The sequence below is a fragment of the Nothobranchius furzeri genome, chromosome 18 (assembly GCF_043380555.1).
Source record: "Nothobranchius furzeri strain GRZ-AD chromosome 18, NfurGRZ-RIMD1, whole genome shotgun sequence".
In the NCBI taxonomy this organism is placed as follows: Eukaryota; Metazoa; Chordata; class Actinopteri; order Cyprinodontiformes; family Nothobranchiidae; genus Nothobranchius; species Nothobranchius furzeri.
The window spans coordinates 10949670-11075000 of NC_091758.1; the positions used below are offsets into that span (position 1 = coordinate 10949670).

The following is a 125331-nucleotide window of genomic DNA, read 5'->3' on the forward strand; positions in this document are numbered from 1 at the left end:
GCATTATAAGGGTTGAGGGGATCTCTAATCTGATTTAGCTTCTGTGTGAATGTCAGAAGGCTCTACTTTCTGGTGGCACTGCATGACCTGTAAAACCTGCGATTAGAAGAAAGTCTGAGAATAAAAAAACAATGAACTGAAAGCAGCACGGTCCCCTTTAGAAAAACCAGCACCACCTGACTGGGGATCTGAAACTAGATCATCTGTGATTGGAGAGCTGCAGAAACCAAAAAAAATAAAGGTTATGATGATGATGATGATGTATTATTAATATGTTATTGCTTTACAATGCTATCTATTTAAGCATTTATTTTTAGGATTTTGCTGCCTTGCTACCAAAATGACGGAAAACTGCAGGAGTTTTATTGCTGTTTTTTTCTAGCGTGGACATTAAAGGGTCTCTTCATCGTGTGCAGTTTTATCATGTTCTCTCTCACAGCATGGTCACACAAACACAATGAAGAGTCAAAAAGCAGGACTTTCATTTTAGAGAGAGAGAGCTTTGTGTAATGTGAGCCTTTTCCCCGTCGGTCGGCTGAGGTAACACTGACATGTTGCCACATGTTGGGGGAAAATGTGGGGGTAGAAAGAGCTGCAGTGCAAGACTACTTAAACCAAAAGTGAAACTTCAACCAAATGTCAAATAGAAATCACATAAACACCAGGCTCCTGAGTTAGAATGGTTCACTGTAAAGTGAGGGGATCACCAAAGTTAACAAGCCAGCATGAAAGTTTGTACAAAATTTCATAATAATCTTTGAAAGTGTCGTAGTTCAGTTCCCCTTCCAAGATTGCCTAAGAGTGTGTGTGTGTGTGTGTGTGTGTGTGTGTGCGTGCGTGCGTGCGTGTGTGTGTGTGTGTGTGTGTGTGTGAGCATTTGGGTTTTCCACTCCCTATCGTTTTAAAAGTAGGAGGAGCGTTTCAGTTTTTAAAGAGACCCACCAGCAGCGTTAGTCAGAGCAGAGGCTGTGGCTCAGGGTGAGTAACAGCATTTGTTCTGATTCTTCTGTTAACTTGCTACTTGAAATCGTGAACGCTGGTTTGCTTTTTTAACCAATAAAAATGTAGTAAATTTGACGTTTACTGAGAACATGAAAACAACATCTTTTTGTTTACAAGCTGATCAATACTTTGTTGTTTCTTTAATGTTTAGATTGGTCAGCCTGCTAAAGGAGAAGGACCCAGTCCGATTCAGAAATGCGGGTTTGCCAAAACTCAGACAGCCTCAAGCTGAACAGCTTTCTGACCCCAAAGGGCAGATCTCCAGGTGAATGGATTAGGGGCACTTTTCAGAGATTTAGGGGAAGTTCCCCACATTCTGGAGACAGCAGCCCCTCTTCAACCTATGGACAGGACTCGCCTGTTGAAGAAGAGACTACAGAAGGTGAGTGATGCGTTAATGTCCCCCAAGTCTGTAGCGTTGTATTTTAAAAACCTGTCTTTAATTCTACATGGCAGACTGCGGATGTGGCGAGCTTTTCTAATTCACGAGAGATAAAAATGTTACAGCTGCAGTCTGTTTACAAAAAGAAAAGGGTAATGAAAACATGACACTGTGGTGTGTGGGATAAAGTCCTCCTGACCAGTGATTATTCTGATCCGTCTCTGCTTACACCACATGAACGTACCCCAACCCTTCAGTGCATGCTGTTTCCAGTTATTTACGCAGCTTGGATTTAAAACTGAGCTAATTCCGACCAAGAGTGTGTTTAAACAGTTAGTGCCAGGGTAGTGGTGAGGTTTGCTGATGCAGATATTAGCTACTAAAATCTATACTAGATGGTTACTCTCCACGTGTTTGCTGTCTTGTGCACCTGACATGAGAGTCGGTGGTTTTCATGACATCGTAGGAAAATGACAGAACTGCCTGAAGATTGTGAAGGCTTTGACTTTTCACTGATTGATGCTGATGCTTAAATCGTGTTTTTCGTCCTCAGTCATCCCCACATTTGATGAGCTTCTTGAAGCAGGACGTTTAAGTGAAGCCTCTCAGCAGCTGATTGACAGGGAGAACGATCTGTTTCAGGAGGTGACAGAAGAAGGGTCACTTCAGCAGCCTTCAGTAGATCGGTTAGCTGAGGACCGCAGAGCCCTGGAAAAGCATTTAACCGAGACTCTTCAGCAAAGTCTATCTCTAAGCCTTGAAGACATTCACAACGAGGCAGCAGTGCATGCTCTGACAACAGCCTTAACATCTGCTGTGAAGGCTGTCCACCAGGAGGAGGAACAGACCCTGCTGAGGGAACAAAGGGGATGCAAAGCACTCAGCTGCTGGAAGAAGCTCCACGACTCAAGTCTACTCAGTTTAGTGGAGAGACGAATGGAAAACCCACTGGAGAGTCCTGTCAGCCAAGCAGAGCAGTCATCAATCCAGACAGACATCTATAGCATGGGAAGGCAGCTGAAACAAGACCTCCTGTTTGTGGTGATTGTGGTGAAGAGCTGCTACCCCCCACAATCAAACATCTGTCAGTTCTATGCCTCCCTGTACCACCAAACCTTCAGCGCCAGGCTCAGGAAGATCGCAGACTTCGGTCTGGAGGACAAGGACGCTACTTTCCTACTGCGCTGGGTGAACGAGTATTATCCAGGGTGAGTAAATAGTCTGTATTTGAAATAGCTGCTTCCGGGGTTCTTCAACCCCCCAACACATTCTGCAACACAACCAGTCACTCACACACTGATCAGTGTAGCCACTGCTGCCCTGGGGCACACTGATGAAGCTGCAATGTACAGGCCACACCGTCCGGCCCCTCTGACCACCACTAGCAGGCAATGCAGATTTAGTGTCTTGCCCAATGACGCAACGACTGTGGCAGATGGGCTTGAACCTGCAACCCACTGGTTATGGGGCAGGCACTTTAAAAAAACACGCCCTTATGCCTGAGAATGTATGACCACAGACCGATGCTCCATGTTGGAAACCATGGAAAGATCAGATGGAGACAATGAGGCAACAGAAAACAAGTAGAAAACAATAAAGTCAGATTGGTTCTCGTGTTAATTCCCTACACACAGTCGTCACCAACAAACCGCTGCATGTTACCATCTTTTAGCAGCTTTTAATTTGACTTTGAAGTCTGATTTATGGTTTCATTAAATACAAATACAAGCCGGCCACTGAGCTGGTTCTCCTCAGTCGAGTGACGTCTCGACTTGCTTTGGAAGACTGAAAAGAACGTCAATAAGCTCAGGTTGTGATTTCTCTAAATGAGTGCCTTTTTTATTTGCTGGTGATTGTTGCAGGATCTTCCAGAAACCAGAACTTTCCAGTGAAATTGATTCTGCAGCTTTGGGGAAACTGCTACCCAAAGAGCTGCTGGAGCCGCTGGAGGAGCAGTACCTGAGCAAGCAGAAGGTAACACCTGATGATAGCTTCTGATCCCGCTAATGCATCTTTCTTATCAGAACCTCCTCTGCTCCTCCATCACACACACGTTGCCAGGGTAACCAGACTGAATGACCGTTCAGAAGAGGCTCCACACTCAGACAACATTTCCTAGTAAATACAAAACTGCATAGAGAACAACTCCTTAAATGTAAATGGCAACCCGTTACTCTGCGATTGATCAAATTCAGTTTTTATTTATTCATGACGGGAACCTCTCCTCTGTCCCCTCTGCGTTTAGAACCTCCGCAACTTGGTTGGTTGTTTGGCACTTTGACAGCCAGTGTCTCGATGTCGCTGTCAGAAAAGTTTTAGATTTTTTGGGGGGGAATTCCCTCATGAGCTGAGGATGTGGAGTGACCAAATATGGTTAAAGAGATTTTCCACCCAAAAATGAAATTTTGTCTGTGTAGCGTTGTGGTTTTATGCTCTTTTATGATATGATATGATGAGTCCAACACCACCTTTGTGACCGAAAACCCATATTTCCTCACGTTACATCTGTTAACATATTTCCCAGAGTTAGATAAGTGGGAAAAGACGTTTTAACCAGCCCAGTCATTGTCCTGACCCGGCTATACTCCTTTCAATCAATCGATCAATCGATCAATCAATCAATCAACCAATCAATCAGATTATTTTATGAAGCGCTTTTCAAGCAAAGTGCTTTACAGAATTAAAATGACCCTAAATTCCCATAATAGTTTGAAAACATTAACAGACAAATGCCGCATCAATTCTGGCAGGAAGTCAAACCAAAACAGAAGAAGCAGGCTGGTAAATTTAACAAAATAAAGACATTTTTCAAAATAAAACACAGCAACTGATAAATGTGATCATTTTTGTGTAGCTACACAGACAAGAGAGATGAGAATGAACACACACACACACACACACACACACACACACACACACACACACACACACACACACACAATCACATCAGTAAAAATTTATATTCGGCTGAGTCCAGATGAACCAAGTAAGGTAAGGCGAGGAAACGCCATCAGAGGAGCCGTCTGCCCCGGCAGCATCGGGTCTTCCACAGCAACTAAGTCAGGGCGCTCAGAGGAGGGGGAGCGTAGGCCCCCACCTCCACTCAAACACTACCTGTAGAGCACCCAGGAAGCAACAGTCGACCACCGTCACTGGGGCAGAGGGCCCCCACAGAGAAAACACTGGATTAAAATGAGTAAAAATATGAAAATAAAAGAGCTAATATAAATGACAAAAGTAAGAAAATAAGTAATAAATAAAATCATATAGACAGTAAAATAATATTATTAAATACTGAAACTATGCTAAAATATAATCATATTAAAACTTATGCATATGCATATAAAAATGCAAAGCAAGCAATAAAATGTAATAATGTAAAACGAGAAATAAAACTATAGTAAATAATTAGATAAAAGCCAACCTAAATAGGTGGGTCTTGAGCCTGGACTTAAAAACATGAATGTTCTCTGTGGCCCCGAGGTCCTCCGGCAGTTCGTTCCAGAGGCAAGGGCCGTAAAACTGGAAGGACGCCCCACCGTGAGTGTGTGTCCTGACTTTAGGGATGACCAGGATGCCTTTAGCTTTAGCTTAGCATTAAACACAGCAAATGAATGGATCCAACTAGCATTGTGCGTAAAAAAGTCAAATTTTCAATGTTGGTTGGAATATGCCTTTAATTGAGGGTACTTCTGTATGTAAATGACTGAGAACGGACACGAGCACCTGAGCACACACAGGTGGGATTTATCATCAGACGAGAGGCCACCGCATGTTTCATAAATCAGAATTCTGACTTTCCGTACAAACATTCTAAAATTTGTTCATAGGAAGGAATGTGATGTTCACTTATTTACTTTCTTAAACAGAGAATGTGCCACTACTAGTTCACCTGTGTGTGTGTGTGTGTGTGTGTGTGTGTGTGTGTGTGTGTGTGTGTGTGTGTGTGTGTGTGTGTGTGTGTGTGTGTGTGTGTGTGTGTGTGTGTGTGTGTGTGTGTGTGTGTGTGTGTGTGTGTGTGTGTGTGTGTGTGTGTGTGTGTGTGTGTGTGTGTGTGTGTGTGTGTGCTCTGTCTTCTCGATCCCCAGTGAGTCGTGGAGGATGGCTGCTTATACTGAGCCAGGATCCTCTGGAGGTTTCTTCCTGTTAAAAGGGAGTTTTCCTCTCCACTGTCGCTGCATGCTTGCTTAGTATGAGGATTGCTGTAAAGACTCTGACACTAGTCAGTGACTCGATGCAACCTGCTGGGTTCCTTATATAGGAAACATTTTACTGATTTCAACAATGGACTAAACTCAGTGTACTGATAAGTAGGTTCAAGTGGAATGTTGACTTTGTCTTGAGATGACTCCTGTTGTGAATTGGTGGTTTATAAATGAACTGACATGAATTGAAGCTGTTTTTGAAGTTTTTATTGTAAAAGAGAACATGTTGTGTGTCTAGACTGACCTGTCAGACTACATGAACCAAGTCCTGCAGTTGGAAGACAGGAAATGGGCCAGTGGAGAGGAGGCAAAGAGGGAGGACGGCTGCTACACCAGTCCTCTGGCCTATGACATCATTCAGGTGCAAAACTCACCTTAAATCAGCTATAATAGCTTGTTGTGCTATAAATATGTCAGTTGTGTAAAGTAGCTGTGGCAGAAACTCGTATTCTCCTTGATTATTTTGATTCTATTCTCATCCTGTGAACTATTCACAGATCAAAGAGCAACTTGTTTTGAAAAAATGGATTTATTATTATCTAGCAGTTTTCCAGCTCATTGCTCACCAGCTTGTTTCTCATTAACTGAAGTTAAACTGTGGAAGAGACAAAGCGATGAGCTCTTGAGAAACACGATAAATCAGGGGTGTCCAAAGTGAGCTCGTGCCATTTGTGGTTCTTGGAAACATTTAGAAAGTGGTAGAATTTCATCTTATCAGCTTACATTAATGTAGATGAAACTAAATCAATTAAAGTATACAACACAAGAAAGCACAACACAAAATAGTTGTCTTTACACTGACCGTGTTTTATTTGATATCCATGAATATATTAGCCATCAACCTTTCACTCATAACATTTTTTGTGGTCCTTTGAGACTTGTATATGAGTGCCCCTGCTTTAGAGTGTGCATCTGCGAGAGGTCCTCTCCCTCTCTGCCTCTTCCCTGGGGGTGCCACAAGGCTTGATTCTGGGTCCTTTAATATTCTTACTCTATATTCCCCACCTGAGCAACATTTGCCAAATTTCACACCAACTACCACGTCTATGCTGACGACTGCCAAATCTATCTGGCTCTAAACCCTCTCAGCTCATTTCAGTCATTCCTGAATTGTCTTTTAGAGGCCTAGAAGTTGTTTTCCTTCAACTTCCGCCATTTAAACGGTAAAACCGACACAGTCCCCCCCCCCCCCCCCAAGAACCAGTACGCCACATCCATCGTTCTCACGTCCTTCCCTCTGAATCAAATTGGACTTGGAAGTTAACTGTGACTCCGCAGATAAATGACACAGTTAAGTCCTGTTTATTTCAACTCCACCGGCTAACTTGTCTGAAACCTATTCTGAAAAGGTCATTCATGCATTCATAACCTCCGGACTGGACTATGCAAACTCAACCCTAATAGGAGTCAGAAAATCATCCATGAATGGCCTCCTAAAGGTTCAGAATGCTGTGGCTTGGTCTCTGACGAATACAGACAGATGCAGTCACATCACTCTTGTACTGGAAATTTTGCATTGGCTCCTCCATTTCAAATTCAAGGTCCTTGTCTTTGTTTATAAAATTCTTCCTGTTCATGCCCATCTCCATAGGTCCGACATCATCAATCCGTATGTGTCATTGCGATCACTGAGGTCAGCCGATCACCTATTAAGTGATTATAATTCTGTGGGTAACAAGCATTTTCTTACACCGCCACGAAACTCTGGAATTAACTTTTCCTTTGCACGTGAGGCAGGCCCCATGGTTAGCTCATTTTAGGTCCACTCTTAAGGCCCGTTATGTTTATCTTGCATTTGAATGCTGACTTTATCATTGTTGTATCTTATAATCTTTATTCAGCCCTTTGCTCGGCTGTCATGCTGTCAAAAGCTACAAAAATAAACTTGGAATGCTAAATCGGTCTTTGAGAAATTACAATTAAAACTTCCAAACACAACAAATATGAGAATATGACAGAAAAACCACACGAGTGCACGCTAAACATCAGCTCTCATGGGTTTAGTCAATTTTAATCTGCAGATCCAGTATCAGATGCTAACAAACATCACTGTGTGTCCTTGTCTCTTTAGGGTATCAATGGGATGGTGAAAGCAGCAGAAAAAGTCACAGGAAATCGTCAGAAAGCCCAGACAATAACACACCAACTCCCTGGTTTTATGACAAAGTAACTAAACCATCCGTCTTTTCTCAAAACATCAGTTTAAAGCAGCTTTCTTTGATCCGTTCAATGAAAACCGTTTTAATCTTTCTCAAACTCCTGCAGGTACAAGCATTTACAATCAGTCCTCCAGGTGAACAACCAGATCAGCCACATCAAAGCAAGCCTCTGCTGTGTGGAGCAGTTCAGGTGGGTTTCTGACCCAACATCAGACTTCCAGAAGCATGAGCAGAAGCATTTGGCTTGAAGCGTCTTTTGTTGTTTTGCCTGCAGGGATGTACTTCTTGGGGAAAACCACTTGTTCCCACACGAGGTGAAGGAGGAGTGTTTAGGTCTTCTGATGGACATCGAACAATCTGCTCACTCTTGTTTATTAATCCCCATTCACAAGATTCTCAAGGTGGGTGTAATTAAAATAATCTAAAAACTTGTTCTCACATAAAATCTAAATTTATTTCAATCCCGGCTATCTATCAACCCCCACTCGCCCCAAAATAATTCTACTGAAAACACTTGTTTAGTGCTATTTAAAAGTGTTTTTTTAGTGTTTGCTGATGATGTTCGACTGTAAATGTTTTAAATGATCTCTTAACAGCCGCAGTACAAGAAGCTGGGAACCACTGACTGGCTGAGAAAGAATGGATTTGAGAAACTCTGGAGGAGCTTGGAGGTAGAGCTGCTGAAATTTCAGGATGTGCCTCATCTTGGTCGCCAGGTAAACACCACCAACCATACTTCAACACTGGACGTTTCATTTCAGTGTCTTCTCGTGGCTCACTATTAAATGTTTCTCAGGAGCTGATTGGTAGACTCCACCAGGAGGTGACGGAGGAGTACGTCAGGAGGCTCCTGAGAAGAGACGTCAAACTGAAGGACCGGGAGCAGCAGCAGAGGGCTTACACCATCGTCACACAAAACGCAGAAAGTTTAAACACACTGTTCAGCAGAATGGTGAGACTCAATCATCAGTGCACACTTTGGCCCAGCTCAAGTAGGAAATGTCACACTAACCACTGGGTTTCAGTAAAACTCACGTGTGATATAAGCTGATTGCAAATTAATGGAAGCTATCAGAATGGGTGCCTGGAGATAATGGTCAGCATGGAAACCAGCTCCATTTGCATGAACATAAAGTCCAAATAACTGTTAAAGACCAAGTTTACTGAGAAACAGCTTTTACTTCTTTTTTCCCCACATTCAGGCTGTGATTGGCCCACCATTGTGGACCAATCACAGCGCTCTGTCAGTTTGAAAACCCTCTAGAGAGCTGTGATTGGCCAGCCAGAATGCTGCCAGGGGCTGCGGAGGTTCCAAATGAGCATCCTAGACCAAACAGTAAAGCAGGAGTTTGGTCTCGTTCACTAGGTTAGTGGTCCCTAAAGCCGTTTTTACAAGACACACCGCACACACACGCCGGCAAATTGGCGTAATGTTACCACTACGGTATGTCTCATAAATGCGCCATGCTGGCATAGCGTTGCTCCAATTTTGCTTGGTAGTAATTTTGCGGTAATGTTTGGTCTCATAAACAGCTATGGTGCAACAGAGGGAGGTGTCAGGGTAACGTGGGTAGTTAATGCGGAGCTCCAGCCAGCAAATATATTGATAATGGAAATAAACACGGGCGATACGTGTTTTTTTTCTTTTTGAACAAAATCAGCTGAGACGTAAACTGAGCACCTCTCTGTTAGAGCTGATGCTCGGATCATCAGAGGCTGCACAGGGACTGATGGGGACGGACATCCTCAGAGCAGCTTGTAAAAACACCTTAACGATTGCGGCTTCAACTGTTATGAATAACAAGTTATGTCCGCCGAGACCACCCCCATACCCTGTACATGCCGCCATCACCTAACCTTTTGTAAAGAGGACACATTTGCGCCACATTTGCGCCACATTACTGCCACGCTCTGACCACTTTCACGTTCACCCTGCCTGTTAAATTCAGAGTTACCGATCCCGTTTTAAAAACAAGTAAAAACCGTTTCTATGTAAACCATCCATCCATTTTCATCCGCTTATCCGGAGTCGGGTTGCGGGGGCAGTAGCCCCTCTCCCCAGCCACTTGGGCCAGCTCCTTCGGGGAAATCCCAAGGCGTTCCCTGGTCAGGTGAGAGACATAGTCCCTCCACCGTGTCCTGGGTCTACCTTTAGGTCTCCTCCCGGTTGGATGTGCCTGGAAAACCTCACCAGGGAGGCGTCCAGGAGGCATCCTGACCAGATGCCCAGGCCACCTCAACTGGCTCTTCTTGATGGGGAGGAGCAGCGGGTCTACTCTGAGCCCCTCCCGGATGACCGAGCTTCTCAACCTATCTCTAAGGGAGAGCCCAGCCACTCTTCGGAGAAAACTCATTTTGGTCGCTTGTATCCGCGTTCTTGTTCCTTCGGTCACTACCCAAAGCTCGTGACCATAGCTGAGGGTAGGAACTATGTTTCTATGTAAACTTGCTCTTTAAATGCCTACACCACCTATGTGTTGAAGAAATAATGGAGGAAAAGTCATTTTGGTCAAAACTTTAAAACAATCTCATGCTCTTCCTCACCTGGAACTGCAGTATGTGCTTGATTTTAGCTCTGAGTTTGTCAGCTACCACAGCGCCATGTTTAGGTAAATATCTATATATTCGACTGCCTTATTGACTCCAGCTTGTAGTCAGTAGCAGATCCCACTCTGATCTTTAAAGAGTGTTATTAAAATCTGTCCAGAGGCTGGTGAGGTATATAACAGACACACACAGTCATATGAAAAGAATGTAACCCTCATGACCTTCCATAGAAACCGTATCTGAGGTTAACATGTTCTGTTTTCACAGGGATCCAAACAGGACTGGTTAAAGGAAATCCTGATCAAGATAGCAGAAGTCTTGAGGCTCCAAGATGTTCCTGCTCTACAGATGCACATCGCTTCACTGGGATCTGCCCATCCCGACATCAGGTAACAGTGTCAAGAGTCTAAAAGTTAAAGCATTCTTTGTGTGGTCCGCTGAGAAACCAGATGACCACGGCCTTTCGGATAAACTCCGACTGAGGAAATAACAAATCATTTATCAGAGAGAGGAAAAGGAAGTGAGCTGTTCCAGACATATGCAATCTGTTCAGATGTTTCCAGAGAACAAGATCAACTTCATGATGGGGCCACATTTTGTTCCAAGTTTAGAAAATGTTTTGGATAAAATAAACGTCTGTCGTCTCATGAGGAATGAATAAAGTAAATAACTCTGCTTTCTCTGGAAGTAATCAAGAGGGACGGGTTAGCTTTAAAGCTAAGGTCCCGTTAGTCATCACACACACACCGGTGAAATTACATCTACACATCCGACCCATCCCCATGGGGAGCGGCGAGCTGCAGCTGTGGTCACGATCATCCGGTCAGTCACTAAAAGGGGCGTTTTTGTTTGTAAACGGGAACGCCCCCTCCACAACAGGAACGCCCCCTTCTTCTTATTCGCTCCTGAAATGTTTCTTCACCTCCGATGTTTCAAAATAAAATATTTTCTCCGCTCATCTATCTGTTCTCCGTCTTTTTTATACAGTTATTGATCATCTGTGCTCACCCTGCCCTTTCATTCTGTGTTGCTGGATCCACGTGAGCGTGCTCCACGCTCTCCGAACCCGAACCTGCGTTTAGTCCCGCCCCCTGCTTTATCCACAGTTATTAAACTCGAAACAGGAGACTGTCAGTTAGGCGGGACACAAACTTTTCTCCTCTACTTCGGACTGTCTCTCATGAGAAGCTCACCCGAAACACTGCAGCTAGACAGGAAGAAGCCAGTGGCTTTTCAAAATAAAATTTAAACGTTTTATGATCTTTAAATGAATTTCAAACTACAATTATGGTTAGTATGAGTGCTCAAATGTAAGCTATATATTTCACGCTTGACATTGTTTTACAATAGTGTTAACAGTTTACAATTTGTTATGGTTGAAATTTTATGTTGAAGGGGGTGTTCTTGGACGGTTGTGTGGCGAGTTCTGGTTCGGTTGTTTAGAAAGATTAAATGAACGTTGTTTCTCCTGGAGTTAAGGCGTTGGCTACGGCCAACAGTAACGCGGAACAAAGATCCGAGACAGAACAAGTTGGAGTCATTACATCCATCCATTCATTGTCTGAACCCGCTTTGTCCACGTAGGGTCGCGGGGGTGTGGGGTGGGGGTGGGGGGTGTGTGGTGCCTATCTCCAGAGGTCAATGTACCATCAGGCAGGGTGCACCCTGGACAGAGAGCTAGTCCATCGCAGGGCAACACAGAGACACACAGGACAAACAATCACACACACACACACACACACACACACACACACACACACACACACACACACCTAAGGACAATTTAGACAGACCAATTAACCTAACAGTCATGTTTTTGGACTGTGGGAGGAAGCCGGAGTACCCAGGTCGGGTAGCGAACCCAGGACCTTCTTGCTGCAAGGCAACAGCTCTAACCACTGTGCCACTGCGCAGCCGGAGTCATTACAATATCTTTTTTTAAAAATCAACAAAAATGTATTCTGTAGGTGTGGCGGCTTTTATTTTGCCAATCAATTAGTGTAAACTTTTATTTTGACAAACGTAGTTGGGAAAATCACGTATTTTGATGCCCATTCTGATTGGTTAATGAAAATCTCAGAAATAAACATTTTACATTTTCATCTTGTGTCTATATTCTTGTTCAAAGAAGCTTTTGGCAGTGAATAATTAAAATGAATGAGATCTTTGAATAAAGTGCTGATGTCTGTTCCTCTATTGTTTCCTTTGCAGTGAAAAGCATGTTGTCGCTTTGCTGAAACTCAAGACTAACATCTCCAAAATGGACAGGAAAAAGATCATAACTACTCTCTCAGACACGTTGAAAGAAACCCGCGCTGGTGGTGACGCTCGGCTGTTTTTCTCTAAAGTTGAGATTCGATGAGAATCATTGGTCCCAAACCAGTTGTTTATATGGTTGTTCAGTGTTTTTGTGTTCTCTGGGTTATTTGTTCAAACATTTACAGAAAATAAGATTATGGAAGGAACAAACCTTCATATGTTCTGCTGCTCGATGAGATGTCCTTGTGTAATCTGAGTGTTGAGACATCGTTTTTATTTACTGCGTGAATTCACAACTGTTATTTCCCTTTTAAAGAAGGTCTGGTTCGTGTTTTCTTTTTTTTTAAACACGTAAAATCACATCCCAACAATCACAAAGAAAAGGGAAAAAATCAATAATTCATTGCAACCAATAGTTTCTGATGAATGTTCCTGCTTCAGAGTACTTAAAGACTGTTTTGATTGCTTGTACATATTATTAATGAGAACTGTCCTTTGTATTTATTTCTAACAGTTTCATCTTGTTTGTTTTTATCTTCTGTTTTTCTTTTGTCCAACCCTAACCCTTTTCCTTTACCAAGATAACCCATCCCACCTCACAGGTGTGGCATATCAAGGGGCTGATTAGACAGCATGAATAATGAACAGGTATGTCTTAGACTGCCCACAATAAAAGGACACCCTGACATGTGCACAGTTTAGCTTTGTGGGGTCGGTGTGCTCTATTTTTTTCATGGACCGCATCAATTCTGGCAGGAAGTCAAACCAAAACAGAAGAAGCAGGCTGGTGAATTCAACAAAATAAAGACATTTTTCTAAATAAAACACAGCAACTGATAAATGTGATCATTCTTGTGTAGCTACACAGACAAGAGAAATGAGAATGAACACACACACACACACACACACCTGCAGTTTTTATAGCAAAAGATGGATTTAGTAAATGTGAATGCAAACAAATAAGGTTTCTTTTGAAGGTAAATATACAAAAGCATTGTACGCTACCACAAACACTAGGTTGTACGCAACTGGTCTACAACAGCAGCAGGATTGGCGCAGTTTCCGATATCAACAAGCAAGGCAAACTGGTTACGCACACACCCACACACACCCTCCCACGCACACACACACACACACACACACACACACACACACACACACACACACACACACACACACACACACACCCACACACACACACACCCACGGACACACACACACAAGAAAACATAAACAACACACACACACACACACACACACACACACACACACACACGGACACACACACACAAGAAAACATAAACAACACACACACACACACACACACACACACGGACACACACACACAAGAAAACATAAACAACACACACACACACAGAAACACACACACACACACGAGCACACAAAAACATGGGGGGGGGGGGGATCTGTCCCACCCCGATTCAGATCGACCACGATCCGTCCCCCACACCAGGCACGTTGCAAGCTTTTCAAAAGTGTGGGGGATGTTGTCTGTGCCTAAAATAATTTCATGTTATTCATCTTGTTAGTTTAATTTCCATAATAGCGGAGCAGGTGCGAATTTTAGACGCGTCACACATGTCTCCGTTTTAAACATGTTTAAACTGTTCAGAATACAAATCCAGGCTCTGTCTCGTTAGATTGGTGTAACTAAAGTTTGTACTGAATGAAACTTTACATTAAACCATGTTGAAGAGAAAAGGATCCGATTAAATTGTTTCCCCCTCATTTACATTCAGTACAGCGCGGTGCGCATGGCTCTGGGGTTAATCAGGTTTAATTGTTTCTCTTTGCAACAATCTTCACAAGAAGGCAAAACAGTTAAATGGCAGGTTACAGATATTTACATTTGACTTTTATTTTGATGGATAAACTCAAGGATGTTGGTTGTTTTGAAAGAATTACCCCGACGCACACTGATGCACACACAGATGAGCTGACATTTTAATCGTTACGCACATCGCGGAGGTAACTAAATCCAGAAATGATTCCCATCAGAACATCAGAACTTTATACTGGACACTGTGCTCAGCACGGCTCGGAGCGCACACGGTGGACAGTGAGCTGAAGATCTGAGGGGTTCGCAGCGCAGCGCAGAACCACGGCGATGCGATAAGATTTCCTCCCACTGAAACAGTCTGGAAACCCGGTCTCTCTGAGGGATGTGTCACCTGGAAAAATGTTCTTTTTATGAAATTATGAAACTTTGGCTGAACAGTGCTTGTTCTAGTCTCTAATATGGAGACGCATGACGCATCCAGTCTGAGGCAGAATAGCTCTTCAGCTCAGAAAGCACCTGTAGAGACATTTGATCACGCACAAAGTTCATGTGGAGCAGAAGCGGTCGGGCCACGGCAGGTGAAACGTTCCTAGCCCACATGAAGTGTAACTGTTTAATTGTAACATGAATGTGTTACTGGACACGCTGGTCTGGTTGGTTAGACCAGTGTTTGATGTGGAACACACACACACACACACACACACACACACACACACACACACACACACACATGCACACACACACACACACACACACACACATATGCACATACACAAACTATTGCAAGAGCCTTAACTAGAGCTCAGTGAGTTTGAGTAACGTCATCCAATGGTTTACGTAAAAACTAACACTTTTATTTACGGGTTTGAAGCCATTATGCAACGGAACGCTGGCAACAAAGCTCTACCCGAGCAACGCTATTCAATTCTGTCATTTGTTATTCTCCCAATCAGTTACTAACCAAAACCTCATGCTTTATGCAAAACATGTTTGATTTAAACATGAACTGATTTTCAGCATAACAATCTTTACAGAAAACATGAAAGCCCTTAAAAATTGCACATAAAAATATAATTAAAAAATGATATTCACTTATCACTTAGAGCAGTGGCTCCCAGACTTTTCTGCCTCCGACCAACAGATGTTCCTTCTTATTTTTACGTTATTTAGAAATTGTCATTATATTTGGAAAGTTTGAATTTATATATTAATATATAAAGCTTTTTAAATTTCATATTTTACTTTAATTTTTATGATTATGTGGCACACTTTGACTTCTATCTGTAATGCATCTGCCCTTTTTTACATTTTACCTTGGCCCCCAAAATGCCTTGAAACGGCCCTGGCTGTGTGACTGAGCTTTGAAGGTGATCTGAATTGTATCAGATGTATAAATATTACATGTGTATAACTTATTGCTTTATACAGGTTAAAACGTGTAGTGGAGATAAATCTACCTACATTTGACTTTTCAACACTTTGTTTTGTTTTCTTGTTTTTATTTAACTATTTCCTGTCCTGTATGTCTCATCTTCCTGCATCTCCTCTAAACTCTCCAGAAAAACTGCTGCCTGGATTCTTACTTTTTCACCTCATCAGTAACTTCTGAGCAGATCAAAGGGATCTCCTGACCACAAAGCGGCGAGCGCGTTTCGATGCTGCGTCAGTGAGGTGACATCACTGCAGCACACGATGAGCGGAGCGCGTCAGGAACGATTAAAAGACAGAATACCAGAGGATTTAAACAGATATGAACGATCATGTGTTAATAATAATAGTTTTGTTCCGCCACCATGAGAATGTATCGTGCTCCGGATGCAGCGGGTGCACCAACGATCAGCGCTCTGCGTCTTCTCCGCTCAACAGCATCCCGCTACACTGAGAGTCCATAAATATTGTAACATAGGCAGAAACTGGATCTTTCCCTGAAACATATCTAGCCCCATAACTCGATCCCTGCTCCTGGATGAAAAACCGGACATTTTGATAAAATCCATCTTCCAGTAAAAGCAAAGCATCCAGCCCACCTCTCCAAATGCATAAAATGTGCATCACAGCCGCTTGGCGCGCCACGTGCACCATCAGCTACGTCAGCCCAGACAAGAGCAGAGCAAATAGAATAGAGGATAATTCTGTCCGGGTGTGGATGAAGATTACATTTTACAGCAGCCTGATCATCATTTAAATACGTAAACCATCACCTGTCTTCTAGTCCATGCTATCAGCATTATTTTAATTGGTGTGTGTGTGCGTGTGCGTGTGTGTGCGTGTGCGTGTGCGTGTGTGTGTGTGTGTGTGTGTGTGTGTGTGTGTGTGTGTGTGTGTGTGTGTGTGTGTGTGTGATTGGGGGAAGGTACATTGGAACTTTGTCCTCCCTGTTTGAAAATCCTATCTGCGCCCTTGCCATACACCATTCATCCCCTCTGTAGTTAGAGTGGATAACTCAGTTTAACGTATCCTGGTAGGCAATAACATCAATAAAATATTCAATGTGTTTTCAACACTTGTGTGATACCAGATGTGTCCTTTATGCTGCATAGTTCTAGAAGTTTTCTTTTTATTTGTTGATTTTAGTGATTGATGGCTACAATAATAGCTTATTGCCTTTCTGTGTTTACCTGCAATCTTATTTTTCTTCTCTGTTTGTTCCAAATGTATGTGCTGCTGTAGCAAGTGAAGTTCCCCACTGTGGTATAAAGAAAGTCTTCTCTTCTCTTCTCTTCTCTTCTCTTCTCTTCTCTTCTCTTCTCTTCTCTTCTCTTCTCTTCTCGAATCGAATCGAATCGAAACACTTGCTCCAATATTTTTCAAACATTGCTGCCTTGAGAGAGTGGGGAATTAGCGCCCTCCGCTGGCAAATAAATAGAACAACACTCTTGCAGTTACAGAAGAGATGATGGGGAGTTGCTGCCCTCCAGTGTCTGAAAGCACGTACTACACTTTCGGTCTTTTTTAGGAGCTACTACATATTTAGCCTGGGTCCAGCTGCAGCTTGTTGATTAAACTCTTGTTGAACACAGGCAATAAAACAGATTTGTTGAGTTTTAATAGTCAACAACTTTTTAAAGTGAAGACATTCTGGCGTTCCCATCTAAATAGACTTTTACAAACCTTACTTAGAACACTTGCTCTAAATCTTTTTTCAAACCCTTAGGTGTTCCTGCCGTGAAAGAATGGGGCGTTTGCTCCCTCCGCTTGCAAGAACTAGAACAACTCTGGTTTTGGGGCAGATCTCTGGGTGCTCAGCACCCCCAAACCTCTGATGCTAGAATCGCCCCTGGCTCTATAATAACCATTCTGTCCTGTTTTGCAAAAAAAAAAAAAAAAAAAAAAATCCCTTTTTCTTTTATTTAAAAATACCCGAAAAACATAAAATTTGAACTCATAATAAATCTTGTTGCATGTATCACACTGTTAGACTTATTTTATATAAACTGGCTCTCACGCATTCAGATGATCTTATCAAAGCAGATATATACATAGGATAAATGCATGTGCCTTACCTGGGTATAAAATATAATAAAAACTGCCCTATTTTTCCCAGCTGTGTGCTGCAGGTCTGTTATTCTTTTAGAAGAATGAGAACTGGTGAAAATGGGTCTATATCATGATGAGTTTTGAATTACATTTTAATTAAATGATACACATTTAACAGATGATGAGAAATGTGTCCTAACTTGCTAACAGCCTAAAGTCAGTCTAACAATGTGATAAATGCAATAATATTTATTACAAGTACACATTCGACATTTTTCAGGTTCTTGTAAGAAATAAACTGAAACTGGTTTGTTGCAAAACAGGACAGAATGGTTATTATAAGAATGAGTTCACATTTTCTTCTTAAAACTCCTCAAGATCTGGCTGCAGACATAAAAACCCTGTCCTAGGAGGGACAACAGTTTGTTGTTACATGAAGAAGCTAGTCATAGGAGAGTATTTCCAGCCAATCAGAGGCAAGAAAGGTGGGACATTTCTTTGACATCCTTTAAAATGACACCCACACGGCACGTCATTTCTCTATGACTGGTGCTGCCTTAGTGGCAGATGGTCTCCATTCACCCCCATTCTACTAAGGAAGGTGCGTACCCAACTAAAAACACATTTTATTATGCCTTTTCACAAAGCCAGACATACAGTATTTATTTAACAGGGACAGTCAAATTACACAGGCTGGGGTCTCCATACCCCAGGCAGATTTTGCCAATGGGGGTGCCTACAGGGGCAAGTGGGGGAGCTGGCTCCCTGGAGGGTCTTTGTCAGCAGCACTCAATAAGTGGCCGGCCACAAAGGCCTCCGAACCGCCAGTGAAGCTGATTGCTTCACAACTGGACAGGACATGGTAAAAAAAAAAAAAAAAAAGAATAAAAAACAGAACAGGGACAGCACGTGTTAATGGACATTTCTGTAAAAGTGTCAGTGTTGGCTACAGAGCTAATTTTCAACTGCTGTCCCCGAGCAAGATGTATTTTGCCAAACACATAAAAAAAATCATAAAACAACTAAGCATGAAAGTTAAAGCCACATACACACATAATCAAAGATTAAAATTTCTCACTGTTAAAGATTAGACTGTAGAAGAAGAGAAAGAAAAGAAAAAGGAGCGGAAAGGTGTATGTATGATAATTAAAATCTAAATACAGACAAAATAAATAAAAATGAATTTAAATACAAATATCAAATCCTATCAGGTAGGCTAGAAAAGTCACTAGTAATCCCACGTGATCTGTTTTCAATCGTACGCCAGTTTTTGTAACCGTAGGCTACACAAAAACGTGCATTAGTTGCTCTGTCAGCATTAACTTTGGAGAGTTGGAAGTGAAGTTGGGGAAGAAAGAGGTGAAGGCTATGGTGTGGGATAGGGTAATGGGTGAGTGGCAGAGGAGGTGGAGAGACGAAAAGAGAGGGAGGTTTCTTTATGGGGTGGTGGACGATGTTCGTAACAGTCGTTTCTGTGTGGGGAAGTGTAGGAAAGTTTGCAAAGCAAGAATTTGGTCTAGTTCACTAGGCTAGTAGGAAAGTGCAATCTGTGTTGAATCAGGTTCTTTTGGGGCACACTTATTTGAATAGCATGCTTAGGTTGATGGGGAGGCACTCTACGGGTTTATGTGAGCATTGTCTGGTGGAGGAGGATGTTAATAACGTTATTTTTAATTGTCCTTTGTATGGGGACCAAAGGTTGTGGGTGATGGAGAGGTTGGGTAGGGAAGGCGGAGCACTGAATTTGAGGACTTTGTTCATTAACATAGGCTTTCTTTGGGGATTCCTTAAAGATTCAGGTCTGAAAGATAGACTGTAAACTCTGATCCACACTCCGGAACAGTAGGGGCGGTGATACACCTTTCAGTTGGTTGCCGGTGTTGTGCCATAAATCGACTCGCTGCCAAAAAATGATTAGCCACCGCGGGATCGCGCACGGTTAGGGCAATTGCATTTCTAGACGAAATTCCCCAGGATTTCGCCCTAAAACTCAGCATATCTAGCAATATGGACATTCAGAAAGCAGAGGTAACCTCTTCCGGTACTTAAACAGATGTTTATCGCGGATATTAGTTTTTCCAGTTCGGAAGTTGTTTTAAGTGTTGCTATTTGTCTTAAACGTTCACAATGAGGATATATTAATCCTTTTTGCAATATTTGCGATTGAAAGACGGATTGTGGTAAGAACTGGCTATCTTTATGCTACAGCCTTGATACAAAAAATAAATAAACAATGTAAAATGGCCGCCCTGTATTGAATGTAAACGTTGTATAAATGGAAATAAACAATTCTCCAGCGATTTGATTTATCCCCCCTTTCTTTCTTTAGTCCACTTGACATGGAGCCACAGTTAGTTTGGGACACATTTTTACTTGAAAAATAGTATTTAAACTGATCAAGCTTTGGCTTTAATGACACTGTGTAGGTTGCTATACATTACGTTGCTCTATTTAAAAGTAACAAGATAAAAGCACATCAGCACATAAAATTAAGATTGTCACTTGCCAAATAGACTACACCCTCCTGTTTACCTATAAGAAACGCCTCAAAATATCTTTAAATTCTTTATTGATGATTTAATTGTAGACAACTAAAATGGCGTTTTACTTGCCAAAAAGTGATTGAATCGCTCAGATTTTCATGGAGGCTAAAATTGACCAAATAAGGGTTTTATGTATTATCTGTTGATGTTACTGTACTCATACTGTCTACTGTATCATCATAAACACCTCAAAAATGGCAACAAAAAAAAAGATAATTTCCCTTGCCAAAAATTGATCACAGAGTCCTGGTCACCTGCAAAGGGTTAAATTTACCTAATATTACTTTCTGTATTTTCTCTTGATGTTATTAGTGCCATCACAGGATGCTGGGTCTCTTACACATTCATAAACACCCCAAAAATGGCAACAAATGATCATCTCCCTTGCCAAAAATTGATCACAGAGTCCTGGTCACCTGTAAAGGGTTAAATTTACCTAAATATTACCTTATTTATTATCTCTTGATGTTATTAGTGCTATCACAGGATGCTGGGTCTCTTACACATTCATAAACACCTCAAAAATGGCAACAAATGATCAACTCCCTTGCCAAAAATTGATCACAGAGTCCTGGTCACCTGTAAAGGGTTAAATTTACCTAAATATTACTTTATTTATTATCTCTTGATGTTATTAGTGCCATCACAGGATGCTGGGTCTCTTACACATTCATAAACACCCCAAAAATGGCAACAAATGATCATCTCCCTTGCCAAAAATTGATCACAGAGTCCTGGTCACCTGTAAAGGGTTAAATTTACCTAAATATTACCTTATTTATTATCTCTTGATGATATTAGTGCCATCACAGGATGCTGGGTCTCTTACACATTCATAAACACCCCAAAAATGGCAACAAATGATCATTTCCCTTGCCAAAAATTGATCACAGAGTCCTGGTCACCTGTAAAGGGTTAAATTTACCTAAATATTACCTTATTTATTATCTCTTGATGTTATTAGTGCCATCACAGGATGCTGGGTCTCTTACACATTCATAAACACCCCAAAAATGGCAACAAATGATCATTTCCCTTGCCAAAAATTGATCACAGAGTCCTGGTCACCTGTAAAGGGTTAAATTTACCTAAATATTACCTTATTTATTATCTCTTGATGTTATTAGTGCCATCACAGGATGCTGGGTCTCTTACACATTCATAAACACCCCAAAAATGGCAACAAATGATCATTTCCCTTGCCAAAAATTGATCACAGAGTCCTGGTCACCTGTAAAGGGTTAAATTTACCTAAATATTACCTTATTTATTATCTATTGATGTTATTAGTGCCATCACAGGATGTTGGGTGTTTTTCACATTCATAAACACCCCAAAAATGGCAACAAATGATCATTTCCCTTGCCAAAAATTGATCACAGAGTCCTGGTCACCTGTAAAGGGTTAAATTTACCTAAATATTACCTTATTTATTATCTCTTGATGTTATTAGTGCCATCACAGGATGCTGGGTCTCTTACACATTCATAAACACCCCAAAAATGGCAACAAATGATCATCTCCCTTGCCAAAAATTGATCACAGTGTCCTGGTCACCTGTAAAGGGTTAAATTTACCTAATATTACTTTCTGTATTTTCTCTTGATGATATTAGTCCCATCATAGGATGCTGGGTGTTTTTCACATTCATAAACACCCTAAAAATGGCAACAAATGATCATCTCCCTTGCCAAAAATTGATCACAGAGTCCTGGTCACCTGTAAAGGGTTAAATTTACCTAAATATTACTTTATTTATTATCTCTTGATGATATTAGTCCCATCATAGGATGCTGGGTGTTTTTCACATTCATAAACACCCTAAAAATGGCAACAAATGATCATCTCCCTTGCCAAAAATTGATCACAGTGTCCTGGTCACGTGTAAAGGGTTAAATTTACCTAATATTACTTTCTGTATTTTCTCTTGATGATATTAGTGCCATCACAGGATGTTGGGTGTTTTTCACATTCATAAACACCCCAAAAATGGCAACAAATGATCATCTCCCTTGCCAAAAATTGATCAGAGTCCTGGTCACCTGTAAAGGGTTAAATTTACCTAAATATTACCTTATTTATTATCTCTTGATGATAATAGTCCCATCACAGGATGCTGGGTCTCTTACACATTCATAAACACCTCAAAAATGGCAACAAATGATCATCTCCCTTGCCAAAAATTGATCACAGTGTCCTGGTCACCTGTAAAGGATTAAATTTACCTAATATTACTTTCTGTATTTTCTCTTGATGATATTAGTCCCATCATAGGATGCTGGGTGTTTTTCACATTCATAAACACCCTAAAAATGGCAACAAATGATCATCTCCCTTGCCAAAAATTGATCACAGAGTCCTGGTCACCTGTAAAGGAATAAATTTACCTAATATTACTTTCTGTATTTTCTCTTGATGATATTAGTCCCATCATAGGATGCTGGGTGTTTTTCACATTCATAAACACCCCAAAAATGGCAACAAATGATCATCTCCCTTGCCAAAAATTGATCACAGTGTCCTGGTCACCTGTAAAGGATTAAATTTACCTAATATTACTTTCTGTATTTTCTCTTGATGATATTAGTCCCATCATAGGATGCTGGGTGTTTTTCACATTCATAAACACCCCAAAAATGGCAACAAATGATCATCTCCCTTGCCAAAAATTGATCACAGTGTCCTGGTCACGTGTAAAGGGTTAAATTTACCTAAATATTACTTTCTGTATTTTCTCTTGATGTTATTAGTGCCATCACAGGATGCTGGGTCTCTTACACATTCATAAACACCTCAAAAATGGCAACAAATGATCATCTCCCTTGCCAAAAATTGATCACAGAGTCCTGGTCACCTGTAAAGGGTTAAATTTACCTAAATATTACCTTATTTATTATCTCTTGATGTTATTAGTGCCATCACAGGATGCTGGGTCTCTTACACATTCATAAACACCTCAAAAATGGCAACAAATGATCATCTCCCTTGCCAAAAATTGATCACAGTGTCCTGGTCACGTGTAAAGGGTTAAATTTACCTAAATATTACTTTATTTATTATCTCTTGATGTTATTAGTCCCATCACAGGATGCTGGGTCTCTTACACATTCATAAACACCCCAAAAATGGCAACAAATGATCATCTCCCTTGCCAAAAATTGATCACAGTGTCCTGGTCACGTGTAAAGGGTTAAATTTACATAATATTACTTTCTGTATTTTCTCTTGATGATATTAGTGCCATCACAGGATGTTGGGTGTTTTTCACATTCATAAACACCCCAAAAATGGCAACAAATGATCATTTCCCTTGCCAAAAATTGATCACAGTGTCTTGGTCACCTGTAAAGGGTTAAATTTACCTAAATATTACCTTATTTATTATCTCTTGATGTTATTAGTGCCATCACAGGATGCTGGGTCTCTTACACATTCATAAACACCCCAAAAATGGCAACAAATGATCATCTCCCTTGCCAAAAATTGATCACAGTGTCCTGGTCACCTGTAAAGGGTTAAATTTACCTAAATATTACTTTCTGTATTTTCTCTTGATGATATTAGTGCCATCACAGGGTGCTGGGTCTCTTACACATTCATAAACACCTCAAAAATGGCAACAAATGATCATCTCCCTTGCCAAAAATTGATCACAGTGTCTTGGTCACCTGTAAAGGGTTAAATTTACCTAATATTACTTTCTGTATTTTCTCTTGATGATATTAGTCCCATCATAGGATGCTGGGTGTTTTTCACATTCATAAACACCCTAAAAATGGCAACAAATGATCATCTCCCTTGCCAAAAATTGATCACAGAGTCCTGGTCACGTGTAAAGGGTTAAATTTACCTAAATATTACTTTATTTATTATCTCTTGATGATATTAGTGCCATCACAGGATGCTGGGTCTCTTCCACATTCATAAACACCTCAAAAATGGCAACAAATGATCATCTCCCTTGCCAAAAATTGATCACAGAGTCCTGGTCACGTGTAAAGGGTTAAATTTACCTAAATATTACCTTATTTATTATCTCTTGATGATAATAGTCCCATCATAGGATGCTGGGTGTCTTTCACATTCATAAACACCTCAAAAATGGCAACAAATGATCATCTCCCTTGCCAAAAATTGATCACAGTGTCCTGGTCACCTGTAAAGGGTTAAATTTACCTAAATATTACCTTATTTATTATCTCTTGATGATAATAGTCCCATCATAGGATGCTGGGTGTCTTTCACATTCATAAACACCTCAAAAATGGCAAAAACTAACTAACTAAATAAATAAATAAAAATGACAGTTTCACTTTTTTATATTACTTTCTTTTGTTTTTGTTTAAAGATTTGTTATTATGTTAGGCAGAAATTTTTCAAGGCAACAAACTTTGCTCACAGCTCATTGGCCAATAGCGTTAATTAGTAGGCAAGTTGGTTAATTAAATCAAATGGCGCCACATTTCGCAGTGCAAGATGGATGCAACCTTGTATTTTCAAATTTTGGCTTTCAAAAATGAAGGAATATATCCCCCTGGTCTTTCTCTTTTACAGAAGTCCAACTTTCGTCGAAAAGCCAAGAGTTTTGAGGTCAAATGTATATGTTTATTGGTTTCATAACCAGTTTTTCAGCTCATTACACAACCGCAAAGTCTGCTATGTTTTAATTATTATTTTTTGACCAGGTTGTAGAATGTATAAGTTGGCTTTAAGTATACTTAACAGGTTATCTTTATGATCGGGGCACGGCAGAGCCTCCCTAGTCCGACCAAAGTGCTCGACTCGGGTCATACTCGGACCCATGACCCAGCACGAGAAATAAGGTAATATTTAGGTAAATTTAACCCTTTACACGTGTCCAGGACACTGTGATCAATTTTTGGCAAGGGAAATGATCATTTGTTGCCATTTTTGGGGTGTTTATGAATGTGAAAAACACCCAGCATCCTGTGATGGGACTAATAACATCAAGAGATAATAAATAAAGTAATATTTAGGTAAATTTAAACCCTTTGCAGGTGACCAGGACACTGTGATCAATTTTTGGCAAGGGAAATTATCTTTTTTTTTGTTGCCATTTTTGAGGTGTTTATGATGATACAGTAGACAGTATGAGTTCAGTAACATCAACAGATAATACATAAAACCCTTATTTGGTCAATTTTAACCTCCATGAAAATCTGAGCGATTCAATCACTTTTTAGCAATTAAATAATCAATAAAGAATTTAAAGATATTTTTAGGCGTTTCTTATAGGTAAACGGGAGGGTGTAGTCTATTTGGCAAGTGACAATCTTAATTGTATGTGCTGAAGTGCTTTTGTTACTTTTAAATAGAGCAACGTAATGTATAGATAATAACCTACACAGTGTCAATAAAGCCAAAGCTTGATCAGTTTAAATACTATTTTTCAAGTAAAAATGTGTCCCAAACTAGTTAACTGTGGCTCCATGTCAAGTGGACTAAAGAAAGAAAGGGGGGATAAATCAAATCGCTGGAGAAATGTTTATTTCCATTTATACAACGTTTACATTCAATACAGGGCGCCATTTTACATTGTTTATTCATTTTTTGTATCAAGGCTGTAGCATAAAGATAACCAGTTCTTACCACAATCCGTCTTTCAATCGCAAATATTGCAAAAAGGATTAATATATCCTCACTGTGAACGTTTAAGACAAATAGCAACACTTAAAACAACTTCCGAACTGGAAAAACTAATATCCGCGATAAACATCTGTTTAAGTACCGGAAGAGGTTACCTCTGCTTTCTGAATGTCCATATTGCTAGATATGCTGAGTTTTAGGGCGAAATCCTGGGGAATTTCGTCTAGAAATGCAATTGCCCTAACCGTGCGCGATCCCGCGGTGGCTAATCAGTTTTTGGCAGCGAGTCGATTTATGGCACAACACCTGCCGCCGTAAAACTCTAAGATGAAGAAGAAGAACTTTGGAGAGTGAGGAGACCCATCCAATATGGCGGCTTAGCTGTTACGTCCTCCAGAGTCTACGTATTCATGTCTATGGTTGACACTGCTTCCTTTTTCGTACGTGACGTTACTTCCTCCTCAAAGGCTGAAATGGAGGAAGGTGAGATTTTCATGGAGCTAAGGTTAATTTATTGTTCAGAAGATGGTTTAGAGGATGAAATGTTATGAAATGTTGTAGTTGATATACTAGTGAGACGTTTTTCCGGTTATTGCATTAGTTTTATGTAGAATGGGATAGTTTCTCGAGTGTTTTTCCATGTGTTTTGTGTGTGTGTAAACTGGCTGTGTCCGACTCCAGGGGCAGGAGGATGATTGTGAGTACGGTCGGTCGGTCGGTGGAAAGGAGGCTACGTCTTCGTCGGTTTAGCTAGGTCGGGTCCTTGCTCGGCCGCTAAGACCGGAAGTCAGCGGCTACGAATCCGGACGGTTTAACCATCGCTCCTACGGCAGCCTGTAGGTCCTTGGCAGTGGAACTTTTAGCAACCGTGACGTGATCTACCGGGCAAAGGAAAAGAGCGAAAGTTAGAGAAATTTGAGCAGGGATGTCATTTTAGCCTTTCTACAGCTGCTTCACCTTTGCCCTGGGAGACAACCATTCCAGGTAAAGTCATTTTGTACAAGCTTTCAGCACTTACATGTTCACTTTAGATAGTTTCATGCGTGCAACTGAATTATCTGTGCTTAAATATATACATTACTATAAAGAATCGCCATGTAGATAATTACAAAAAATGAAGTGCATTTTAAATGTTGAATACAGCAGGACATTTCCTAATATTAATTGTATCTTAAAACGTGTTAATGAGCATAAAGTGGGTGTAAAATATAAAAAATGATCTTAAGTTATTAAAAAAGCATTGACATGTTTTCAATGTGCATTTGTTTATTCAACTTAAGGCTAGTAATGCTCAGATCTCTTCTAAAAATGTAAGTCATCTGTAGTTCTTTTCATGATGCCCTGCTTCTCTTTAAACAGAAATGATTTTTGCTGTGTGAGCCACGTTGCTACGGGAAGCCGCAGTTGAAGTAGAAGCGGCACACAAGTCAAATGGATGGATAAAAAGGAACAAGGATGAATGACTCCCTTACAGGGATAGACTTGTGAAGGACTCTGTAGATCTCTACAACCTCAAATGAAACCAACAGCGCTCAGTCATTTCATTGCCGATAATATCACTTGAGTAAGTTAGCCATTCGAAAAGATAACTTTACCAACCCAGGTGCTACGCCAGGTTTTCAGTTTTGGGTGGGCTCTGATAATAACTTGTTTAAATAAGCCATAAAATTGCTTAAACAAGTTATTTTCGACATAAGTTCTAAGCAGGTACAGAAACATTACCTACATTCAGAGGTGGCACTATAGACGTTTTTGTTTGAATTTTGACCGACAGAGTAAAACAAAAATGGTCATGATCGTTTCCTCTCGTCATTTTTACTTCTGAAGTAATAATAAATAAAAATAAATCCCATTTCATTACTATTTAGTCTAAACAAGCTAACCAGCATTTCCAGCAACATATTAATGTTACAGTAAACAATTTAAAGTAGGAACGTTTGCCCTGCTGCGTTCTGGTTCTGCTGATGGGCCGTGACCCACAGATGCGTTCCCAGCTGCTCTCCACAGCTCCTCAGCGTGCTGATGGCGAGCTGCTGATCATGATGTCCAAGACTGAGATCATGCTCAGATGTTCTGATGGGAATCTTTTCTTGATTGTCTTTGTTACCTTCGTGATGACCTGTGTGTAATGCCTGCTCACCTGAATGAGTCGGGTGGTAAAATGACAGCCTGGAGATTTTTCCGTTAAAAATAAACAGTCCAAAAATATCCAGTTAACGCAACCCCTGCCTGCATTTAACTTTTTAACCTTCTTGTGAAGATCGCATGGCAGCCCTTCACACAATAGGAGTGTACCATTTTCTGCAGGTTTATAAGCTCATAGCAACACAAAGCAACCAATGTTTCCTTTTTTTATTCACCTAGCTAACCCATCATGTGACGCGCTACAGCACCTGATACCACTTCTGACAAAGACCTATTACAGGTCAACATGCACTATTCTGCTCATCTACCTCAGTGCTGGTGACACTGTGGCCCTGCAGGATGATCCTGAGGAAGATGTTGCTGATGATGAGAGAGGCTGGTATGGAGGCAGTGAGCGGTGCGCTCTCCTGGAGGAGGTGCCACCAGACCATGACTACTGTTAACAGGCAAGTTATTTATGCAGGAACCTTTATTAAAACAAAACTGTGTTTTAATTTGCTGAAGAGTCACAATTGTTATACTAGTGAAGTGAACCGTCTCCTCATTGCATTTTTCTGAAAATGTCCTAGTGATGTGACAGCCGTCGACTGAGCCAGCCCAGTGGTCCCTGTAGATGGACAATGGAGTGGACAGTGAGAGGCAGCATCCCAAAGCTCTGTCTGCAGAGCGTCTTGTACAATGTTCCACCATCTGACCAGAAACATCCAGCCATGGGTCTGTTCCAGCCCTCCATCCTTGTCTGGGATCCTTCTGCAGCAGATCCAGCTACAGCCAAAAACTTCCTGCTCTCTCAGTTTAAGTAAATGATCCAGGAAAGAATCACTCAGGTTAATCGATGTACATAACTGTTCCATATTTGTTTAGCTCTTTAATTAATTTTACTATAATTGTATTATAAATAGTCTTGTCTCCTTACCATATTTTCATTTTCTTTTCATTGAATATTTTCAGAAATGCCTGTAAATAATAAAAGTGGCAATTAAATAAATGATCAAATCAGTTATTAATTAGTATTTGATTTAATAAACATTCAAACACCAAAAAACTAGATAAACACATCAACATGGCTATGATGGTGGAAGGCCTCTTTCCCAGGAGGTAAAGCCGGACGGACATTGTGACTTTTTGCAACCTGACTGCTCACACACCAGTAGCAACACTTTGGGCCTAAAAATACAATTTTTTACATAACATGCTGAATTTTTTAAAGTTATTGATGTATGTTCATCAGGAGTGCTGTAGGAGGACACAGGGATTTATGGCGGTTGGAAGTGGAAGATGAAAGCAAAAGTAAATCAGTGTTTTATCATCGTTTTTTTTTTTTCAATTTGACATTAACGCACTTTCTTGACCATTCTTGTGTGCGAAAAAAATGTGTATGAATAAAACTAACGGTGTGTGTTTATAGGGAAATAGCTGGCGAGCCGTGTTGACACATGTTTGTGCATGCGCCTTGAGCGGTTCTTGAACCTTTTGGGTCGCAGCTGCTCGCAGCGCTGCTTCAACAGTGCGATAAGTAGTCTTTTAATCGTGAACCATTTTTTGAGAATTTTTGTGATTTGCATTATTTTATTAATGCTCACCATCTGTTTGCACTTGTTATAAAACTTTTCATGACATTTAAAGGGACTATAGGGAAGTTTGACAGCCAAAACATGTATAGAAATAATAAATGTCTTCTTCATACATTCTCCTGCAATGCCCTGGTCCTGTAGAATGAGCCCTGGCATTTTTACTGTGATTGCCTGTTTTTCTGTAAAATCACAGAAAAAGAGAGATGCTCGGGTCGAGCAGGCTGCTTCATGCGCGTTCACGCTCAGGCATCGCCCGTAGCATTTGCTATCAGTAGCTTTAGCAGCAGAGAGAGAGGCAGTGCCACTTTGTCGCTGTTCCTAACACCTAGTGACAAAGCTAGCTACATTTCTGAGGACCCTTAGCTACTTTCTGTAGAACTTTCTTCTAGATATTTCCTGCAAATTAGCAACAAAACAGCCATTTTCACTCCGAACCGTTCTTTGGTTTGACGTTTCAACTGTCATCAAGGATATAAATGTTACAGATACGCCAAATGTTACTGGCGCCTTAGCTCACCTAGTAAGATGTCTGACTCGTGCAGAAGACCTGGGTTCGATTCCAGGTATGAACATAGTTTTTTTTTGGAGTTTATTTTTTACATTAATGGGATATTTTTTACAGTAAGATGCCCAAATTTTTATTTGAGACTCGCCAAAAGGCATTGAATTCACAGATAAAAAAGATGTGGGTTCAACTTTCATTTTGGAACAATTTTTCAAGCAAGGGAAGGGAATGATCTGAGCATGCAGGAGGACTGAACCATCTTAAACCTTTGTTGGCTGTGCTGAAGAGAAAGGTACAGAACCAAATTATTTAATTAATTAGCTGCGCGTTCTTCTGTCCTCCGGGCCACACACACACACACACTGCACGTTCGGCTGGCCGACGAGAAAGTGCAGCTGCAGAGACAGAGGAACATTATTTTTATTAATTTCCTGTGTTGTTCTGTCGTCCGGGCCACACACACACACGGGACTGTCTCAGCTGTTATTTTCGTTAAGGAGTGTGATCGTACAGCATGCGTGCCTCGTGCACGAGCCTACTATTGAAGCTGCCGTTACTCTTTTGGCGTGAGGGGTTAATCGCAAGCATAAAAATTCAAAAGTCCGAAAAGTCCCTTTAAAAACTTTAAATTCCACAGTTCCAAATTCTTATCTTACCCCCTCCTTCACATTTTAAACAACACATTTCGGGGTTGTAACAAAAATATCAAACACGCCAGAAGTTACTGCGAGCTTAAAATTGCTGAACGGTAGCTGGTCATGTAGTGTTAATTGCCTCTTTTTAACCCTCTGTATACTACATGACGCTCAGCGCAAAACTTGCCCCGATCTTGTAGATTCTCGCACGAGGGGAAAATCAACTTAAAAAAGTGAAAAAGTCATACAGTGTATGCCCGGCTTAAAGTAGCAGCAGTGAGCCTCGTCTGACCCTGGGCACTTGCAGTCCTAAACAGAAAATAAAATCAGAGATCACAGGTGACAAAAAGGACACAATGACACTACATGAGAAGATAAAAATTATGTTCTTCACGATAGAGCTAGGCGATTCAAAACAAAACATATATCTATCTTTTAGCTGAATTCCTTTATACGATCATATAGTTCATATCTGCATGAAATAAACTTGAACAAGAAAATAGAAAAGGCTTTCATACTGTTAGACAGTTTCTCTCATGTTAACACTACTTAAACTTTTGGACCTTCTACAGTAGCTCTGAATAACTTTAGCTAAAATTATTTTAAATCGTCAACTCCTTTTGAAAATATAGAAGACCCTACACTAAAAAGGCAGGTTTAAGCAGCTTTTGAGATTTCATTGAATATTTACACTGACATTAAAAGTACCAGTAACATTTTAATTCATTTTCCACTAATATCAACATTCCATAGTCTCACTGAACTCCTCCCACACATGGGTATTTGCCATCATCCGGTGCCTCAGAAGGCAAAAGCAGTGTGCTATCAATACTGCTTATAGTGGGGATGGTGTGCTGCTGACCTCAACTTGGGACGTTCTGGATCGGTTGGCAGAGTACTCCGAAGACCTCCTCAATACCACCGGCACCTCTTCCAGAGAAGCAGAGTCCAGGGACTTTTGGTTGGGCTCTCCAATTTCTGGTGCTGAAGTCACTGAGCTGATCAAAAGAACTCCTTAGTGGCATGGCTTCGGGGGTAGATGAGCTCCGCCCAGAGTTCCTTAAGGCTCTGGATGTTGTAGGGTTGTGTTGGCTGACACGGCTCTGCAATATCGCTTGGACATCGGGGGTAGTTCCACTGGATTGGCAGACCGTAGTGATGGTCCCCCTATTTAAAAGGGGGGACCGCAGGATGTGTTGAAAAAGAAGAAGAAGAAAAGATCTTTTCTACAGCGCCTCTCAAGGTAAAAATCATGAGGCGCTTCACAAAAACAAAAAATGTAAAAATATAAAAAACATTTTTAGAAAATGATTAAAAATATATGTAAAATGAGCAAAAAATAGACAATTGTGATTAAAAATGTAAAGAAAGAGAGAGAGAATAGGAAAGAGGGAAATCGGTGGATCCTGAGGAAGGTGGAATAGGTGAGGAGAGCAGAACAAGGAGAGGATGTTGAAGGTCACACAAAAGCCAGCCTGAACAAGTGAGTTTTCAGCTGCTTTTTAAAGGAGACCACTGAGTCCACTGATCTCAGGCTCAGGGTGAGAGAGTTCCAGAGTCTGGGGGCCACAGCACAGGGTGTCCGCGGGGTTTTAAAAAGTATTAAAAAGTGATAAATAAAAATAGTCAAATTTAAGGACATTAAAAGTGTTAAATTTGGTCTCAGAGGTATTATTTTTTCCAAATTAGGTATTATTTTTTCAGACTATCAGATGCCGTATTCTGAACATCGACATAGAAATATATTCCGAATGAAATGTTTTGAACGATTATAAAAATAAAACAAGCCGATTATTTGCTCCTCCCACTTGCGCTGCCCTGAGTTGCACATGAAGCGCTCCTCCACAGTGTTGCCAATCTGGCAACTTTGACGCTATTTCTAACAGCTTCTTAGACCCCCTTCTTGACTTTTTAAATCTTAAAAGTACCTAGCGAACGCCTCAAACATCTCTGGTAACCCTTAGCTACTTTCTGGATAACTGTCGTTGACATTTACTGCAGGTTAGCTAAACACTCCGCCTGCGCTCCGGACCGTTCTTCAGGACATTAGGAAAGGGAATGGTGCAGTGATGTGTCAGTCGCTAAAGAAACGGCTCTCGGAGCCGGCTCCCTGTTGGATTAACCAGAGTGAGTGACACACACCGCACCTGCGGACTCCTGAGCCGATAAAAACAGCTAAATGTGCGCGTGCGGCATGCTAAACACACGTGCAGCGTGCCCCTGATTGCTGTGAGACCGGGTTGGGGGTGGGGGTGCAGCTGTGGTTGGGACAATTATTACATTAACTGATGGACTTGTAAATAAATAGTTTATAAATAAGGTAGAAATAAGTTCCTCACGCTGATAAATAATAACTAATCTCTCTGAGGACATGGTGCTAGTGCACTCTCCTACAGCACCTTGACACGACTCAATAAATGTTATGCAACATTTAGTGAACAGCAATTTGCATGTATTTGTTATAAATGCCACTGTATAATTCTTGCTGTCAGTATTTGCAAGATATTGGTATTTGGGTCTGTACTGGTTAGACTTAAATGAGTTAAACCAAGGTCTATAGCCCTTGGGTCATTTGCTATAAGTATATTGGTCTTTTTATACTGGGAATCAGGAGTTATTTTAGTGATCATCTTGTTTCTTGTTTATTTTTGCCCTGATTGTGCCCTGAGCAGTTTTATGACTGAATAAAAACAACAAAAAATCTACATAAATTGAAAAATCATCTTAAATAATCGAGATCTCAATTTCAGTCACAATAATCGTGATTATTGTTTTCGCCATAATCGAGCAGCCCTACTTTAGCATATCCGGTCACATAATGATGACGTCATATTCAGTGGTCGTTCTGCATCATTTCAGGCCTCGTGGTCAACTGTCTGAACCGCTGAACAGAAGTGCCTGGCTTATTTTCTAAGTAAAATAAATATGTGCAATACATTGTCAGCATCAGTGAGTCTCTAAGTCTATTCTTTTTGTATGTTATATATGTTAAAATATGTGTAAATAGGTCGCTGATTAACCCTTTTTAATTTAGTGTTGTAATGGTTTTAAAAAAATTCTGAAGGTAGTAAAAAAAAGTATTAAAAAGTAGTAAATTGTACTTAAGGATTGCTGTATATACCCTGCAGCAGCAAATGATCTGTCACCTTTGGTCTTTAGCCTGGTGCGCTGCACAACCAGTAGGCTTTGATCACTGGACCTCAGGGACTTGCTGGGGGTGTAGGGACTAAGAAGATCACCAATGTAAGATGGTGCTTGTCCATGTAAGGCTCTATAGATCAGAACCAGGATATTGAAATGAACCCTGAAGTTGACTGGCAGCCAGTGAAGCTGGAGGAGAAGCGGGGTGATGTGGGTGTGTTTGGAGGACTTGGTCAGAAGCCGAGCACAGGCATTCTGAACCACCTGTAGACGGTTCAGGGAGGTTCTGCTCAGACACGTGAAAAGAGAGTTACAGTAGTCTAAGCGTGAGGAGATGAAGGGGTGGATAACCATCTCAAGTTCAGAGCGGGACAGAATGGGACTCAGCTTAGCAATGTTCCTGAGATGGAAGAAGGAAGAGCGAACAAGAGAAATGACATAAGAATCCAGGGTGAGAGCTGGGTCAAAGGTCACGCCAAGATTCCTAATGGAAGGTTTGGTGTGAGCAAGCTGACTGAGACTCTCTGACTTTGGGAACCAACTTGTCTGGGGCACAGATGAGGATTTCCGTCTTATCTTTTTCAGCTGAAGAAAGCTCCCAGCCATCAAGGTTTTGATAGAGACTAAGCAGGTGTGTAACAGCTGCAGCTTAGACATCTCATGGGGCTTAAAGGAGATGAACAGTTGGATGCCATCTGGGTAAAGATGGTGAGATTCCTTTGAAGGAGATCAGGATGTGCTGAAGAGGAAGCAGATAAAGGAGGAAGAGCAGAGGCCCCAGCACAGAGCCTTGTGGGACACCATGCGTAAGGGAGGTGGTGGAGGACCTAAACTTGGAGACGGCCACAGAAAAGGAGCGCTCAGAAAGATAAGAGGAGAACCACTCGAGAGCAGTTCCTGATAGGCCTACCCAGTCTCTCAGCCTCTCCAGTAGCAGGTGATGGTCAACAGTGTCAAGGCTGCAGTCAGGTCCAGCAGGACCAGAACAGAACAGTCCCCTGCATCACTGTGGATCAGAAGGTCATTAGAGATCATTAGAAGAGCTGTTTCAGTTGAATGAGAACCTGACTGGAAGCCATCATAGATGTTATGTTCATCAAGAGCAGCTGTGAGTTGTTTAGCCACAACCTTTTCCAAGATCTTGGAGATTAATGGAAGTTTAGAGATGGGTCTGAAGCTGCTATGGAGTGAGGGGTCGAGACTTGGTTTTTTTAAGAAGCAGGTGGATTACAGCGTTCTTAAAGTAAGCAGGGACCTGACCAGAGATCAGAGAAGCATTCATTATAGAGAGCATGCTGGGACTGATGGACTGAAAAGCACTTTTAAACAAAGATGAGGGTAAGATGTGGAGGGGGCATGCAGAGGTCTTCATAGAGTTAACTAGTTTGGTTAACTCAGGCAAAGAAACAGGAGCAAAGCTATCTAGGAGGATGGGCCTGGTTGGAGTCGGGAGAGGCAGCGATAAGGCTGAAGTAGAGATGCTAGATCTAACCTTATTGACTTCGTCCACAAAGAAAGAAAGTTCTCACAGTCTGCAACAGAATGGATGGAGGCTGTAGGAGAGGCAGGAGAGACGATGCTGCAGATGGTGTTAAACAGCACCTTGGGGTTCCCTTTGCTCTGGGACACCAGGTTGGAAAAATAGGAAACCCTAGCGTCTCTGACTGCAGAGTTAAAGGATGTCAGAAGATCCTTTAGGTGCAGCCGATGGACGTGGAGATGGGTTTTCTTCCACATGCGCTCAATTTTTCTGCATTAGCACTTCAGGCTGCGAAGGCTGTCATTAAACCAGGGAGTAGGGTTCACTGCAGGAACTGATCTGGTTCTGACAGGACAGATGTTGTCCAGAATGGAGAGGCAGTGCTCGTTAAACTGAGAAGTTAAGGAATCTGGGTCGTTATCAGAAGAACAGGGGATTAACAGCAGCGAAAAAATTGCTAGCTGTGCTCTCATTAAGAAAATGAGAACGAACCATACAGCAAGCAGGAGGTGGGGACGCAGAAACGGACAAGTTAAAGAAAATGCAATGGTGATCTGAAATATAAACGTCCTCAGGACAAACACTGTCAGCATTTAGACTCAGGGTAAAAACAAGGTCTAGAGTGTGTCCCCTGGTGTGTGTGGGGCCAGAAACATGCAGTGTTCCAACTACAGGGGGATCACACTCCTGGGCCTACCTGGTAAAGTATATCCAGGGGTTCTTGACAGGAGGGTCAGACAGATTGTTGAACCTTGGATTCGGGAGGAGCAATGTGGTTTTTGTCCTGGCCATGGAACACTGGACCAGCTCTTTACCCCTATGGGGTCTTGGAGGGTGCGTGGGAGTTTGCTCAACCAATCTATATGTGTTTTGTGGATTTGGAGAAAATATTTGACTTCGTCCCTGTAGGGTGTACTTCAGGAGTATGGGGTACAAGGCCCTCTGATACGGACTTTTCAGTCCCTATATGACTGGTGTCAGCTTGGTCCGCATTGCCGGCAGTAATTCGGGCTCATTTCAATTTAGGGTTGGACTCCGCCAAGACTGGCCTTTGTCACCAATTCTGTTCATAACTTTCAACTACAGGACTTCTAGGTGCATCCAAGGTGTTAAGGGGATCCATTTTGGTGGCCTAAGTATTGAGTTTCTGCTTTTTGCAGATGATGGGGTCCTGTTTGGTAGCCTGGCCTGCCAGACTCCTCCTCTGTTTAATTCTGCACAGAGAAAGGGTCTGGGAACTCTCCTATTCAAATAACCCCACCACGTCAGAATTCTAACTGAGCCAATCAGCGCTGAGTAGCGTATGTCACACACCATAACGCTGAGTTTGTCATAAACATGGCGACTCGAGCAGAATTCGCTGCGGCTCTTTCCTTTGTTCTAAATTACTTGAATATGTCTTTAAAACCACAGCAAGAGTTTGTCATAAACATGGCGACTGAAGCAGAATTTGCTGCGGCTCCTTCCTTTGTTCCAAATTACTTGAACATGTCTTTAAAACCACAACAAGTAGAAGCGCTAAAAGCCTTCTAAAGAAAGATGTTTGCGCTGTCGCCAGATGCCATTTTTGACTACAGCTAAAAATCTACTGCATCGTGGACGTCATACACAGCGACTCTGTTTCTTATAAACAACGAAGACAATGATGGAGTTTGCTGTGGCTCTTTCCTCTGTTCTAAATGACTTGAATGTCTTTAAAACTTCAACAAGTAGAAGCGCTAAAAGCATTTCTTCTAAAAATAAAAAAAGATGTTTATGCCGTTGCCATATGCCTTTACGCCGTTGCCGTATGCCTTTACTCCGTTGCCATATGCCTTTTTTAACAACAGCTAAAAAAGTACAGTGTCGCGCAGTACAGTCAGCATTTCCGTCTTTTTTCTGATTGGTTAGTTTTGAGCTGCCTAGTCCCACCCCTCAAGTGCCTCTCTGCCTGTGAGTTACCAGACTCTTTTCCTGTGCAGAATTAAACAGAGGACGAGTCTGGCAGGCCAGGCTACCTGTTTGCTTCATCAGAACGTGATCTTCAACTCACTGGAGCAGTTCGCAGTCGAGTGTGAAGCAGTTGATCTACTTTCCAACCCTCACCTATGGTCACAAGCTTTGGGTAGTGACCGAAAGAATGAGATTGCAGATACAATTGGCTGAACTGAGTTTTCTCCGCAGGGTAGCTGGGCTCTTCCTTAACCTTCCCACTGTCCTAATGGGTGTGACCCTGCGAGGAAAGTTGACCATTGAGCAGGGTTTATGGTTTATCCCTTGGGTCCATGTGGCAGGGGTGAGAAGTGAGCACCACCTCACCCCTGCCACGTGGACCTCAAGGAATAAACCATCAATCCTGCTCAATGGTCAACTTTCCTTGCGGGGTCACCCATAAAGACCGTGGGAGGGTTAAAGATAGGGTGAGAAGCTCAGTCATCTGGGAGGGGCTCGTAGTATACACGCTTCTCCTCCAAATCGAGAGGAGCGAGTTGAGGAGGCTCAGGCATCTAATTAGGATTCCTCCTGGATGTCTCTGGTGAGGTTTTCTGGGCACGTCTAACCGGGACAAGGCCTAAAGGAAGACCCAGGACATGCTGGAGAGACCTATGTCTCACCGCTGGCCAGGGAACATCTTAGGATTCCCCTGGAGGAGCTGGCACAAGTGGCTGGGAAAAGGGAAGTCAGGGCCTCTGCTTAGTCTACTGCCCTGCAACCTGACCCTGGATATGCGGACAAAAAGAGATTGATAGATGCTCTGCACTGTTTTAACATATTAAATATATATATATATATTATATATATATATATATATATATATTATATATATATATATATATATATATATATATATATATATATATATATATATATATATATGTATATATGTGTGTGTGTGTGTGTGTAGTTCTTAGCTGGTCTTCAGTCCCTCATTGAATCCATTAACTGGGTTTAAATTTGTATACCATGCGGAAACTTTCTCCAAGATTATATCCATTTAATGTGCTAATACCGGAATGGCAGCTAGAACCCTCAGCTTGTGATTTAACTCGACTAACATCTGAGACTGAGACTTTCCTTGATTTTCTTGACACTCCAGTTGCCCCCGACTTTCCAAATTCCGAAATACCAGAAATCCTCCCACTCTATTGAGGAAAAAATCCAGTGATCATAAATCCAAAAATCAATGTGTCTTCAATGCCCATAACAGACAATTGGAAGAGACATATAATATTCCACTCCTTCCGAGAGGGTGCTCGCTGCAGAACCACAAAGGCGGAGCTGCACCATAAGGTGGAGCTGCACCAGAGTCAGCCCCGCCCATTCACGCAAACTCTGCCTAACCCACTGACTTCCGTTTTTGTTTTCAACTTTATCGCAAACTGACCTGACCCACATGAATTACGGCTGTTACTAGTTTACAGTCGTTAATGCTATGTTCTATGCTCCAATTAAACAAGATAAATATAACTTGCTACATGACAAAGACTGAATATATCTCGAAATGAAAAGGTTTCTTTTAGCGAATATCTGCCTACAGCTGGTCTAACGAAAGTGCTGTACAACAGCACACCATATCATCACGTGGGCTCTGGTAGTCTAGTGGCAAAATCGTCTGAGTTGGTTTTTGCTTTCCCCTCAGCTGATGCTGGTTCGATTCTCGGTGGGGTCGTCAGCAATCCATTTAGCCAGCTGAAACATTTAATTTGTTTATATTTTAGTTGTAATGTTTATTTTCAGCAAAATATTTATGTCTGTAAAAGTTCTTTGAATTTGGTCGTTCCTAAACAGCATTTTAGTTGAAACTCTGCTCACAAATTGACTCACACTGGCTAAATAAACGAATAAATAAAAAAAAAAAACACATTATATGTTAAACGGTATACCAGTAAATTGTTGTAAACATAGTACTGGCAAGTGTAGCTAGAAATGAAGAAAAGAGGTTGTAAACTACCTAAAACTTACACTACTGGGAGGCGAACCGGCGCAAAACTGCATGTCAACCTGACTCCATAACCACTACACCACCACATCCGTTATATATCGTGTGGCGTTACATGTAATTGTGCTGCTCAATGTGTCTCTGAGATGGGAAGAATGGTTTATTGGCGGTGTCTCAGTAGAAGTCAATTCAGAAATAATTTGTCAGAAAATTGACAGAATATCCAGATTTGAGAACCAAGACCAGACCCGCTTCGGGGAGGAGACCAAATTGAAGCTGAGATGGGAGGAAAACGCATGAATGAGGCTAAAAATGGCTTTGGCGTGTTTCTTATGAGGAAATGACAATATAACATGATTAAAATTTCCAAAAGTTAGATTTTTAATTATATGGAACCTTTACAAAAACTGTTCAATTAACTTCTCAACTCCGTCCTCAATCTTGCATTTTTTTGCTACAACACCCTCTTTGGTTCCAGAATGCTATATCAAGTCTGACAACTGGAAGGAATTGGACTGACTGATGGAATGGGCAGGGCTGATTCTGGAATGGGCGGGGCTGACTCTGGTGCATCTCCACCATCTGGTGCAGCTCCGCCTTTGTGGTTCTGCAGCGAGCACCACTTGCTCCTTCCAGGGATCCAAAATATACCTCACAGAGTAAATTCCATCTGGACAAGACTGAGCCCTCCGCTCCGATCTCATTGTTGAAAAAAATCTCGTCAATCCCATTGAATGACCAGCTTACCAAATCAATGATTTAATAGAAATAATTCCAGGACTAACATCCAAACATGAACACACAGAGGACACAACTTAAGTTCAGAGAGTTGAAATGGCCAATCATCTATTAACTTGAGTCCCAGGCTGAGGGCTTTCTCGGACCTAGCTGCTAGTGGTAGCCTTGATGCTGCTTCTACGTGTCAATCAAACCTAATTATTCATAATTTCAAGCATTTAATTACACTTCAACTGTAGCGTTACAAAAAAATTCACCCTCGTCAGAGCTGTCATGAATGTAAACTAGATCTATTAAACCTAAAGTCTATTTATTGAACCAGGCTGTAAACATCTTCATGTCTGCTGAGACGTTGGCATTTTTAACATGGAAGTCAATGAGGATTTGCTCGTTTCTGGTGCAAGCCCCCAGCGGATGAAGGTGGAACTGCAATTTTTGTTACTTCCATTTTGGCTTCACAGATTTAAAAAACAAAAAATCTCCCGATTAGTTTCTACACATATTTTTGTCGTGCGACTGCAGAAAAACGCATTGTGGTCCCAGAGCTGGAGTTCTTATCATTACTTTAAAGGGTCCATATTTGACTCCTTTTACCTAATTGCAGGGGTGGACATTAACTTCAAAACCAACCGGCCAGCCGGGCCGGTAACTCTGATTATTTACCGGCCCTGCCAAGAATCTACCGGCCCCGCTGGTCAGCTGCCAAAATGAGTCAAAATAACAACTGAATCGTTTTAAATGTAATAAACCTTCATTTTGTACACATTCACAAACATAATAACGTATTCAAGTTTGAATTTGTTTGTTCCCTCAACAAAACTCGATTTTGTCGTCACATACTTATGGCATACAACGCAGTACATCACCAACTCCGCTTTGCTGTACTTGAGCCATTGGCTGTGTTCGAGATGAGCCAGTTCTGCGCAGATTAGATCACCGGTGATCGGCGAGCAGTGCATGCCGGTTAGATCTGTGTCCGACTTGACACCGACTTGCTCTGATGTCATGCATACGTAGGCAACGATAACCTCGTGAGATCAAGGCGGCCGCAGATTTTGGAGCAAGGTGCTGCAGTTGCTCTACACCGGCTGCATAACCTAGAGGATGATGGGAAACGCCTGGCTCTCACCTGATCTAAGATCTGATTGGTTCATATTTTGATCCAAACATCCGGTGGTAGAACATGAAATGTTAGTTGGTCACATGTATTCTGTAAATCACATTACGTTGATGATGACAACTATATAGGCCATAAAGAGAAATGTGTTTTGTTTTCTTTTGTCACGTTTCCTATAAACACACTGAAGCTACAGCTGATAACCTTTACTTATTATTACAGTCATGTTTTCATATACAATATATGATATCCACAAGCACGTGAGGATGTGTTTCAGCTGCTAACAGGCACCAGAATTACAACTGAAAATTGAACAAGTGTGAATGCTAACGCGATATCTTCAGCCATCGTCACCCCCGAGCTACACATGTAGGGAAATCCAAGAGATTCAACTGGCAGAAACAACTGGTTCACACCATAGTCTGTCTCTCTCTCTCTCACTCACTCACTCACTCACTCACTCACTCACTCACTCACTCACTCACTCACTCACTCACTCACACACACACACACACACACACACACACACACACACACACACACAGAGGAAAAGAGCTGAGAAAAGGCAGAGGAAATTGAGGAAAAACTACAGCTGAGCCGAGGCGCGCCTCGACTGGGGCGCGTCTGATCTGAACTGAGGAGCGGCGAGCAGCGGCCGAATTTCGTGAGCGATTCGCTTCTCGGCGCTTCCGCGGCCGGTGTGTCCCCGGCGTAAACGCCGGCTTTCAGCCACTCCCCCTGCTGCTTCCGTCTGCTCTCGTCTGTGTTCCAGGCGAGGCGCTGCTCAACTCGAACACGGCCATTCCCTGCGCCTCCCGTCTTCTTTAAACCGCCAAGAATCATTCCACCTACGCACACGCTTCTCTGCTTCATACCGTTTCGAACTGTCTCGCTTCTCCTCACCAGTTTTAAAGCGTTTTGCCGGAGATTTCATCAAGAAATTCCATCCCTGTGGAGGCGCGATCTTCCTGCGTGCTTGTGTGTTTCTAGCGTGGTTCCACTTCGTCTTTAATAGTGAACTTATAGTTCACGTGACTATAACTAGAATTGTGCAGTACGTGCACGAATCGTACAAGTGCAGTACGTGGCTAGAGGCGCGCAGGTTCACGCGCGCGAAACGAAAACAGTGGCTTCCTACAGGGCGGGGCCATGATGCAGGTGAAAGCCGGTGTGTAAATGACAAATAAGGCTTGGGCGCCACCCGGGCGGTAAGTCGTCAAGTATTTACCGCCCGACGAGAAAATTTAGCGCCATTGGCGCTCGGGCGCTTTAACGGTCCACCCCTGTAATTGTGATGAATAGTTTTCAGGTAATAGGAAACAAGTTGGGGTCACTTGGCGTCCAGTTATTAAACTGTTTGAAAGAAGATGGGGCTTTGACAGCATGGTGAAGTATGACGTTATGCTGTGGCCATACGTTTGCCTCAAAATTCCATATTTTTCTTCTGATCTGCACAAGATTTAAGATGAATGGTTTTAACCCAATTACTAACTGATATGTAAGAACACATTGATGGACATTGCCTAATTTTTAAAAGCACTCTCTAATAAAGATAAACCATTTATCCCCTAGCCATTATTTTACTGAGGATTATGAAATTTCATATACCGTAAATCTTCTAATACAGACCCGGGTCTGTATTTGACTCAAGCTCATCAAGCTCCAGGCCTTTATTGGAAGGAGGACCAGAATTAGAGGCAGGCCTCAATTTCTATTTAAGCAAAATGAACTAATGGTTTGCTGGAGTTTTTGACAATTAAAATTGCGCCCACATTTTCAAAGTTAAACACATTTCTTTTAACAACGGTAGTTTCTGCTTCAGCCCCCCCCCCCCCGCGCGCCCAGCGGCCGCAAACTCAATGATGCGCCTGCAGCCTCTCGGAGTTCCTGCTGCTCTATACATTAAAATAATCATTTCATTTTCTGTTCATCACTTCTGATTACCTTCAATGGTGTCTGTTTGTTGCAACCACCAGGTACAAAAAATAACTTGTTTTTATTCGACTATTTTTCTGTCCTGCCTGTTTATTATCTTCCTGCATCTCCTCTCAATCCTAAAGAAAAACTGCTACCTGGCTTCATATATATTCACCTTATGAGTTACCTTTGAACTGCAGTTCTAAAAGATCTACCGACCGCAAAAACAGCAGAGTGAGCGCTGCTCGCCGGCCGTATCAGTGGTGCGTCACCGAGGACAAAACAGGTGATGTGCCCCGATCCACAGCAGCGAAACGCATCAGGCACACATAAAAGAATAAAAGACAGAAAACACAAAAGGAAATGAGCCGACATGAACGATCGCGTGTTAAATTAGTTTTTGAGGTGGAGACACCTGATTTGATAATGTTACTGTGGCGTGCTCAGGACGCAGATGTCTGGAGCGCGTCAACAGTCGGAGCTTTGCATGCGCAAGCTGGTTAAGGTTAGGATGGGGGTGAGAGGAAGGTTAAATTGCAAGAGGGTAAACGTCACAATTTGGTTAAATGTCCGTTTTACAGCGGGTGTCAGTACCGACGCTCTGGCACAGCACGTTGCCTCCCGACGTGCAGGAGCTTGTCACCTGCTGACAGCAGGCTGCTGTCTTTTCCGTGGACTGCATCTTGCCGGTCATTATCACGTGACAGCGACTAGTCGATGACAGGCATAAAAAGTCACTATAGAGCGGTGAAGTCGACTAGTGACTAGTTCATACAACCCCTGCTACTGCTCCCCAGAGTGTTCTGCAGCATAATCAGCACGTTCTCTTTGAACTTGATATCAAATTTTGGCCTCCTCTTCGTCTCCGCACGGTTAAAGTTACCCTCGCGGTCTATCACTGGCAAATCAAAAGTGAGACGGATGACACAACCGCCCCCCGTACTTGCTTGTTACCACATTCCACCCGGCCACAATAAAAAAAACCGGCCATTATTCACCTCCGTCGACTATGACACCGGCCAAAATATGATACCCGGCAGTTAATTAAATACAGACTAATATTAGAGGATTTACGGTGCATAAGTCTTTGGTGCCGTCGGTCCAAACCCATAGGAAGTCGGCCATTTTGGTCAGAGAACACCATTCTCCGTAAGTCTGTTTAAATGGGACAATGAATTTGTGTAAGAGCTTTTGGAAACTCTTGTTAATGTGTTTTCTGCAAGTAAAATGTAATCTGAGGGTTCATTGTTCACCAAAATATATGTATGTGTCCGATGATCAAAATAAAATGTGCTCTTATCGTCACATTAATCAGAAGTTTCTTTTGCCTTTTAGCCTGTCCAGAAGTCCCACAGCATCATGTTTGGGAAGAGGAGGTTCTGACTGACCAGCTCCTCTGTAACCAAGATACAACTTCCAGTTTGGTCTTGGAAGAACCACAACCTCCACCAATGAAAGAGGAACAGCAGGAACTCTGCATCAGTCAGCATGCAGGGCAGTTCATTCTGAAGCAGGAAAATGTTACTGTCATGGTGACTTCTTATGAAAAACCAAACTGTTGTAAACCAGGACCAAACCGGAACACTCACTCGTGTCAGATTTCTCCTGAAACTAAGGATCAAGAACAGATTGTCTGCAGGACTGAAAACTTGGAATCAACCAGCTATAGAGAATTGAAACAAAATGGAAGATGTAAACAAACCCGTGTAGACGGTCCAAAAGCAGAAAGGAACAGAGGTGAAAGGCCATTTTCATGTAAAATATGTAAAAAATCTTTCAGTTACAAGTATGTTTTTACTCATCACATTAGAACTCACACTGGTGAGAGGCCATTTTCATGTAAATCTTGTGGTAAGTCTTTCACTCACACTAATGCGTTGACAAAGCATATGAGAACTCACACAAGTGAGAAGCCATTTTCATGTAAAACATGTGGTAAATGTTTCACTCACACTAATGCTTTGACAAAACATGTGAGAACTCACACAGGTGAGAGGCCATATCTGTGTGAAACCTGTGGTAAATGTTTCTCTCAGGGCAACAACTTGACTTCCCACATGAGAACTCACACAGGGGAGAAGCCCTATGCATGTGAAACTTGTGGAAAGCGTTTCTCTCAGAGCGGTGACTTGACTTGTCACATGAGAACTCACACAGGTGAGAAGCCTTACGCTTGTGAAACTTGTGGTAAATGTTTTGCTCGGCGTAATCAATTGCCTAGTCACATGAGAATTCACACAGGCGAGAGGCCATATTCATGTAGGACTTGTGGTAAATGTTTCACTCACAGCCGTGCTTTGACTAAGCACATGAGAACTCACACCGGTAAGAAGCCATATCCATGTGAAACTTGTGGTAAATGCTTCTCTCAGCGAAGTAACTTGACTTCTCACATGAGAATTCACACAGGTGACAAGCCTTATTCATGTGAAACTTGTGGTAAATGTTTCTCTTGGAATAGTCACTTGACTTATCACATTAGGACTCAACACAGTTGAGAAGCCTTTCCCATGTTTAATCTGTGGAAGGAGAGTCCGCCAGACCTCTTTAACTCTTCATATGAAAATGTATTTTGTAAAATGTATAGGTGAGGTTTTTTCCCCACAAATGCTACTGAGCTCTACAGACAAGAACTTGCTCAATTAAGATGTGAGTTTAACATTCTCTGACGTTAGAGAGAAATAATAATCCCTGTCTAGAAGATTGAGTCTAGTTTTTCAAACAAAAATGAGAGTTTGGCTGCTTCAGAATGCAGACCTATGTCAGATTCATTTGTCCTTTACCTTTTCAAGGTCTGTCCATCTGTTTAAAAGAGGTCACAATTGTTTGGTTGTTTTTCTACATGCTCATCAGAGCAGTCATTAAGTCAAGAACAATTGGGGTGGGACCTTTGCGCCAGTGAGTCTTTACACATAGTTTTCTGTAACATGCATTGTACTAGCATAGAAATCTGGACAAACCGTAGCAGTTCTAAAAGATTTTGCCCTGTAGGTTGGTCTAGTCATGCTACAGTCAGGCTCAGCTAAGCTTAGGCTGGGCCATCACGGAAATCTGGGTTTGTAATGGTAAGGTGTAATTCCTGTTTTCACTGTTGCATTCTGTGTAGCTATTTGGTCTTTCAAACGTCCTTGAATTGATCCGATTTCTCTGTACTGAGGCATATTTGAGTTATTGTAGTCCATAAGCACACTAAGACACACATTGCTGCTGTTTTACCTCACATTTAGGGAAACTTTTTTGCATATTTGTTTTATTCATTGTTAAAAGAGTTTGCTCACCTAGTTATAGTTGCATAGTTATAGTTTATAACCACCTTAAAAAGCAACCTATTTGAACCTGTCTATGGTTGTGCAGTGTGTGTGTGTGTGTACATAATGTTAAAACTGGTTGTGTAATTTAATACTGCTTTTATAATAAAAAGTGCTCTACAAATAAAATTTTATGTGAATTGAGTAGATTCAGTCTCAATTCCACCCTGGCCATTGCACAGGAACAGGCTTGGTCATGGTCACAAGGGTCACAAATTACCTCCTGATGGCAGCAGATACTGGCTCACCATCTCTATTGATCCTACTGGACCTAACAGCAGCTTTTGTTAGTTGACCATAACATTCTCCTTCACTTCTTTCAATATGCCACTGGACTCTCAGAAAATGTCCTTGCCTGGTTTTCGTCATACCTGACTGGCCAGACAGAATATGTCGCCCTGGACCAAGCAAGATCACATAACCATGAAGTTACCTGTGGTGTCCTTCAGGGCTCTGTGCTGGGCCCACTGTTCTCCGTATACTTCCCTTAGGCAACACCATTAGCAGAGATGGCATATCTTTCCACTGTTATGCTGGTGAAACACAGCTCTTCCTCAAGACGATATCTACCTTCTTTGCTACTGTGCTAACATCTACAATAATGACTTATCTGAAAGACAGAGGCATCCTCTCCCTGGGCTGCCATCTAAAGCCTGATTTTCACTTTTTTTCTGAGCTCCACAACGAAGAGATGCACACGTTCAAACTTCTGTTCCCCGCCAGGACAACAGAGGGCATAGCGCTGTTCTGTGGTATCCTATTCCTGCCACCATAACTCATGTATCCGGTCCCTGGTAGTGTATTTACTGATGTGTTTATATATTTCTGAGACTATAACAGACAGATTTTTCCTTGACCTCTTCATGCAGTCGCCACCTCTAAACCCACATTTCACGTTTGCACCGTATTTTGTACTCCTTCACTTACGGGTGAATAAAAAAAACAAATATCTTTGCTTTTTAACAAAGCTACATCGGTGCTGGTGACAAATATACAGGAAGCGGCGTCCTGACCTATCACAAGCTTGCGATCTCCGTCATTTTCGTCAGATGTTTAAAATTTTGGGCATGTCTTCGTCACCCTCTGTGAGCCTGTCGGAGAGCCCTTACGTCAACGCCTAATGGCGTTGTGTGTCTCCACACTGACGCAGAGGGAGAAATTAGGCTTTGGTGGAGGGGTTTGAGTGTCCCATTGATCCTAGGTGTTAAGTTGCCTGAGGCTTTATGTCTCTGGTAGGGTCACCCGTGAATAACAGGTCCTAGGTGAGGGATTATACAAAGTGCAGCCCAGGGCAGCATCATCAGCAGTACATATGGATGGTATGTTTGGAGCCTCACCCCTACTGCACACTGGAAGCATCAGCGGTGTAGAATGTTAGTGGAATCGCACAACTTCAAATAGAATCCATATAGTCTATGGAGTGTTTCAAACCAGCCATGATGTGGCAATTTTCAGATGCGTCATCGAAGCGGCCTCTGAAGATCGAATCGGGTTCTATCTTTTCCGCCAGCTTTTTCTGGGACACGTCATTTTCTGCACATTGGGAGCCTAAGTCACGCCCATCTACTTCTGGATCATGGGTCCCCGGAAAAATGAAAAAAAAAATGTATGCAAGTCAACAGGGCTAAAAACGGTATTTACTAATTCAGCTTGTTTAGTGCCACGGATTTCACATATGATGTCTGTGAATTTTAAAGACACATTTTGATACCAAGAATGTGCTTATTTTCTTTTTTCAAAAAGTATATTTTATTGCATTTTCAGTTTACTGTACACCTTTCACACATTATTATGTTGTATACTGAAAGTACATTCTGTATAAAATCTTAATGGAACAACAGAACAACAGAACATTTTAACAATTTTGGTTGTGCTTCTGGCGATCCTTTCCAACGTTAGTGCATTTATAGTATTGAAGGCAATATTCACATAGACATGTTTAATAAAACTTTGAGTAAGAAGTCCCCGAATTACACCTTACTTTTGCTTCTCCCATTACAATCTAAATGCTGGTCAGAAGACCGATTATTTTCCTACTCTCCCACTTTATAAGTCCTTAGCTTTTTATGTCCATCCTCTTAATATATGTTAGAAAAGGTGTCCATATTTCGTCAAATAAGTGTTGCTTGGCCTTTAAGATATAGGTAATCCGTTCCAGCGGCATCACCTGTAACATCTGTTTCATCCAATCCTTCACAGTGGGTCTATGGAGCGATTTCCATGCCATAGCTATACACTTTTTTGCTACCATTAAACTAAGATCCAAAAAGACACGCTGACACTTGCTATAAGCATACTCATTAGGGCAAAGTCCTATTAGAAACAATTTAGCATCCAATGGTACCTCCTTTTTGATAATTTTTTCAGTAGAAATTCTTACATCCTCCCAGAACTTTTTGATTTCTGTACACTCCCAAACACAATGATACAACGTCCCTTTATGAACAGCACATTTAACACATGTATCTGGTATATTGCTATTGTATTTCTTCAGTCTCTCTGGGGTGACATATGTCCGCATTAAATATTTATGCTGAATTAATCTTAACCTGGCATTAATGAACTTGGTATGAGCTCCTCCACAGGCCTTCTCCCAGTCCTCTTTACTCAGTTCTTGTCTGAGGTCGTCTTGCCATGCTGCTCTTCTATCGTTCGCTCCATCTGAATGATGTTCCACGATTATCCGATAACAGTCCGAGACTATTCCTCTTCGTGTGAAGTCCTTTGTCATCATTTCTTCCAACATGGTGATGGAGGGTTTGGAGTCCCCATTTTTTTGCTTAGACTTTAGAAAACTTCTGAGCTGGAGGTATTTAAAAAAATATTTCCTTTCTATTCCATATTTAGCCCTTAACTGCTCAAAGGACATCAAATGATCAGAATTTTGCAAATATAAGTCCTTAACTGATTTAATTCCCTGTAAATACCAGCTTTTAAACACGGCATCAGCTCTTCCTGGTGTAAATTGCTGGTTACCCCATATGGGACTGAAACAAGACAATTCTTGTTCTTCTGTAAGATGCTTTTTCACTGAGAACCAAACTTTTATCATATTTTTAACTATCGGATTCTTTATAGGTTTTAATAATTTCTTTTGTGAGTCAGAGTACACATACAAGAAGAATGGCAACTTTAGATCTTGTGATTCTAATTCCGCCCAGTGTGTGGGGTTTGTGGCTGAAAAGCAGTATGTAATAGTCCTTAACTGTGCGGCCCAGTAATACCATTTTAAGTTGGGGCACTTCAGCCCCCCTCTCTCATAGGGTAGATACAATAAGGAGAGTCTAAGTCTTGCCCGCTTGTTCTTCCAGATAAATCTAATGAATTCTTTCTCCAGCCTGGGGAATAGTTCCGTGGGGGGTGGCAGGGGGATGTTCTGGAACAGGTAGAGCAGTTTTGGGAGTACATTCATTTTTAAAATATTTATTCTTCCAATCAATGATAGTGGTAGATGGGCCCATCTCTCCATTTGTTCACTAATTTCTTTTAGCACCGGTGCATAGTTTGCTTCTGCTATCCGTTCTAGCCGAGGCATGATTTGTATTCCTAAGTATTCTATTTTGTCAGTTATTTTAAATTGAGTTATTTCTAACAGGGGATTTCTTCTCTCATCATCATTAAGCATCAGGATTGAGGATTTATTTTTATTAATTTTATATCCCGATATGTCACCTATTTTTTTAATTACTTCTAATAATACTGGGATCGATTTTTTAAGATTAGTGAGAAATAGCAGTGTGTCATCTGCATATAGTGCTATTTTGTGTTCACTATTCGCAACTGTAATTCCTTTGATTTGGGGATTTGACCTGATCGCTATGGCCAGAGGCTCAATTGCCATAATAAAAAGCAGCGGCGACAGGGGACAACCCTGTCTACACCCTCTTCCTATTGATATTGGCTTTGAGACATTCCTGTTTGACAAAACCTCAGCCTCCGCATTTTTATATAGTAGTTTGACCCATTTTATGAAATTTTCACCACAACCAAACTTTTCCAAGACTTTGAAAAGAAAAGGCCATTCTACTTGGTCAAATGCCTTTTCTGCATCCAAGGACAATATCGCCGTGTCTGGTTTTTCTGTATTATAATGAATAATATTTAACACCCTCCTTACATTATGTAGCCCTTGTCTTCCTAAAATAAAACCATTTTGGTCCCTATTAATGATATTGGGTAGAATTGTTTGCAGTCGTTTTGCAAGCAGTTTGCACATAATCTTTAGATCTACATTTAATAGGCTTATAGGTCTCATATTACCGCATTCGTCAAACGATTTTCCAGGTTTGGGAAGCAATGTTATTAGAGTTCTATTCATGAGTGGTGGTAAGTTATTTTCCTGAAAGGCCTCTTTAAACATTTCCAGAAGTGGTTTACTTAACTTAGATTTAAATTTTTTATATATCTCAATTGTGATGCCATCGGGTCCCGCTCTTTTCCCAGATTTTATACTATCCATGGCAGATTCTAGTTCCGTAATACTGATCTCCATTTCTAATTCCTCTCTTTCTTCTCTCTGTATTTTTGGTATTTGTAATTTATCTAGAAACTCTGTAATATCCTGCATCTTAACTGTTTTAGGGCTATACAACTTCTCATAATAATCTCTAATTATATTATTTATTTCAGATGGTTCTATTATATTGTTACCTTGCGAACGCAGATTTGTAATTGGTATTTTTGTTTCTAATCTTTTTATTTGCCATGCTAGAAGCTTTCCAGGTTTTTCTCCTTGTTCGTAAAAGCTCTGTCGTAATCTCTGTAGGCTCGCTGCTGCTCTTAATGTTGACAATTTCTCATATTCCGCCTTTAAAATCAGCAATTCTTTTTCGCTTGTTGGATTGTATCTTTCATTTACTTTTTTTTGCAGATTCTTTAGTCTATTTTCCATATTTAATTGTGTCTCCCTCTTTTTCTTTTGGTTCGTGCTAGTATAACTTATAATATGCCCCCTTATATAAGCTTTAAATGCTTCCCATCTAATACCGGCTGATGTTTGTGTTGTGTTAATTTCAAAAAATATATCGATCTGGGTCCCTAAATATTTTATAAAATCCTCCTCTAGTAGCCACTTATTCTGGAAATGCCATCTTGTTGGGTCTTTTGAGAGTCTATCCTCTTTGTATATCATGCAACATGGCGCATGATCTGATATGGCTATTACATCATATTCACAGCTTTGAATCTTGTGTTGCAGGGTAGATGATATTAAAATATAGTCAATTCGGGAGTATGTTTTGAAGACTGAAGAGTAGCAGGAATATGTTTTAGTCTGTGGATTTCTTTCTCTCCATATATCAATTAGATTTAGCTCTTTCATATAATATTGTAAGATACTCCTTGTTTTAATATGAGATTGATCTATTCCCGTGGATCTGTCCTGACTAGGATTTAAAGTGCAGTTAAAATCTCCTGCAATTATGAATTGCCCTGTCAATGTGGAAAGATTCATAAATACTTCCTCGAAAAATTTGGGATCATCTGCATTGGGTCCATATAAGTTTACTAACACCAACTCCTCTTCTAGCAGTCTACCTTGAATAATTAGATACCTTCCCCTTTTATCTCTGATAATCTTTTTAGCCTGAATAGGAATTGCATTATGAATTAGTATCATTACCCCACTGGTCCGAGATGAAATTGAGGCCGACCAAACCATGCCCCGCCACCTCCTTTTGATTTTCAAAATGTCTTCATCTGGAAGATGTGTTTCCTGTAAAAAAACAACTTTTGAGTTTTTATCTTTAATCTTATTCATTACCTGTTTTATCTTTATAGGTTGTTGTAAGCCTCTGCAATTCCAGGACATTATATCTATGTTCATTTTATGTAATATTTGTTTGTTGTTTTGGATTGCCGTTCTTTTGCCTGAAAAGCACAACCAACTGGAACATTTGAACAATCAGAACTTTCATAACACTCTTTTTCTCCCTCGCTCGCTTAGGAGCAACTGTACCCATCTCTGTCTCCCGCTACGCTGGGACCTGTCCTCAGTGAGGAAAAGTCCAACCACTTTCCAAATACAGAACCTAAGTAAAAGGAAACAAAAAAAAAAATCAGCCTCACCACTATCCACCACATTATTAGCGCTCCATTTGATTCTATTATTTAAGCAGGTTTAGTTCACTCTTTATATCCCTCCCAGTCAATTAGCTTCTTCCTCTTTTTTTTTTTTTTTTCCCCTTTTTAACTATCACTTAGCTCTGGGTGATTCCTCCTGGATTATTTTTAGTAGTTGCTTCGCTTCAGCGGGGCTCTTGAAGGCATGGACCTGGCCCTTGTAAGTAACCAACATCTTTGCGGGGTAAACTATTCCATGTCTGACTCCCAGCCTGCGCAGCTCCTGGCGTATTGGGTCGAATTGTTTCCTCTTCTGATGGACTCCTGTCGCCAGATCTTGATAGAACCACACCTGCTGGTTTTTGTACCGGATTTCTTTCTTGTTCCGTGCTGCCGTGATGACTGCCACTTTACTTTTGTAGCTAAGGAACCTCATGATGAGAGTTCTGGGCCGTGTCTCCGCGTCCCCCTTTGGACCGATGCGGTGCGCCCTCTCCAGTGCTACGCTGCAGCTCTGTGTTTCCAAACCCAGCACCTCCGGGATCCACTTTTCCAGGAAAACACAAGGGTCCGGTCCCTCTGCCCCCTCCGGAAGGTTAATCAGTCTGAGATTATTCAGCCTGGTCCTAGTTTCCAGGTCGAGGATTTTATCTTCCAGTGCTGCTTTGTGTTCTTTTAGATCCTTAACGTCGGCCTGCAGGCTTTGCAGCTCGTCCTCTACTCCTGATATACGCTGCTCGGCCCGGGTCACTCGTTCAACACAGTCATTTGTTTCTTTCCGTACCTTTTCAATTGCCTCCATGACATTATCCAGTCTCGCTGAGAATTCAGATTTTAATGAGTTAATCGCTGCTAGAATCTCATTTGCTTTCTCTTCGTTCATTACCACCGTTGCTGCGTCACTCGTAGCCATTTCCTTAACTTTCGGTGTGTCGCTGCTGATCCGGAGGTCCGTCAGTTTAGGCTGTTTGGTTGCTGACTTAACCGCTGGGTCTGTCTTACGTGTTGTTGGCATCATAAAGAACTTCAACCTCTGTTATTCTTGTCTGAGTGGAGCTGTCAGTGCTTTAAAGAAGAATTGGTGGCGGAGCCGTGGTGCGCCCGTCCTCTCACATGGCAGCCATAACCGGAAGTCCAGAATGTGCTTATTTTCTAACGGGGAAACGCAATTTTAGGTTTTGTGTGAAAATAAGTCCAGGACTACATTATGCGCTTCACGAAAGTGACGTCATCGAACCAGACACGGAGAGAACAGAGGGAAAAGGGCTGTAAGTTCAGCAAACTTCCCACGGGAGGAAAGTACCACCATAAATCTGGCCATGTGGTAAGTAGCAGCTACGCTAGGGGGAGGAGATTATGTGTTGACGTCAAATATGCGATGTGCTGATTTCTAGTTAGTAGTCACGCTAATTACAAACTTTAACAAGCTGATAAATCTCACAGTACGTGACTGGCGTAGTCGAAACACCCATCATTAATTTTCATTTAAATTGCAGTACAGTATATGTGTGATCCAGGGCGTAAAGCAAAGCAGATTAGAAAATAGCGTTTTTAGCCCCGTTGACTTGCATTCATTTATTCATTCTTCCGGGGACCCATGAGTCGACCGGAAAGGGAGGAGACTAGGCCGGAAATCACGCACAGTTCCAGTGTCCAATCCCTGGTAATTTTCAAATAAAAGTATTGCAGAGATGCAGTTTCATATAAATGAAGCTAATGACCCATCAACTTATTTACTCTTAGTATAGTTTCTAGAAGTGCAGCGGTGTGATTTTCATGGCTTTAATCCTGGCATTGGAGAGGAACAACAACATAAATGACAGCGATAATGTGATTTTCTTCTTTTTGGTTTGATGGCAGATTGCATAAACAAACTAATCTTTGAAGTATCGAGGGATGTCGTGATCTTGCAAGGAGGTTGGTGAACGTCTCTAGGGATTTTGTAATCTCGCCAGTCGAACGAGGAGCATGGCAGTAACTCTCTTTATGATTCATTATGCTGCCAACTAGGTTTGACTGATTAGTGTTTGTTGTTAGCCTCAAGGGCAACCTTCTGGCTTTATCACTTGTAAGTCACTTTGGAAAAAAGCGTCTGCTAAATACATAAACAAATGCAAAAATAATAGTCCTGCAATAAATATCAAATACTCTAATATCCACTGGTATTCAGACGTGATTCAGCTCTGATTATTTTAGAGGACACAGATTTATTTGTGAAAAAGACACATTACCTCGTCAAAAGTGATTTTTGTAATTTCGTCAAATTATCGGAGGAAAAAAAACACGAGAGAATGAACAGCGTTCAATGATGCAACTATTGGAGTTTGGAACTATTGGAGGATCTTTGTTGACATCTTTTTTCATCTTTGTGCTCATGCGCGAGTGGGTTGCAAAAATATACACTGGCCTGCTATCAATACGCGACGTAAACGTTTAAGAGAGTTTGTGGAAGAAATCCCCGATATATAAACACTTCAAAGTCTAAAGACTGCTGGGTTTAGAGAGAAGCTAAAATCTGCTTTGAAGAGAAAATGAATGCATTTAAAGCCCGTATGAGCTCTGGGATGACGAAAAACGTCAGTCCGATTCAACCTTGTTTTTTTTTCTTTCTTAAATCTGCTTTGGGAGACATTTATTTCTATTCAACAGAAAGCTCTGGGGCCTCATTTATCAACCGCACTTACAAATCTGTGTGTATATTTTGTGTAGGAACTTATGTACACTTATTTTGTGTACGTCGTTTTGTACCTGTGGGTGGAAGTGTTCCTAAATATAAGAAAACCTCAGACCATGCGTAGGAACAGCATCTAGTGGTAGAACGGGGGAACTGCGATGTGAAGTCATCATCTTAAGAAAAACGGAAGGAGAAACTATTTTTGTGATGCTTGTCAGCCACTAGATGGTGCCATCAGATAAGAGAAATACCCCGAAAGAGATTTTTAATTGTGTCAAATGCTTTAAAAAAAATCAATACAGATTCCAACTGCACAAGCTTGTTTGCAGATTTGTTATAACAGCTTTAACAAAACAAGAAATGCTGTGAGACACCGCAGTTAACACAGGAAATGGCACATTCTGGTTCAGGGGTGTGAGTTTGGACCTTGGCTACACCCCCTTTCCCCCTTGATGGGCACTTTGCCAAAGTCTGCATTGATATGAACATCAGCGGAGGGTTCTTCCCACAATACAAAGGGCAATGACTCAATTACCCTTTGTATTTCAAGCATAATGATCAAAATACTGAATCATTTATTATTGTGTACATCTGTGATTACATTTGATTACTATATTATATATATATATATATATATATATATATATATATATATATAAATTGTAAACGAGCTCTAGACTGCTTACACTTTATTGAAGTGTTGAAAGTGAAAAAAAAGAGTGACAAAGTCTGATTAGATCATTTCTTTTAAAAATTAATTTATAAGTGAACAGATAACACGAAGAACAAAAGGTGAACATAGAGCTCCATCAACTTTGCTGTCATAATTTTGTGTGCAGTGTGTAAATCTTTTACAGGTCAGCTGCTTGAAACTTGCTGAGCTAATGAACTTTACCAGTAAGTGATGGTCACACAGTTGGAATCAAAGGTCACCCAATCTTCCCAGTGCCTGTCAGAGACGTTAAAGATGCTGAGAACACAAGTGCTCTTGCTCTTCTGTCTTGCCAGGGCAACAAATGCCATTTACAAACAGTGGATTCCTGACACCAACTATGAAAATAAAACCAACTGGGACAAAGGAGACGTTCCGTGTGGCAACGATAGAGTTCACTTTTCATCCCAGAGCAAAGTGTCTGTGTTTGTGGAGACTATGCATGCTGTGCAGGAGATACTGCTGCCGATCAACGGAGAGTTCATACTGAATCCAGGAGCTGGCTTTTATGTTGTCAGCGGACAAGACCCCAGCTGTGGAGGGGGTGTGACGACCAATTTCAAAGATTCAGACTCTCTTCAGTGGTTTAATCCAGCTCTGTGGCAGACTGCTGCCACTCAGAACGACCTGCACCAGGGAAACTTCCTGTTCTCAGTTCACGAAGAGAGCGTCCCCTGTCAGAATGACGAAGTCATTTTCAAAGCTCTGTCCTCCTTCCGCTCGGACACCAGCTGCAGTCAGTCCACCATTCCTGTCAAATCTGTGTCTGTGTTGGGGAAGACGTTCGATGACAGATCCGAGTTCTCCAGGTACCTCAGCTCACACTCGGGTCAGCTGCAATTTCACGGGTCTTCAGCTGTCACTGTTGGAAACCCAAGCTGTGAGGACTCCACCGGCTGTGTCTGTGAGAACTCTGTACACCATCAGCTCATCTGTAGCACAGTAACTTGTGCCTCTTTGAGCTGTAAAAATCCTCTCCTCCCAGTGGGGCACTGCTGTGAGGTGTGTGGTGCCATCATTACCATTGATTACGCTGAAAATTTCAACCTGCAGCACTACAGGGATCGGATTCGTCACCTTTTTCTTATCCTGCCACAATACAAGTCCATTCAGCTGGGCATGTCTAAGGTCCTAAAGCCACGGCCATTGATGCGTCTGATTCCTTTTGGTACATCACGTGAGATCCAGGTAGTTATTGTGGATGGAGACATGGGGAAACTGTCAAACACTTTGGCCCAGGACATAATCAAAGATGCTAAATCTCATGGTTCTGAACTGGGAATCACAAAAGCGGAAATTCAAGGTTCCACTGAAAGCAATTCAGCAATGGTGGTTGGAGTTGTGTTTGCAGTTTTACTCATGATTGCATTCATTGTTATCTTAGTGGTGCTGAATCGTAAGGGTGTCGTGCAAATGCCAGCCATGCCTTCAATGCCGTCACTGAGCCTTTTCCGCAGAAGCCCAGATGTTGAAGACATTAATGGGGATATTGATTGTGGGTTTGATAATCCAATGTTTGACGGCTGTGACATGCCAAGTGCTCTCCCCGGTCTGTATGATTCAAACGCAATCTCCCTGACCCGCACAGGAGTCCACTTTATAAACCCAGTGTATGATGAGCATGAAACCGATTTTACAGTTTAAGAATGATCTGTCACTGATTAACCGTTCAGAATCCTGATGATTTTACAATTTGTTGATGTCACACTAAGAGATTTGTAACAACTCAACAGTACCAACAAGGTCATGAACTGCTGCCTGGCAATAAAGCATTTGATTACCAAATAAGAGGTGTAACTTATTATTTTTCCTTTCCCTCATTCATATTTTATTTGAAAGCTGAAAGGAAAAACAAAAAGGAGGAACCTTCAGAATTCTCAAATGCATTTTAACATTGATGTTGCACAGCTGCCAGTAGATGGAGGTAAATACAGTCTTTTAAAAAATCTGCAGTTAGTGCTAAATCTTCTTGGTATGTCACCACAATAAGCAGGTTTTTACATTACTATTTTTACAAGCTGACAGTCAAAGCTGCAGGGATTTTGCTAGTAAATGCATCATTTTACATTAACCAAATGAACAAATTTGTCTTTGACAGCCAGACAATCACATTAAGATGTTCTACAAAGTCAGTGGAGTGGGCTGGGTTAGGGTTCGGGTTCAGTGAAAGTCCAGATACAAACAGATCCTGCACGTATCAGTGACTGTCAAAGTTGCTTCTTCATCAGCGTGCCAGGCAGAGAAGACGAGGCATTTTCTTCTGCATTAAGAACAATCATTCCCAGCGATGCAGCTGCTGCTTTGATCTCCTTTACAGTCGATGCTCCTGTAGGTTATCAAATCAGTTCAGTTTTATTTATATAGTACATTTAAAAGCAACTGAACAATAAACCAAGGCTTCTGCAAAGAACACAAAAATAAAAAACGAGTCACCAATAAAAGCCTATGAATAAAAAAACTGATGAAAACATTGTCAATTAACATAAACTAAATGTATCCTGTCAGATGAAATGCAAAAATGTAATTGTTAGGTTACACCAGTGTATGCACGCTCCACACGGAGTTCTGCTTCAGTGCAGTGGCGGCGCCAGGGGGGTGCTAGGGGGCGCTATAGCTACCCCATGGATTAGTCATTGCACCCCCAGCACCCCTAAGTAAATATTAGATTTATTTGTTTACAATTTAATTTTAATTTAACATGTGGATGTGATAATGTTTAACATACAAAACAAAAATAATCAGTAAATTATCAGATAGATAGTAAAAACTTAAACCAAAACAGGAAATTGATGTTACCCCTTGACCTCATTTTCCACCTGCGTACGAGTGAAAGGTAGAGCTAGCGGTAAAATGGATCGGTTTTTGTTGCCCACATTTCCACGGGTTCAGTCAGAAACGAATGAATGTTTGGAAGTGATCTCAGACCCACATAAACCTACGGATCTGGATGAAGAAAGTCAACCCTCAGCCGCCGCAGCAGTCGAGAGTTTGGCTGCTGGAAATGCTAACACTAACCTTAGCTAACCTTGCAACACTATAGATGGTTTTCTGTGTGGCTGTATGTGTTTATGATTTCATGGAAAAGTCAGCGATTGTTCATATGTTTATGATGTGTATTAGTGATTGTTTCAGGTGTTGTTGAGGTTTTGTGCACGCATGTGTATCTGCTAGTGCTGAAGGTGTTTTAGAGAACAATAGGTACGCATGACCACTTCCTTCATAGCACCCTCAATAAAAAACTAGCTCTTTCATAGCACCTGCAGAAAAACATTTCTGGAGCCGCCACTGCTTCAGTGTATTGTCATCCTAAATAAAGTGTGCAAGGCGGTCAGTGTTACTGCTCTGTAACTCAAAGGCAAGATGAGTGGTGTCAGGATCAAAGGCCAAACTTCTTTTGTCCAAAACAGGAAGCACACTTTTAATTAGCTGGCATTAAAGGGTAAAAATCACAATAAATGCAAATAACTTATATTTCAAAAAGTCCTTTTGTGGCGCAAGATCAGGATAGAGGCTGAGATTTAGCATTTCACAGCTATTTTAACAGCAGAAACCATACTGACAGATTTTTATTTTGAATATTATAAAAATAAGTATTTATTTGTTCATTGGTTTTTATACTGTATAGTCTAAAATAAAGTATAAAGTAAAAACTAGCAGGTGTTGAAGAGAGTTCACAGAGGTCAAAGCAATTACAGTAAGACTACAAAAAACATTGTGTTGTGCACTGAGCAGCCAGTTTGCACCAGTGTCTATGGGGCTCAGCAGCACCCCTATCAGTGAGGCAGGGTACTGCCTCCCTAGTGCATTTTTACTGCGTGTTTGTCCGCTCAGAAAGACTAAACTTGTCTAACACAATGATTAAATATATTAAGCAGGCTGTAGAATGTCATCATGTGCAGCACATGTGAAATAAAACATTTATCTTGGCGATATGAAGACAGACATCAGTGAGCTCGTGCCAAATTCCTGTTTCAGTGAGTGTGTGAGCTCTGTGAGAAAGGAGGCAGCTCTCATCTCTGCCTCCAGGGGGCACAGCGCCCCACACACTTGTTACAGAGAGCTGCGCTCTGCCTGAATCAGTTAATGTGTGTGGGGGCTGCTCAGAGCAGTGACAGATTTAGCAATTTGGGGGCCCAAGGCGAACGCGTACATGGGGCCCCCTTACACAAAATTTTCGACAATCTTACCTTTAACTGGATTTGCGAAACTCTCCCCTTCTGACATGAATTATTTTCCCTTTTTATTAGTCCTCCTCTTTTTTCCTGTCTTTCTCTCCCTTTGAGTGCTTTCTTCTTCCTGTCAGTGCTCCTGTGCTTTTGCCTTTCTTTTTTTTTCTTCTATTTTCCATCTTGGTCTATGTTTTCCTCCCTTTAAACATTTTCCATTGTCTTTCCTTTTCTGCTTCCTTTTGATGTTTACATAGAAAAACGACGTCACTTTCAGAAGTGAAGATAAAAGCTTTTTTGAAGCAAGCTGCTTCTTTCTCTTATTGGAGCCACTAGGATAACTCCATTTCATCCTTAATGTTTTGACTACCGCTTCGAGTTTGTTATGAACACTCCCGCCTCTTTTCTTCTGTGTTCTCGTCTTCATCTTATTTGTGGTCTTATGGCACTTGGCAAACAACAATTTGGTGCATTACCACCACCAACTGGATTGGACTGGAATGACTATAAATCACTTCCTGTTTGTGCATCAGCATCTTAATGGAATAGTCCATTGTGGCATTAACAGAGGGGTGCCTGCAGTCAGGGCTAGCCCCCCCCCCCCAACATAAGGGGGCCCCAGGCGACCGCCGACCTATGCCTAATGGTAAAACCGCCAATGGCTCAGAGAGAGCAGAGGCAAGCTCGTCTCTGTCTCCCCTCTCGCTTCTGCACGTAGCTTTGATCGGGAAAAGGGTTAATTCAGCTATTTTGATCAGAAACATGTTGAAATCATACAGAAAACAAATGTATAATCCAGTCATTGGATACACTGACTTTATATTAAATCATTGTCCGTATTTTAATAGTCACAATGACAAGGGAGGCAGTGCCTCCCCTGCCTCCTCTGACGTCACTGCTCCGGTGAAAGGCCTCAGCCTGGGCCAGCCATGTATTTATTTATTCTTTATTTAACCAGGAAGGTCCCACTGAGATTAAAAACCTCATTTCAAGGGAGTCCTGGCCAAGAGAAAGCAACGTTTACAGTTAAAAATGTTTCTGTTACACAGACATGTTATGTACAAAATAATTATTTAGCTAAACAGGACAAACTGGTTATTATAGAGCTAAGTTCACATTTTCTTTATAAAACTCCCTAAAACAGCTGTTCTGTTGGTGGCAGGAGGACAGTCTGCTCTTAGCGAGGTAGGACGGTTTGCTGCTAAATGAAATAGCCAATCATAGTAGAACCCTTCTAGCCAATCAGATGCAAGAAAGGCGCCTCCCTCACAGCCAGCTGCGCTTGCTACCATGACTCACACTTCAATTCAAGTTTATTTATATAGCGCCATATCATGACAAGAGCCGTCTCAAGGAACTTCACATAGTAAACAATCCAATTCCGGTCAGTTCATTAAACCAATCAGTAAAAAAAAGTTCCTATACAAGGAACCCAGCAGGTTGCATCATGTCACTGACTAGTGTCAGTGACTATACAGCAATTCTCATACTAAGCAAGCATGCAGCGACAGTGGAGAGGAAAACTCCCTTTTAACAGGAAGAAACCTCCAGAGGATCCTGGCTCAGTATAAGCAGCCATCCTCACGACTCACTGGGGATGGAGAAGACAGAGCACACACACACACACACACACACACACGCACGCACGCACGCACGCACGCACACACACACACAGTAGTGTTTCTATAGTTACATTGTGATTTCTTAGTAAATATTCTATTTGGTGAGAGATAAATGTTATTGTATTTATCCTAGTGAATCTATAATTAAACGGGTAAACTAGTAGTAGCACATTCAATGTTTGTAAAATGTTATTATCAGGAGAGGGAGAATGTTTAAGTGGTTAGCAGCAGTGTGTTAGCCGATGGCCCCCTCCATGAGGCCACCACAGCTCAGCAGAACATCGTTGTAGCTTCTTCTGGGGAGAAAAACACTTTAGAGAAAAAATAAATAAAGTTAACAGCTGAAATAGCAGGAAATAATACAGTTAAAGAGCAGATTGTAGAAGAAAGTAGTAAAGTGTGGAAAGTGTGTCCTCCAGCAGTCTAAGCTGGGAGGTTCAGAAGTCCCAGTGACAGTTACAGGAATCGTTTGATTGCCTCAAAAGGTCGTAGAACAATATATTAGGTTGGGGTACCATCATTTTTGTCCAGGCCCTTTCCAGGAGTTTGTTTTTTAATAATTCCACTGAAGCACGGTTGAAAAGCAATGCCTTGACTTTCATTGATTGCATTTCATTTCAAATTACTGTGAAAAGTTCTCTTGTCAATAATATTTTGTTTGAGTATTTCCTTCTTGTGGAAACAGGACTCCCTGCTCCTCTTTTAAACCCGCCCCTCCAGTTTTACACCACACCCTCTAATCCCTTCCTCCCCTGCTTCTCTCCAACAACACCCCACATCTGCAGTGTTCACATTAAGCGATTCTTTCTTTCATAGCTGTGAAAAATTCGTTTTGTGTCTTCTTGAATCTGCAACATATAAACCAGGTGAACTAGTAAAGTTATCTGTAAAAAGTAATGTATTAGACAAGCTGTCCAGTTCAGGGTCTGTGTGTTTGAATGGGAGTTCTGGTTATGGAAGTGTAGTTCTGTAGTTTAACCACAAGAGGATGCTAGGCGAGTTATGTCTGAGACTCTACCAGCAGAAACAAGTCTCCATCAAACAGTACTGATTATTAAGTTTCAGAGTCTTCAACCAGTTAGGTTAAATCTCACATTTTTTGGTGGTTTTCATATCTGTTGTAATCACTGCTTTCCAACAATGCAACCAAGATGGGAAGCAATAAAATGAAAGAAAATCTTATCCTTTTGTCTGTTTGCAGGCCTGGACAGTGTTCAGACATAACACACACACACACACACACACACACACACACACACACACACACACACACACACACACACACACACACACACACACACACACACACACACACACACACACACACACACAAGGAGATTTCTGGGACTGTGAATTCTCGCAAATATCAACATTTCCTGACAATTAACAGCTGTTCACAGGGTGTGGTGTTTGTGTTGCTCGTAGACATAATAATCCTGGACATAGCGCCACCAATTTCTCTCTTAAAGTCTACATGAAGCCAAATGAGCGGTTCCCACCACTGCCATCTTGGTTGTATCACATGTCTCGTCACGCCCAGACAATCCAAAAATGGGACAAGAGGTGGAGCTGAGAGTGGGAGCAAATGATTGACACCCAAAAACTCTGTACCAATGTAGCTACGCGCTAACAGTTCAAACTCCCCGAAGCTAACATGGAGCTGATTGTTAACATACAAGCACAACGTCAGACCTCTGTGATTGGAGCCAGGCGCCCAGGCTGCATACGTAAGATCATTCTCAGCTACTCCTTCATGGTTGTAGATTAGCAGGAAATTAGCTACATGCTAACCCAAAGCTAATGAAGGTTTTTGGGTGCTTTTAGCAAGAAAAATGCAATTGAGCAACTCCAAAGTTAATCAGCGTCTAATCAAAGAGCTACAGCGTTTCTGTGGTCTCCCTCAGAGAGCTACACAGGCGACCAGCAAAACTACAGCCTCGCGGCTCGGCTGCCCCATGTTTTTTTTTTTTTTTTTTTTCATTTTTATTCTCTCTTTTCTTAATTTTTCCCAACATCATGTTTTTTAAAATAATTAATTGTTCTGGTGAAGCATGTTGTGATTTTTATCTCGAGCAAGGTAGGGAACACTGGTCCTGAGCCCCTATCCAGCATGTTTTAGAGGTTTCCCTGCTTCAACACAGTTGATTCAGCAGCTCGCTATAGGTTCTGTAGAAGACTGTTAATTACCTGCTGATTAAAAGGTTTGTTGAAGGAGGGAAACATTCTCAGTGGGCTAGTGGTATGTGTGTCCACCGTGGGACTGGGAGATCAGGGTCAAACTCCGGTCAAGTCATACCAAAGACTTTTAAAATGGGACCTAAGGGCTCCTTGCTTGACACTCGGCTTTAAGGGTTTGGATTGGGGGGTTACCTAATAGTTCCCGAGTGCAACCACAACTGCAGCTCACAGCTCCCCACTCCCCACAGGGATGGGTCAAATGCAGAGAAGGATTTCACCAGTGTGTGAAGACTTTACCTTTAAAATGTACTGGATAGCAGCTCTCCGGGACCAGGGTTTCCTACAGGGAAAAGTTCAAAAGTTAGCAGCCCTGGTTCTCTGCCCCTGATCCAGAGTGGCTATATAAAAATACTTTGCTCCCTTTCTCCTTCCTGGTTGGGGTGGAGGTGTTTGAGTGTCGATTGAGCCATTGGGAGAAGCCTTTTAACAGAGAAAAGTTCAAACAGAAAGTTTGGCTGCTTGTAGAATGGTTACAGATGAACAAGGAAGAAAACAACAGAACTGGCATTAATCTATAGTCTGGATTTTACCAGTATATCCTGGAACCTGAGTGGTGAGTGCTTGTTTTTCTCTCTTTCAACCAGGCTGTTGCTAGCAGCAGAGGCAAACAGCTCAGGCTGGTGTTAACCAAGCCCCCATAATTCGGGTCTGGAAATGAAACCAACAAAGAAGTGACAAAAATTGAAGTTCCACCCTCATCCACTAGGGGCTGGTGTCAGAAGCGAGCAAATCCTCATTGACTCCCATGTTAAAAATACCAATCCAATCCAATCCAATTTTATTTATAAAGTGCATTCAACAAGGCATTACAACCAAACAGGGCGCTGTACACTAAAAATGTTAGTTAATTAAACAGGCGTTATACAATCATGTCGAACACAGATAAAAGATAAAAAGGAAATTCAACAAAATTCCCAAAACTAACAGCTAAAAATCAATAAAACACAGGGAGAATAAAAAATTAGAAAAACATTTTAAAAAAGAACCTCAATAATACAGAAGTCGATAATTGTGGAGTCAGTTTATAAACAGTGCAGATGTCAGTGAGGTTCATAATTATGTGGTATAAGCTAGGTTGAAGTAGTGAGTTTTCAGGCGTGATTTAAAAATGCTAGCTGTTGGTGCTTGCCTCACTAGCAGTGGTAATGCGTTCCACAGCTTCGGTGCACAGACAGAGAAATCCCTTTCTCCACGGCTTTTTAAACGTGCATTCAGAACAGCTAGGAGGAGCTTATCTTCGGACCTGAGAGCACGCAGCGGGTTGTAGAAATGGACAAGTTCACACAGATATGGAGGAGCTTGATGGTTCAAGGATTTGTAAGTCAGAAGCATAATTTTGAAGTTTATCCTGAACTGCACGGGCAACCAGTGGAGAGATTTCAGAATTGGTGAAATGTGTTGTCTTCTGTCAGCTCCAGTCAGGAACCTAGCTGCTGAATTCTGGACCAGCTGAAGTCTAGAAAGAGCTGCTTTACTGATGCCGTATAAGCAGGAGTTAGAGTAATCCAGCCTTGAAGTGATGAAAGTGCGGACCACAGATTTCAGAAGACGGACACTCAGGATGTGCTTTAGTTTCGAGATGCGTCTTAGTTGGTAAAAACATGATTTAACTGTGTTATAGAGCTCCGGGAGTTGACGTCACTTCTCCCGGCATGCAACAGTTCAAATCGAAACGGCGCCATATTGGCATGCAGAAGCCCGCAGCTGGACTATTTACTATTGTCAGAAAACTCAATCAAACGGGAAATATGGTAGATTCCTGTTGTGCCCCAGGATGCAGAACAGATGCGGACGACATAAGGAATGAGCCATCTACAGGATTCCCCAAGATCCGGAGCGCCGCAAACGTTGGATCATTGTAATAAAACACGCTAGTGACCGGGCTGAAATGAAGCTGTGGGATCCCGAGAGAAGGTTTTCGCTTATGCAGCGACCGCTTCATATCAGGTACTTAAACCAACGTTTCCTCAACTGTGTATGGTGTTTATTTTAAATGCTTTTATTAGGATTCTTAGTGGGCTTCCTAAACTTATTTTGGCGTGGCTTTTTCTGTCTTATTACTCATAGCAGCAAGTAAACATCACGTAAAACGTTGCCTCGTGAGTTCTGCATGCTGCCGTTTACGTGTTTTATGATCACAGCAATTAACCGGCTAAGCCGTATTTAATTTTTAAGCAATGGTTGATCAGATCACACATAAAAAGCACTTTGGATTGCTATTATCTGTGTCACCGAGACTACTTACATGTAAATCTGTTATTTGTCCGTCCATCCATCCATTTTCATCCGCGTATCCGGAGTCGGGTTGCTGGGGCAGTAGCGTGACTTCTCTCTCCCCAGCCGCCGGAGCCAGCTCCTCCGGGTAAATCCCAAGGGGTTCCCCGGTCAGGTCCGGTGCTGTGCCGGTCCGCTCCGACAGCTTCTGGCGTCGGAGCGGGCAGTAGAGTCGAGAGTCCCAGAACTTCTCCCCAGCTCCTCCGGCCGGGGGAATCCCAAGGGGTTTCCCCAGCCAGGTCCGGTGTTGTGCCGGTAAGAAGTCCGCTACGACTTCTGGCGTTTTTAAAAAGTATCCCAGGGGCACGGTAAGGGTCGGAGATGTTTAGTCTATTTAATTTCTGACTATATAAAACGATTTCTTCTGTTTTAAAGTGTGAAATAAACTCCGACGAAGTAAAATCCAAGCGGATCCCGTTCATGTTCATGGTTACATCCGTGTTTGTTTACCTTTTTTGCATGCCAAAATGGCGTCCACTAACTGAGAGTCACGTGGGGTCCGGAGCTCTATTGACCTGGGCATCCATCTTCAGAGCCTGGTCCATTTTTTATCCAAGGTTGGAAATTACAGAGGATACATTAGGTGAGAGATAGTTGAGGTCAGGTTGATGAGTAGCCGTGGCACTGTAAGGACTGAAAACGATTAAGTCAGTTTTGGAGTCATTAAGATGGAGGAAGTTATCAGCTAGCCATTGTTGGACCTCAAGGTCTGTACCAATTTTACAGCAGAAATTAACATGTTTACAGCCTGGTACCAAAACATGTTTTTGGTTTAAATTATCTAGTTTACACTCATAACAACTCTGAGGGGGGTGAATTTTTTTCTCACTCTTCTGTTTAAGTGTATTAAAAGCCTAAAATTCTGTATAATTAATGAGCATCCGACACACGTGACCACAAAGCTAGCTCCGGGGAAAGGCCTCAGCCTGAGCCTCGGCCTCGCCTGAAAACTGTTCTGCCATTTTCAGTCTCTTAACTTAGACCATTAGTTGTAGCGTTTGTGCGTTCGTTTGGGATATTATTTGTGCAATTGTTGGACAAAATGACTTGCTGTGGTATTAATTGCACTAATGGAGCATCCAATAAGTCTCCACTTCATTATTTTCGGTAAGTAAAATTATATTTATGTATTTTAGGTCACTGCTGCTCTTGCACGAGCTGAGCTTAGATTTTAACATGTACTGTTTAACCATGAAATTTAAATGTAATAGGGTAAAACCCAGTGCATTTAACATAACGCTGCATTTTAGAAAATGGGCCGAAATATAACATGTTGGTGGAGCTGGGTTCCGACTATCAGTACGGCCCCCTCCCCTCTGCGGCAGCTCGGCGGATCTCTGATCGCAGAGGCACCTGTCTGCTGCGCGGGCTGCTGGTTTGTGGAGCTCTCGGGAGACCTCTGTGTTCCACCTGGTTTAACCCAGCAGTCAGCCCGGCGCATCTCTGACTCAGAGTCTTCGGTGTTATGCACAATTAACTCCAGTTGTAGCTAGGTAGGCACCTCAGTTAGCTTATAGCTACATCGCTTCAGTTCGACGGGTGTCATCATTTGATCCCAGCCTTACAGCCCCACCCTCAGCTCTACCTCTTTTCCCTTTTTTGGAATTGTCTAGGTTTGATGGAACCTATGACACGGTCAAATTGGCGGTGGTGGCCACCTCCCATTTTTGCACAAAAACTTGTATTTTGAGCCTATGGAAACGAATTGTCCAGTATGTATGTCGATGGTGTTAACAGAAGTTTGGCTTATCATGTCTCTGTAGCAGTGTTGCTGCAACCAGTGTTTAAATATTACTGACCCTAAAGTGGGTTGGATCATATAGATTAAAGCAGGAGTGGCTACCTTGTGACGTAATATCACAGCCAGATTTTTTTCGCCTTTTCCCAGAAGCCTTGTTTCGGCCGGCGCCGTTTACGTTTTCTTGTCTTTACTTCTCCTTCTTGTGTTTGCACCCTCAGGGCTGAAACAAGCTGATTTGCAGGACTTGGCTCCTTCAGCACTGCTAGGCCCACCTTGAAGCTCCCAACTGAAGGAGATGACATTTAACCACTGATAGAGGACTTGCAGCAAAAAAGCCTCCTGGCTCACATCTTCATGGAGCAAAAGGCTGGAGATGTGGTCTCCTCAGCATGCTTTTGTTTTACTCTCTTTTAGCCAATTTGTGTCTTTTGTGTGCAGGGGTTCCCCTGATTTGAACATCTATTGTCTATTGTCTATTTGACATCTATTGGCAGCCCAAATTTAATTAAACACTCAGTAATCTCTTACCTGTTAGAAAGTGATTGCTGTAAACTCCAGCATTGTTCCTTTCATATCTTGTTTTAAGTCGTAGATTACTGATCCACTTCTGCCGTCTTCTTTCAGTACGTTTTCTAAATTTGATTCAGTCTTTTGTGGCGCACTACATTCGGGACTTGCAAAAAACGTTTGTCTTTGTCCCGATTAGAGTGATTGTAATATCCATAGACCGCATAGAATATCTGCATTTTAACGCCCAGTCACCAAAGTAGAGTGTTCTGTGCAGCACCGGCTACTTCTGGACCCCATCTGCTTTTGGTGATGTAGATGCAACGTCATGTAAAACCCAGCAATTGATGATCCAGCCCTGAGGGAGCTAAGATTCTTACTAGGGCTATTGTAGATGTTAAAGATCCATAACTTTCAGCCTAACAATTGAATGAGACTGTTATTCTTTGGAGTGAGCTTTTCCACATATTTCGTGGTGAACCCGGTGCGACACATCTTCAGTTGTTTGCCCCGATCTCATTGGGTGTTTCGGCAACTTATCACAAGACAGCTCTGCTGAGGTTGGCCCGCCCCTGGTGTATCAGACCTGGGTGTGTGTCATGCAGAAGCACCATGTCATCATTTGGCAGCCCAAATTGCATCCCTGCATTTCAGCTACAACCAGTGAATACTCTGTTCAGCTGCAGTGGCAAGTTCTTTGATCGCCCTCCATTGGTCCTGGCCTCTGATCCCTACTTCCTTCAAAAGCCTTATTGCGGAACTGGCTACAAAACCTCTACATCCCATCTCCACTGGCCACACCTTCACATTCCACCCCCGCCCCTCTGCTTCAGCTGTTAGGCTTGCATGCCGTAGCCTCTTCCATTCGAATGCCTCCTTGACGGCATCCTCCCATAGGACTTTCATCTCAACTATGAAGATACGCCGGCAGAAGAAGAAGAAAAGATCTTTTCTATACACCGGCAGGACCTGGACCAAAGGACGAGGTCCGGGTGCAGGTTGGTTGCTGCAATTTTGTGTGGGAAAGTGAGCCTCTGGTTGAGGTCTACACGCAAATGTTATGATTCGCCCCTTTTTGTGTTTGTGTTTAACTTTTTCTCTGTTGTTTTTGTTCAGGTCAGCTGCAGCTCCTCTCAGGAATCCTCCCCTTCCCTGTGAACCTCCTGGAGTGCTGCAGCTGAACCACATCATCTTGATTGCCCTCACCCTATTTCAGGCCACTGCTGTCAGTCATCAGTGTGGAGTTGTCTTTGCTGAGTTGTACTTGTATGGATTGAGTTTGGTTTTGGTTTTTGGTTCCCACAGTCAGTGGAGGAAGTTTTGTTTATTAAATATTTTTTTGAACTCTGGATAAAGGATCTTTATTCCTGCAAATGGGTTACTGCAGAGGCAAACCGTGACATTACAACTCCACCAAGATGTCTGACCCAGCAGGAAGAACCCAGAGACAAGACCCTTCCTTACCTGCCTCTGGTGAGGGTGCTGCAGGAGAAGCCAGCCTTCCTGTTCTGACCCAGGAGCTCCGCAGCTGCATGTCAGGGTTGCAGCAGTTGCATGGACGTGTAGCCAGACTGGAGCAAGCGCCTGCTCCCCCTCGACAGGTTCGTTTGGGTCGTCCTGAAACTTTTTCTGGTACCGCAGAGGATTGTCGACCATTCCTCACCTCCTGCCGGCTCCATTTTGACTTTAATCCAAGCGAATTCCCCTCGGAGCAGAGCAAGGTGGCTTTTGCCTTGAGTTTCCTGACGGGCAGAGCCAAGAGGTGGGGGCTGGCTGAGTGGGATCGTGGAGCGGAGGTGGTTCGTTCCTTCCGGGCCTTTTCCACTCAACTCCTCGTGGTGTTTGATCCCTTAACACCGCACCGCGCGGCTGCTTCTGAGCTGCTCCGGCTCAAACAAGGAGATGACAGCGTGGCGTCCTATGCAGTACAGTTCCGGACGCTGGCGGCAAGCTCCCGCTGGCCTGATGATGCACTGGTCGACGTCTTCCTTCAGGGGCTCTCCAGCGAGCTCAAGGACGAGCTAGCCGCGAGGGAGGTTCCTGAGGAGCTGGAGGATCTTATCGATCTGGCTGTACGCATCGATCGGCGGAGGATGGAGCGCCTTCATGATGAGCTCCGCCCACTGACTTCTTCACCTCGTCCTCACCCGATTTCTGTGAGTGTTTCTCACCTGGGCAGTGACGCCCCGCCCTCGGAGCCCATGCAGCTAGCGGGTCGGGTGTCATCCTTTTCTCCGCCCTCACGACCGCCCACCAGTGTGCGGTTGACATATGGGACAAAACACAGTGAATATGACACCCTTATTGACTCCGGCTCTGATGGGGATCTGATGTCCCAGGCAGTGGTAAGCGAACTTTTGATTCCAGTCGAGGAGGTGTTTCCTGCATTGTCCATCCATGCTGTAAATGGTTCCCTTATCCACAAGGTGACTGCACGCACTGTTCCTGTCACTGTGACGGTCTCTGGGAACCACACAGAGCGGATGTGTTTTTTTGTGGTTGACTCTTTAGTGCCTCCTGTGATCCTGGGTTACCCCTGGCTAAGCAAACACTGTCCCCATATTGACTGGGTTTCTGGCCGCGTGTTGACGTGGAGTCCTTTTTGTTTATTGAACTGTTTGTCTGCTGCTCCTGTTCGCCCTGTTTCTAGCCAGCCTCCCTTGGAACCACCTGACATCAGTAATGTTCCCCCCGAATATACAGACTTGGCTGCGGTGTTCAGTAAGGTTCGTGCTAAGAACCTGCCCCCTCACTGTCCTTACGACTGTGCTGTGGACCTCCTTCCTGGTGCTCAACCTCCTAAAGGCCGTCTCTATCCTCTGTCCATCCCTGAGACAACAGCCATGGAGGAATACATTCAGGAGGGCTTACAGGCAGGCATTATTCGGCCATCCTCATCACCTGCGGGGGCAGGGTTTTTCTTTGTGGGCAAGAAGGATGGGGGTTTACGGCCGTGTATTGACTACAGGGGTCTGAATAGCGTCACGGTTCGTAACACTTACCCCCTGCCTCTCTTGCAGTCTGCCTTTGACCAGATTAGAGGGGCTCGGGTGTTCACTAAGCTGGATCTACGGAACGCTTATCATCTGGTGCGCATACGGGAGGGGGATGAGTGGAAAACTGCCTTCAACACCCCGTGCGGCCATTTTGAATACCTGGTGATGCCTTTTGGACTGACAAACGCACCAGCTGTGTTTCAGTGTTTTATTAATGATGTGTTGAAGGACATGATTAACAGATTTGTGTACGTCTATCTGGATGACATTTTAATTTTCTCCCCAGACCGTAAAACACATGTGCAGCACGTCAGGGCCGTTCTGCAGCACCTACTTGAGAACCAGCTCTTCTGTAAGGCTGAAAAGTGTGAGTTTCACACCACCAAGACTAAGTTCTTGGGGCATGTAATCACGCCTGGAGAGGTACAGATGGACTGTGACAAGGTCAAAGCGGTTCTCGAGTGGCCTACACCTACTGGTCGGAAGCAGCTTCAACGCTTCCTGGGGTTCGCCAACTTCTACAGGCGCTTCATCAGAGGTTTCAGTGGCGTGGCTGCACCCCTCCACAGACTCACCTCGGCTAAGGTACGTTTTGTCTGGGACACTGCTGCCGACATGGCCTTTGCCGAGCTCAAAAGACGGTTCTCTGCGGCCCTTATCCTGACCCAGCCTGACACCTCCAAGCAATTCATTGTGGAGGTTGATGCGTCTGAGTCAGGGGTGGGTGCTGTGCTGTCACAGAGAGCGTCTGATAATAAAGTACATCCCTGTGCGTATTTCTCCTGCAAGCTCACTCCTGCAGAGAGAAATTACGACATAGGGAACAGAGAGTTGCTAGCTGTTAAGCTAGCACTCGAAGAATGGCGCCACTGGTTGGAGGGTGCTGAGCAGCCGTTTTTGGTGTGGACCGACCATAAGAACTTGGAGTATGTACAGACTGCCAAGCGCCTTAACCCCTGCCAAGCACGGTGGGCTCTGTTTTTTGACAGGTTTAACTTCAACCTCTCCTTCCGTCCGGGCAGTAAGAACATTAAACCTGATGCCCTGTCCCGCCAGTACCAGCAGGAGGGTGAGGCTTTGGAGTCAGAGTCCACGTTCATCGTGCCGCCCAACTTGGTCCTTGGGGTCTCTCGTTGGTCCTTGGAGCGCAGGATCAATGCTGCAGTCCGAGACCCCACTACCATTCCGTCTGGATGCCCCCCGCACTGTTTGTTTGTTCCCCCAGGTTTTCGCCCGGCGGTGTTGAAATGGGGGCATTCATCACGCCTGGCCTGCCATCCTGGGGTAACCAGGACTGCCTTCCTGGTAGCGCAGCGGTTCTGGTGGTCTACGGTGTCATCTGACGTTCGAGCTTTTGTCTCCTCTTGCCCAGTGTGTGCCAGCGTCAAGTCACCCAGAACTCCTCCGGCTGGACTCCTGCAACCTCTACCTGTTCCCTCCAGACCTTGGTCCCACATTGCAATGGACTTCATCACTGGACTACCCAACTCTAAGGGTAAGACTGTGATCCTGACTGTAGTGGACAGGTTCTCAAAGATGGTGCATGCTATACCCCTGCAGAGATTGCCATCGGCTCAGCAACTGGCGGAGGTGGTGGTGCGGCATGTTTTTCGGCTGCACGGACTTCCGGAGAACATCACCTCGGATCGAGGACCCCAGTTAGTTGCAGCTTTTTGGAAGGAGTTCTGCAGACTCCTTGGAATAACGGTCAGTCTGAGCTCTGGTTTCCACCCTCAGACAAATGGTCAAGTAGAGCGCTTTAACCAGGATCTGGAGACCACCCTGCGTGCTATGTGCCTGAGGAACCCCCAGACTTGGTCCTCTCAACTCCCCTGGGCTGAGTATTCGCACAACACCCTGGTTAATTCTACTGGCTTCTCCCCCTTCCAGGCTGCCTACGGGTACCAACCGCCTCTCTTCCCCCATCAGGAGAGGTCGGCTTCCACCTCCGGTCCTGCAGCATTCGTGAGGCGCTGCCGTCGTACATGGACTGAGTACCGTTCCCGACTGGTTCGGAACCAGGAACGGTTCACCTCCGTGGCTAACCGCCGGAGGTCTGCTGCTCCGGAGTACAAGGTGGGTGACAGGGTTTGGCTCTCTTCGGCTGATCTGCCACTGAAGGGGGGTGCCAGGAAGATGCGGCCCCGATTCATCGGACCCTTCCCCATCACCAAGGTCATCAACCCAGTAGCCGTCAGGTTGGAGCTCCCTCGGGCACTGAGAGTCCACCCTGTGTTCCATGTGAGCAAGCTGAAGGCTGAGAAACTCTGTCCCCTGCAGAAGCCACCTGCGGTCCCTCCAGCTCCCCGCATTGTGGATGGCGGTCCTGTCTACAGCGTGAATAAGCTCTTGGCCTCGAGGAGAGTGGGCAGGGGCGTCCAATACCTCGTGGACTGGGTGGGTTACGGCCCGGCGGACAGGCAATGGGTCCCAGAACGCCACATCCTCAGCCGTGATCTGATCGATCAGTTTCACCGGGAACACCCCACCCAGCCGAGACGTCCGTCTGGGAGCCGGACTTTGTGAGGGGGGTTATGTTATGATTCGCCCCTTTTTGTGTTTGTGTTTAACTTTTTCTCTGTTGTTTTTGTTCAGGTCAGCTGCAGCTCCTCTCAGGAATCCTCCCCTTCCCTGTGAACCTCCTGGAGTGCTGCAGCTGAACCACATCATCTTGATTGCCCTCACCCTATTTCAGGCCACTGCTGTCAGTCATCAATGTGGAGTTGTCTTTGCTGAGTTGTACTTGTATGGATTTAGTTTGCTTTTGGTTTTTGGTTCCCACAGTCAGTGGAGGAAGTTTTGTTTATTAAATATTTTTTTGAACTCTGGATAAAGGATCTTTATTCCTGCAAATGGGTTACTGCAGAGGCAAACCGTGACAGGAAATCACGGTCCAGGGCTGCATCCAATGGACCAGAGACTGTGATTGATGGCTCTGTCTGCTGTTTTTTCTCTTCCCGTGTGAAGATTTTCTATGTGATGGCAATCTGGGCATTTGGATGCATGGCGTTAGTGGTTATCCTCTTATTCTCAACTTCAGTAGCCAAGAACTTTATTACTTGGTTGTGACGCCAGGTGTATCTCCCTTGAGTTAAGCTAGTCTTGCAACCCACCAAAATGTGTTTGAGGATTGCTGGGGCAGCACACAAGAGACAGGCAAAATCATCTCCATACCAAATGTGTAGGTTGGTTGAGGTGGGCAGGACATCGTACGTGGCTCTGATAATAAAACTTTGCCTATTAGCCTCCAAGCTCCACATCTCACTCCAGGTGATTTTTCCTCCTCTCCACACTTTCCCACTTCATCCAGCAGCCTTGCTGGGCTTGTGAGACAGCCTTTGCACACCTGGCTGCATCATCCTGGTGGCAGACCTCCTTCATCACTAAGTGCTGCCATTCAACTGTGGTTGATTTTTGCCATGTGGGTGGGTGGGTGCTGCTTCTAGTCCAAAATCCCTTCTGCCATTCTGTAGGTGTCCCACTACGTCCTGGTGTCTGAGGGCTGCCTTTGCCACTGCAACTGCTGCCAATGGAGGGAGCATAAATGAGCAAAAATGCCTCAAACAGCCATTGTGGGAACTTGAGCAAGACCATAGGGGTTCAAACAGGGTTTTATCTAGTCCACGTAAAACCACCGTTAAATCCTACTGAAGAGCTAGTGAGCAGGACACAGGCTTCTGAGAAATAGTTTTGTCAGAGATGATTAAATCTGTCACCAAAACCTGGGAACATGTAAAGACAGTTGCAGCATAGGTCTAATGATGCCGAAGGTCAGGCCTCTGTCCATTAACAGGCAGGATAACAGGCAGGCTAATGGACACGAGAGAGGGTCTACACCCTGCTCCTCACACAAGCACCGAAAAGCTGCCATTTAGAAGAATAGAATGTAATAGAAGAGGCGCGGGCACTCAGAGTAATTAGCTCTATGCCATGAGAGAGCAGGACAGCTTCTAAATGCATGTCCCTTCAGCCACCAGAACTGAAGCCACTGGCCTATCTTCATGGGCTGCCTGATCGCTTAGAGGAGAGCTTCCTCTCTCCATGGCCGCTGCCATGGACGACGCGCCATGAGCAACTGCAGTTCCGGTCCGATCCAGGAGTTTCAGGATCAGCGGGATCGGGGGAGACGCATGGAGGAGCATTGTGGGCCTCACCCAGTACCCCTGCTGCACATAATTCAAAGCCTGCCTTAAAGTGAGCATGCAAAAGTGCTTTGTGCGACTGAACAATTGAACAGAGACGGTTCGAGGATGGGCTGCATTGCTCTAATTTTGTTTGAACCAGGAAATAGTGTAGTAGAACCTTGGCCCCTCCTCCCAAGAGCTCTTAGGAAATAACCTCCGTTGACAGGATTTCCCACATTTCTGATTTAAGGACAGAAAAAAATACTACTGATGTGTGTTTTATTTCAAAATGAATTGCTCGTGTGTTCATAATTGTGGCATGGGCAACTATTAGAATCACTAACTCTTCCAAAAAAGTTACTGCTTGTAATTTAGTTCAAATTCAATGCCACCTGGTAATACTAGGAACCAAAAGTCACCACAAACCTAAAGGCACATAAGTACAGCTTTACAGAAGAAGCTAAAGATGGAGTTCCAACAATAAATACATTTATTAAACAAACTAAAGTAACCATATATACATATAGACTCCCATGGATGGCAGCAGCATTCAGCTGCGGTAGTGTCCACAGCCCCTCGTTACGGTGTCCACACCCACGCCAGGTTGATGTTCCCACATACCCGACTGGTAACTGGTCACGACAGAGGGAATGAAGAGAAAGCTTCAGTTTCTCAGGGTGGACCACATGTAACAGTTCAGTCCAATACACAGGAGTCCCGTACACAAATGCCCTTTACTTGGCGAGTGGAGAGAGAGAGCACTTGTCATGTTTTGAGGCAGGAGTCTAACCCAAGACATGCAGAATCAACCCAACACAGAGGGTAAGTGAAAAAATATGATTTATTTGGTAAAAACGGAAACTAAGGGTACACTGGGAAGTCAGTGATCTGGAAACAGGGTGAGATCTGCGTCTAGGGGAGAGCAGAGTCAGGTGAGTCCTGGGAGTGGGGAACAGCGGGAAATGATGGGATAGCAGGGACTTACGGTGGGCAGCGTTCGTGGAAGTGGGGAAGAGGTAGTGAGCCAAGGTGAATCCAAAAATCCAGTTGGAGCAGAGGGAGAGTGGAGAGAGGGCGGGTCGGTCAGGAGGTTGGATAAAACGAGGCTGAATGTTATCCTGAGGTTATTGTGGTGTCTTGAGGACTCCAGAGAGAACCTGAGGCAAGGAAACAAAAACACGATCACAATATTTCCTGTAAGTTACTTCAGTAGAGTCACACTAAAAACCTAGTGACTGAGGGTGTATATCTGGAACCATCAAACAGTAGCAATCATCCGGCATCAAGCTGTGTCCTCCGTCCTCCTCTTAAACCCGACCCATTGATTGGAGATCCAGAACAGCTGGTGACTCTCCATCTCCCCCACCTGGAAGCAAGCTTAGGGATGGTTTGCTGCAGAAGAGCATTTACTGCGGCTCACGACAATACCCCTCCCTCAACAGACGCCCCCTGGCATCCTGGCGCTGGCAGCCTCATAATCCGGAATGAGGGACAGGTCCTCGATGAAGCAACGAGGAACCTAGGATCTCTCCTCTGGGCCGTAACCCTCCCACTCGACCAAGTACTGCATGCCGCGGGGGCAAGAATCCAGGATCCTGCTGACCTGATAGACCAGACCCCCAAACCAGGCGGGAGGAGGAGGCGCCGGCGTGGGAAAGATACGCGAAAGGCCGGGTGGATCCTAAGGGACCGTGGCAGGTCCAGGCGGACGGTGGAAGGAGTGGGAACTGCGGAAATCCTGAAGGGACCAATGAAGCAAGGTGTCAATTTCTGGGTCGTGGCCTGGAGAGGAACATCCTTAGCCAACAACCAGACCATTTGGCCCGGGGTGTAGGTCGGACCTGGTCGACGGCGGCGATCAGCCAGGCGCTGATTCCTCTCCACCGTTCATTCCAGGGCGGCCCTAGTTGTGGTCCAGGCATGCCTGGCCCTACGGAGAAACTGAGGAATGGTGGTGGCAGTGGTGTCTGTCTGGAGAGGGAACAGAGAGGGTTGAAAACCAAGGGAGGACTCAAATGGGGACTGACCTGTTGCCGCAGACACATGACTGTTGTGGGCGTACTCCACCCAGGTGAGTTGGGCACCCCAGGTGGATGGGTGGGTGGCATGGCTCCCAGCTCCTGGTTCATGCACTCACATTGGCCGTTGGTTTGTGGGTGAAAACCGGAAGTCAGGGTAACCTGGGCCCCCAAGGAGGCAACAAACTCTTTCCAGACCTTGGAGATGAACTGGGGACCACGATTGGAGAGGATCTCCTCAGGGATTCCATGGAGTCGAAAAACGTGTTTGATTAGGAGCTGAGCTGTGACAACAGAGGTTGGGAGAGACTTTAAGGGGACTAAATGACAAGCCTTAGCAAAATGGTCGACGATAGTTAGGATGGTGTTGAAGCTACGGGAGTCAGTTAAACCACAGACAAAATCCACCACAATGTGTGACCATGGGCGAGAAGGAGTAGGCAATGGACACAACAACCCTGCAGGTGGTTGATTGTTACCTTTCTGTTAGGCACAAGTGTGACAACCAGAAATGTAGTCCTTGATATCCTGGTACAACGATGACCACCAGAAGGAACGTCTGATAAGGGCTACCGTATGTCCGACCCCATGGTGTATAGCAAACTTGCCGGTGTGTGCCCAATGGATGAGCTTGCTTCGTAGATTTTGTGGGATGAAGAGTCTACCTGTGGGTCCATTGCCTGGACCTGGGTCGGTCTTGAGAGCCTCCAGAACCTGGTCCCTTATCTCCCAGGTGATGCCTCCCATTATACAGGATGGTGGCCTGCTGGGGCTCGTTGTCCGGTGCATATTGGCGTGATAGAGCATTGGGCTTTGTGTTCTCATTACCTGGTTGATAAGAGATTACAAAATTAAACCGGGAGAAGAACAGGGACCATCGGTACTGCCTAGGATTAAGCCGTTTGGCCTCCTTGATGCAAACAAGGTTCTTGTGGTTGGTCCAGATAACAGAAGGAAGTTCAGAACCCTCCAAGCAATGTCCCCTTTCCTCTAGGGCTTCCTTCACTGCAAGTAATTCTTGGTCACCAACATCATACCTGCTTTCTGCGAGGCTCAGGCTTGCGAGAAAAGGCACAGGGGTGTAGGTGATGGTCCGAGGAAGATACCTGGAATAATACTGCCTCGACCCCGGTGTCAGAGGCATCGACCTCCATTGTGAACTGCTGGCTGGGGTCTGTTCTGTTGAGAACAGAAGCATTAGTGAATTTTTCCTTAAGGGTCCGGAAAGCTGCATTGACATCTGGAGACCAAAGAAAAGGTTTAGTTGCAGACGTCAGGTGGGTTAATGGAGCAGCTGTCTGTAGTTGCGAATGAAACGATGGTAAAAGTTGGCAAAACCCAGGAATCGCTGCAGCTGTTTTCTTGTTGATGGGCTGGGCCACTCCATGACTGCTTGGACCTTATCCGGGACCACCTTCAACCGCCTGTTCTCTATAACAAATCCCAAAAACCGGACTGTAGAGACGTTGAAGACACATTTCAGCTTTGACATACAGCCTGTTCTTTAACAGTCGTTGCAGGACTGCTCGTACGTGCGCCAGGTGTTGTTTTGTTGTCCTAGAAAAAAAATCTGAATGTCATCCAGGTGAACAGTCACAAAATCATTTATATAGTCACCCAGAACCGAGTTGACCAATGCCTGGAACACAGCGGGAGCGTTTGTGAGTCCGAACGGCATGACCAGATACTCGTAGTGCCCGAGGGGGGTCTTAAAGGCTGTCTTCCATTTGTCTCCTTGACGGATACGCACAAGGTGGTAGGCATTTCAAAGATCCAATCTGGTGAATATGGTTGCATCCTGGATGGGCTCAAAGGTTGTGGAGAGCAAGGGCAGAGGGTATTTATTTTTCACAGTGATCTGATCTTCAAACCTCTGTAATCTATACAGGGTCTGAGGGATCCGTCTTTCTTGGGGACAAAGAAGAAACCTGCTCCTGGGGTGACGTAGAGGGTCTAATTGTGCCTGAGGCCAGAGACTCCTGTATGTATCTCTCCATACTTTCTGTCTCCGGTTTAGAGAGGTGGTAAAGGTGGCTGGACAGAAGTGGGGCTCCTGGTAATAAATCAATACAACAGTCAAAAGGTCTGTGTGAAGGTAATGATGAAACATGGTTCTTACTGAACACCAATCGAGGATTGTGAAGCTCAGGCGGTACTCCAGTCAGGTTCAGAGGCTCAGCAGGTGCTGGAATGGGGTAACTGGGTACAGGAGAGACAGCTCAAAGACATCTGAGAAAAATCAGGGCTCCAGGCTTCTACTCAGTTAGACCGCCAGTCCAGATGTGGGTTGTGGAGAACCAACCACAAATGTCCCAGAACCACTGGAGACTGTGGGGATGGGAAAACAAAGAAAGCCAGTGATTCTGTGTGATTACCTGAAACTCATAATGGGAGTGGTACTGTTTGGTGGGTGATGGTGGAAAGCGATCTGCCATCCAAGGAGGAATCCTTGAAATGGATAGCCAATCAGGTGGTCGGTATCTTCCACCTCTCTACTAACTCTGGGTCCAGTAAAGACTGTTCACAGCCGGAATCCCAGAGAGCCGTGAGTTGGTGGTGCATTCTATCAAAGAAAACAGAGCAAGGGAGCGAACACAGAGAACCTGAGGGTCCTGCATAACTGCCCACCAGTAGTCTCGGTTTTATCGGTGGGCTCTGTCTTTTAACAGAGATGGGCAACTGTGTACATGATGTCCAGACTGACCTCAGTACATACAGAGGCCTGATCCGACTCTGTGCTGTCTCTCCTCCGGTGTGAGACGGGCTCGTCCCAGCTGCATGGGCTCCTCCGTAGAATATTGCGATGGGTGACTCCGAGACCCCGGCAGCAGGTTGCCAGTAGGAGATGAAGTACGGGCGGTTGGCCGTTGAAGCTCACACTGCCTTTTATCAATGGAAATGGCCAACTGAATCAGCTCAATAGAGTAGGAAACTATTGCAGTTGTCGAACTCACCACAGAAGGTCACAGGAGGCGGAGGTACAGCCAACCGGAAATGGTTGACTTCCGTGGGACCTGGCGTTTCCATCACAAGTGGATCAGCTGCTGCTGTGGCAGGCAATGAGGGTTCTGGGGCGGCAGCTGACTGTGGCTGTAACCGCTCGTGGATTTGAAGGACCAGGGCCTCTAATTGGTTGTAGCGATGGTTTGCAGTAGCTAACTGTTCCAAAAGTAAGGGAAGTCAGTGGAGAGTTTGTTCCTGTTGCATCATCTGTCATGCTGGGCAGTAGCTTTGTGACCCACGACATGCAGAATCACACACTGAGACAAAGGTAAGTAAAAAGGGTTTATTTTTAAGAACGATGGGGAGGTGGAGATGATGGTCTGAGTTCGGGTGGTTCCGGTAGAGTTCTAGAGCGGAGACAGGAGTGAGTATTTGCAGAATGACCATATGAGGAATATGAGTTAGTAGCTTACGGTTTCCTGGTTGTTGGTAAAGGCATAGAGATGGGGGAGACAAGTCATGGCTGGCTGAGCTGGTCGAGTGAGTGGCAGGTGTGGCTGGGAGCTGAGCACCAGAGTTCGGATTGTCCAGGTTGGCAGGTGGGGGTAGGAGAGCAGGCGGTCAGGGGCGAGCGACGGGCTGGCAGACAGGGTTGAACGGTGTACGGTGAGTCTATTTTCAGATGGTGGAGGTTTGGTTGGAGGAGGAGAAGCTCCTGAGGAGGTCAGAGGAAAACAGAACAGATAAGTTCAGGAGGGCGAGGTACACAAGAGATAAAACAAACTTCAAAACACTGGCAAGGTTCTGGCACGAGTTCTACCCAATGTTGAGTATCATCCGGCACTGATGAGTTGTCCTGACGCTCCTTAAATCCCCTGACCACTGATGAGCAGATAGGCAGCAGCTGCTCTCCAGGCACACCCACCTGCACACAGAAAAAAACTCAGCACAACACACAGTTAGACTCAGCACAAACCATGACAGTTACCCCCCCCCCCCCCCCCCCCCCCCCAAGGGCCGCCACCCGGCGGCGAGGAGGAGGAGGAGGCCGAGGAGGAGGCACGGGAAGCGTCAAACTCCCGGATGAGGGACGGGTCGTCAATCCAAGATCCGGGGATCCATTGGCGGTGCTCCGGGCCATAACCCGCCCAGTCAACCAAGAACTGGCAACCTCGGCCACGCGGTCTGGCATCCAGCAGGCGACGGACCCGGTAACCCAGACTACCGTCAGCAAGACGGACAGGTGGTGGAGGATCGGAGGCAGAAGCGGGACATAGCGAACTGGATGACACAGGCTTGATGAGAGAGACATGGAAGACTGGATGGATCTTGAGCGAGGGAGGCAGAGAGAGACGAACAGACCAGGGACTGATGACCTTACTTATGGTATAGGGACCTATGAACCGGGGGGAGAGTTTTCTGCTGGTGTCTTTGAGCTTGATGTCCTTGGTCGAAAGCCACACTTGTTGTCCACAAGCATAAAGGGGAGCCGGACGACGATGGCGGTCCGCCAGCCGTCGATTCCGTTCGGCAGTTCGGTTCAAAGCGGCACGAGTCTGGGTCCAGGTTCTTTTTGCTCGTCGAATGAACTGCGGCACGGTGGTGGTCATAGGGAGATCAGATGGGAAGAGTGGAGGTTGATAGCCTAAAGATGATTCGAATGGGGATTGACCAGTAGCAGAGGAAATATGGTGTTGTGAGCGTACTCAATCCAGGGGAGTTGGGTGCTCCAGCTAGTTGGGTTTGAGGAGCACATGCAACGAAGCATGGCCTCCAACTCCTGGTTGAGTCACTCACATTGGCCGTTGGTTTGGGGGTGATATCCTGAACTCAGGGAGATGTTGGCTCCTAGAGAGGTAGCAAATTCCTTCCAAACCTTGGAAAGGAATTGGGGGCCACGGTCTGAAAGGATTTCTGTTGGGATGCCATGCAGGCGGAAAACATGTTTTATGAGTAGTTCAGCGGTAATGGCGGAGGAAGGAAGAGACTTTAAGGGGACGAAATGGCAGGCTTTAGAAAATCTATCGATGATGAATAGAATGACTGAAAAACCCTTAGAGGGAGGTAGACCGGTAACAAAATCCAAGGCTATATGGGACCATGGGCGAGAGGGAATTGGCAGAGGCTTAAGTAATCCAGAGGGAGGTTGGTTAGTTCCTTTATTGTGGGCACAAACCTGACAGGCGCTGATGTATTCTTTTATGTCTTTGAACATGGAGGGCCACCAGAAAGACCGACGGACCAGAGCAAGGGTGCGGCCAACTCCGGGATGTGCTGAGAACCTGGCCGTATGTGCCCAGTGGATGACTGACCCTCTGACCTGTTGTGGAACATAGAGTTTTCGGGGAGGACCATTACCTGGGTCAGGGTCAGTTCGTTGTGCCTCTATTACCTTTTGTGAGATATCCCAAGTGATGGATGCCAGAACACAAGACGGAGGAAGAATGGTAGCGGGTTCTTGGTCCTTATCTGTGGAGTACTGGCGGGACAGGGCATCTGGTTTCACATTTTTGGTTCCAGGTCTGAAAGAGATGGTGAAGTTGAATCGAGTGAAAAACAGAGACCAACGGGATTGTCTGGGGTTAAGTCTTTTAGCTTCCTTCAGATAGGCGAGGTTCTTGTGGTCTGTCCAAATTATGATGGAGTGCTCAGCTCCCTCCAGCCAATGGCGCCATTCCTCCAGTGCGAGTTTAACTGCCAGCAACTCCCGGTCACCCACATCATAATTTTGTTCAGCAGGCGAGAGTTTCTTGGAGAAAAAGGCACAGGGGTGAAGCAGGTCATCAGAGGGAGATCTCTGGGAGAGAACAGCCCCCACCCCGGAGTCTGAGGCGTCCACTTCAACAGTGAATTGAAGAGAGGGATCAGGACGGGACAGGATTGGAGCTTGTGAGAAACGAGATTTTAAATCCAGAAATGCGGTGTCTGCCTCAGGGGTCCATGCAAAAGTTCTCTTAGTGGATGTTAATTTAGTGAGAGGTGATTCTACCTGGCTGTAATTGCGGATGAATCTTCTGTAAAAGTTGGCGAAACCTAAGAATCGTTGCAACTGTTAACGTGTGGTGGGAATGGGCCAATCACAAACTGCTTCAACCTTGTCAGGATCAGTCTTCAACCGCCCGCTCTCCAAGACGAATCCAAGAAACTTCACAGATGAGGCGTGGAATTCGCATTTCTCGGCTTTGACAAAGAGGCGGTTTTCCAAAAGACGTTGCAGTACAGCACGGACGTGATGGCGGTGTTCTGAGAGGGAGTTGGTAAATATCAGGATGTCATAGAGGTAGACCGTAACAGAGTTGACTAGAGCCTGGAAGACAGCAGGGGCATTGGTGAGGCCAAAAGGCATTACAAGGTATTCATAATGGCCCAAGGGGGTCTTGAACGCCGTCTTCCACTCGTCACCCTCTCGCATACGGACCAGGTGGTAGGCATTGCGGAGATCTAGTTTTGTGAAAATGGTGGCTTTCTGGACAGGATCAAAAGTGGACGATAACAGAGGCAGAGGATATTTGTTCTTTATTGCGATTTGGTTAAGCCCTCTATAATCAATACAGGGGCGCAGGGAACCATCCTTCTTTGCAACAAAGAAAAATCCTGCTCCAAGAGGAGATGTAGATGGGCGAATTATACCGGCGGCTAGTGATTCTGATATGTAAGTGGCCATGCATTCTCGTTCGGGCTTAGACAAACTGTATAATCTACTGGAGGGTAATGTAGCACCTTGTAGGAGATCAATACAGCAGTCGTATGGACGATGAGGTGGCAGAGAGGAGGCTCGGTCTTTACAGAACACAGCTTGTAAGTCGTGATATTCAGATGGAACCAGAGACAGATCGGGAGGAGTAGGTGTACTGGAATCTGGAACTGGGACAGAGAGGTTAGCAGACAGGAGGCAGTGAGATAAGCAATACGGGCTCCAGGATGAAATTTGACTTGTCTTCCAATCTATGTGAGGATTGTGGGTGACTAACCAGTCATGACCCAAAACAACCGGAGTTTGGGGCGAAGGGAACACAAAAAATGTTGTAGATTCATGATGGTTACCGGAGATTAACAACTTTACTGGTGCGGTCTGGTGGGTGATGGTGGTTAGAGAATTACCGTCCAGTGATGATGCCCTGATAGGAGTGGTGAGTGGGGTCGTCGGAATGTGGAGTCGGTCCACGATTGTTTGGTCCAGAAGGTTTCTCTCACAACCTGAATCCACCAAGGCCTTAGTAGGAAAGCAGTCCTGATTAAATGAGACAGAGCAGTTTAGTTCACAACGGGAGGACTTGTTATCCATATTTCCACCAACCAGTATTCCCGGAATTATTGGTGAGCTCTCCTTCTTTGGGCGGACCGGGCAACTAGCTAGGAAGTGACCAGGCTTCCCACAATAAAGGCAAAGCAGGGAGGAGAGTCGGTGTAGTCTTTCTTCTGGAGTTAGACTGGCCCGGCCTACCTGCATGGGCTCATCCTGAGGGACCAAAACATGAATGGGTTTTGGAGGAGATGTGGATTGGGTAAATTGGTTCGGCAACGCTGGTGGAAAACATGGCTGGACAAGTTTTGGGCGGTTCTTTTGCCTCTTCTCAATACGGACAGCCAAACTAATCAGGTACTCCAAAGTTTCTGGCTCAGGACAAAAAGCTAGTTGATCCTGCAAATTATTATTGAGGGCTTGGGTGAAAGCTCCTTTAAGGGAGTCTGGATCCATTCGGGATGTAGTAGCGAGGGTTCTAAAGTCTATGGCAAAATCTAGCACTGTTTGTTTACCTTGTTTCATAGTCCATAATGTCTTTGAGATCTCAGCGGGTGTTTCAGCATGGTCAAAAGTGTTCCTAAATTCAGTGAGAAAATTGTGTATTGTGCCTTTAAGAAAGTCAGGATCACGACTTCGTGCCTCTGCCCATTGTAGGGCGCGACCGCGAAGCAGACCTACGATGTAGGAAATCTTTATTTGGTCACTGTTGTATGTTTCAGGGTACGTTCCGAAAGTTAGATCACATTGCAGGAGAAAACCTCGAACTTGACCGAATTCACCCCAGTAGGTGTCTGATGGAGAGGACTCCGGGACCCGGAAATGCAAACGGGGTGATTGAACGGTTTGAACCGGAAGCGCTTGAGCAGCTGACGGAGGAGCAGAAGGAACGGACACTGTTAGTTTATCATTTAACTGCTGGATTATAGATTCTAATTGAAACAGGTGTTGGTTTGTTTTGGACTGGTACCCGAGAAGGGACTGGATGGAATTTTCGTGTTTGGATAAAGTCGAGGCGAGAGCCGGCGGGAGGGATTCTGCGAGTGGGTCAGAATTAAGGCCGGATGATTCTATCATGCTGGGCAGTAGCTTTGTGACCCACGACATGCAGAATCACACACTGAGACAAAGGTAAGTAAAAAGGGTTTATTTTTAAGAACGATGGGGAGGTGGAGATGATGGTCTGAGTTCGGGTGGTTCCGGTAGAGTTCTAGAGCGGAGACAGGAGTGAGTATTTGCAGAATGACCATATGAGGAATATGAGTTAGTAGCTTACGGTTTCCTGGTTGTTGGTAAAGGCATAGAGATGGGGGAGACAAGTCATGGCTGGCTGAGCTGGTCGAGTGAGTGGCAGGTGTGGCTGGGAGCTGAGCACCAGAGTTCGGATTGTCCAGGTTGGCAGGTGGGGGTAGGAGAGCAGGCGGTCAGGGGCGAGCGACGGGCTGGCAGACAGGGTTGAAATCCGGTGGGTCTATTTTCAGATGGTGGAGGTTTGGTTGGAGGAGGAGAAGCTCCTGAGGAGGTCAGAGGAAAACAGAACAGATAAGTTTAGGAGGGCGAGGTACACAAGAGATAAAACAAACTTCAAAACACTGGCAAGGTTCTGGCACGAGTTCTACCCAATGTTGAGTATCATCCGGCACTGATGAGTTGTCCCGACGCTCCTTAAATCCCCTGACCACTGATGAGCAGATAGGCAGCAGCTGCTCTCCAGGCACACCCACCTGCACACAGAAAAAAACTCAGCACAACACAGTTAGACTCAGCACAAACCATGACATCATCATGTGAGAGAGTTCTACAAGGGCTGATTCTGCGGGGTTAGGAGATTGACCTGATGACTCTGTCATGTTTTGAGGCAGGAGTCTAACCCAAGACATGCAGAATCAACCCAACAGAGAGGGTAAGTGAAAAAATATGATTTAATTGGTAAAAAAGGAAACTAAGGGCGCACTGGGAAGTCAGTGATCTGGAAACAGGGTGAGATCGGCGTGTAGGGGAGAGCAGAGTCAGGTGAGTCCTGGGAGTGGGGAACAGCGGGAAATGATGGGATAGCAGGGACTTACGATGGGCACCGTTCGTGGAAGTGGGGAAGAGGTAGTGAGCCGAGGTGAATCCAAAAATCCAGTCGGAGCAGAGGGAGAGTGGAGAGAGGGCGGGTCGGTCAGGAGGATGGATAAGATGAGGCAGAATGTTATCCTCAGGTTATTGTGGTGTCTTGAGGAGTCCAGAGAGAGAACCTGAAACTTTTCCACCTCCACTGCCGGCCTATACGCCACACAACCCCTAAAAGCAGCCTGTTGGGCCCCACCACAATTACAGCAGTGGAACGGCTGATCACAGTGCTTGCCCTCATGGTCACCTCCGCACCGCCGACATCTCATACCCACCGCACAGACACCAGCAACATGCCCAAAGCCCTGACAACTGAAGCACCTCAGAGGAGGCGCCCTGACCGAGAAGCTGAGAAAGCCCAACATGACACGGCCAGGTAGCTCCTCTGCATCAAAAGTAACTAACAGTGGAGTGGATCTACGAGCATCAAATCCCAGACTCTCAGGGAGGAAAACACGTCAGAAACAGAAACCTCATTCGACACGCCGTATACCACCCCCTTAACCAAAGCACCCGAACGCGATTCAGAAACATCCACATCCACCCCATAAATGTTTCAAGCCACTGCGCTTTGAGGCACTGGGCCCTTGTCCGACAAACCACCATCAGCATACCAGGAAACATGACAGTAGCATCTGTCACATCCCCAATCACTGTACTGATCTCCCTGGACACCGCAAACGCGCCCACCAGCCACCTCCCTGATGCGGACCACAAAGCTGGCCTCTGCTGATTCGCCTGCGTGTCCCAATTACCATCCGAGGCATCACTGCTACCTGGACGATCCCTCTTACGCGCTTCCAACCCCACCAAAGAATCGGCCGCCTTGGCCTTTCCAGCTCCCTTCTTCCCCATTCACCACCGCAAACGAGTCTGACTCAGAGCAAAGTTGAGCTGTCGTCTTACCGGGCCAGTACAGGCCCCGGCGTTGAGCTGTGTCCACCGTCCTCCTCTTAAACCTGACTCATTGATTGGAGATCCAGCACAGCTGGTGGCTCTCCATCTCCCCCAGCTGGAAGTAAGCTCAGAGATGGTTTGTTGCAGAAGAGCACTCACCCCGGCTCATGACAGCACTAGCGTCATCCCAGGCTCCAATTACTTTGTGGCAGGTGAATTAGTCCCTCTACACAATATTAAACTTTGGATATTTCAGATTCATTGTTTATGCAAAACTGTACACAGTTGAAGTCGATTTTTAATAAACATTGTTATTTGCCAGCAACTTCATCTCAGTTTTTTGTTTTGGCCCAATATGAATCAGATTTTGACAACCCTGTTCTACTGCATCCAAACCAAGTACTAACGGTGTTGTTCCTCAATCCCTGCAGTCATCAACAAGTAGTGATTGTGTAATGATAGACCCTAGAAATCCCACTTAAAACCCAACCATAAAACTTCAAACCATGCAGGTTCATTGTAAGCAGTTCTTCCTCACCATACATGGGTGGATACAGCCTCTTTAACCTTACCCCCCGCCAACATGGCTAAGTGCTAACAGAAACCAGCAGTGGGTTTAGAGGTGTGCTGAGCTGGAGGTGTAAGCTAATGGGCTTTCATAGCTGCTAATATGGAAAGAAACAACAGTTAAAAATTGCTGAAAGGGAAAGAGAGGGGAACATGAAACAAGCAGAAGAAAGGAGAGGAAGAGGTGACTTGTGGCCCCCTGATGTCAAACTGGAAACTGCTAGAGGGGGGCCATTTTAAAACGTTTCTATAAAGATGTTTAAGACTTCACAAAGTAGCCAACGTGGCAACTAGGTGGCTTCTGATCTTTCAGCCAGGTTTGTGTTCCACCTGATGCTGAAAATCTGGTAACGCACTCAGTTACAAACAATGTATTGACAGCATCAAACTGTTGCTATCAGATGATCTTTAATTTGAGCTCAATGCACGAAAACTAAGCCAGTCAAGTAACTGAGTAACTGTTTAAGCAGCTGGCATTTTAGCAGACATTGTCTAATAACAAAAAATTAGCGATAGGCTGAAATATCAAATTATATTTTATTCATTTGAAGACCTGAGAGTTTGAGGCAGAAATCGTATGAAACAACTCGGAAGAGTAATAAGCTTAAACTCAGAAGTCTTTGTTAAAAGCTGAAAATTTAAAAGAGAATTAAACAAAAATGTCTTCTGTTTACATTTCTGTGTCTACCTAGTTTTTGTAGGAAATGTGTTGATGTAATTCCAGCTGTATGTTGGAGGTAGGATCAGAGAACATTTAATAAGAAGGGAAGTGAATGACATGATGAGTATTAAAGTTTATGAAAAACAATTTTAATTGATCTACATTGTATCTCCAGAAAAGTTATTGGTTGATCTGCCACAATTAAAAAAAATAAATGTTATAAGGAGATAAAGGGCTATGTAGATACAGGCCTTTAATTTATAGAGTGGGGGGAGTACAAGCTGGGATTAAAGGGGCAGTAGAATAAAAAACACATTAATCTTGTTGTTGAATAAAGGTAGCATACCAAACAACTGTCAGGTTTGGCTCTGTTGCTGTCTGCTTTCCTTCCTCAGTTTCCCCAGGTACACATGGGAGGCCACTGTGGTGACTAGTGGTGCAACAGATCGAATAGTCACGGTTCGGAACGGATCACGGTTTTCAGTTATGGATTGGGTCATTTTTCAGATCAGAAGAAAGAAAAAGAAAAGAAAAGACAAATAGCTTTGCTCTTCCTTTATTTTGCTGAACACATAATGCATCACTTTTCTGCACAATTTGCAACTTTCTACATAAATAGGAACTACAGAGAAGTCTGATTGCTGATTAAATGTTAAAATGGCTTGCCCAACTAGGCACGCTCACTCCCTGCGTTTTCTCAAGTGCTGTTTCTTTTCCTTTCTCCTCTTTTACATATTTGTCATCACCAATATTTACAGGTCCCACCATGTCAATGTAATAATTGTCCCATGCATTTGGTGCACGCCACTCCCTCCTTTCACAGCGATCAGAGGCATGTGTGAGCGGCGCTACCACATCAGACTGGAGGCACGTGTGTGTGTGTTCATTTTTGCAGTTTGAATCATCATTGTATTTTTACATGGAAGCCATAAAGGCTCCTACACACACGACTGAAACAATGCAGGTGGTTTTTCAAGCTCCTCTCCTTCCATGACCAGGATAAGAGAACAGGAGCCAGCCATCCAGTGCCAGATCATTAACCCTGTGAGGTAAACTCCTGTGTGCTGGCTACTTTCTAGTGACATCCCTGTGAATCATGATGCCCATGTTGTTTTCCCAGGTTCTCCGTACTTCCTAGTTGTCAGTTATTTTTATAGCTCCAAGAAAACCCTCCCAGGAATAATCCTTCCATGCTGGCTGGCTACTCTCTCTCTCCTCTTTGTCTTCAACCACTGCTTAGCTCCACCACTCATTTCATCATCATTATAATCCTCATCTCAGCTCTTCCTGCCTCCTCCTCCGATGCACCACCTGCCTGTCCTCCAGCTGTTATTGTAGGAAAACACAATTTCCCTTTTATCTGTGGATACTCACTTGTATCTGGAAAAAGTCGCCCACCAGTTCTGCTCCTCCCACACAAGACCCATCGATAAGACTGTCAGTAAACTGCCCGATTGAATCCTGCTATCCCCATCATCTCGTAATCACCTTGCAGTCTTCTACCCTGGTTCCTGCTCCTGGCGCGAGGATATCCACACCCCTTACTTAATAAACTGTTTAAACTGATTCACACCTCCTGAGAGTTTTTTTTTTGCAGGTGGGTCAGATATTTAACCTTTTTCAACTTGAAAATGCAAAGAAGCTTCGGTTAACACGTAATAGCGAGCCACTCCTGCTTACATCCAACACATTTCAACGTCAGCAACATGTAAACGCTGGTTGTAGTAACGCTAACTGTTACCACTAGCCTGAGCTGCAGCTATCATCCTTGTTGAAAGAGAGGAAAACAAGCACTCACCACTCCGGTTCCAGGATGGACTGGTAACATCCAGACTGTAAATGAATGCCGGATAGATCCATAGCTTGTGGTTTGGTCCGATACTTCTACCGGACTTCTACGGAACCCTTCTACAAGCAGCTGGACTTTGCTGGACCTGTCCATTGCTAAATGATAAATGACCTGCTCTTGTATAACGCCTTTCTAAGTCAGGAGACTCAAAGGGCTTTACACCCCACTGAATCCATTCACACACACACACATTCACACACCAATGGTGATGAACTCTCAAGTACGTCAACTTTTTATTCTTGGGTCCCCAGTCAAGTCTTAAGTCCAGACAGGCAAGTTTCAAGTCAAGTCTCAAGTCTGACACTTAAAATTCCAAGTCACTTTGATTCACCCTTGCAATAATGTGTTTGATGTGAATCCTGAACCCCTGGGTTCCTTTTAAAATCTGTAACTATTTCAACAGCCGATGAAATGAGTGTAAACGAACCATAAGCTGAAATACACTAAATATTTGTTCTGAACTCAAACTTAGCTAACAAGAATAGTCTTCTTTTTAACTAGAATTTCACAGAATAACAAAATGCTGAAACACAATCAACACCATATGTCAGCACAAGCTCTAATGCAGAGGTCCTGGAGTGCCGCTTTCCAGCATTTTTTAGCTCCAACACATCTACCGTAATTGATTAGTTGATTCACCTGTTCACCAAGTTACCAAGCTCTACAGAAGCCTATTAATCACGTGCTGATTTATATCAGGTGTGTTGGAACTGGGACTAAAATATGCTGGATAGCAGCACTCCAGGACCAGGATGTATGTATGTAATGTATGATGGCAGGGCCTATGTATTCTTTGAGTAAAACCAACGGAGTCTGAGAACTAAAGGCTACATTCAGTGCGTTTACATGCAGCCAGTAACCCTTTTAAAACCCGAATATTCACAATAACCCGGTTCCGCAGGTCCATGTAAACACCGCCAAAAACCCGGATATGCTCATAACACCTGGGGTAACCCTTTTCTAACCCGAATGTTTGGTCGTGTAAACGCACACCGGGATATCCCCATCAAAGCGTGTGTTCTGCGCATGCTCTGTTCGCAAGGAATCTTGGTCTTTTGAGTAGCGAGACGTCTTGTATGCGCCAGAACACCGGAAGTAAACAACAAGTTGGGAGCAAAATGGCGAGTCGCGGCACAGCACCACACTTTTGGAGTGACGAAGAAACTAAAGCGCAAACAAACGCGGTCGCTATCTCTTCTGAACTGGGAAACATGTTGTTGTTTTCATGGATACCGGAACAAGAAGAACCGGAAATGAGGCATATTGCATCTGGACGTAGTCCACACGTCCTGACGCTACCCCAGCGTCCTCATTTACATCGGGTTATGCAAGTTAGAGGTAACTCTTTCTATTTATGCTTGTAAACGGGTTATTCTGATCAACTCAGAAACCCGAATACCGACCTTAACCCGATCATAACCCGGATATTGGCTGCATGTAAACGCAGTGAGTGAGGCTATCACTTTAAGTGTCAACATAAATGTTAATATCCTCAATGAGATGACCTTATCAGTATTTAACACCAAACCATATAAAAAAATCTGATCACTAAATAGAGAATAAGACAGACGATAAAAACCACAAACAAGAGTGGTTTTAGAGTTTTGCTATCTGGATTAGTAAAACTAAGAATTAGATGATCCTCGCCCTGTACTTCAAGCTCATTTAAACTAAGAGTCCTCAAAGTGAGACAAAGCAGAGAGATCTGATTATCACAAATCAAGTCATTAACTAACAAAGTCTTTGGAAATATAGATCTTAGATTTATAAAACCACATTTGTTTTAGTTTTCTGTTCAATCAGATTTGTTCTTGTTTTTATGAGATTTCTCTATTCTGTGTGATTTTGGCCGTGGGCAGGACACTGTCTCTATGGGGTAGTGGGTGGGTAACAGTACAGAAGCTGCAGAGGGGTGTGTTAAACTATGACTCTGCTTCCTGGTCTGGACCCTGGGTTGTCATGGAGGACTAATAAAACTGGCCATGTTCCTAGAAAGAAGAGCTGCACCATCCAAAGAGGGATGGATGCCGTCTCCCCGCATCAGACCAGGTTTTCCCCAAAAAGTTTTCCAATTATCAATGTAGCCCACGTTGTTTTCAGGACACCACCTAGACAACCAGCGGTTGAAGGACAGCATGCGGCTAAAGAAGAAATGCATTTTTTTTTTTTTATAGTACCTCTCAAGATAAAATCATGAGGTGCATCAGTGGAACATAATAATAATAATAATAATAATAATAATAATACTCCTCCTTGAACCGTCACCTTATCGTGGTGGAGGAGTTTGAGTGCCCTAATGATCCTAGGAGCTATGTTGCCTGGGGCACTTAGTGCCCCTGGTAGGGTCTCCCATGGCAAATTGGTCTTAGGTGAAGGGTGAGACAAAGAACGGTTCGAAGGATCTTTCATGGCGGTGAAAACGAAGAGTCGGAGTACCCGGCCCGGAGGGTTACCGGGGTCCCACCCTGGAGCCAGGCCTGGGGTTGGGGCCCGTGAGCGAGCGCCTGGTGGCCGGGCTTTCGCCCATGGGGCCCGGCCGGGCCCAGCCCGAACCGGATACATGGGCTCGTCCAACTGTGGACCCACCACCCGCAGGAGGAACATGAAGGGTCCGGTGCAATGTGAATCGGGTGGCAGACCAAGGCGGGAGCCTTGGCGGTCCAATCCCCGGACAAGGAAACTAGTTTTTGGGACATGGAACGTCACCTCGCTGGCGGGGAAGGAGCCGGAGCTTGTGGCAGAGGTTGAGCGGTACCGGCTAGATATAGTCGGACTCACCTCGACACATTGCATTGGCTCTGGAACCCGAGACCTGGAGAGGGGTTGGACACTCTACTTTGCTGGAGTTGCTCCGGGTGAGAGGCGGAGGGCTGGGGTTGGCTTTTTGTTAGCCCCGAGACTCTCTGCCTGTGTGTTGGGGTTTACCCCGGGGGACAAGAGGGTAGCTTCCTTGCGCCTTCGGGTCGGGGAACGGGTCCTGACTGTTGTTTGTGCGTATGGGCCAAATATCAGTTCAGAGTACCCACCCTTTTTGGAGTCCCTGGGACGAGTGCTAGATAGTGCTCCATCAGGGGACTCCATTGTCCTGCTGGGGGACTTCAATGCTCACGTGGGCAATGACAGCTTGACCTGGAGGGGTGTGATTGGGAGGAACGGCCCACCTGATCAGAACTCGAGCGGTGTTTTGTTATTGGACTTCTGTGCAAGCCGCAGTTTGGCCATAACGAACACCATGTTCGAACATAAGGATGCCCACCGGTACACTTGGTACCAGGGCAGCCTAGGTCACAGGTCGATGATAGATTTTGTAGTCGTATCATCTGACCTGCGACCGTATGTTTTGGACACCCGAGTGAAGAGAGGGGCGGAGCTGTCAACTGATCACCACCTGGTGGTGAGTTGGATCAGATGGCAAGGGAACATGCCGCGTAGACCTGGCAGACCCAAACGCATAGTGAGGGTCTGCTGGGAACGGCTGGCAGAAGAACCTGTCAAGACGGTCTTCAACTCCCACCTCCGGCAGAGCTTTGACCACGTCCCGAGAGCAGTGGGGGACATTGAGTCCGAGTGGGCCTTGTTCCACTCTGCGATTGTCGAGGCGGCTGTTGCTAGCTGTGGTCGTAAGGTGGCCGGTGCCAGTCGTGGTGGCAACCCCCGTACCCGCTGGTGGACACCAGAGGTTCGGGGAGCCGTCAGGCTGAAGAAGGAGGCCTACAGGGCGTGGCTGGTCTGTGGGTCTCCGGAGGCAGCAGACAGGTACCGGATAGCCAAGCGGGGTGCAGCAGTGGCAGTTGCCGAGGCAAAATCTCGGGCGTGGGAGGAGTTTGGTGAGGCCATGGAGAAAGACTATCGATCGGCTCCAAAGAGGTTCTGGCAAACTGTCCGGCGCCTCAGGAGAGGAAGGCAGCAACTCGCTCACACTGTTTACAGTGGGGATGGGGAGCTGCTGACGTCAACTGAGGCTATAGTCGGACGGTGGAAGGAATACTTTGAGGAGCTCCTCAATCCCACCAATGCGCATTCCGAGGAGGAACCAGAGCTGGGAGGCCTGGGGATGGACTGTCCGATCTCTGGGGCAGAAGTTGCTGAGGTAGTCAAACAACTACACAGCGGCAGAGCCCCGGGGGCGGATGAGGTTCGTCCTGGGTATCTCAAGGCTATGGATGTTGTAGGGCTGTCATGGTTGACACGTCTCTACAACATTGCGTGGTCATCGGGGGCAGTTCCTAGGGAGTGGCAGACCGGGGTGGTGGTCCCCATCTTTAAGAAGGGTGACCTGAGGGTGTGTTCCAACTATAGGGGGATCACACTCCTCAGCCTCCCTGGAAAGGTCTACTCCAAGGTACTGGAGAGGAGGGTCCGATCGATAGTTGAATCTCAGATAGAGGAGGAGCAATGTGGTTTTCGTCCTGGCCGTGGAACTGTGGACCAGCTCTATACCCTTGCAAGGGTGATGGAGGGGGCATGGGAGTTTGCCCAACCAATCCACATGTGCTTTGTGGATTTGGAGAAGGCTTATGACCGTGTCCCCAGGGGCACCCTGTGGGGGACGCTCCAGGAGTATGGGGTGGGTGGCTTTCTGTTAAGGGCCATTCAGTCCCTTTACCAGAGGAGCGTGAGTTTGGTCCGCATAGCCGGTAGTAAGTCGGACCTGTTCCCAGTGAGGGTTGGACTCCGCCAGGGCTGCCCTTTGTCACCGGTTCTGTTCATCATATTTATGGACAGAATTTCTAGACGCAGCCGTGGTGTGGAGTGTGTCGAGTTTGGTGGCAGGAGAATCTCGTCTCTGCTTTTTGCGGATGATGTGGTCCTCCTAGCTTCATCCAGCTCTGACCTTCAGCTCTTGCTGGGTAGGTTCGCGGCCGAATGTGAAGCGGCTGGGATGAGGATCAGCACCTCCAAATCTGAGACCATGGTTCTCGACCGGAAAAGGGTGGCTTGCCACCTCCGGGTCGGGGGAGAGGTCCTACCTCAAGTGGAGGAGTTTAAGTATCTCGGGGTCTTGTTCACGAGTGAGGGTAGGAGGGATCGGGAGATCGACAGGCGGATTGGTTCGGCGTCTGCAGTGATGCGGACGCTGAGCCGATCTGTCGTGGGGAAGAGGGAGCTGAGCCAGAAAGCCAGGCTCTCGATTTACCGGTCGATCTACGTCCCAATCCTCACCTATGGTCATGAGCTTTGGGTAATGACCGAAAGAACGAGATCGCGGATACAAGCGGCCGAAATGAGTTTCCTCCGTAGGGTGGCCGGGCTCAGCCTTAGAGATAGGGTGAGGAGCTCGGACATTCGGGAGGGACTCGGAGTAGAACCGCTGCTCCTCCGGATCGAAAGGAGCCAGTTGAGGTGGTTTGGGCATCTGGTCAGGATGCCTCCTGGACGCCTCCCTGGGGAGGTGTTTCGGGCATGTCCTGCCGGCAGAAGGCCCCCGGGTCGACCCAGGACACGTTGGAGAAGTTACATCTCCAATCTGGTCCGGGAACGCCTTGGGGTCCTGCCGGAGGAGCTGGTGGACAAGGCCGGGGAGAGGACGGCCTGGAGCTCCCTAGTTGGGATGCTGCCCCCGCGACCCGGACCCGGATAAGCGGAGGAAGACGAGACGAGACGAGACGAGACGAGATAATAATAATAATAATAATAATAATAATAATAATAATAATAATAATAATAATAATAATAATAATAATAATAACATAAAATGATTTAAAATATATACATTTGTGAAAAGTCTAAATTGTAATAAGAATAATGTTAGTAAAAGGGAAAAAATGAACTAAATGATTAGTATTTCTTGCAGAAATTCTGTTTAAATGCTGAAATCTGAAACTGATAGCTAAAGCTGCCCAACGTCTGGAATGAAGCTGAACCTGAGTTCAGTTGTCAAAGGTAGCTGTATGCATTGGAAACATATGTCGTTTTAGCAGAAAATGGCCTGTAAATTATATAGCACCCTCGAGAGTCCTAGAACCCTCCAAGGTGCTTTACATCAGTCATTCACACATTCACACACTGGTGAGGATGAGCTATAGTGTAGCCACAGCTGCCCTGGGGCGCACTGACAGAGGAGAGGCTGCCGAGCGCTGGCGCCACTGGTCCCTCTGACCTCCACCAGCAGGCAACGTGGGTTTAGTGTCTTGCCCAAGGACGCAACAACAGCGACAGACTGAGCGGGGCTCGAACCTGCAACCTTCCAATTACTGGGCGAGCAATCAACTCCTGTGCCACCGTTGCCCCTAAGTCGCCTTAGAAAATGCCACTGTCACGTAAAGCCAGATATTAAAAGTAGATGAAAATAGGTAAAAATCTTCTAAACAGCAGAAAGCATAAATCCTCTGAACTTAGTTTAAAAACTGGACAGCTGAACTGTTTAAGCAGCTAATATTTTAGCAGAAAGAACATAATGGTTTCTCATTTCTACTAAAAAACAGAAAATGACACATGGTATAGCATGATAATCAAAATGTCAATATAATAAAGCAAAAGAAAGAAAACGATCGATATTGCACCTCTCAAGATAAAAATCACGACACACTTCACAAAAACAAAAACAAAAATTGAATTATAGAAAAGATTTTAAAAAATGAGATTCAAAATATGTTTAAAATGAAAATATATATACCATATTTTCTGGACTATAAGCCACTACTTTTTTCACACGCTTTGAACCACGCGGCTTATAATGAGGTGCGGCTTTACTGAAGATTTCCTTCACCTGCAGGGGGCGCTTTAGCAGAAAGTGAAACAGGTGGAAGTCAAAAGTGGAAATCGAAGAAAGTGCTCATTTTAATTTAGCACATGTAAGCAGCCGGCACGACGAAGAATTTGTTTCAAATCCATACCCCCTCATCATGGTAACTACATGTATGAGTTCATATGATGTCGCATTTAAGTTGAAGGCCGTCAATCTGGCAGTAAAGGAGGGAAACAGTGCTGCCGCACGGAAGCTTGGCATGAATGAATCCATGGTTCGGCGCTGGAGACGGCAGCGGGAAGAACTCATTCAAGCCAGCTTCACCCGGGTATGATGACAGCAACACGGACAGCAACACTGACATCGCCACAGAAAAGGTACGTGACGAAGCTCTTCTGAGGCTGTTCAACTCCGACACTGAAGAAGAAGACTTTAATGGCTTTAGTGTGCAAGAGGAAGATGAGAGCGAATGACTTCTTCTGGTAGACAAGTGTGTTTTATTTACTAACCAGGCATGTTTTGTGTGCAGTTTTTATTTTCTAATCATCCAGGGCTTATTAATGCTGTGTCAGCGCTGTTCTTTTCTTCTAAACATGCAAATCACCGGTAATAACGTGTCAGTGCTGTTTTTGTTGTATAACCATCCAGAAATATGAATCAGTGCTGTTTTCTTTTCTAAACTTGCAGGCACGTTCACCCGTGTTTAAAATTCATTTTGTTGATATAAAACAACAAAAAACCTCCATGTAGCATCTTTCTGTCTAATTATCTTATGTTATGGCCGTAAATGCGCCGGAGACCCGCATGTGGCTGCTGCGCCGCAGCTTGTATTTGACTGCGGCGTGTGTGTGTAGAAAACATATTTTTTTGCTGGTGCGGCTTATATTGAGGTGTGCTCTATAGTCAGGAAATTAGTATACACACACACACACACACACACACACACACACACACACACGTATATATATATATATATATATATATATATATATATATATATATATATATATATATATATATATATATATATATATATATATATATACATATATTTATTTATATTTAAGGAAAGGGAGAGAAAAAACGAATAAGAAAAATGGGAATCAGTGGAAAGGCGGAATGAGAGCAGAACAAGGAGAGGGTGATGAAGGTCCCACCAAAGCCTGAACAAGTGAGTCTTCAGCTGCTTTTTAAAGGAGACCACTGAGTCCACTGATCTCAGGCTCAGGGGGAGAGAGTTCCAGAGTCTGGGGACCACAGCAGCAAATGATCTGTCACCTTTGGTCTTTAGCCTGGTGCTGCACAACCAGTAGGCTTTGGTCACTGGACCTCAGGGACCTGCTGGGGATGTAGAGACTGAGAAGATCACCGATGTATGATGGTGCTTGTCCATGTAAGGCCCTAAAGACCAGGGGCCTCATTTATCAAGCTTGCTTACGCACAAAACGGGGTTGGAAAACTGCAATTTTCCATGCAAACTTTGGGATTTATGAAAGAAAACTTAGCGGAAAAATGTGCGCAACTTTAAGTTGACTAAGGACCTGGCTTACACACATGTTGGACATGGAGATCTCCTGCAGTGCTGCTGCTGAGAAGATACAATTATGAAATCCTGCAGCATTATCACTTGTACCGCTTCGTTTTCACACAGAACAAGACCCCCCCCCCCCCCCCCCCCCACACACACACACACACACACACACAGCCTGAAGCGCAGAATGCAGAATATCAGCAGGACGACAGATTGGGACAGAATGTCATGCGTCTGTGACAGTGTGTGTGTCCTGTCACTGTGACCTGATTGATCATGCACCCTGGCTACTCTGACAAGGGAGATCTCTGTTTGGCTGACTGGTTGGAGCATGTGACTTTCACCTGGGAGTCTAGGGATCGAATCCTGATTGGGCCATTTTTTTTATATCCGCCACAGATTTCTCTGAAGAACTCTCAACATTGACGGCTTCAGCAACGCTATGCCACTCCGTGGATTTTCCTCCCCATTGTCGCTGCATGCTTGCTTAGTATGAGGATTGCTGTAAAGTCACTGACACTAGTCAGTGACTCGATGCAATTAGCTGGGTTCCTTATATAGGAAACATTTTTACTGAATGGCTTAATGAACTGACCTGAATTGGAATGTTTACTGTGTGAAGTGGCTTGAGACGGCTCTTGTCGTGATTTGGCGCTATATAAATAAACTTGAATTGAATTGATACGAATATTTGCCTACTCTGCATTGACTTTGCAGTGTAAGGATACCCATCCCATATGGCGTTGATGCTGTTACGCTCTCTAGTGCCCATCTACGTATATTCATGTCTATGAGTGCAACACTGCAACAGGAAGTCACGCAAATGCCTTACCGCAGGAAGTGACCGTCACAAGCTGGCTATATTCACATAGATAGGATGGCCTGCCAGTCTAAATTCATGGTGATTCACAATGCAGGACTGGCCTGGTTGACCCAATGTCTTGATCCTCCATGCCTGTCGGGAGGGGCGGGGGTCTGCTCCACCAGCAGTCTCCCTGGGGTCCACACGTTCTGGGTGGGACCTCTGGTTGCCTGGGACTTGAATCTCCTCCATCTTCTGCAGATCTATAGGGGAAGGTGTGTGTCCCCTTACACTCACTGTTGGACAGTTCTGCAGAGAAACCTTACACACGCATGTGCGTGTACCATCAGGCATGTACGCACACAAGTGCTCTCACAAATGGACTTGAGTGTTTTTGACACATAACATATGTGGTTGGCACTAAAAGAGTTATTATTGTGTGCTTTTCTGAATTATCTGATAGCACCTGTGCACCAGTTCTCATTGAATCCTCCCCTCGAAATTTCACATCACTGAATGTGCATCGCCCTGATAGGAGGGGAGGAGGTGTTGCTTCTATCCTTAGAGACACATTTATCTGTAAACAGTTATTGTGCAGTTACCATGACTCTTTTGAATATCTTTGCCTTGAAGTTAACCCTCTGGAGGCAGGCGTTGCAGATGTGCAACGTTAAAACCTACCTACCTGGTTACTCCACACACGCATTTCATGAGCATTTTTTAACTCAGGAGTACCCCTGAAGGACTTAGTTGTTCGTCCTTTTATCAAAACTTATTTTGAGCCTGAGTGGGTTAAATGTACACCTAAGATTAGCACTTGTCATCTATAGACCACCAGGGCCTTCTTCATAGACGATTTTACTGAGATCCTTTCTGTCATCGCTATAGATTACACACACCTTATCATAAGCGGTGACTTCAATAGTTATGTTGATAATGCCACCAACAAATCTGCAGAACAATTTCTTGATATGCTTGAGTTGTTTGACCTTAAATAAATCATCCATGCTCAAACACACAAGCAGGGCCACACTCTCGACCTAATCCTAACAAGAGACATTGATGTGCCAAACATTGTTGTTAAAGATGTGGGTCTATCTGATCATTTCTGTGTTTTCTCTGAGATATCAGTCTCACCTGCTACACATCCATCTACAGTTGTTCACAAAAAAGGTCATAGGTGACCACACTGCTTCAGCTTTTACCGAACAGATGAACTTATCAACACGTCCAACATCCAGCTGCTTTGAGTCACTCTTAGCCAGCTTCAACTCCAAAACATTTGAAGTCCTTGACGCCATCACACCTGAAAAGGTCAAACTCATTTCAGGCAAACACAAAGCTCCATGGAGGTTCTCAAGATCTGTTACTGATCAAAAGTGAGAATGTAGAAAAGCAGAGCGTTGATTCAGGAAAGGTAGTCTACCAGTTCACTATCAGACCTTCAAAATGCAGCTGCTTACTTATAACGCGGAGATAAAATAGGCGCGACAAGCCTTTTTCTCAAAAGTCATCAATTCCCATGTTCTGTTTGCTACTGTCGTTTAGCTAACTAACCTCCCAGCACAGTTAGCCCCGGACTTCATATCTCAGACCAAATGTGATGAGTTTGCATCTTTCTTCAAAGAAAAAAAAATCACAAACATCAGATTAGCCATTCCTTCCTCTAAATCAACTAACACAAACAGACCACTGACACAGCCACGCAGCAACAACCTGGCCACAATGCCAGCTTTCACCCTGATTAGTACTAAAACATCGAATGAAATAGTAAAGACCCTAAAATCCTCTAAACCTGCCTACAAACTTCTTTAAAAATGTTTTTAGTTGCGTGAAAGCTGAGGTACTGGAAATTGTTAATTGCTCGTTAACATCGGGTGACAGGTCTTTTTCCTAAACCACTGAAAACTGCTGCTGTGAACCCCCTCTAAAGAAGAGGAAACTGGATCCCTCAGTGTTGAACAACTACTGGCCAATCTCTAATCTCCCTCTGATGGAAAAATCATTGAAAAGTCAGTAATGATCCAAATAAACTACTATTTAGAGTCAGATAACATTATGGACGGTCTTTAGTCAGGCTTTAGACAGCACCACAGCACAGAGACTGCACTGATCAAGGTATTAAACGACATTAGTCTCAACACTGATTCAGGTAAAGTATCTGTTCAGATGATGCTCGACGTCAGTGCAGCTTTTGATACTGTGGACCACAACATCCTTCTGGACAGACTCACAAACTGGGTGGGACTATCAGGCACAGTGCTTGGCTGGTTCCAGTCCTATCTCAAAGACAGGGGCCATGTTGTCTCAGTTAGAGACTACCAATCAAAGTGGATCACCATGACATGTGGGGTCCCCCAAGGCTCAATTCTAGGGCCACTACTCTTTGATCTCGTGCGTGCGTGCGTGCGTGCGTGTGTGTGTGTGTGTGTGTGTCTGTGTCTGCCTGCTCTGTCTTCTCGATCCCCAGTGAGTCGTGGAGGATGACTGCTTATACTGAGCCAGGATTGTCTGGAGGTTTCTTCCTGTTAAAAGGGACTTTTCCTCTCCACTGTCACTATATGCTTGCTTAGTATGAGGATTGCTGTATAGTCACTGACACTAGTCAGTGACTTGATGCAACTTGCTGGGTTCCTTATATAGGAAACATTTTTTCTGATTGGCTTAATGAACTGACCTGAATTGGAATGTTTATTATGTGAAGTGCCTTGAGACGACTCTTGTCGTGATTTGGCGCTTTATAAATAAACTTGAATTGAATTGAATTTGCTCTCCCTGGGTCAGATCATACTTAATAACAACATCGCCTATCATAGCTATGCTGATGACACCCAGATCTACCTAGCCCTATCACCTAGTGACTGTCGTCCACTGGACTCACTCTGTCAGTGTCTAGAACAAGTAAACGACTGGATGCAGTCAAACTTCCAAAGACAAAAACTGAAGTTATTGTCTTTGGCAACAAGAAGGTTAGGATGGATGTTATTGCTCAGCTGGACTCGAGGGGAATAAAGACAAAGACCCAGGTTAGAAATCTTGGTGATATCATTGACTCAGACCTGAGCTTCTCTGGACATATTAAGGCAATAACTAAATCAGCGTTTTATCACCTTCGTCAAATATCAAGAGTCAGAGGTCTCATGTCCAGACCAGACGTAGAGAAAGTTATTTATGCTTTTATTTCTAGTCGGCTGGACTACTGCAATGGTCTCCTAACTGGTCTTCCCAACTTCAGCTTGTTCAGAATGCTGCTGCTAGAGTCTTAACAAGAACTAAGAGAACGGAGCACATCACTCCTGTTCTTAGATCTCTACACTGGTTACCAGTAAACTACAGAACAGATTTCAAAGTGCTCCTACTAAGTTATAAATCACTCAATGGCATGGGGCCAAAATACACGTCCGATCTCATTCCTGTATATACACCAGGGCTATTCAAGTTTGGGCCTCGAGGGCCGGTATCCGGCACGTTTTAATGGTTTCTCTGGTTCAACACAGTAGACTCAGTGGTTGAGTCACCTGTGCAGCAGCAGCAGCTCATCAGGCTCTGCAGAAGCCTGTTAATCACCTGCTGATTGAAATCAGGTGTGTTGAAGTAGAGTTAAATCTAAAACGTGCTGGATACCAGCCCTACAGGCCTGGAATTGAATAGCCCTGATGTGCACCCAATAGGGCTCTTGTTTCTTATGCTGCATCATCTCCACTGTCATCTGCGCTGTAACTTTGTTATTTTAATTTGAGCTTTTATGTGTTTTCATATCTTGATAATTGTAAAGCACATTGAACTGCCTCTGTGTTTGAAATGTGCTCTAGAAATAAAGTTGCCTTGCCTCATGTTGTTGTTATAGTTATAGTTGTGTTCAGTTGTATTTTTGTGTGTCCTCTTTCCTTCTCTCTCTCTCTCTCTCTCTCTCTCTCTCTCTCTCTCTCTCTCTCTCTCTTTCCTTCTCTTTCTACAGGTCTAGAAGGGGATTCTTGTACATCCTTTATTGTTAATTTTTGTGAACATTTTACCCCACAGCTCTTCCTTTCCTCTCCTTTCCTAGCGTTCCCCCAGAGGAGCTGGCCCAAGTGGTTTGGGAGAGGGAAGTCAGGGCCTCCCTGCTTAGGCTGCTGCCCCGTGACCTGACCCTAAATGAGCGAAGGAAAAGGGATGGATGGATGATACAAGGAAATTGGGGTGCTTTGGAACATCGTCTCCAACTGTTTTCAGCTCAATTTCAGTTCAACTTTGCTTCCAGTTTTCAAACCTCTAATCATAAGAAAATAACAGGATGTCAGGAACATCCTACAACCACACATACCTCTCTCTTCGTAATGTCACAGATTAGAGGCCAAAAGGCGTCATGAGAAACACCTGCTTCAAGGTGCACAGGTGGTTCAATGAGAGAGTAATAAAGGGAAGATTTGGACAGTGAGGAGAAAGAAACCTGTCATTTAAAGGCTTTTCACGGGATATTTGAGCTCTAGTTGAAGCATGCATTTAAAGAGCAGGTTCACTGAGAAACAATTTTTTACTTATTATTATTAAAAATGATCAGTCACTCTGAGTTTAACATGCAGGCTGAACGTGAAACTAGTCTTTCATTCCATTTCCCTGCAACGCTGGGTTTAGATAAACCTGACAGCTCCACATAGGGCTGGGCGATGTGGAAAGAAATCCTATCAAATAAATGTCCTATTAGTCAATATATATATATATATATATATATATGATGATATAAAACACATCACTACTTTAGTCTATCGTTAGAGTTCTGTGGTACTTTATTTGGAGATTTGAAGATATCAGAATGTACTTTTTTATTTTTAAGTCTTATTTTCAAAAGCTGAACATGTCATCAAACATTATATATCCGTTTTAGATCAGTAAAGTAAAATCTTCAAGCATTACAGGAGAACAGAACTCAATAAAACAGAACAAAATATGAAGTGTCACAATCTCTGCTCGTCCATCTTTGAGAATAAGCGATTAAAACAAAAGAAGGTGGTGAAGGTTTAAGCAGCTTTAAATGAAAAATGAAAACATTAGACAAGACATCATCTATGTTCAGAAAAAACAGAGATTTAAATTCTGCATGTCCTCTAGTTGATGCAGTAAAGTGTTGTGCAGGTATCGATGATCCTGTCGTTGGTCCAGCGTTCATCTGGAGTGGAACTGGCAAACACCAGCTCACAAGCTCACTCTGTTAAAGGCTGAGCAACAGGAGGAATATCCCACATCCAATAAAACTGCTCTGGCATGTTGTGGTACCCAGGTCAACCATTCAGTTGGCTTCAACTGCCAGAACAGGACAGGTTTAAAAAAGAAAAAAAGTCTTCCTCAAAGGCACAGCTACAGCAACTGAGGTGGACTCTATCCCACAACCCTCCAACCCTTCAGTTATGAGAGTCCCAAGTAAAATCAGAAGAGTTGCTTGCGGAGCAGAATGGAAGCACCAGCAAATGGGCACCGTTCACGATCGCAGTTACAAAACTCCCCCACAACGACATAATTCAGAATCCGATCAGATGAGGAGGTTTGATGTGTGAGAAATCACAACATTAGGAAATTGCTGCGGTACTTGACGCAAAAAGAAAGATAAAATAAGAGATAAGCAAATATAGGAAGTAAGAACATAATCAGGATAAAATAATAACATAAAGTGGCGACACTTAGAGAAGTGGCTACCATATATACAGGTCCTAAATAATTAGCATATTGTGATGAAGTTCATTATTGTCTGTAATGTACTGATAAACATTAGACTTCCATATATATTAGATTCATTACACACAACGGAAGTAGTTCAAGCCTTTTATTGTTTCTGATATTGATGATTTTGGCGTACAGCTCATGAAAACTCAAAATTCCTATCTCAAAAGATTAGCATATTTCATCCGACCAATAAAATAAAAGTATTTTTAATACAAAAAAACTCTACCTTCAAATAATTATGTTCAGTGATGCACTCAATACTTGGTCGGGAATCCTTTTGCAGAAATGACTGCTTCAATGCGGCGTGGCATGGAGGCAATCAGCCTGTGGCACTGCTGAGGTGTTATGGAGGCCCAGGATGCTTCGATAGCGGCCTTAAGCTCATCCAGAGTGTTGGGTCTTGTGTGTCTCAACTTTCTCTTCACAATATCCCACAGACTCTCTACGGGGTTCAGGTCAGGAGAGTTGGCAGGCCAATTGAGCACAGTAACACCATGGTAAGAACACCATTTACCAGTGGTTTTGGCACTATGAGCAGGTGCCAGGTCATGCTGAAAAATTAAATCTTCATCTCCATAAAGCTTGTGACAACCTCAGGTTGCACCGCATTGCTTATTTCCTGCCTCCTCTCTGCCTTGATGGCAAATAATCAGCACCTGTGTGCCACACCCAAGTTCACCTTTCAAAAGGAAAGCCACACTGTGTCTCCCCTGGTTTTTTCTCCAATCGTTTCCTTTGATTCCCTTGGATGTATTGTGCTGGAGAAAAGGTCAGCATGTGGAGCGTCTTCCTGTGATGGCATGCATTCACCTATCATTCCAGAGGAGAATAGTTTCTGAATTGTGTTCTGTGGCCTTGAGCTACACCAAAATCAAGGACAAGACTGCTGATTTGTCTTCATGGACTGTGCTGTATTCTTTATTCTGCTGGTTGGCTACACTTTTTATAGAAATTGAGGGTGTGTACAAAATCATTTTAAGTATATGTCCTTGTGTGACAGAGGAAAACTGGGTTCAAAGCTAATTTATTTAACACTCACCATCATCCTATAAGTCAGGAGGGAGACCTGACTGGCAGCAAACCAACCCAGATGAGAAACTGTTACAAGCTTTTCAGCAGATGGAAGCATGAATTGCTCCAAAATCTCCTGATAGCTATTTGCATTGACCCTGCCCTTGATGAAACACAGTGGACCAACACCAGCAGCTAACATGGCACCCCAGACCATCACTGACTGTGGGTACTTGACACTGGACTTCAGGCATTTTGGCATTTCCCTCTGCCCAGTCTTCCTCCAGACTCTGGCACCTTGATTTCCGAATGACACGCAAAATTTGCTTTCATCTAAAAAGTACTTTGGACCACTGAGCAACAGTCCAGTGCTGCTTCTCTGTAGACCAGGTCAGGCGCTTCTGCCGCTGTTTCTGGTTCAGAAGTGGCTTGACCTGGGGAATGCAGCACCTGTAGCCCATTTCCTGCACACGCCTGTACATGGTGGCTCTGGATATTTCTACTCCAGACTCAGTCCACTGCTTCCGCAGGTCCCCCAAGGTCTGGAATCGGTCCTTCTCCACAATCTTCCTCAGGGTCCGGTCACCTCTTCTCGTTGTGCAGCGTTTTCTGCCACACCTTTTCCTTCCCACAGACTTCCCACTGAGGTGCCTTGATACAGTACTCTGGGAACAGCATATTTGTTCAGAAATGTCTTTCTGTGTCATACCCTCTTGCTTGAGGGTGTCAATGATGGCCTTCTGGACAGCCGTCAGGTTGGCAGTCTTACCCATGATTGCAGTTTTGAGTAATGAACCAGGCTGGGAGTTTTTAAAAGCCTCAGGAATCTTTTGCAGGTGTTTAGAGTTAATTAGTTGATTCAGATGATTAGGTTAATAACTCGTTTAGAGAACCTTTTCATGATATGCAAATTTTTTGAGATAGGAATTTTGGGTTTTCATGAGCTGTATGCCAAAATCATCAATATTATAGACAATAAAAGGCTTGAACTACTTCAGTTGTGTGTAATGAATCTAATATATATGAACGTCTAATGTTTATCAGTACATTACTGATGAACTTTATCACAATATGCTAATTTTTGGAGGAGGACCTGTACAGTGTAAGGACTGATCAGAGTGGATCAGTTCTGGTACAAACACAACACCGGGTCATGTGACTGAGACCAAGCGACTGGAGTGGGTCTAGGACGGTCATTCATGAATCCGACTGCAGAGGAGAAGAGACTGTTCTTGTGGCGAGAGGTTCTGGTCTGAAAGGATCTGAGCCTCCTGCCAGATGGGAGCGAGTCAAAGAGACTGTGTCCAGGGTGACACAGGTCAGCTGTGAGCTGACCTGCATGCCTCAATGTCCTGGAGGTGTACAGGTCCTGTATGGAGGAGAGTTAGCAGCTAATGACCTTCTCAGCAGAGCGTACAACACGCTGCAGCTTCTTCTTGTCCCTGGCGGTAGCTCCAACATACCACACAGTGATGGAAGAGGTGAGGATGGACTCGATGACTGCGGTGTAGAACTGCCTCATCGACTGTACAGATAGGTAGAATTTCTTCAGCTGCCTCAGGAAGTACATCCTCTGCTGGGCCTTTTATGGTAGAGGTGATGGTGGGCTCCCACTTGAGGTCCTGGGTGATGGTGATGCCCAGGAAGCAATATGAGTCCACCATCATTGTGGGAGTGTCAGAGTGGGTTGTCGGGGAGGGAGGCTTTGTGTTTCCTAAAGTCCACAGCAACCTGCACTGTCTTCTGGGTGTTTAGCACCAGGTTGTTGAGGCTGCACTGGGACACCAGCCGATCTGTAGGCAGACTCGCACAACGCCTGGTTGCTCACAGGGCACTGGCACTTCTTCTGATAATGGAATCCCACATTTTACATCACTCAGCTGCTTTCCCCGTCCTCCGAATGGATTCAGTTGCTGTGCAGAATAAAACATTTAATGTTACCGTGGGTGCTTTTTTGGCGCTGATCAGTGACATCACTCCCTGCCAAATGGTAAATGGCCTGAATCTGTATAGCGCCTTCTTAGGGTTCTTACAACCCCCCAAGGCACTTCACAACACAATCAGTCATTCACCCATTCACACACATTTTCACACACTGGTGGGGACGAGCTACAATGTAGCCACAGCTGCACTGGGGCGCACTGACAGAGGCGAGTCCTGCCGAACTCTGACCACCACCAGCAGGCAAGGAGAGTTAAGTGTGTTGCCCAAGGACACAACAGCAACATTCTCTGGCCGAGATTGAACCTGCAACCTTCCGATTACGGTACAACCTGCTCTACTTCCTGAGCTACTGCTTGCCAAATAGCTGCAACATGCTGACGTCTGTACAAAGTCCTGAAAGGGCAGAACTTTGTCTGGAGACACATCAGCTGAGAAGGCCAGGCCATCATATCACACGGTCTCCGAAATGACCCTGAAGTTCCAACAATGGAAACATTGCACGACCGTTTGGAGAGTTTTGAGATGGCAGTAGAAATCTATAAACTATGGGTAAGATAGAGATTTTCTTCAAAACGGCCAAAACAATCTTTTCTTATTTCCTTGTTTTATTAAATTATTTTTTCTCTTTTTCAGCTTTTTAGACAGACAGGGTAAAAAGGTAAAAAAATATATATATATATCGTGAAACGGTGAAAAGGATATTTGGGGAAAATGCCTGAGACAAAACTGGGAAAGCTGACATGCACAAAAAAACGTGGTGGTGAGAGTGAGAAGGAGAGCTAAGAAACAGGGTAAAAGTGCTGCGACAGATGAGAAGTAAACGACTGATAGAAAGGAGGGCAATATTAGGGCTAAATAAAAAAGCTGAGAAAACACACGTAATTACACTCTTTTAATCTAGAATGGCCTGATGATAATAATAATAATAATAATAATAATAATAATAATAATAATAATAATAATATTAATAGTGTAGAATTTTGATATAAATTTAGGATTTTATTTAAGATGTAAAAGTATAAGTGTTTATATGATTTCTTGCTAATGTGAAAATTAAAGTTTTACCTATTGATTTGGTTTATGATGTATGTGTAGAGATGCTTATTTGGATTTTGGAAATGGAAAGATGTTGAGGGATAGGGCAATGAAAAGCCTTGAGCTTCTTCTTATTCCCTTTGAAGGACCAAAGAGGAATCTCTAAATCCTCTAAATAAGACATTTTTATTTTTTATTTGATTTTAATTAGTTTGAATGGACTTAAGTGAATAAAATAAATAAACAAATAAATATTAATAATAATATTAATAATAAAAAAACAATAGTAACAATGCTAATTAAAAATATATATAATGTTAACAATATTACTACTATTACTACTACTACTACTACTACTACTACTAATAATAATAATAATAATTATTATTATTATTATTATTATTATTATTATAAAAACAATAGTAACAATGCGAAGTAAAAAAATAATGATAACAATACTACTACTACCACTACTGCTACTCCTAATAATAATAATAATATTGATAATAATTAAAAACAATAGTAACAATGCTAATTAAAAAATGTATGCTAACTATACTACTACTACTGCTACTACTACTACTACTACTACTACTACTACTACTACTACTAATATCCATCCATCCATCTATTTTCATCCGCTTATCCGTAGTCGGGTCACGGGGCAGTAGACTAAGTTGAGAGGCCCAGACTTCCCTCTCCCCAGCCACTTGGGCCAGCTCCTCCAGGGGAATCCCAAGGCGTTCCCTGGCCAGGTGAGAGACATAGTCCCTCCACTGTGTCCTGGGTCTGCCTTTAGGTCTCCTCCAGGATGGACATGCCCGGAAAACCTCACCAGGGAAGCGTCCAGGAGGCATCCTGACCAGATGCCCGAGCCACCTCAACTGGCTCCTCTCGATGTGGCGGAGCAGCGGGTCTACTCCGAGCCCCTCCCAAATGGCAGAGCTTCTCACCCTATCTCTAAGGGAGAGCCCAGCCACTCTTTGGAGAAAACTCATTTCGGCCGCTTGTATCCGTGATCTCGTTCTTTCGGTCACTACCCAAAGCTCATGACCATAGGTGAGGGTAGGAACGTAGATCGACCGGTAAATCGAGAGCTTCACCTTCTGACTCAGCTCTCTCTTCATCACGACAGACCGGTACAACGCCTGCATCACTACAGATGCAGCACCAATCTGCCTATCGACCTCACGCTCCAGTTTTCCGTCACTCGTGAACAAGACCCTGAGATACTTAAACTTCTCCACTTGGGACAGGACCTCATCCCTGACCCGGAGAAGGAATTCTACCCTTTTCCGAATCAAGACCATGGTCTCGGATTTAGAGGAGCTGATTCTCATCCCAGCTGCTTCACACTTGGCTGCGAACCACTCCAGTGAAAGCTGAAGATCATGTTCTGATGAAGCCAACAGGACCACATCATCTGCAAAAAGCAGAGACCTGATCCTCAGGCCACCAAAACGGATGCCCTCCACACCTTGGCTGCACCTAGAAATCCTGTCCATAAAGGTTATGAACAGACAACTACTACTACGTTTATGTTTATGTATTTAGCAGACGCTTTTGTCCAAAGCAACTTACAAGTGATAATCGGCATGTTGCCCTTGAGGCTAACGACAATAATAACAACAACTTGACATCAATTATGGAGAGTAGGGACCAAGGAGTGGATGGTAGAGAGGGGGAACGGGTGCAGGGAAGGTGCTAGTTAAGAAAATGCTCTTTGAAGAGCAGGGTCTTCAGGAGTTTCTTGAAAATTGAAAAGGAAGCCCCTGTTCTGGTAGTGCTTGGAAGGTCATTCCACATTTGTGGAACGATGCATGAGAAGAGTCTGGATTGTCCTGAGCGTGGTGTGGGCTGCTAGCCGACGATCCTGTGATGACTGGAGAGGCCGGGCCGAGACGTAAGCCTTTGCCAGAGGATTCAGGTAGATGGGAGCCGTACCATCTCGGACATTGTATGCTAGTGTTAGCAATTTGAATTTGATGCGTGCTGCTAGCGGTAGCCAGTGGAGCTCAATGAACAGAGGGGTGACGTGTGCTCTTTTTGGCCGATTGAAGACCAGACGCGCCGCTGCATTCTGGACCATTTGAAGAGGTCTCACAGTACAGGCTGGAAGACCAGTTAGAAGGGCATTGCAGTAATCGAGGCGGGAGATGACAGTAGATTGCACCAGGAGCTGGGTGGCATTTTGTGTTAGGTATGGTCTGATCTTTCGTATGTTATACAGCGCAAAGCGGCATGAACGGGCAACAGAGGCAACAGGATCTTTAAAGGTCAGGTGTTCATCAATTACAACACCCAGATTTCAAACTGCCTTTGAAGGAGCCAGAGATAGGAAGTCATTTTGGATTGAGATATTGTGCTGTATGGATGATTTTGCTGGGATGACAAGTAGTTCAGTTTTAGAGAGGTTGAGTTGGAGATGGTGGGATTTCATCCATTTTGATATGTCAGAGAGACAGTTTGATATTTGTGCAGAGACAGTGTGGTCGTCCGGTGGAAATGACAGATAGAGCTGGGTGTCGTCTGCATAGCAGTGGTAGGAGAAGCCATGTGATCAAATGATCTCACCCAGTGAGGTGGTGTATAGAGCTAGGTGTCGTCTGCATAGCAGTGGTAGGAGAAGCCAGGTGATCAAATGATCTCACCCAGTGAGGTGGTGTATATGGCAAAGAGAAGAGGTCCTAGTACAGAGCCCTGGGGAACTCCTGTGGCAAGATGGTGCACGGTAGAGGATTGTCCAAGCCAAGATACACTGAATAATTGTCCTGTGAGGTACGATTCAACTACTACTACTACTAATTATAATGATAAGAAATATAATAATAATATTACAGATGTTAAGTCTTTATTTGACCAAAAGTTACAGTTGTTGCTAAAAATTAATTTTACCTGCATTTCTTCTCCACAAACAAACACCTCCATTGTTGGGTTCAAATTCTTTGGTTTATTTTGCTGTGATGTCATAACTATGGGACACTCCTCACAGATCAGTTAGAATTTTTTTACTTTTATGCTCAATCTGGCAAAAAGAAAGAAATTATCAGTTGAACTGACTACTTTGTATGTTTTGTGTATAAAACACGTTTCTTTATTGTCTTCAAAGTTTCACACACGCTCTGCATGCAGTGGTCAAAGGCTCAGTGAAACATTGACCTCAATGGAAAAGAATGCAAACTTGCTCTCTTTGTCTGTCGCTCCCTCTTTTTGCTTTCTCCTCCCCCTCATACATCAAACACTCACAGATTATACCGCCATGAAAAAGAGGAGGAGGAAGAGAGAGACAAAAAATGTGCTTTTCTCCACACATGTGGTTCAGACTTTCTCTTACAGTCTCTCTAGTTAAACCACTCCAGTTATTTAAATGGAGTTCTGGAAGGAGAATTTAATTCACAGCCATAATAATGAAATTTGATTATAACAGCATCTTCTAATGAAGTAGAATTCCTTGATTTTTCCAAGTTTTTTCCATGTCCTTCCTCTGGATGCCTACCAGTGCCAGGGCATCACAGTTGTCCCTCAAGTGATCAGGTTGCATAAAAAATACAGGCGTGTCCAAAAATTAGAATATCATGACAGTGTTGATTTATTTCAGGAAATCCATTCAAAATTCATTCATTACAGAGAGCAGGGCGTGGGGTTAGCCTTTTCAGCGTGAAACACTTGGATTGGAGGGGGTTGGCGTATGTTGGCAGCCCTGCTGCTGAGCCGTGTTATTGGTGGAGATTTTTAGCCAAAAAGGGAACCCTTTTAGTAATTTGTTTCATTTTTTCAATCTCCACTCTAAATTGGCTCTTCTATGTCAGAAGATTCTTAAGAAGCATGAAATGTTTTACAGCTAACATGCTTTCCACATTTTCTATAGTAGCTGTAGGTGACAGCGTGGCATAGAGCTATCATGCTTTTTTCAGGTGAGCTTGACAGACTCCCTAGTGTCACTGGGACCGCTGAGCTATCTTGTTGTCACCCACCTCCATTACCCCCCACAAAGCACCTTTGCCCCCTCCCCCAGCCCACTATCTCCTTGTCCCCTCAACGCCCCAGACACCACTGAGCAGTTCTCAATTTCCTGTTTCTGATATGTGTCGGGCCCAGATTTCAGGGGATATTTTCCATCATTTCAGTGACCTTACAGGGAAATTTGGCAACTTTTTCACATTTTTAAATCTTTTTCTTGAGCCAGTATGTGCTAAAATGACCCGTTACAGCCCCTGTCACCCCCTGTGGCCAGATTATTCCGCTTGCAACGTCAGCCTGGCAGACTGCTCTGTTAGGCCTTAGACAAATGGAGCTGACATACCTGGCACTACAGTCTGATTCCTGCACGTTTTTTCCATGTTTAGATCATGAACACAGTTGATTTGTTTCATTTGGTGATGAATCGCTGTCCTGTAGACACAAATGAAGGCTGGGAGACGTTTCAGCTGCTAGATTAACGTGTTAAAAGATAAACACCTTGAAGCGTCTGCGCACCTGCACGAGTTAAGGTGTGAAGTCAAATTTGTTTCTGTCACTGTTACTTTATATATTTATTTATTTTCAGTTACGTTTTGTACTGGGACCACCCATTTTTATTAGGCCTTGATGAAGGTTAGTTTATGGCTATGCTACAGAGCAAATGTACTGTGGAAAGTCAGATTATTTAAACGTTCTTTGGCGTTTTTGGAAGCCCAATACTGCTATCACATGTTGATGACATCACGCCAAGTCGACCGCAATGTGACAATGGCACCCTCTGCTGGATTTTTCTAGTTTAGTCGTTTTATCTCAGAACATTTTTTCCTGAAGGCTTTGAGTTTGACAACTTTTCCTGGTTCTTTTTTGTCTGATGTTTTTTTTCTTCCTGACCTTTACTCTGACACAATTTAGCCAGAAGTCTAATGGGTCTTTGAATTAAACCTGAGGCTTTTTTCTCTACAGTCCAATGTCTGATGCTTGAGACCTGAGGATGTTCTAAAATGTACACTGTTATACCGACTATAATCAGAAATAATAACTAAAAAAAAGTCTTTTCAATGACGTTGATCTTTAAAGTGTCTCCTCATTCTTTCTTTCTCCTCTTTTCTTCTTCCCTGTATGAATGCCTCTCAGCCAGCCTCTGGGTTTGGCTTCTGCTGGTTTTGCAACGTCAATCTGCCACGTCGAAGATGGGAAGCCTGCCTTTTCCTCTCTGCTCTGAGGTCAAAAGAGGTACTACTGCTGTATATGGGTAAATGGCAATTAGTGTGGCATAATTTTTATTTTTTTTTGCATGGTAGAAACAATAAAAACCATGGGAGGAAAAATGTCTGGTGTGTCCTGAAACGGAACATGAGGAAGTTTAAAACCTTGCTCTACTTTAGACTGAGACAGGAGAAAAGAAAACAAGAGGTTAAAAATAGACCGTGGCCAGTACACTTGAACTGGAACAGCATTGTGAGGTAAAACTTTAGCAGATACGTTTGGTGAAGTCTGACATGTTTTACTACACAGCTAATATTTGATTCTGCACTGAGCTGTGACCCAAAGCAAAAGAACAGACTACAAAAGGGAAAACAGAAGAAAATGTCATGGTAGTATAAAAAAGAACAAACCATAGATGTGGTGAGGGTCTAACAGTTAAAAGGTTAGTGTGTGAAATGATAATCGGGCAGTAGAATATCATGGAAAATATTAGCAAGTTTCAAACTCAGTGCTTTACTTGAAAATCTAATTATTACCTCAACCAGAATGGGAGCCTGTTTCCTAGTTTACATGTTCATTAAATCATTTTATTGAATAAAAAGCGTTCCACGCCCCTACGGTAGGTGGCAAAACGTGCCCTGTTCTTTTTGCCATTCTTCTGGTTAGCCTATAGCAACACAAATAGCTGGCGGGAGCGAAGCAGACAGCATTAAAACAGGAAATGGCCGAAGGAATGGACAACAACTGCATCACAACTTATTTGGTACTATACACGTGCAGCATCGTGTCTAATCAGAAAACCTCTAACGTGATCTTGATTTAAAAATAAGAAGTGAGAGAACTCTAACATGTAACTCAGGCTTTTTGGTGAAGTAACTTGAGCACTTTTATGTTTTTAAGGCAGATTCTTTTATTTAGGTTGCATAAACTCCAGGGTTACTTGTGGAGTACCACATGGTTCAGTGCTTGGACCAATTCTTTTTACTATATATATGCTCCCAATTGGTAAAATCATTACACAGCATGGGATAAACTTCCACTGTTATGCTGACGATACTCAGTTATATTTATCCATTAACCCTGATGAACCTAATCGGTTAGGTAGATTACAGGTTTGTCTTGAGGACATAAAACATTGGATGACTTTAAACTTTTTGCTTTTTAATCAAGACAAGATGGAAGTTCTCATCTTTGGACCAGAAATCCAGAAAAGGAAATTGTTTAGTCAATCACCTGACCTGAATGGCATTATATTTATCTCTGAGAAAAAAGTAAGGAACCTTGGTGTCATCTTTGACCAGGACATGTCATTCAGGTTAAACAGGTTTGTAGGATTTCCTTTTTCCACCTTCGGAAAATTGCTAAGATTAGAAACATCCTTTCCAGGAGTGATGCTGAAAAACTAGTTCATGCATTTATTACATCAAGACTGGATTACTGTAATTCATTACTCTCAGGAAGTCCACAGAATGTAGTTAAAAGTCTTCAGCTTGTCCAACATGCTGCAGCTAGAGTTCTGATGAGAATTAAAAAGAGAGATCATATCTCTCCTGTCTTAACTTCCCTACATTGGCTACCTGTTAAATTCAGAATAGATTTTAAGATCCTTCTTCTCACATATAAAGCTCTTAATAATCAAGCTCCATCATACATCAGTGATCTGATTGTTCCATACGTTCCTAACCGAGCACTTCGCTCTCAGTCTGCAGGTTTACTGGTGGTTCCCAGAATATCTAAAATTAGGACGGGAGGAAGATCTTTTAGTTATCAGGCTCCTCTCCTGTGGAACCAGCTCCCAGCCTTAGTCCGTGAGGCAGACACTTTGTCTACTTTTAAGAATAGGCTTAAAACATTTTTATTTGATAGGGCCTATGGTTAAAATCTGATGTTAGCCTAAATCAGGACAAGTCGGGGAGTAGAGGGAGGTGGAGTGTACAGTCGGTTAAGACGGCTCTCCCTTGCCCTGCCATGCCTCCATCTAAATAGGATAGATTATCCAGAGTTATCTCTATAGCTATGCTGCTATAGGCTTAGACTGCTGGAGGATACACTGACCACTTACCACACTCTACTGCTTTCTTCTACTATCTGCTCTTTAACTGTATTACTTTCTGCTATTTCAGCTATTAAGTTTATGCTCTCTGTAAGTGTTTTTCTCCCCAGAAGAAGCTACAATGATGTTCTGCTGAGTTGTGGTGGCCTCATGGAGGGGGCCATCGTCTAGCACACTGCTGCTAACCACTTAAACTTTCTCCCTCTCCTGATAATAACTTTTTGCTTTCCCTGACGTTGGATGTGCTACTACTAGTTTATCCGTTTAATTATAGATCCACTAGGATAAATACAATAAAGTTTATCTCTCGCCAAATAGAATATTTACTAAGAAATCACAATGTAACCATAGACAAATTGCTTGGTGTGTGTGTGTGTGTGTGTGTGTGTGTGTGTGTGTGTGTGTGTGTGTGTGTGTGTGTGTGTGTGTGTGTGTGTGTGTGTGTGTGTGTGTGTGTGTGTGTGTGCCTGTGCCTGCTCTGTCTTCTCGATCCCCAGTGAGTCATGGTAGATGGCTGCTTATACTGAGCCAGGATCCTCTGGAGGTTTCTTCCTGTTAAAAGGGACTTTTCCTCTCCACTGTCACTATATGCTTGCTTAGTATGAGGATTGCTGTATAGTCACTGACACTAGTCAGTGACTTGATGCAACTTGCTGGGTTCCTTATATAGGAAACATTTTTTCTGATTGGCTTAATGAACTGACCTGAATTGGAATGTTTATTATGTGAAGTGCCTTGAGACGACTCTTGTCGTGATTTGGCGCTATACAAATACAATTTAATTGAATTGAATTGAATAAAAAGTGTTCCATAGTGGACAAGGCACAGCGCTACTTCATTTCTACAGCAATTTATTTGTCAGTGCTTTGGGGAGAAGTCTTTAAGAGTATTCATTTTCATGTCTAGTTGTGTAAGCAACATAAAAAGTGCTTTGTTTTCACTTTTACAGAGAGCTTTACAGAGGTACGTGAGCAAATCCAGTGTCGTAATCCAGGGGTCAGTGGTGTGTAGATAATCCAGAAGGGGCGGGGCAAAGTGGGAAAATCCAAGGGGTCAAGATCATGGAAGCAGGCATGGAACAAATGTTGGACATCTACTGGCAAAGGCTTTCAATAATCTGGCAGAGTCTGTGGCTGGAGGGGACAGGAACCTCTGGGGGCTTCTTCCTGTTAAAAGGGAGATTTTTCATTTCAATTTAAATTCAGTTCAGTTTATTTCTATAACGCCCAATCACAGCAAGAGTCGTCCCAAGGCTTATCACAAAGTAAACATTCCAATACAGTTTAGGTCATTAAAGAGACTATGTGTAATTTTTACCATTCATTTTCGGAAATATCCATTGAAATGTTGTTGAAAATGAATTAACATAAAAGAAAAATATTGTCAGTTTCATAAGATATAACTATAAACATCTGTTCTGAAATACATGGGAGCGGGTCCAATTCTCTGTGCGACGTCATATTAGATGCCATGTTTCCTTCTATGGGAGCCCGTTAGGACAAAATGCATTTACTGATTTGTAACAAACGGTCACAAAACTTTCAACGTTAATAAACGTTGTTTTACACATTTACCTCCTCACAGGTGGTGGGTCCAGAGGTGGATGAGCCCATGTATCCGCTTTGGGCTGGGTCTGGCTGGGACCCATGGGCGAAAGCCCGGCCACCAGACGCTCGCTCATGGGCCCCAACCCCAGGCCTGGCTCCAGGGTGGGGCCCTGGTAACCCTCCCGGCCGGGTACTCTGGCTCTTTGATCTCACTTCCATGAGGAGTCTTCTGAACCGCACTTTGTCTCACCCTTCACCTAGGACCAATTTGTCATGGGTGACCCTACCAAGGGCACAAAGTGCCCCAGACAACATAGCTCCTAGGATCCTTAGAGCACTCAAACTCCCCCACCACGATAAGGTGGCGGTTCAATGAGGAGTCTCTGGAATATTCATATCAGTTACGTGATGCACTTTGAACTTTTTTTTAAAATGCCCGGCATTTTTAATTTTTTTCTTCTTTTACATTCCTGTTACGTCTGTCGCAATTAGTGATGTTTTAACCATCTTTCTACACCCACAGTGAAATCAGCTTTGGATCATGTGTGTGAAGAGTCTTTACTCTCATGAAGCACACACACTCGTCACTTTCTTCCTCGCTGGACGAGTGAATATCTTCATCAGAGGGTGAATATTGCTCTTCAGAATCAGAGACAGACGTTAGCAGACAAAGAGCTTTGTCAACAATGAACAGACCTGTAAGTTTCTCCTCTCTAATATGTAATAATATTTGCCCTCTCTGCTCTCCTCAGTCAGGATCCTCATGAACTTTCAATAGAAACACCCAAAAGTGTTGCTCAGATAGAAGTAATCTTAGTTATCTTCTGGTGTAAAGTAATAACTTTATGAGTGATTATATTTGGCTCATTAAACGCAATGTTATGACTTTGGCACTTAAATGGCTAATTTTACAGTCCTTCTATGGTTCAAATTTTTGGCATAATAATTTATATCGGTTTTCGGTCTTGGTTTCCTCATTTTTGTTTTTGGTTTCGGCCAAATTTCCATGTCGGTGTATCCCTACACAGAAACTACCGACAGGTGGAAGCAAAATAAATAAATAAATGAACTCTGCCAAAAGGAAATAAAATGTTTAAAAATAGCATGTCTGAATCTTAGTAACCTACTGTGTTTCATTTTATCAACTGTTTGATCCAGGACAGCGTAAAGAAGAAATATAATTTCTTCAGTTTTAAATTATAAGATGGAATACTGTGAAGATGTAATTTCAATATTTAGAAAAATGTTTAGAGTTCATCTGAGAAATAGATCCCAGTGAAAGGGTCTGAGTCACAGCACAACTGAATATTTTCCTCCTGATGATCTTTTTTTCTCAGTGCTGTCTGGCAGCACTACAGTGCTCATAGTTTCCATCCTCAGCCTGTCTGCAGTGTGTGTGTGTGTGTGTGTGTGTGTGTGTGTGTGTGTGTGTGTGTAAAGATGGGGGATGGTTTGATTCTTTTTGCATGCTGGGAAATATGAAAAAACAAGTTTAAAAAGGTTCCTGTCCTTCTCCTGAGTTGTAAATGTATATTTCTGTTTTACTTTCCTTTTTTTTAAATTATCTTTGATCTAACAGCTTTCTTCATGATACTGGTTTCAAATAATTTTGTGTTTTTAATTATTTTCTATACCTTGTTTTAACCAAAGGAAAACAATTTGGTCACTGTCAGTGTTGCCAGTGGGGGTTGGTTGGCAGCTAGAGGTGTCATGTTGTGTGGTAGATGCCTAACCCACGACATACAGAATCAGTCCACAGAGTCAAAGAAGATCACAAACAATAATTTATTAGTAAAGGAGAACAGAAGGAGCTGCTAGGAAGTCTAGCAGTATTCGGCAGAGAAGCGAGGTTCGGGTGTGGAGAATCAGGTTGGAGGTGAGACCTCGTGAGAGAGGGAGGAGTGACCGGTCTGGGGAGGGCAGGAGGCTTACTGGAGGCTGATGAGCTTGGAGTCCAAATGAGGAGGGAGCTGAGCATGAAGGGTAATGGTGATCCAGGAGGGAGGGTGGGCAGCCTGGAGTGGGAAGACCAGGGGAGGACGCTGAGAGACGAGTGGACAGTGAAGAAACCAGGTTGATAGCAGCAAACGAGGTGAACTGATAGGTGATATCCAAGTTGAGTTAATCATCCAGCGAAGTGAAGGCGTCGCTCAGGAGCTTAAATATCCCTGGCCAGCTAATCAGCAGATTACCTGCAGCCTCCCCACTTCCAGGCACGCCCACCTGCAGAGGAGAGATGAGACTCAACATCAATTAGTGTGTGAAAAAAACCCAGACCGTGACAAGAGGATGATGTCATGTTTGACCGAGAACCTGCACTGATGGAACACTTCTTCAGCTGGTTGGAGCTGTTTCAGAAGAATAATGCTACAAAGTGGCATTGTTAAAAAGAACAGTGTGGTCAGACCGAGACTTTCAGTGAAGCTGCACTGGTTTACAGCGAGTGCTGCAGAGAGCACACCATGTGGCCGTTGGAGGAACAACAGTCATCAAAATGTGCACTCCCATGACGTTCAAACCTAATTATTAATATGAACCAAACCATTTTCCTAATAATATATTATCATTTACATTTGTCTTAAACTCAAGTAAAAGATAAAGCTGTGTTGGGGGGCGGGTTAGAAGGAGAAGCCGAGGAAAGTCGGCTGATTAGTAGGGAAAACAGAAAGTTGTCCCGGGGACAGTGAGCCAAAATCAGATTGCCATCTGAGGTCTTCCTGCTTCCCTGGTTCTCAAAAAATGTCAAAGTTCTGGAGCTTAGTACCAGGCAGGATGTGCAGCAGGTGCAGGCCACCTGTTTTTCACGACTCTGGGCATAACCAGGACGTCACAAATGCTGAGATCCAGGCTGACATGATCAGCCATTAGAGCCACTATTAAGTGTCTGAGCTTGGCCTGAACAATGAGGAGGAGTGGCCTGGGATGGATGAAGAGAACCAGTTGAGAATTAACATCCTGAAAGACGACTTCTGGGTGCTTAGTCTTGGTCAGAACCAGAAGGAGAACCAGGCATAAATTGCTGGCTGGATTCATCTTAAATGAACATTTGCGGATGCTAGCTTAGCTCATCTAGAGGCTAAATGAAGGGGAACATGACCTCATGAATGTTCAAGCACATGAAGGAACGTACAAAGTTCCACACAGAAGATTTCTTTGTAAAAAAGCATCTGCCTTCCATTTTTCACTCTCTCCTCATTATTCTTTTTCTTTCCTTGTTTGGAGCAGAGAAACAAGTAAAACATGCCGGACACCGGCCCTCTGGGACCAGGAATGGGAACCACTAAGTGAGGCTATTTAATTTCAGAAAATAGAGACTGGGAAATAGAATAGAATTAACTTTATTAATCCCACACTGGGGAAATTCACTTGTTAAGGCAGCACATAGAGACGTGGACTAAACAGTTGGTACCCTTCAGTCAATGAAAGGAAAACCCACAAAGGTCACAGAAATAACTTGAATCCAACGAAAATAATAATAAATAAAAATTCTATAAATTTTACCAATGAAAGTCAGACATTGATTTTCAACCATGCTTCATTGAAAAAACGTCATGGAACAGGCCCGGACCAAAATGATGGTACTCCTAGAGAAGACTGAAAATAATGTGACCAAAGGGACGTGTTAATTCAAGGTGTGTCCACTAATTAGCATCACGTGTGTCTATATGTGGGTCTCCAGGTAGTCAATGTGTTGTTTGGTGACATGGTGTGTGCATAAACATATATATTGGACAATATATATATTGGACAATTCATGTCCATTGGCTGGAATTACCGTATACGTTTCTGATTCCAAATGGGAGGTTCCCACCACCGCCATTTTGACCATGCCACATGTCCTGTCATGCCTAGACAATCCAAAAAATGGAAAAAGAGGAGGAGCTGAGGGTGGTGCGGTTGCAGTTGGAACAAATTAACCAATGTAGCTACTTAGCTAACCCAAGCTATGAAATGGTTCAGAGGACCATGGCAGCCCAGCAGAACCGCCGACTAGCTCCCGTGCAAGGCTGTAATCATGCTGGTCCCCTGTGGAGATCTAATATGGACCGGGGCTGTTAAAGATATTGGCCAGAGGCAAAATTCCTTTGAATATCATGTTTAAAGGAGTGTCAAAACGTCAGATGAAAAAGGTTTTTGGATTTTCACAGCTGGAATTTAAAGAAAATCTGATGTTTTTGACCAGCGCGGGAAAAACAGAAACTAGCTTCCGGTCTAAGCCCTGGGCAGCTGGTGATGTTTCAGAAGGAGGTCTGCTGAATCAGCTATAGAACACAACCCCCGACTCCAGTGTTTCTGTGTTAGCATTATAGCAGAGAACAATGTGTCATCAATCACCGAGGATATCGGGCTTCGCTGGTTCATCGCGGTCAAAGATCCGCAAGTCCGCCGTTGTGTCGACTCCCCACGGCGCCGTGAGCCGAGTCGACAACGGCGGACTCACGGAACCTTGACCACGGTGGAACAACGAAGTCCGATAGCCTCTGCTATCCTGGGTCAGAAACGTAGCTTTAGTTGTTTTTACCCAGCAGCCACACCAACCCATATTAGACCAAGCGGTGTTATGGTAAACGCATTGAATTTTCCCCCATTCTACCAGCAAACCATTAGTGAGAAAAAATACAGTTGAGCAACTCAAAAGTGAAGCAGCATCAACTAAAAGAGCTGATGTGTTTCTGTGGTCTCCCTCAGAGATCCACCAATGACCAGCATGACTACAGCCTGGAATCGGAGCCGGTCCGCGTGTCCAGGCTGCCCCAGAAAACGGGAACAGCCAGCCGCCTGCAGCCCCACTAACATGTTTGACCAAGCAGTTAAATAACACAGCAATTCCCCCATTCAAACAGCAAAATTAAGTCCAGAAATATAATTGTATTTACTGATAAAAAAAACTGCTTGGATGGTCTGGTAGTAACCACAGCTTGTCCTTTTGTCCAAACTGATTCCATGATTAACATCCAAACACACAGAAACAACTAAAAATCAGAGCGTCGAAATGGCCGAACATCTATTAGCGTGAGGCTGAATCCTTTCTCCGGAGCTAGCTCTGAAGTCACGCTGATGCTCATTAATTATTCACATTTTTCAGCATTTAATTACACGTAAACAGAAGAGTTATAAAAATTCACCCCCTCGGAGTTGTCATGAGTGTAAACTAGATATAATAGACCTAAAATGGGTTTTTGAATCAGGCTGTAAACATGTTTATTTCTGCTGTGAATTTGGTATTTTTAATATGGGAGTCAATGAGGATTTGCTCACTTCTGCTGCCAGCCCCTAGTGGATGAGGGTGGAACTGCAATTTTAGCCCCTCCTTGTTGGCTTCATGTTTTTTGCAGAATTATGGGGGCTTGGGAGTGTAGCACACGCAGCATGGACCAGAGGAAGCAAGGGAAAGAGCTGTCTCAGGAGATTAGAAAGAAAATGATAGACAAGCATGTTTAAGGTAAAGGCTATACGACCATCTCCAAGCAGCTAGAGCTTCCTGTGCCTGCAGCTGCACATATTATTCAGAACTGTCAACTGTGGTGTTATACAGTCTTGCTGCAGTGGGAATTAACGACTTATGGCAGCTTTCTGCTTTATATCTTGGATGTCCCAGTCTGGCACTAAAAGAGCTGTCCATGGCCTCCACAGTGTAGTGCAGCGCTCTAAAGCTCTTCATAAACACCACCCCTTAACCATTCATCTAGCTCCTCCTCCTCCTCCTCCCTGCTCTTATGACTCATCGTTCTGAGTGTCTAAGCAGACACATATCCAGGCTGCAGAGAATGAGAAAGAGGAGTGTTGCAAGTTCAGGTTTTCAAAGTGCATCTTTAAATAGACATGAAAACAGATGGTGTTAAAAGCATCAGATCAGTGTGAGCGAAGTGGGTCCTGTATTTACGTGGATCAGTACTAAAGTGTTTAGTTCTGTGTTCTTTAGTGTTTGTGTGACCAAAACGATTCCTGCACATGTGGATGTACACTAGACTCACTCCTCAAACATGTCTGAGTGAGCTTTAGCAGAGATATAAAAAGGTTGTGTGTGTGTGTGAGTGCGTGCGTGCGTGCGTGCGTGTGTGTGTGTGTGTGTGTGTGTGAGTGTGTGCGTGGCCAGGTGTGAACATGGTTTAAGCAGTGCATTTATGCATCTGTAGATTTTTTCTGGAGAAAACCTTTTAGGCTTCGCTGAGCTCAGTTTGACCTCCCCAACAGAAAAAATAGTGAGAAAGAGGAAGAGCTACAGGAGAAGGGGGAGGAGGACAGAAGGGTGAGTCATATGTGAGGACGTGGATTCCCTCGTCCTCCCGTTTCGCTTCGATCCTTTCCCCTCTCTCCTCTTGCTTCCCAAACCAACCAAAAGCAAACCTTCAATTATCTGCCTTTGGAAAGACAAGGAAGTGGAAGGAGACGTCTCTCTCTCTCTCTTTCTCTCTCTCTCTCTCTCTCTCTCTCTCTCTCCTCTCTCTCTCTCTCTCTCTCTCTCTCTCCTCTCTCTCTCTCTCTCTCTCTCTCTCCGCTCTCTCTCTCTCTCTCTCTCTCTCTCTCTCGCTCTCTCTGTCTGTCTGTCTCTCTCTCTCTCTCTCATTTCTTTCTTTCTTTCTCTCTTGCTCTCTCTCTCTCATTTCTTTCTTTCTTTCTTTCTTTCTTTCTCTCTTGCTCTCTCTCTCTCATTTCTTTCTTTCTTTCTCTCTTGCTCTCTTTCTTTCTCTCTCTCTCTCTCTCTGTTGCTCTCTGCCTCTCACTCTCTTCTCTGTTTTTCTTTATTTATCTTTCTCTCTCTCTGTCTCTTTCTTTCTCTCTCTCTGTCACTCTCTGCCTCTCTCTCTCTTCTCCTTCTTTCTTTATTTCTCTCTCTCTCTCTGTGTCTCTTTCTTTCTCCCTCATTTCTTTCTTTCTTTCTTTCTTTCTTTCTATCTATCTCTTGCCCTCTTTAGCTTGCTTTCTGTTTCTTTCTCCTTGTCTTGCGCGCTCTCTCTCTTTCTCTCTCTCTCTCCCTCTGTCCCTTA

General features: G+C 43.8%; 3 protein-coding genes and 1 pseudogene across 3 annotated transcripts; 3 read left to right on the forward strand and 1 right to left on the reverse strand.

The window, feature by feature from the left end:
• The first annotated feature begins 930 nt into the window (after positions 1-930).
• On the forward strand, positions 931-13379 carry LOC107391614 (tumor necrosis factor alpha-induced protein 2). The gene is made up of 12 exons (XM_015968982.3): positions 931-978; positions 1154-1384; positions 1938-2592; positions 3247-3358; positions 5828-5950; positions 7661-7755; positions 7855-7938; positions 8023-8149; positions 8345-8464; positions 8545-8700; positions 10563-10684; positions 12507-13379. Exons 2-12 carry the CDS (start codon positions 1198-1200, stop codon positions 12655-12657), a joined length of 1932 nt encoding a protein of 643 aa, XP_015824468.3. The 5' UTR covers positions 931-978; positions 1154-1197; the 3' UTR covers positions 12658-13379.
• Positions 13380-26396: 13017 nt separating this feature from the next.
• LOC107395921 (zinc finger protein 135) lies at positions 26397-45986 on the forward strand. The gene is made up of 2 exons (XM_015975393.3): positions 26397-26465; positions 44489-45986. The coding sequence occupies exons 1-2, from the start codon at positions 26399-26401 to the stop codon at positions 45649-45651; spliced, it is 1230 nt and encodes a 409-aa protein (XP_015830879.3). The 5' UTR covers positions 26397-26398; the 3' UTR covers positions 45652-45986.
• Positions 45987-56084: 10098 nt separating this feature from the next.
• Positions 56085-57692, forward strand: amn (amnion associated transmembrane protein). The gene has a single exon (XM_015975395.2). The coding sequence runs from the start codon at positions 56100-56102 to the stop codon at positions 57549-57551; it is 1452 nt and encodes a 483-aa protein (XP_015830881.1). The 5' UTR covers positions 56085-56099; the 3' UTR covers positions 57552-57692.
• A 66934-nt stretch (positions 57693-124626) lies between these two features.
• LOC139063860 (RNA-binding protein 25 pseudogene) overlaps positions 124627-125331 on the reverse strand; it is a 1787-nt pseudogene continuing 1082 nt past the window's right edge.

What these genes read in the sequence shown, in the direction of transcription:
- LOC107391614 (XM_015968982.3), top strand. Translation starts at nt 1,198, where the DNA reads ATGCGGGTTTGCCAAAACTCAGACAGCCTCAAGCTGAACAGCTTTCTG. An exon ending in ACACACTGTTCAGCAGAATG is followed by an intron (nt 8,701 to 10,562) that starts GTGAGACTCAAT and finishes CTGTTTTCACAG; the next exon opens with GGATCCAAACAGGACTGGTT. An exon ending in TCTGCCCATCCCGACATCAG is followed by an intron (nt 10,685 to 12,506) that starts GTAACAGTGTCA and finishes TTTCCTTTGCAG; the next exon opens with TGAAAAGCATGTTGTCGCTT.
- LOC107395921 (XM_015975393.3), top strand. Translation starts at nt 26,399, where the DNA reads ATGGTTGACACTGCTTCCTTTTTCGTACGTGACGTTACTTCCTCCTCA. An exon ending in AAAGGCTGAAATGGAGGAAG is followed by an intron (nt 26,466 to 44,488) that starts GTGAGATTTTCA and finishes TTTGCCTTTTAG; the next exon opens with CCTGTCCAGAAGTCCCACAG.
- amn (XM_015975395.2), top strand. Translation starts at nt 56,100, where the DNA reads ATGGTCACACAGTTGGAATCAAAGGTCACCCAATCTTCCCAGTGCCTG.